The sequence below is a fragment of the Ovis canadensis genome, chromosome 11 (genome assembly GCF_042477335.2).
Source record: "Ovis canadensis isolate MfBH-ARS-UI-01 breed Bighorn chromosome 11, ARS-UI_OviCan_v2, whole genome shotgun sequence".
Classification (NCBI taxonomy): domain Eukaryota; kingdom Metazoa; phylum Chordata; class Mammalia; order Artiodactyla; family Bovidae; genus Ovis; species Ovis canadensis.
The window spans coordinates 35,139,713-35,278,897 of record NC_091255.1 but is presented as its reverse complement, the minus strand read 5'-3'; the positions used below and the strand labels follow the sequence as shown (position 1 = coordinate 35,278,897).

General features: G+C 47.5%; 6 protein-coding genes, 1 long non-coding RNA gene and 2 pseudogenes across 20 annotated transcripts; 4 read left to right on the top strand and 5 right to left on the bottom strand.

Annotated features, from left to right (window-relative positions):
- The window catches only part of LOC138414938 (DNA-directed RNA polymerase III subunit RPC6 pseudogene), a 4,142-nt pseudogene extending 2,973 nt beyond the window's left edge, over positions 1-1,169 (top strand).
- An 18,745-nt stretch (positions 1,170-19,914) lies between these two features.
- ALOX15 (arachidonate 15-lipoxygenase) lies at positions 19,915-28,554 on the bottom strand. Of its 2 annotated transcripts, XM_069603289.1 has the most exons (14): positions 28,318-28,554; positions 26,730-26,934; positions 26,387-26,468; positions 26,179-26,301; positions 25,917-26,020; positions 25,574-25,734; positions 24,571-24,714; positions 24,202-24,411; positions 22,539-22,625; positions 22,285-22,454; positions 21,989-22,110; positions 21,341-21,441; positions 21,052-21,219; positions 19,915-20,947 (listed from the first exon to the last, which is right to left on the bottom strand). In XM_069603289.1, exons 1-14 carry the CDS (start codon positions 28,450-28,452, stop codon positions 20,768-20,770), a joined length of 1,992 nt encoding a protein of 663 aa, XP_069459390.1. In that variant the 5' UTR covers positions 28,453-28,554; the 3' UTR covers positions 19,915-20,767. The 2 variants fall into 2 exon arrangements, with proteins under 2 accessions (XP_069459390.1, XP_069459391.1); XM_069603290.1 differs by lacking the exons at positions 25,574-25,734; positions 25,917-26,020; positions 26,179-26,301 and having other exon boundaries at positions 26,302-26,468; positions 28,318-28,543.
- Positions 28,555-59,720: 31,166 nt separating this feature from the next.
- PELP1 (proline, glutamate and leucine rich protein 1) lies at positions 59,721-108,044 on the bottom strand. Of its 4 annotated transcripts, none has more exons than XM_069603273.1 (17): positions 107,711-108,044; positions 72,812-72,876; positions 72,346-72,451; positions 69,481-69,630; positions 69,178-69,249; positions 64,568-64,627; positions 64,156-64,306; positions 63,835-63,964; positions 63,667-63,754; positions 63,174-63,262; positions 62,979-63,095; positions 62,716-62,863; positions 62,452-62,611; positions 61,792-61,847; positions 61,462-61,668; positions 59,961-61,364; positions 59,721-59,863 (listed from the first exon to the last, which is right to left on the bottom strand). In XM_069603273.1, exons 1-17 carry the CDS (start codon positions 108,038-108,040, stop codon positions 59,771-59,773), a joined length of 3,426 nt encoding a protein of 1,141 aa, XP_069459374.1. In that variant the 5' UTR covers positions 108,041-108,044; the 3' UTR covers positions 59,721-59,770. The 4 variants fall into 4 exon arrangements, with proteins under 4 accessions (XP_069459374.1, XP_069459373.1, XP_069459376.1 ...); XM_069603272.1 differs by lacking the exon at positions 107,711-108,044 and adding an exon at positions 95,875-95,982 and having other exon boundaries at positions 59,721-59,857; XM_069603275.1 differs by lacking the exon at positions 107,711-108,044 and adding an exon at positions 80,434-80,811.
- Positions 85,830-94,499, top strand: ARRB2 (arrestin beta 2). Of its 2 annotated transcripts, none has more exons than XM_069603281.1 (15): positions 85,830-86,184; positions 89,220-89,250; positions 89,772-89,832; positions 89,944-89,988; positions 90,212-90,408; positions 90,675-90,734; positions 91,104-91,171; positions 91,282-91,417; positions 91,641-91,725; positions 92,016-92,088; positions 92,368-92,505; positions 93,231-93,314; positions 93,417-93,496; positions 93,575-93,662; positions 93,944-94,499. In XM_069603281.1, the coding sequence occupies exons 1-15, from the start codon at positions 86,162-86,164 to the stop codon at positions 94,035-94,037; spliced, it is 1,263 nt and encodes a 420-aa protein (XP_069459382.1). In that variant the 5' UTR covers positions 85,830-86,161; the 3' UTR covers positions 94,038-94,499. The 2 variants fall into 2 exon arrangements, with proteins under 2 accessions (XP_069459382.1, XP_069459383.1); XM_069603282.1 differs by having other exon boundaries at positions 85,858-86,184; positions 93,608-93,662.
- LOC138447423 (uncharacterized) lies at positions 88,049-92,644 on the bottom strand. The gene is made up of 2 exons (XR_011259831.1): positions 90,929-92,644; positions 88,049-88,170 (listed from the first exon to the last, which is right to left on the bottom strand). It is a non-coding gene; the product is annotated as an uncharacterized lncRNA (long non-coding RNA).
- LOC138447422 (cytochrome c oxidase subunit 7C, mitochondrial pseudogene) lies at positions 99,856-100,392 on the bottom strand (annotated as a pseudogene).
- Positions 108,025-110,472, top strand: MED11 (mediator complex subunit 11). Of its 2 annotated transcripts, none has more exons than XM_069603287.1 (3): positions 108,025-108,235; positions 108,398-108,528; positions 109,370-110,472. In XM_069603287.1, exons 1-3 carry the CDS (start codon positions 108,151-108,153, stop codon positions 109,505-109,507), a joined length of 354 nt encoding a protein of 117 aa, XP_069459388.1. In that variant the 5' UTR covers positions 108,025-108,150; the 3' UTR covers positions 109,508-110,472. The 2 variants fall into 2 exon arrangements, with proteins under 2 accessions (XP_069459388.1, XP_069459387.1); XM_069603286.1 differs by having other exon boundaries at positions 108,079-108,288; positions 108,373-108,528.
- Positions 110,252-119,504, bottom strand: CXCL16 (C-X-C motif chemokine ligand 16). 3 transcript variants are annotated; one of them, XM_069603283.1, is made up of 8 exons: positions 118,506-118,799; positions 118,184-118,352; positions 114,762-116,268; positions 113,581-113,743; positions 113,105-113,243; positions 112,707-112,789; positions 110,960-111,379; positions 110,252-110,528 (listed from the first exon to the last, which is right to left on the bottom strand). In XM_069603283.1, the coding sequence occupies exons 3-8, from the start codon at positions 114,813-114,815 to the stop codon at positions 110,467-110,469; spliced, it is 921 nt and encodes a 306-aa protein (XP_069459384.1). In that variant the 5' UTR covers positions 114,816-116,268; positions 118,184-118,352; positions 118,506-118,799; the 3' UTR covers positions 110,252-110,466. The 3 variants fall into 3 exon arrangements, with proteins under 3 accessions (XP_069459384.1, XP_069459385.1, XP_069459386.1); XM_069603284.1 differs by lacking the exons at positions 114,762-116,268; positions 118,184-118,352 and adding an exon at positions 119,461-119,504 and having other exon boundaries at positions 118,506-118,626; XM_069603285.1 differs by lacking the exons at positions 114,762-116,268; positions 118,506-118,799 and having other exon boundaries at positions 118,184-118,403.
- On the top strand, positions 114,695-119,902 carry ZMYND15 (zinc finger MYND-type containing 15). Of its 6 annotated transcripts, XM_069603276.1 has the most exons (13): positions 114,714-115,399; positions 115,779-116,013; positions 116,104-116,259; positions 116,514-116,674; positions 117,187-117,339; positions 117,660-117,740; positions 117,877-117,993; positions 118,113-118,201; positions 118,289-118,387; positions 118,566-118,719; positions 118,802-118,860; positions 119,090-119,250; positions 119,606-119,902. In XM_069603276.1, the coding sequence occupies exons 1-13, from the start codon at positions 114,814-114,816 to the stop codon at positions 119,775-119,777; spliced, it is 2,223 nt and encodes a 740-aa protein (XP_069459377.1). In that variant the 5' UTR covers positions 114,714-114,813; the 3' UTR covers positions 119,778-119,902. The 6 variants fall into 6 exon arrangements, 5 of the variants coding, with proteins under 5 accessions (XP_069459380.1, XP_069459377.1, XP_069459378.1 ...); XM_069603279.1 differs by having other exon boundaries at positions 114,695-115,399; positions 118,113-118,387; XR_011259829.1 differs by having other exon boundaries at positions 118,113-118,387; positions 118,952-119,250.
- Positions 119,903-139,185: the final 19,283 nt, after the last annotated feature.

The following is a 139,185-nucleotide window of genomic DNA, read 5'->3' as shown; positions in this document are numbered from 1 at the left end:
GAATTTGTGGAGGTGCTTAACCAACAGTGTTTTAAATTCCTACAAACCAAGGCAGAAACCGCACGAGAAAGCAAACAGAATCCAATGATACAAAGAAATAGTTCATTTGCTTCATCACATGAAGTGTGGATGTATATCTGCGAATTGGGAATCAGTAAGGTGGAGCTGTCCATGGAGGACATAGAGACCATCTTGAATACACTCATTTATGATGGGAAAGTAGAGATGACGATCATTGCTGCCAAAGAGGGCACTGTTGGCAGTGTGGACGGACACATGAAACTCTACCGGGCGGTCAGTCCCATCATCCCGCCCACAGGCTTGGTCCGGGCGCCCCGCGGACTCTGCCCAGTTTTTGACGACTGCCATGAAGGTGGTGAGATTTCACCATCTAACTGTATTTACATGACAGAATGGCTGGAATTTTAATAGAAAGCCATGAACTTTGCTGACGTTTTGCAAATGAAGTTACTTCGGAAGTAAATAATTTAATTCATGATGGAACATCACACTCCCTTGAAAGCATTCAAGGTACAGACTTGCTGCTACAGAAAAATATTTTTTTTAATCTATGAAGACTAAATTTATATTGATAGTGTAGTCAGCAGGGTATGAAACAGATAACAAGGTTAGTGGAGAAATCCATTCTTCAGTAAGCAAAATACTCAGAACCTCTTGGAAGACCACCTGTTGGAACGTTCGAGACTTCTGATGATTCACAAGAAAAGAAGCCAGCAAGTCAGTATTTGCCAAGGACTGTGATAATGGTCAGAACTTTAAAATGCCTGTTTTAAAGGTGTTTATCAAGGTCTTCATTGGGAATTTTTCACATATGGCTCAGTGTCACCGTTTCTGTTTTCTCCATGGTTTCATTGAGGACGCAGACTTGGAGCATGAGGTGGGAGACAGTAGAGCATCCCTTTCCACACACTACTGATGCCTTTTTATGTCAGAAATATTCTTTCCGAGGATGACATTGGTGTACTTACCTCAAACCCAAATGGTAACTGTTTGTCAAGGTCATGTTTTCAGTGCATAAATGTTCATTGTTCTCATCCTAAAGGGAATATCTTCCCTGGCTCTTTGTTGTTAAAGTCTGTGGCTCAATTGTATTATTTGCTAGAATTTTCCCCTAGATTCTTACTTAACTAAAATTAAAACTAAAAAAAAAAAAAGTTTTGAATCCACTTTTTGCTTTTAAGCTTCTATCTCCTCTGCTGCAATAGTTAATCAAATAGTTGGAGCAAGTGAGAATCAAAAAATATACAGACATATGTAAACATTTTTAAATGAAATCATAAATGTATAGCTACTGGTGAGCTTCCCCCATAGGTCAGTTGGTAAGGAAACTGCCTGCAATGCAGGAGACCCCAGTTTGATTCTTGGGTTGGGAAGATCCCCTGGAGAAGGGATGAGCTACCCACTCCAGTATTCTTGGGCTTCCCTTGTGGCTCAGCTGGTAAAGAATCTGCCTACAATGTGGGAGACCTGGGTTCATTCCCTGGGTTGGGAAGATACCCTGTAGAAGGGAAAGGCTACCCACTCCAGTATTCTGTCCTGGAGACTATACATTCCTTGGGGTCACAAAGACTCAGGCATGACTGGGCAACTTTCCCTTTGCAACTTACCCTTTCATAGCTAGCTACTGGTCAATGTTTTTGTATAGCGCAGGGAGTTTTCAAGAGTAGGTCCAAAATAAGAGATTTTTTCAGTCTTTCTTACATATACCACACCCAAGTGAGTTGACATTTATTTTTTATTTGATTTTTGTATGGAAGTAGTTGATTTACAGTGTCGTGCTAGTTTTAGATATACAACACAGTGATTCAGTTTATACATATATATATTCTTTTCCAGATTTTTTTCCCTTATAGGTCATTACAGAATACCGAAAATATTTCCCTGTGCTGTACAGTAGGTCCTGTTGTTTGTCTAGTTTATATATAGTAGTGTGTATAGCAATATTTAATTCTTCTTATGGCCAAGTAATATTCCATTCTATATATACCATGTTTTCTTTATTCATTCATTTGCACTTAGATTGCTTCCATGTCTTGGCCATTATAAATAGGTGCACATATCTTTTTGAATTAAAGTTTTCATCTTTTCTGAACATAAGCCCAGGAGTGGAATTGCTGGATCACATGGTAGCTCTATTTTAAGGATTCTCCCTACTGTTTTCCATAGCAGCTGCACTAATTTACATTCCCACCAAGATTGTGGGAGGGTTTCCTTTTCTCCACAGCTTCTCCAGCATTTATTATTTATGGACTTTTTGATGATGGCCATTCTGACCAATGTAAGATGATACCTCATTATGGTTTTGATTTTCATTTCTCTAATAATTAGTGATATTAAATATCTTTTTGTATGCTTCTTGGTCATCTGTATATCTTGTTTGAAGAAATATTCTATTTCAGTCTTATACCCATTTTTTATTGGATTGTTTGAATTTTTTTGATGCTGAGTTGTATGAGCTGTTTGTATATTTTAGAAATTAGCCCCTTGTTGGTTGCAGCATTTGTGAATATTTTCTCCCAGTCAGTAGGTTGTCTGTTTGTTTTGTTGATGGTTTCCTTTACTGTGTAGAAGCTTTTGTGTTTGATTAGGTCTCATTCGTTTATTTTTTTATTGCAAAATCTTTGTGCAAATACACTACAACTAATATATTTCTTGCCTTGTTGACTGGCATTTGGGTAGTTTCCAGTTTGGGGATATTGTGAATAGTGCTGCTATGAACATTCTAGTGAATTTTAGCAAACATACATACACACATCTATTGGCTGTATAATTAGGAGTGGAATTGCTGGAATATGGGGTATGTATATGTTCATTTTTAGTAAATATTGCCAAATAGTTTTCCAAAGTAGTTGTACCAATTTATACTCCGACCATCGGTGCAGAAGGGGTCTGTCTGCTCCACCATCTCACTCCATGGCACTTGGTATTTTCCATGCAGGTATGTTCCCTCCTAAAGAGGACAGTGGATATTGGAGAGCAGTTAGCAGTCTCTGTCTCAAATAGAGAAGGAAATGGCAACCCACTCTAGTATTCTTGCCTGGATAATCCCATGGACAGAGGAGCTGGTGGGCTACAGTCCGTGGAGTTGCAGAGAGGCGGACAGGACTGAATCGACTTAGCACACATGCACACCTCAAATAGAAACACCTTAATACAGAAATTTACTCTGGGGAAACAACACCTTCACTTTTTCAAGTACTTTCCAGACAGTTTTCCATTTTGGATAGAGAAGTAATTTTCCATTTTGTCCCATTTTGGGACAAAACCGCTGGGGTTTTTGTCTAGAAACACCTGGGTGCTGAGTATTCTGTGAATGGGAGTAGAAGAAATCAACTGTTTTGAACACAATATTTAAATTAATATCTATTTTTAACCCTGCTTCTCAGTTCTCTTTCATCATACTTTGTACCTGGAATGCATGATCCTATCTAAGGATCTGAAAAAAGGATCAGCTTATCCACAATATAAGCTTCTCACCTTTTCAAGTCTGCAGCTTCCTTTACCCCACTTCATCATTCAACCCCACATCTCCTTTCCATCTAAAAGTTGTTGGAATTTTCCATTCACTTCGGACCTTCTCCAGCCCTTTTCAGTATGGGTCCTTCCTTGTTCCTTTATAATCATTTTAATAGCATCTTGGGAAGAAAACTAAGATCATGGCATCCGGTCCCATCACTTCATGGGAAATAGATGGGGAAACAGTGGAAACAGTGGCAGACTTTATTTTTTGGGGCTCCAAAATCACTGCAGATGGTGATTGCAGCCATGAAATTAAAAGACGCTTACTCCTTGGAAGGAAAGTTATGACTAACCTAGATAGCATATTCAAAAGCAGAGACATTACTTTGCCAACAAAGGTCTGCCTAGTCAAGGCTATGGTTTTTCCCGTGGTCACGTATGGATGTAAGAGTAGGACTGTGAAGAAAGCTGAGTACCAAAGAATTGATGCTTTTGAACTGTGGTGTTGGAGAAGACTCTTGAAAGTCCCTTGGACTGCAAGGAGATCCAACCAGTCCATTCTAAAGGAGATCAGCCCTGGGTGTTCTTTGGAAGGGATGATCCTAAAGCTGAAACTCCAGTACTTTGGCCACCTCATGGGAGGAGTTGACTCATTGGAAAAGACTCTGATGCTGGGAGGGATTGGGAGCAGGAGGAGGAGACAACAGAGGATGAGATGGCTGGATGGCATCACTGACTCAATGGACATGAGTTTGAGTAAACTCCAGGAGTTGGTGATGGACAGGGAGGCCTGGCGTGCTGCAATTCATGGGGTCGCAAAGAGTCGGACACGACTGAGCAACTGAACTGAACTAAACTGAATTGGGAAGAAAAGGAGAAAAAGAGCCCTCAGTTCTTCATATCCAATCAGAAAATCTTTTTTTTTTTTATTGAGTAAATAGTTTGTTAGGTTATGATTCTTGCTTGTGGAAATGAAACACTTTCTGATGGGCCGTAAATATCTATTGAAAGGGAAAGAAATAGAGTGAGTACTTTTGTGCACAAAAAGACGGAACTAAAGAAGATGGAATAGAAAATGTAGGAGGGGAGTTCCTCTCCTGGCATGACACTGTGAGGAGTTCAGTGGACCCAATCTCTAGTGAAACTAGTGCAAATTATTTTTAAATAACAACCATTTAAAATTTCTGGAGGGCTACCCTGGTGGCTCAGTGGTGAAGCATCCACCTGCTAATGTTGGAGACGTGGTTTTCATCCCTGATCTGGGAAATCTCACTTGCCGTGGAGCAACTAAGTCCTTGTGCCACAACTGCTGAGCGTGCTCTCTAGAGCCAGGGAGCCGCAACTACTGAGCTCACGCACCCCAGAGCCAGTGCTTCAGAAGCCACCGCAGTGAGAAACCAATGCACCTCAACTAAAGGGTAGCCCCCACTCACTGCAACCAGAGAAAGGCCCATGCAGCAGCAAAGACCCAGCACAGCCAAAAATAAATAAATAAAAATTTTAAAGCGATAAAAACTACTATATATAAAGTAAATAAGCTACAAGGATATATTGTACAGCACAGAGACTGCAGCCAAAATAACTGTTCAGTTCAGTTCAGTTCAGTCGCTCAGTTGTGTCCGACTCTTTGCGACCCCATGAACCGCAGCACGCCAGGCCTCCCTGTCCATCACCGACTCCCGGAGTTCACTCAGACTCATATCCATTAGGATGTCAATGATGCCATCCAGCCATCTCATCCTCTGTCGTCCCCTTCTCCTCCCACCTTCAGTCTTTCCCAGCATCAGGGTCTTTTCCAATGAGTCAGTTCTTCACATCAGGTGGCCAAAGTATTAGAATTTCAGCTTCAACATCAGTCCTGCTGTGAATGGAGTTATAATCTATAAACACTCTAAATCACTGTCTTGCACACCTGAAAGTAATATAATATTGTAAACTAACTATACCTCATTTTAAGAAGATAAATATTACATACTGATGAGAAAAAGAAAATCTATATAAATTAACTGTGCAAAACAACTCTTATTATTAACAAAAATTTACTCAATATTCTTATCTCAGAATACATTCTTCCTACCTCTCCAAAGTGTTTGGATGAATAAAAGGAACATTTTTACTCATATGAATTTACATCAAGCCAACTTTTAGTGATCATAAAAAGCCTTAAACTCTTTTTACTGAGACTTTTAATTAAGATATAGAAGAACTTACTTTTAATCAGTAGAAGAAAAAATAAGTGAATCATTTTAATCACTCTAAATTTTAAATCAAGGCAAACCCTCTGGTAGATTAAGTTGTTCTGTAAATTTTGGGTAGAAGGTGGGTCTACATAGTGTCCTGGTATTTTCCAAAATGTGAAATAAAAGTACAAAATGATATTTAAGTTTATGGAAGCATTGAGATATGTCTGTTTAAAAGGCTAAAAAATGTAACTTTCTAAATTCCCTATACTTGCTTTATGGGTCAGATAAGTTACATTACACTATTATTTAAGAATATATAAAAGTGTATGTGTGTGTGTGTGTGTTAAGTTGCTTCAGTCATGTCCAACTCTTTGCAACCATATGGACTGTAGCCCACCAGGCTCCTCTGTCCATGGGATTCTCCAGGCAAGAATATTGCCGTGGATTGCCATGCCCTCCTCTAGGGGATCTTCCCCACCCAGGGATTGAACTCGCACCTTTTACATCTCCTGCATTGGCAGGCAGGTTCTTTACCACTAGTGCCACCTGGAAAGTATACATGTATTCAGCTAAATTGGTATTGCTTAAATTTAAAAATGCGGATGACTCCCACATGTGTGTCTAGCATGGATCTTTTGCTGAGCTCCATACATTCATATACAACATCTCTATCTTGCATCAAACTCAAGTTTTTGAAAAATTGCTCACTCCTCTCCCTCAGCCCCCTCACTCTCACTGTCACCAGATCCCCATGCTCATCTCTCCTGAAGTCTGGGGCAATGCCACTGCCCTCAACATTCATCCTGGGAATTTTCAATTGGCTCTGACTCCTCTCTAACTCTCCTTAGTCATCGAGCCACTTGATTTAGCCTCCTTTGTATTTCTCATGTCTATTTCTTGCCATTCCCCCTCACCTCTCCCTTATTATAATCCCCTATTAGGAATAGGGAAATACTGTCATAACTGGTCTTCCCACTCCAGTATCTTTCTCTAGTCACTAAACCTCTGCCAAGTTGATCTTTCAAATGAGCTGATCTGATAATGACACTCCCATACTCAGCAATGAACACTGGCTCCCTGCCATCACTGCAACCTCAGAAAATCCCACTACAAGCTAATTACCAATGAATCTTCCTATACCTCAGTTGTTTTTTTTTTTTTTACTATAAAACGTAGTGCATACAGATTCTGGAAGATGATATCAGCAGAGGCAGCAATAGATTTTGGATTTTCCTGAATATTCACATAAAAACAGACAACTACGTATCAAAACCAAAAACCCATTGATTTTTTTTTTCCTTTTTTGGGCTGTGCTGTATGCAAGATCTTAGTTCCCTAGCCAGGGGTTGAACCTGTGCCCCTTGCAGTGAAAATGCAGACTCCCAACCACTGGACTGACAGGGAAGTCCCCAAAATCCATTGATTTTTACACTTATATTTTTATATTTACTAAAATTTGGACAGCAAGTTGTCCCACAAATCCTGTAATACAAGTGAATTGGGACAAACCACCAAGAGCCACAAGAACTATGAGTTTTCAGCATCTCATCTGGCGAGAGAACACAGAAGGAAGCAACAGGAAGCCTGACAGAGGATAGGTGGGAGCAGGCCACTTTGGGAGCAGCGACTGAAACTAGAGAGGGGTTTGTTCCCCCTGCTCTAATAGCAGGTAGGTGCTCGGGCCTGTGATTAGGCCTAAAGGGACTAGAACAGTCCATGAACTCTTGAAACCGACCAACTAAGGCCAGGACAAAGCTTCACACTGAGGAGAAACTCCTTGGACAATTCAACAAAGATGAAGGAAAGAAAAGATCCCGATAAAAATAGGGAAGGGGAACAGATCCAGGAAATCTCAACAATCAAGACACCATGGTTTGTGAACATTACAAGAAAAAAAATATAGAAGGAGATCCAGAAAGTTAGAAATGCTAGCTGAGCAGAGCCTCTTCCAATAACACAGGAAAACTAAATTCACATAGAAACGGCAATACAAAGGGAGTAAGGTGAAATGCCATGCAAAGATACTATAAGGAAAAGAGAGAATAAAGAACAAAACCAAAAGAATACTCACACAGATGTTTATAGCATCTTTATTCGTAATTACCAAAACTTTGAAGCAACCAAGTTGCCATAAACTGTGGTACATTCAGACAGTGGAATGTTATTCAGCACTAAAGACAAATGCACTATCAAGCCATGAAAAGACATGGAGGAACCCCAAATACTTTCACTAAGTGAAAGAAGCCAATCTGAAAAGGCTACATAACATTTCAAAAAAGGTGGAGACAGGTTATGATATAAAAATGTCATAGTTGCCAGGGATTAGGAAAGAGGAAGGAATGGATAGGTGGATCACAGAGGGTGTTTAGGACAGTGAGAAAACTCTGTATGATACTGTAATGATGGATACATGTCATTATACGTCCGTTCAAACCCACAGAATATAATGCCAAGTGTGAGCCCTAGTGTAAACTGTGGGCTTTGGGTGACTTCGATGTGTCAGTGTAGGTTCCTCAGTTTTAACAAAAGTACCACTCCAGTGGGGGCTGCTGATAATGGGGGAAGCTGTGCTTGTGTAGGGGTGGGGTCTATGGGAAATCTCTACTTTCCTCTCAATGTTGCTGTGAATCAAAGACTACTCGTAAAAAATTATCTTTTAAAAAAAAGTACAAAATAACATCATTACAGAAAATGAAAGCACACCAGAAAGATGATCAAAAACCAGAGCAAGGGCTCAGAACAAATATTAAAACTTATAATCAAGAAAATATTCCTGAAATAAAAATGAGCAAATATGATGTAACATATTATGAGTATAATATATACCTAAGAAAATCAACCTAGAATGACCGGCACTAAGACATGATCTGATAAAATCACTGACCTTTAAAGAAAAAGAAAAAAAGATATTTGATGCATCTAGACAAACAGCATATGACTTATTAGGGAAATATAATTAAATTGTCATCAGACCTTTTTAACAGCGTAGTAATGTACTATGTCATTTTAGTTAAACTCAAATTTACCAGAATTGCCTTCCCTCTGTGGTTCTGGATGAGGGTTGATCAAGAGAGAAATTTGCATAAGATTTGGAACGCTTAAGAGAAAGGGCAGCTATTTTGTTGTTGTTTTCACACTTGCAGGGTTGGAGGAGGGCCCCAGGCACTGTGCCAACTCAAGCACGTTGCTGCTTGTCTGCTGGCTCACCTTATCAACATGGGATACCACCTGGGGCCACAGCTGCTTCGAATTCCCACCAGATCACTTCCTTCAGATCTTTAAGTCCTGGGCCAGCAGCATACAGAGCTCCATGATGAATGCACTAAATTCTCTTGGGGGGCTTCACACCATCGACGGTAGAAAGAGATATATACAGGTTCCAGTTTGTCCTCACAAATTCCAATTTGTCCTTTCTCTCTTCCACTTCACATCTACATTTCCATCTGCTAGCTGAGCTGGCTTTTAGAGACTTTAGTCTCTATGCTAGTCACAGAGGCAGCAGACACGCGTAGTCTTCTCCAACAGCTCCTTCAATTGTGTTAGGTCTAATTCCTGTATTAATCCCTAATTTTGCTTCTCTGATTGAATGCTGACTGATACAACCGATGCTTTGTACCAAAAGGAAATGAAGAGATATATTTAAGACGCTCATAGAAAGAAAATGTGTTAGGGATTTTAGATCTAACAAAACTGGTTTTCAAATATAAAAGGTCTAGACAGACTGTTATCAAAATGCAAGAAGATGGAGAATACTGTTCCTACGGGTCCTTCCTAAGCTATCCCGTACTAGAAAATGACCTTGAGACAAAACTGAAACAAAATTGCTGGAGAGTCAGAACTGGTGATAAGCGTTGAACTGATTGTTACTTGTAGAACAAAATAAGGATTAAAAGGAGGATGTTTTAGATTTTTAACTGAAGTAGAGTTGACTTACAATTATTCAAGTGTACCGCAAAGTGATCCAGTGATACACACCTCTATATACTTTTTCAGATTCTTTTAATTATTGCTGCAAGATATTATTGGGCTTCCCTGGTGGCTCAGTTGGTAAAGAATCGGCCTGCAATGCAGGAGACCCAGGTTCGATCCCTGGGTTTGGAAAATCCCCCTGGAGAAGGGAAAGGCAACCCACTCCAGTATTCTTGCCTGGTAAATCCCATGGTCAGAGGAGCTGGGTGGGCTACAGTCTGTGGGGTTGCAAAGGGTCAGACACGGCTAAGCAACTTTCATGTTCACGTTCACAAGACACTGAAATAGGTCCCTGTGCTATGCAGTTAATTCTTGTTGTTTATCTATTTTATATGTAGTAATGTGTATCTGTTAATCCCCAATTCCCAATTTATCCCACCACCCCTTTCCCCTTTGGTAACCATCTGTGAGTCTGTTTCTGTCTTATAAATACGTTCATTTGTATCATTTTTTATATTCTACATATAAATGATATCGTATGATATTTGATCTCTCTTTCTCTGTTTGGCTTACTTTTCAGTTAGTGTGATAATTTCGAGGTCCATCCATGCTGCTACATATGGTATTTATTATTTTATTCTTTTTATGGCTGAATAGTATAACATTGTATATATGTCCCACATCTTCTTTATCCTTTCATCTGTTGATGGACATTTAGGTTGCTTCCATGTGTTGGCTGTTGTATATAGCGCTGCGATGAATATGATGTGCATATATCTTTTCGCATTAGAGTTTTCATCTTTATCAGATACATGCCCAGGAATGAGATTGCAGGATCACAAGGTAGCTCTGTTTTTAGTTTTTTAAGGAGTCTCCATACTGTTTTCCACAGTGGCTGCACCAACTTACATTCCCACCAACAGTGTAGGAAGGTTCCCTTTTCTGTACACCCTCTCCAGCATTTATTATTTGTAGACGTTCAAATGATGGCTGTTCTGACTGGTGTGAGTGATACCTCATTATGGTTTTGATTTGCATTTCTCTAATAGTTAGCAGTTAAGCATCTTTTCATGTAGGTTAGTGTCTTAAATTTGTACAGCCGTAGAGTTCTGGGTGGGCTACAGGTACTGTTCCAGGCTGGGTGGAGAGGGAAGGGGAGAGACTCAAAGAGACTCACAATGCTAATCTTGGCATTAGCAAATGCAAAGATTATACCTATGGGATGAAAGCTGATAAACTGCAGGAGTTCCGAAGTAGCTGTGCTGGTCATTGGCTCCTATTTCAGTATCTAAAGCTGCTGAGTTTATTTCGAGGGTAGCTGGTCACTGACCACAGTCATTCCTACTGTATCATTACTATTAGCAGACCCTGCTCCTTTTCTTGTTCCTAACCGTATCCATATGTGTTAGCTTTGCTGGCCTGGATGGGATGAAATATATACACGACCTTCCTGAGGTGCCCCCAAAGTCTGGGGAACCTGCTTGTTTACTCCACTCTTTCTTTCCTGGCAAAAGGAATGATGACAACATTAATGTAGGCTTGCAAAAAGGATTAAATCTGGATCAGATCAAGTCTCTTGATCTAGCTGCTTGGCTGTGGAAAATACATGGGACAGAGGTGTTGAACTCCACCATGAATAGGCAATCAGCAAACTCCAGTAACTCCACTGGTCAAACAGCCTGGGTTCTCCAACATAAATTATAAGGGTAAGGGAAAAGAGGGAAGGAGAAACTATGGAATAAAGGAGATGTAAAAGACATATGTTTAATTAATAAGCAATACTACAGTGTTTACACATGCACACTTGAGTGATAGAACCAAGAAGAAGTGCAATGAAATGATGGCTATAAAAGTCAGTATGTTAGTTACTTTTGAGAGAAAGGTATGTGGGGAGGAAGGAGTTGTGATCAAGGTTGGTTTGTCCTGTTTTGGTCAAACATTAGGGTGACATCTACTTGATTATAAGCACCTCAGTGGTGGCAGAGGCCACATGTCAACTCATCTTCACCTCCCAGAGCGCAGGGACAGTTAGTAATAAATGCTCAATACATATATATTAAGTGAGTGAACATGTGATTGGGTTTGTATTTCTTTTGTCTGTCAAGGAAGTATGCCTGGTTTGTTCAGTTTCACTGGACAGAAACCTGTTGCTTTTTTTTTTTTTTTTTTTTTTAGCATGCTTGTCTAATCAGCCCAGCCAGTAGGCAAGGATGTCTAGGGACAAAGTATAATCTTGCTGAGGGCCACACAGCTGATAAGTGCTGTGTGGATCCAGGATTGGACAGAGGAGCCGGCTACAGTCCATGGGTTCACAAAGAGTTGGACACGACTAAGCACACACGTTCAATCTTCCTTCTTCCAGGACTGGAACCTAAGCAGTGCAAGCCCAGAGCCTGTGTTCTTAACCACCACTCTTCTGAAATCCTGTGATGGAGAGACTGTCGGAAACGGGAGCCTCTGAGCCCATCAGGGACTCTATTCCTCCTTCTGGGATTTCAAGTATCTATTCAGTCACTCAATTTTTGAAAAATGAAATCTATTTTTTTTAATGTAAAAATGTATGTATAAAATAAATGCACAATGCTGGTGTTGTCATTTTGCCCCAGGATTGTGATCAGTATATAAGAGTCCCCAGCCCATCCATAAACTGCAGAAGGAAAGTTCAGGCCCTTCTGGCCACTCTTGTTTCATTCACAGGGAGGCAGGAAGTGTTCAGAGTTCCTAGGCCAGCTCTGAAGCCCCCACAGCTGGCCTGTTTTTCTTGGCTTTGTGGGCACCCTGAGGTTCCTGCATCTAGTACTGCTTGGCAGTCAGCAGGTGGCGCACAAAGCTCAAAGTAGGCTAAAGAGCCTTCCTGGATTTGTCAGTTATCTTTTGAAGACAGGGGCTTCCCAGGTGTTGTCAGTCACTCGGTCTTGTGTGACTGTGACCACAGGGGCTGCAGCACACCAGGCTTCCCTGTCCTTCACCATTTCCCAGAGTTTGCTCAAACTCACGTCCATGGAGTCGATGATGCCATCCAACCATCTCATCCTCTATCGTCCCCTTCTCCTGCCTTCAATCTTTCCCAGCATCAGGGTCTTTTCTAGTGAGTCAGTCCTTTGCATCAGGTGGCCAAAGTGTTGGAGCTTCAGCTTCAGCATCCAGTGATACAGTCCTTCCAATGAATATGCAGGGTTAATTTCCTTTAGGATTGACTGGTTTGATCTCCTTGCTGTCCAAGGAATTCCTAACAGTCTTCTCCAACACAACAGTTTGAAAGCAACAGATCTTCAGCCCTCAGCCTTCTTTGTGGTCCAACTCTCACATCCATACATGACTACTAGAAAAACCATAACTTTGACGGGACAAATCTTTGTCAGCAAAGTGATGTCTTTGCTTTTTTAATGTGCTCTCTGAGTTTGTCATAGCTTTTCTTCCAAGGAGCAAGCATCTTTTAATTTCATTTTTATAGTCACTGTCCACAGTGATTTTGGAACCCAAGAAAATAAAGTGGGGACAGGGTGATATAGAGCAGATAATTCAAGGATAGTTAAATGCCCTGGGACTCGAGCAGTCAGGTTCACTTCTCATAGATGAAGCACACTGTCCATCACTGATGGAGGCATTGCTTCTTTTTTTCCCCCTTAAGATGTATTTATTTGTTTTGACTGTGATCAGCCTTCGTTGCTACGTGGGCTTTCTTTCTTTTTTTTTTTTTAGCATGCAGGGAGCAGGGGCTACTAGTTTCGGTGTGCAGGCTTCTCATTGCGGTGGCTTCCCTTGTTTCAGAGCGTGGGCTCCAGAGCTCAGGTTTCCATAGTTGCAGCTCACGGGCTCTGTGGGCTCTAGAGCACTGGTTCAGTTCTTGTGGTGGACGGGCTTAGTTGCTTCGCAGCACATGGGATCTTCCCAGACCAGGGATCAAACCCATGTCCCCTGCATTGGCAGGCGAATTCTCAACCAGTGGGAAACCCCAGGCACTGCTTCTTAACTGAGAAGAAAGCAGCTCAAAGTCCAAGTAATGGTGGAAATTCAGGCATCAGGAGTATGCGCATCTATGGCCCAAGGTCAGGGTGAGCAGGAGAGATGAGGTGGAGAGGACTAGCCCCATTTGTTGACTTTACTGTTCCTCCCTGTCACAAATGCCTCTCTTCAGCTTCCCTATAGCTCAGACGGTAAAGAATCTGCTTGCAATGCAGGAGACCTGGGTTCAATCCCTGGGTCAGGAAGATCCCCTGGAGAAGGAAATGGCAATCCACTCCAGTATTCTTGCCTGGAGAATCCCATGGACAGAGGAGCCTGGTGGGCTACAATCGATGGGGCCACAAAGAGTCAGACACCACTAAGTGACTAACACACACACTGTTCCTCCCCAGTCACAAATGCCACTCTTCAGCTTGTAGTTAAGGATGGATCTACCTTTGCAAAGACCAACATTGTGCCCTGGGATGCTGCGTCTCTGATCCACGATGCCCAGTGGCCCCCTCTCTCCCTCAGATCCTGGCCTGGGCTCAGCACCACGTTTCTCTGGCTCCTAGCCTCTCCTTCTGGACTTTGTTCTGAGCTTGGTCCCCAGATATCTGTGTTTCACACAGTGTTACCAGCTCATGCCTATCAGAGCCAAGCTGGGTGCCCTGAGCCCCAACATCCATTCTGGGGTCATGACTGGAATTGCACCACCATGGCCAATTGATTGAGTATCTTAGCTTGGTTCTCTGACATAGGTTCTAACAGTTTAGGTCAGGAGGGCAGATCCTGGGTGGAAAAAGAAATGTCTGAAAGCTCTCCACCAGCCCAGACTGCTTCTCACCCTCAGGGAAACACTAATGCTTCAACTTTCTGAGCACCCTGCTTCCCCAGTGAGAGCTGTGAATTTTGAATGACTGGTCTGCCTCCAATTGGCAAGAGGAAGTGGATTTAAAGTCCTTATTAACCTTTTCCTGAAGATGCTGCTCCTCCCTGGCTTAGACATGGTGCTGCCACCTCACTAGGAGAAGACCCGGATTTACAACAAGATAATAATTCTCCCTCAGACTCACTCCCCGTCACACGATGGGTTAGAAATCGGGGAGCCTCACCAAATGTGGAGAGTCACTACTCTCCTTCCCCTGCTCTTTTAGAGTTAACCGCCACCTAATGTTGCATTTAAAAAGCTGCTAGCGGACTTCCCTGGTGGCCCAGTGAATAAGAATCTACCTGCCAATGCGGGGGACCCTTGAGCTGCAGCTACTGAAGCCCACTCACCCTAGAGCCTGGGCTCCGCCCCAAGAGAGGCCACCATATTGAGAAGCCCGTGTTTCGCATCAAAGAGTAGTCCTCGCTCGCTACAACTAGAGAAAGCCTGCGCACAGCAGTGAAGACCCAGCACAACCAAAAAGAAATAAATAATTTTTATGAAGATAAGAAACTGCTAGCCAAGCTCCAAATGCTTTGCTTCAAACACTCTTATGTAATAGAACGTTTATTCGTACCCAAAACAGTTATGTTATCATTGCATGTTATCTTGTATTACTTAGTCAGTTGGGTTATTGCCTGGAAAGTTCATAGGAATTTTATTTTCTACTCTCCCCGTTAGGTGAAATTCCATACTTAAGTGGATATCCAAGAAAGGGAGTCAGGCTCCTGGCATTTGTCCTGTTAGAGATGAACCTCCCCTCCACTCCTCTTCACTGGCTTAGACACGATGGAGCCACCTCACCAGAGGCAGATCCCATGCAAGAAAACCAACCAACAACTCCCCTCAGTACCCACTCCTCCACAAGAGCCAGTCCTCAGAAAGGGGCCAGTGACATGTAAATGTAAACCACACATAAGTAAGATACCAGATCTGGAAGAGAAAGTTTGCATATTGAGAAGATCAGAGATTTTGTTTATTACTATCAACACAATTCCAAGGACTTTTCTGGGAAGCAGATTTTGAGGGCAGCCAGCCAAGAGAAGAGGAGCATTATTTTACATCAAGCTGAAACTGTTGGTATAGGTGGGCTTAACAGGGATTCTGAGTTCAGTATGTTGTATCACATGTGGGTGTGATTCTAACAGCTTGATAGATTGAGCAGTAAATTGCCAGGTACAGTTCTGGGTGATATAAAGGGAGTTTAGATGCCATAAAATCTGGGCATTTTGCACAGGAAGAAACTAAGACCCAGAGACATAAGAATGCTGGGTTAGTTCCAATATATGTCCCTCCCATTCGCACGCTATGTCCCCTTATAGGATCCAGAATTTTCTCCCCTCACTGAGACTAAGGAAGCATTGTGTGTGTGTGCGTGTGCTCCGTCCTGTCAGACTCTTTGCAACCCCAAGGACTATAGCCCACCAGGCTCCTTGGTCCATGGGATTTTCCAGGCAAGAATATTGGAGTGGGTTGCCATTTCCTCCTCCAGAAGATTTCCCTGACCCAGAGATCAAACCCCAGTCTTCCAAGTCTCCTGCACTGGCAGGCGGATTCTTTAACTGCACACATGGGAAGCACATGGGAAACATTGGTTCTTTTAAATAAGTTTTACTGGTTCTCCTAAAAAAAAAAAAAATGTTACTCAAGAAGATAGCTGGAAGCTGTACAATGACCATGCTTTATTTCCTCTGCTCTGTAATTTTTATTTTCACTAGTAGCCTCCATATAAAATAAAACTACCCACTCAGTTACCTCAACTTTGATTTAGATTAAGGTCTCATAAGCAATTAAGAATTCTAGAAAGTACTAGGACTTCCCTGGTGTCCCGTGGCTAAGACTCTGTGCTCCCAATGCAGGGGGTCCAGGTTCTATCCCTGGTCAGGGAACTAGATCCCACATGCCACCACTAAGAATTCACAGGCCACAAGTAAAGATCTCAAATGCCACAACTGAAACTTGGTAAGGCAAATAAATCAATAAATAAAATAGAAAAAGTTTAGAAAGTATATAATAATACCATAAAACTAATACCATAAAACATAATCATTATTGAGAATAAGCATTCCTCAGAAAAATTGTTGGCCTTCAGTTGCTAAGCTGTGTCCGACACTTTGTAACCCCATGGACTGTAGCACACCAGCCTCCTCTGTCCTCCACCATCTCCCAGAGTTTGCTCAAATTCAAGTTGATGGAGTTGGTGTTGCTCTCTAACCATCTCCTCCTCTGCTGGCTCCTTCTTGTTTTGCCTTCAGCCTTTCCCAGTGGCAGGGTCAGAAATATATGCCATCTTAAAACTTTCTACCCAGATAGTATAGATAGAATAACTCATAGCTACACATATTTTTCAATTTTATCTAATACTTGTAAGAGCTGGTTTATAAAGATTTTTTAAATGTACCAATTTGGTTGAACACGTATGGTTTCATCACTAAGTTGTGTCCGACTCTTGCAACCCCATGGACTGTAGCCCTCCAGGCTCCTCTGTCCATGGGATTCTCCAGGCAAGAATACTGGAGTGGATTGCCATTTCCTTCTCACTTTTATATGTTTTAAAATAATAGTGTGGTGTAACTTTTCTGACTTATAAAGCAAGTATAGGGAATTTAGAAAGTGACATTTGTTTTAGCCTTTTAAAAAGACATATCTAGGGGACTTCCCTGGTGGTCCAGTGGTTAAGAATCTGCCTTGCACTGCAGGGGATGTGGGTTCCATCCCTGCTTGAGGAACCAAGATCCCACATGCTGCACAGCATGGCCAAAATTTTTTTTTTAACTTAACAAATAGAACACTGTCAATTTGGTATTATCTCTATCTAACCCTCTTTGCACTTTTCCTTTTTGTAAAAAAATATTCATTTATTTGCTATGCTGGGTCTTAGTTTCAGCACAAGGGGTCTTCCATCTTCGTTACAGCATGCAGGACCTTTTTTTTTCCCTTGAGGCATGTGAATTCTTGCCCCGTGGGCATGAGGGATCTTGTTCCTGACCAGGGACTGAACCAGGGCCCCTAGGTTGAGAGCTTGGGGTCTTAGCCACTTGACCACCAGGAAGTCCTCTTGCCACTTCGTCATCTTAGGTTTTTACAAGTGCTCACTGATCTCTTATAATTAAACAAAATAGACACTCTGTTTAACTTGGAAGATTTCATGACCTTTATCAGTTCAGTTCAGTTCAGTTCAGTCACTCAGTCGTGTCCGACTCTTTGTGACCCCATGAATCGCAGCACACCAGGCCTCCCTGTCCATCACCAACTCCCGGAGTTCACTCAGAGTTGCGTCCATCGAGTCCTTGATGCCATCCAGCCATCTCATCCTCGGTCGTACCCTTCTCCTCCTGCCCCCAATCCCTCCCAGCATCAGAGTCTTTTCCAGTGAGTCAACTCTTCGCATGAGGTGGCCAAAGTACTGGAGCTTCAGCTTTAGCATCATTCCTCCCAAAGAAATCCCAGGGTTGATCTCCTTCAGAATGGACTGGTTGGATCTCCTTGCAGTCCAAGGGACTCTCAAGAGTCTTCTCCAACACCACAGTTCAAACGCATCAATTCTTCGATGCTCAGCCTTCTTCACAGTCCAACTCTCACATCCATATGTGACCACAGGAAAAACCATAGCCTTGACTAGACAGACCTTAGTCGGCAAAGTAATGTCTCTGCTTTTGAATATACTATCTAGGTTGGTCATAACTTTTCTTCCAAGGAGTAAGCGTCTTTTAATTTCATGGCTGCAGTCACTATCTGCAGTGATTTTGGAGCCCCCCAAAATAAAGTCTGCCACTGTTTCCACTGTTTCCCCATCTATTTCCCATGAAGTGATGGGACCGGATGCCATGATCTTCGTTTTCTGAATGTTGAGCTTTAAGCCAGCTTTTTCACTCTCCTCTTTCACTTTCCTCAAGAGGCTTTTTAGTTCCTTTTCACTTTCTGCCTTAAGGGTGATGTCATCTGCATATCTGAGGTTATTGATATTTCTCCTGGCAATCTTGATTCCAGCTTGTGTCAATGACCTTTATAATATCTCAAATTCAAAGATACTCCTTTCTGAAGGAAATTGTTTTTCTTTGTTATCCTTGAAGTATGTATAGTGCCAATCCTTGGAGGATTGACAACTTTGGCAAGCATACTATTTTTTTTTATTAAAGTATAGTTGATTTACAATATTGTGTTAGTTTCAGGTGTACAGCAGAGTGATTCCAGGTTTTTTTTGGGGGGGGTTGTAGGTTATATTACATTACTGGTGTTTGGTGTAATACCCAGTGCTATACAGTAAGTCCTTGTTATCTATTTTGTGGATAGTAGTTTCTATATTTTAATCCTATACTCCTAATCTGTCTCCCCCACCTCCCTCTGGCCTCTATGGAGAAGGGGGTGTAGCCTCCAAGGAGAAGGGATGCCTCTGTGGGTGTGACTTCCAGGACCCTGTCATTCGCTTTACTTATAGTTCTTCCGTGGCTGTTTCCTAAGGGTCAAGCCTAATTTCCTGAAATGAACCACATTGTTCTGGAGACTGCCCCTCTTTCCAGGCAAGAATACTGGAGTGGGTAGCCATTCCCTTCTCCAAGGGATCTTCCTGACCCACGGATCAAACCTATATGTCCTGCACTGCAGGCAGATTCTTTACCATATGAGCCACCAGGGAAGCCCCTTTGGGTTCTCCTAGATAGACCCCTTAGGAGAAGGCAATGGCACCCCACTCCAGTGCTCCTGCCTGGAAAATCCCATGGACGGAGGAGCCTGGTAGGCTGCAGTCCATGGGGTTGCCAAGAGTTGAACACGACTGAGCGGCTTCACTTTCACTTTTCACTTGCATGCATTGGAGAAGGAAATGGCAACCCACTGCAGTGTTCTTGCCTGGAGAATCCCAGGGATGGTGGAGCCTGGTGGGCTGCCGTCTATGGGGTCGCACAGAGTTGGACACGACTGAAGCAACTTAGCAGCAGCAGCAGACAGACCCCTTGGGAAAGACCCTGATGCTGGCAAAGATTGAAGGCAGGAGGAGAAGGGGATGACAGAGGATGAGATGGTTGGATGGCATCACCTACTTGATGGACATGAGTTTAAGCAAGCTCCAGGAGTTGGTGATGGGCAGGGAAGCCTGGCATGCTGCAGTCCATGAGGTTACAAAGAGTCAGACACAACTGAGCAACTGCACTGAACTGAGATAGACCCCATCATTAAACTCTACTCCCACCTCTCTTGTTTATTTCCTATTCTTCCTTCAAGGATCAGACCAAGCATCACCCATACGTCTTCTGCCAAACTAAACAGAATCAGAAGCAAGAAGCAACTTTGATCGTACTGTAAAGGAAACACTTCTGGCTTGTGTTTACTGTTAGTTTCTATTTTAAAATATCCACAGACAATCATATTAAGAAATCAAACTTCCTAGTTTATTTTTCCAAAATTTTAATCAGATACAGAAGTTGGATTTTACTGACTCCTTTGTTGTTACTTGTTAAAATAATGAGATTTTTAGTACTTTTCCAGCTAATCATTTTTATTTGGTGCTTCCCAACTGATGAAGTACAAATGGGTTACAGACAAGGATCCTTTGGGGAAAACACTGAGGCCAGATATCTCCAGCTGAGAGCAGTTTCTGTCGTTTAACCAGTTTCCTTCCATTGATCATTTTCTAACTAAGTGAGTCTTGAAATAAAAATTGTGAGAACTGCTGTGTTAATTGCTTTGTGTTGTGTCTGGTTTCAGGACAAGTGGTGATTCCCACCCGGTTAGAAAGTTATGCTGTATATTCTTCTGCCAGTATTTGACTTAGGATGCGTGTGTGCATGCTTAGTCACTACAGTTGTGTTCAACTCTTTGTGACCCAATGGACCATAGCCCTCCAGGCTCTGTCCGTGGGATCTCCCCAGGCAAGACTACTAGAGTAGGTTGCCATGCCCTCCTCCAGGGGATCTTCCCCTCCCAGGGACCAAACCAGGGAAGTCCTTGATTTAGGAGTCTGGACTAAATTCTTTTCTTTCCTTAGTCTAAAATGCCATTTTTCTTGTCATTAAACTCAACTTAGGTTCAAAGTCATACTTGATTCTAAAGGTATGGAGTAATATGTATGATACCCTATTCTATTCTTGAAACTGTTTGTATAAATGTGGCTATTACTGCTCAATGGGAGATCTGAATGATCAAGGAGGAAGGGCGAGGACAGAGAGGAAGAAATGGGAATGACTTCCCTAGGTGGTGTATCTAAAGTCAGATTTGTTTACGGTGGGTGTGGACAGTGGAAAGGTGATTTGGGGGAAGATGGAAGTTGGGAAGAGGATGTGGTTGGTGGAAGAGGGCTGAAACAACCCACGGCTGGGGGTACTCATATGGCCACGCTGTTTTCCACCAGGCTGGGCCGCAGGTATTCGTAGGGCCAGTCCAGCTGGGCATTCCGGATCTCGATGTCTTTTTCCAGGGCAGCCAGCTCCTCCCTGAACTTCTTCAGCACAGCCTTGGGCTCAGGGCCTGAGAAGTACTCTTCCTCATGCTGACCCAGAGCCACCTGGGACAGAAAGAAAAGGCAGCTGAGAGCTTTAGCCCCGCAGTTTGGAGTGCCACACCTCCCTGTGCCTGTCCCCTTCCTCGGGACCCGCGCCCAGTTCTCACCATGACGGGCTGGCGTCTGCCCAGTTGCCAAGTGATGGACATCTGGAGAGAAGCCTGATGGAAGTTCGGCAGTGTCGCCATCACTTTCTCCAGGGTCACATCTTTGGTGGTCGGTGGGGGCAGCCGCATTGTGCAGGGTGCGTTAGGGACCCAAGCGTACCAGTCCAGCTACAAAGGGCAGATATCTAAACTCACTGTCTGCTAAGCAGGAGAATCCCTTAGCCCGCCTGCACGTGGCCCCCTCCCCACTCCAGGCACAGATGCTCAGCTGGCCCTCTGTGATGAGTACCTGGCCCAGGTGAGTGGAGGAGTGCTGACCAGTGCAGGTGAAGATACACATGGTCACGAAGTGGCACAGCTGGCCCTTGGACTGCAGGGTGACGGGAAACCCTGCAGTGGAAAGGAGAGTTAGAAGCTGGGAGGCCGAGGCTAGAGGCAGAGCTCGTAGGAACTGAGGAGGAGACCAAGGGCTCTCAGACACCACGGTGGGGAGTGACTGAGTGTGGGCTGGGGTGGTGGAAGCAGGGAGATTTTTGGGAGGGTCCCACTCAGTGGGGTGCTGGTGCAGCTCACACTGGCTCACAGGGACCAAGGATGTCAAATGTTCAAGTATTTAGCAAACCAAATGACATCACCCTGGTAGCCACGATGGGACTATTTACATCACGGGGATGGGCAAATGCTACAAATCAGGGGTTTGTTTTGTTGTTTTTTTCTTGGAGAGCAACCACTGGTCCCACTGCATCTGGGACCTAGAGGGGCTCCCCCTGCACAGGATGGAGACCTGCCTCTAGCTGAGAGGAAAAGGAGTCTGGGAAAGCTTTGGGTGTGTTCATAGGAGTTAGAAATGCTTCTGGAAGGTTCCATAAGAAGTAGAGAAGATTCTGGGGAAGTTCTAGGGAAGAGTCACATGTTGGAGTCTTGGGGCTCATCCTACCTCGGTCCTGGGCACCCAGCAGCCCGATCTCAGTGATCTCTCGACACCAGGCCTGCAGCTCAACATCATCTCTCACAGACTCGTCCGTCTTATAGTGGAGACTCACAATCCCCTCCACGTAGCTGCCAGCAGAGGGGTCAGGGTGGGAGAGTGGAGGCTGACAAATACGGAGCCCTCAGGCCCTCTACTCCTTACCCACATGGTCAGGCCAGGGCCCACAGATCCCTGGCTGGGGCACAGACCTCCTCTTCTCCCAGACTCCCCCCACCACCAGCCCTGCCTTCCTCCCACCTCACCGAGAGAGAATTTCCCAGAGCCTCAGGGCATCTTGGGCATAGAAAGAAGACTTGACTCCCAGGAGCCCCCGGTCAGCCAGGTCATCAGGGGGGCAGAAGGAGCTATAGGTTAGAAAGGCTCCTGCTCGCTGGAGCAGCTCCACGTGGCCGCCCCCACCTGTGCTCACCACCTGAGGATCAAAGACAGCATGGTCAGGCAAATCCACCTGCCCTCAGGCCAGAGGGAGCGTGAATCCCACTTCCTCTCCTGGTACCTGGTCGAAGACTCCCTTGTCAGCGACCAGCCCAGTCCTGGCCCGGATGTTAATTTCCATGGTGTATCGCAGGTGTGGAATAAGAAGCTGGAGGGAGAGGAACAGGGAAGGACAGGGTCAGAAGACAGCTGTGGCTGGTCCCTGAAGGAAATATGGGCTGAAAAGCAGGAAAAGTGCCAAGTCCTCAGGAAAAGCAGACTGAAGACCAGTGGCCTCTCGACAATAATGTTCTTTGATAATTGAAGGAAGCCATTCTTCTTTTCTCTTCGTGGAAGACCAAGGTCTAGCTCAACATTTCTCCAGCTTTTTTTCATTATCACTTCTCTGAGGAGGCTTCTTAGATATTTTTTTTTGTACTCTCACCTGCCCCATGACATTTAGTGCTACAGATATGCCATCTGTAATGTTCTCTATGTACGTATGTCCTGTATACAAAAAAATAAACAGATTTTTTTGCCTTCCCCAGAACATGATCTAATCCACTACCTCCAGAACTTCACTCAGTTCCCTCCCCTTTGTCCATTACACTCACTTTCTTTCTGTCCTTCAGACACACCAAGCTTGTTCCTGCCTCAGGACCTTGGCACTGTTTGTTCCCTCTGCCTAAAGCAATATGCCCCTTCCTCATCCTATGACTGGCTCCCTGTAATTTCTTTTTATTATTTCTTGGGTTTTGGCCGTACTAAGTCTTCCTGGCTGTACTCGGGCTTTCACTAGTTGAGGCAAGGGGGAGCTATTCTCTCTTGGGGAGCAGGGACTTCTCATTGTGATGGCTTCTCTTGTTGTGGGGCATGGGCTCTGGGCATGTGGTCTCAGTATCTGTGCTCCACGGGCTTACTCCTCAGCATCTTCCTGAACCGAGAATTGAACCCATGTCCCCTGCACTGGCAGAGGGATTCTTAATCACTGGACCACCAGGGAAGTCCATCCATATAAGTTCATTCTCTCTTCCACCTCCTTAAAGGAGCATTTCCCAACCACCCAGTCTAAGCTCACTGTCACATCACCCTGCTCTGATTCTCTGCAGTGGACTCATCACAGCTGATCCATTATAATGCTGTCTGGTAGCCCATAATGGAAATGACAACCCCCAAAGACTAGGACCTCGCCTGTCTTGCTTAGCACTGGCATCTAGAATGGCTTTTTTTTTTTTTTTTTTGCCATGTCAGAGACTCTCAAGAAAAGTTAATGGATGAACACTCTGTTCTCACTGTAATAAGCCAGGCTGCTCTTGTTGACCTGAGCCCCTATAACTGGCCTTTGTGAAGGGTTCTATTTGAGAACCCTTCAAAACTGACTGGAAAAGTCTTTTGTTATTTGCACGGTCCCCTCTTGTTGAGGGAATCCTCAGTCATTTGAGTATTCTGTGTATATACTGTATATGTAACTGTGCTTTATACATAAAAAGTGTAAGATTTCTCACTCCCCACCCTTCACCCTCCCACCACTCCCCACCCCATTAGGGAGCCACTTTTATCTCCTCAGCAAGTGATATCAACGTTAAAAATGCAGAGCAAGCCACGCTCTCACGTCTTGTTCACTTGTCTTTTATTGGTTTTCTCCCCGAACGCTGAGATTCCACAGAGAAGGTGCCTCCAGAGATGGAACCTCACTGTAGGGTAGAGAGTTTGGGGGCGGGGGGGGAAGTGGTTTAAAGTGTTACCTTGAACATAGGATGTATAGACGGAAGGCACCTCCTGGTGGCCACAGCCATGACCTCAGCCATCAAATGTCCCCTCAGGAGATGAGAGTGCAGCTCGTGAAGCTGGAAGTCAGAGCTCCGGACCCAGCATTTGGCCAGGAGCCAGGTCATCGGGGGATCCGTGGGCAGGAAAAGCAGGGGTGGTGGGGACCCCTTGTGTGGCAGTTGGAGCTGGAGCAAGGACAAAAGTGGGGGGGAGGGAGGGGTGAGGGCCAGTGCACAGCAGACTCCCGCACCCCTTGCATGTTTAAACGCTTCCCTCTCTCTTCAAAGTCACATAGCATTCTCTATCTGACCACTACCGCTCCCCTACAGCCCGGGTCCTCTCACCTGGATAACCATGGGTAAGAGTTTCCCATCGGGCTGCAGTTTCAGCATAACCAGAGGGGCAGCCACATACTGCTGGGTACACAGGATGATGTTGGCCTTGATCCCATCCAGCAAGGAGAAGTCGGCTTCAAATAGCGTGCCTTGCTGAATGGGGGCAGAGGGCAAGGGCTACATCAACATAAGGCATCTCTTCCTGCCTTGATTCCCCAAAGGAAGAAAGAACTAACTTGTTTCCATCACCTATTTAATACTGGGTAATGGTTCCTGTACTTATGGCCTCATATAATTCTTAGGTGCCCTTGAATTAGCCCCAGGTTTATGAAAGAGGAAACCGATGGTCAGAGAGGATAGATATGTTGCCTGAAGTCACACAGCTTATAAAACAGCAGAGCCAAGATTCAAGCTCAAGTCTGTCTCACCAAAATCTCATGAGTTTTCTGTTTTTCAAATGTACTGTTATCTGGGGGGAGCTGTGCTGGGTGACTCTAAAGCTCTTCATACTCATTAACACTAAGGCCCTCCCTTGCAGCACCCAGGCTTTCTCTAGTTGCGGCATGCGGGCTTAGTTGCATCACAGCAAGTGATTTCTTAGTTCCCCAACCAAGGTTCGAACACACGTCCCCTGCATTGGAAGGAGGATTCTTTACCACTGGACCACTAGTAAAGTCGCCTGAGTTTTCTCTCTGAATTGCTCCGTGCTGACCCCATCAAAAGCCCCAGCCCTGATCCTGATTCTCTTACTCCACACTCTCCCTAAATCCCCAGTTATAGCTCCTCATTTTGACTCTGTCACCCATCACATATTCTCCCTCCACAGCATGCTGTTCTCATTAGGAGAGGAGAGTCATGGAGGGTCACCCCAGGATCAGTCAAGATTTCTACTGTGGAATTCCGTCTTGCCATCCGGCAGCAGGCTGGGTCCACAGTGGACCCTGCAGCAGCACAAACGCTGACCCCACCCCCATTCCTCTGTGCCGTCTCCTGAGGGCTCTTCTGTGCTCACCTGGAGCTCCTTCTCCAGCTCGGCCTGCAGCTCCCCCATCCCTGGAGGAAACTCCAGGCGGGCAGGAAGGCGAACAGAGCGTCTCAGCAATATGGGGTTGGCGCCGTTGAGAAACTGGTACCCAAATAAGGCATCCTCCTTCCAGGAGTCCCGCACCCGCTCTGGGGATGGCATTTGTGGAGCTTGCTGTGGGATCTGAGCTCCTGGTCCTTCCTACCCTCACTGAACCATCCCCACTTGATCCCAGCCTACCAGGCCTCTGGTCTCCCATCCCTGGTTCCCTAGAATGGGTAGGATCTGGCAGTAAGGGTCTTGGGATAAATACTGGGGTAGGGGTACTAACCAGCCAGCTTGCTCTGGCCACACCAGAAAATCCTGTTGAAGTCATCCAGACTTTTCCAGCAAGTCAGAATGTTTAAAGAGTCTTTGATGGCTAGGTCTGCCAGCCTTTGAGGAAGGATGGGTGAAGAGTCTGTTATTCTCAGAATCAAACTTTACAACCCCGTGCATCCCTCTTGGGCTGGTCCAGCCCTGTGAAATCCATAAGCCTGGACTGACCACTGGACCAGGAAATATCCCTGTTACCCAGCCTGCCTTGTTCTTACCCCTTGGTCAGTGAGGCCTCAAAGTCAATTCTTTTGTCCTCTAGAAATCTCTCATCTACAGGAAGGTCATTTATTGTGGCCCCAGCTATATTCAGAATTAACCCGTCCTTCCAGTTACCCCACCTGCAGTGGAAAAGAAACCAGGCATTGGTACTGGGAAAGGGTCGGCAGCTCGCCGGTGGGGCCAGGAGGCAGGGGTGGGGCTGACCGGTACAGCTTCCTTCTCTCTACCAGCTCCTCTTCCCTGTGTTTCTTGAACAGACCTTGAGGGTCATCGACCACGGTGCGACCTGAAAGTGGGGAGAAGGGCACTGGCTATAAGGCTCCTCCTGAGAGCCTCTCCCCTGTCCCTACCAGGGGACCCTCGGCCCACCCCTGTGGCTGGCCCCTCACCCTTCAGCATCTCTGCCCTCTCCCAGCCTCCACTGCCCTGTGCCAGCTGCTGCGTCCTGCCTCTTCTGTGACCCCAAAGGCCACGCTCCCTTCTCCCCTCCCCCTTAACTTCTCTCCAGCCCCAGGCTTCTTACACTCCCAAGCCCCCCGCGGCTCACCGGTGCCCTCGGGCAGGCTCAGGATGCCATCGCCCTCCACCCAGCGATAGCACGGGAACCTGAACTCGTTCCCACTGGCCCCGGGTCCCTGCACGGAGATCCAATTGCAGAACCACGCATCTTGCGAGAGGAAGTGCCGTTTGCGCAATTTCACGAACAGCAGCCGCCCCAGGTACTCGGACACGTCCACCTGGAATTCCACCTCCTGCCGGCGACAAAAGAGGATCAGCAAGCGGGGCTCTCTGGAAGGGATCCTCGGATGAGCCCTGGACGCCCTTCCCTCTGGGCCTCTGGCAAAGCGGCGCAGAAAGAGCCAGAGAGGAAGCGGGCGCACGCACCAAGCAGTTGGCTCCACGACCCCGTCCTCGGTCATAGAATTCCTCAGCCCCAGGTGAGGTGGGGGACAGAAGATGGAGCGGGGCGTGACTCCCCGAAGTCCCTGATTGTGCGGAGCACTGGGCTGCACCCTGGGCGAGCTCACTGGTGACCAGACAGTTACCGCGGCCCCCTACCATGTCACCAGGGCCGTGGGCTCAGCACTTGTGGCTCCCCGGCTCTGGAGCACAGACTCCATAAATGTGGCGCAGGGCCTTAGTTGCTCGGAGGCATGTGGGATCTTCCCAGACCAAGGATGGAAGCCAAGGCTCCTGCATTAGCAGGTGGATTCTTTACCACTGGGCCCCCAGGGAAGCCCTGGGGGGATGTTTTAAGAGTGGGAATGTATTGGGAAGAAATCGCTGGCTGCAGAAGGGCTGGAGCAATGAGGCGGGCGAAGAGGAAGAAGGTGATGTAGTAAGCTCGAGGGGACACTGGTCGTCAGAGTGGGATGGACATCAGGGCAAGGGTGCGAGAAATGTCTAAGAGATGAACTGGACTACACCGGGTTTTTGGTTAGACGCAGGCGAAAAGAGGCGGAGGCGCGAGTGCACCTGGGAGAAAAGAGGACCGGTTTGGGAGGTGGGCAGAGGGGAGGACCTCACGTGAGCACGGTACTCTGAAGCGTCCGTGGGATAAACGTCGGGTCTGGGGCTCTTAGGGAGAGCCGGATGGGAGATGGAAATCTGGGACTCGGCGGAGGCAAAAAGTAACAGGAGCCAGGGGCGAATGCCAGGTAGACGTGATGGGAAACAGGGTGGGCCGGGAAATAAGAGTGCTGTCACCAGGCGGCTTCTTCCGTTCTCCCCCGCTTCCCGCGTCCCCATTCCCGCTCCATCCCGGAGATAAAGCCCGCAAGGTCGGAGATCTAGCAACCTTACAGAAGATTTGAAATAGCAGCTTCTAAGAAGAGGAAACAGGAGACCGATGTCCGCTCCAAGGACCCCGGAGTTTCCGGAAAAGACCGAGAACCACGAGACTATCCCAATTCCAAGCAGGCCGGGCAGCAAGAACACTTACTGAGCACTTGCTGTGTGCCGCGTCCCGCCCTAAAGCGCTTTACCCAGCGGCCTCCGAGCGATCTCCGGGCTGGGGGCGTGCGCCAGGAGCCGCCCGGGAAAGCTGAGGCCATCTGGGGCGCGGCTCTTCTCGAGGACTCGTGGGCCTGGGGGCCAGGGGCGCCGCGCACCCCGCCCGGCCCTGGCCAGCTCACCTTGCCCCTCGCCGGCCGCAGGCGCCCCCCGAGCGCCGCCTCCCCGTGCTCGCCGACCAGCCACAGGTGCACCTGGTTATTGGAGCCTGCGCAGAGCGAGGACCCGGTGGACACGCGGACGCGGTAGAGACCCATCTTGCCCAAAGACGTTTCCCCTCTACTGCGGGGGAAGCAGAGAGGACGCCAAATAACCCCGCGCGAGACCCCGCCCCTCCAAAGCCTTGCGAAGTTCAGGGTGTGGGTAGCGGATCTCCACCCAACCCGATTTGGACCTCTCTGCCCCCCCGCCCCCCACCCCGGCTCCGCGCCTCCCAGAGCTAAGCCCTGATCGCGGGAAGGCGGGGCCCTGGCGGCGGGTGAGCGGAGTGTAGGGCGCGCAAACCAGTATCTTGGTGGGAGGAAGATGGTAGGCGCAAGCAGATGAGGATCTGGGCAGAAAACATGCAAGAAGGAATCGATATATGGCCCAGCAGACAGATGATGTGGCTGGAAGCCCCTCCATCTAAACATACACACACACACGCAAACTCACGAACACGCGTGCCTCCCAAGTTGGCTCACCTCTACTAGGGGTCGCGCTTAAGGTTACAAGGAAGATGGAAAGGGCAAGGAGATGTGGTCATCACAGCATTTGTGTGCCAAGTAGTCCCAGGAAAAGAATAAGAACTGTTCCAAGAACAGGAAAGACGGAGCAGTCCATCTGACTGCCCAGGATAACCAGGTAGAAAGGAGGTCCAACCAGTTAACCAACACTGGCACTCACACTCTGTGACCGAGGGGAAAGAGGGTCCTGAGATGCTGAGTTAGCCGCATGCCCTAAAGAGAAGCAAACACAGCCCTCCTCTTCCAGGAGATGGATGCGCTAGACGCGCTCTTAACCATAACAAGGTATTAGCAATGCATACATAAGTCAATTTGTCATTATGACCAAATCAGGAATTCCAGACTCTGGCCAAGTGAAACTAAAGGAATCCATCATTTCAGAGGAGAAAGAGAGATTGCGGAAATTAAAAAGTTCTGTAGAAAATGAAATTTTGAGGTAACAGGAGAAGTTTTACTGGAGCAAAGATAGCTCCTTGGGAGAAACAAGCTTCAGGTGCCCAAGCATGAATCAACCTGCTGCAAAGCCTGAGATTCTGTAGCTTCAGTGCATTTGAGGATCTGAGACAATATTCTTTGGAGGGAATGAGGGAATCTGGCAAAATTTCGGTAACACCAAGAAAATATCTGAAGTATGTTAACAACCTTAAGAAAGTATCTTATTCCTAGAAGAAAACAAGAACAAAGAAAATCAACGAAGTAATTAAATCCATGATATTGGTGTTCGAAAATAGATATAACGACAGCAAATCTTTTAATCATTGCCTTTGTGATTCTTTCCTGTACTATTTAAAGGGTATTCAAAAAAATCATATTAAATTTATAATCGCAGTTTAGAGTTTTTTAAGGAAATTTAATAAACTCTGCAATCAATGTTTAAGTATTAAAATGTGGATGGGATGGGGTGGCAGATGGGAGGGAGGTTCAAAAGGGAGCGGATATATGTATACCTATGACTGATTCATGTTGAAGTTTGACAGAAAACAACAAAATTCTGTAAAGCAATGATCCTTCAATAAAAAAATAAAAAATTAAATGTATTTTTCAAAGTTCTGTTTATAGATATATGTTTAGTAAGTCAGGCATTAAGTAAAATATGGATATTTGTGGGGTGTCCTCTCCAATGACAAAAATTTTCCTCAAACTTTAAAAACTCTGTCAACAATGAGCATAATATGTGTCCACAATAAGCATAGAAAAATAGCTGAAAGAGTGGACATCAAAGTATTAGCAAGGATTATTTCTATGGAGTGGGAAAAGGTGGAGAAGAGACTTTCATTTTTTACATACTTTAGAATTTTTCAAATGTTTAGAGAAGCATGAGTTATTTTCGTAATCTCAAAAATTTAATCTTGAACAAGATTCAAGGCTATAAGAGAAATGCTATCATAAATGCAGTAACTATAATCAAGTGTGACTAAAAGGGAAGCCCCCAAACCGAAGTTCAAGTTTTCTTTTCTAAGTGAAATTCAGAAAAATTGAAATATAGTGGATAAAAGTCACTACCTGTAGCAATAGAACGAACATAATACTTTCTTCAGATTAAAAGTGTGATTGAGGGACTTCCCTATCAGTCCAGTGGTTCGGACTCCGAACTTCCACTGTAGAGACGGCAAGAACTAAGATCCCATATGCAGCACGGCACAACTGAAAAAAAAATAAAGCAAACCCAGGACATTTCCCCTACTTTTGGTTTTTTATTTGTTTTGTTTTTCTTTTCAGAATTTAAAAAATGAACCTAGTTGCTGCATGTGGGATCTAATTGCCTGATCAAGGATGTCTTAACCACTGGACCACCAGGGAGATCCTTCCCTCCCCCTTTGAATACGAATGACTAGGTTCAGTTCAGTTCAGTCGGTCAGTTGTGCCTGACTCTTTGCGACCCCATGAATTGCAGCATGCCAGGCCTCCCTGTCCATCACCAACTCCTGGAGTTCACCCAGACTCACGTCCATCGAGTCCGTGATGCCATTCAGCCATCTCATCCTCGGTCGTCCCCTTCTCCTCCAGCCCCCAATCCCTCCCAGCATCAGAGTCTTTTCCAATGAGTCAACACTTTGCATGAAGTGGCCAAAGTACTGGAGTTTCAGCTTTAGCATCATCCCTTCCAAAGAACACCCAGGGTTGATCTCCTTCAGAATGGACTGGTTGGATCTCCTTGCAGTCCAAGGGACTCTCAAGAGTATTCTCCAACACCACAATTCAAAAGCATCAATTCTTCGGCACTCAGCTTTCTTTACAGTCCAACTATCACATCCATACATGACCACAGGAAAAACCATAGCCTTGACTAGACGGACCTTTATTGGCAAAGTAATGTCTCTGCTTTTGAATATGCTATCTAGGTTGGTCATAACTTTCCTTCCAAGGAGTAAGCGTCTTTTAATTTTATGGCTGCAATCACCATCTGCGGTGATTTTGGAGCCCCCCAAAATAAAGTCTGCCACTGTTTTCACTGTTTCCCCATCTATTTCCCATGAAGTGATGGGACCAAATGCCATGATCTTCGTTTTCTGAATGTTGAGCTTTAAGCCAACTTTTTCGCTTTCCTCTTTCACCTTCATCAAGAGGCTTTTTAGCTCCTCTTCACTTTCTGCCATAAGGGTGGTGTCATCTGCATATCTGAGGTTATTGATATTTCTCCCGGCAATCTTGATTCCAGCTTGTGCTTCTTCCAGCCCAGAGTTTCTCATGATATACTCTGCATGTGACTAGGTTACCTTATGCCTTTTCCACCCTCATATAGGGGATGGGGAGGTGGGGAGGCAGTTGACTTCCTCTTTAGTTCACAGATCTTCAGAAGGAGAGGAATTTCACTGGAGAAACAATGCTTAAGGCTATATACTTGAGAAGCCTCATCTATGCCTGAACCTGATTTAGATGATGGAATTCTGGAATTCAGGGCTTCCCTGATAGCTCAGTTGGTAAAGAATCTGTGTGCAATGCAGTTAAGACCCCGGTTCTATTCCTGGGGTGGGAAGATCCCCTGGAGAAGGGATAGGCTACCCACTCCAGGATTCTTGAGCTTCCCTTGTGGCTCAGCTGGTAAAAGATCCACCCACAATGTGGGAGACCTGGGTTCAATCCTTGGGTTGGGAAAATCCCCTGGAGAAAGGAAATGGTACCTGCTCCAGTATTCTGGCCTGGAGAATTCCATGGACTGTATAGTCCATGGGGTTGCAAAGAGTCGGACACAACCGAGTGACTTTCATGTCACTGGGCTTCAGGCTGATACAATAATGGGATTAGATTTTGGGGTGCCTTGAGAAGGGATGGGTGTATTTGGCATGTGGGAAGAATATGAATTATCGGGGGCCAGAGGGCATACAGTGGTAGCCAGGTTCCAGAGCAGCCCCCAGGGGCCCATACCTCAGGGTATTCATGCCTTTGCATAGTCTCCTCCCAAACTGTATCAGAGTTGGTCTTTGTAACCAGTGGAGTATGGCAGAAGTGATGGCACATGACTTCTGAAGCTAGGTCCTAAAAGATGTCTTCTGCATGTCCTGCGTTGCAGATGGATTCTTTACCAGTTGAACTACCCAGGAAGCCCCTTATTCAGCTATTTCTCCCTTATTGGTACCAGTTACCAACCTTGCTTATTTCTTTGGTTGCAGAATGAAACTCCAAATGTTGAAAAAGAGAAGACTGAACCAAGTCCATGGAAGTGCTATTAGAAAACTGATCAATCAGCGAAGCGTTAACAAATAACACGGATGTAGTAAGAAGGATGGGCTTCTCTGGTGGCTCAGACGGTAAAGAATCTGCCTGCAGTGAGGGAGACCTGGGTTCAGTCCCTGTGTTGGGAAGATCCCCCAGAGAAGGAAGCAGCAACCCGATCTAGTATTCTTGCCTGGAGAATTCCATGGATAGAGGAGCCTGGTGGGCTATTGTTCATGGGGTCTCAGATTCGGACACAACTGAACAACTAACACACATACACAGTAAGAAGGGTCACCCACCTGAGCTAATTCAGACAGGGGCTAAGCAGGGTTTTAGGGCAAACAGTCAACAGGTGACGCATTGGCCACAATCAAAGGGACAGGCATGGCTTGTCTTTTCCCACAGCCATTATCTACCCATGGGAGTCTTTTCCAATCCTAGGCTTTGCAGCTCAGAAATCCAAAACTAAGGCTCAAGTAGGGTAGGGCCAGCTGAAATTGTGGAAGAAAGTATCAGGACCTTAACCTATGTTTCCATTGTATTTTACAAGTATTATTACATCAAAGTGGGACCCAGCTATGTAACTTAACTGATTATAAATATTGCTCCTAACAGTCATGGGAGAAAGGTAGGAGGGGGCAGAAGGTCAAAGAGATTGCTGAGTATTCTGTGCTGCGTGGTGTGGTTCCTCCAGTAAACCTTCCAGACCTTCCATAAATGTTCTGAAATACTTGGTGTGATGTGATCTGATGTGAACCGAATTTTGCATCTAAGTTTGTTCAGGAGCCATCCCCGTGTTGGGAGTTGGGGTCAGACGCCAGAGTTTTACTGAGACGAAACCGAGTCTTCTATGGAAGACGTCCACAGAAATTTAGGGGACCTTTTGGATTTCTCTAGGCCTTTAAAGTTTGAGGAGTATAAGGAGATTTCCTCTAGAATGTAAGGAACAGGGGTGTTCCTAATTGATCATCATGCTACATTTTGAGGACCTATCCAGGATAGTTTGAACTAAGGTGGTGTAAACACACACACACACACAACACAATGAACTAAGGTGGTGCATATAACCAGCTATACGTTGATCCTGAGCAAAGAGTACACCCTCCCCACTACTGCCAACTCTTAGATGGTTGATGCCAGGATACTGATGCTAATTCCACAGAACCCTCTATGGTCCCAGGGAATCCACTTCAAAGATAAAGGGAAGTTGTGTTACTTTAAAATCACCCATATAATTTTCAGAGAATGAATGTACAATCTCGAATTGGATGTTTCGACAGGAAGCTTTATGTGAACTTAGAGTCAGCGGGGCTTAAGAAATGCTCTGGTGAAATAAGTAGTGGCAGAACACCTCAGCAACTGGTGTTCACCAGCCTCTGTAGACATCCCATTCCTTAGGAGAGTCGGGTTTTTTTTTTCAGGAAACTTATGACATGCTTGAAATTATCATCCTCTATCCTGTTTCTTTGCTGAAAAGGGTTCCATTATCTACTTGAAGAACATTGGGTTGTTTATATTCTGGGTGATTATAAATAAGACTACTATAAAGATTTGCACACAGGAACTTGTTTCCTTATGGATAAATACCTAGGAGTGAGATTGCTGGATCATACGGTAAGTGTGTGTTTATAAGAAACCCCCCAACAGTTACAAATAGTGGTTATCATTTTGCATTGCCACCAATGAGGAAATAAACAAAGATTGCCCAAATGAGAACAAACAGGCTGTTTACTCAGAGCTTACTATATAGCAGGGGAACCAGCCGTTATCACTAGAGTTTGGCAAGCAGGGTAGTTCAAAAGCTTTACGGTAGGAAAAAAGGGAAGATTTTAGGTATTTCCTGATTGGAAGCTGTTAGCATGGAAAGATTGTAGGCCAGTTGAAAAGAAGTGGGGCATCCTATGTGATTGGTTAGGGGAGCAAGTATGTCTTTCTCTGGTTCATCTGAAATTGGAAACAGGGGCAAAATAGGGAAGCTGGCAGTTACTGACCAAGTCTTGACCGTTTGGGTCCAGTTGCTACAGAGGTTGTGGTTTGACTTCTCTGACTGGTTGCTTCAGAGGTTGTAGGTCATGGCTCTGTTTCTTTATACAATTCTGGTCATTGCCTTTGTGTTGATTCAGGCTCTCACTCGGAGAAGGCAATGGCACCCCACTCCAGTACTGTTGCCTGGAAAAATCCCATGGATGGAGGAGCCTGGTAGGCTGCAGTCCATGGGGTCGCAGAGTCGGACACGACTGAGCAAACTCGCTTTCCTTTTTCACTTTCATGCGTTGGAGAAGGAAATGGCAACCCACTCCAGTGTTCTTGCCTGGAGAATCCCAGGGACGGGGGAGCCTAGTGGGCTGCCGTCTATGGGGTTGCACGGAGTCGGACACGACTGAAGTGACTTAGCAGCAGCAGCAGTCTCTCACAAGCAGTTCCAGTTCCTGATTTTATTTATTTATTTTTTTTGAGGAGGGTTCCAGTTTCAATGCATCCTTGCCAGTACAGCTGGCAGAGATGGAATGACTGGTGGCGGGGAGTGTTGGCCATCCTAGTAGGTATATAGAAGTATATACCATCATGGTTTTAGTTTACACTTCGTTAATGACTATGAGCATCTGTTCATGTCCTTCTTTGACCCTTGTATATCTTTCTTGGGGAAGTATCTTTTGCCCACTTTTTTTATTGTGTTGCTTCTCATTGTTTTGAAAGTGTTTTATATATTCTATATATAAGACCTTTCTAAGCTATGTGATTTGCAAATACTTTTTCTCAACAAGCAAGGTCTCAGGAAGTGAGGATATCTTTTCATCTCTTATCGGTGTTTTCAGCAGAGCAGAAGTTTTCAATTATAATGAGATACACTTCTCTTTTATGAATTGTGTTTTCCTATGCTTTCATGCATTGGAAAAGGAAATGGCAACCCACTCCAGTGTTCTTGCCTGGAGAATCCCAGGGACTGGGGAGCCTGGTGGGCTGCCGTCTATGAGGTTGCACAGAGTCTCTCTACTGTGCTTTCTTCTCGAAGTTTTACTTTTTCCCTTTTTTTGTTTTTGGCTGCACAGCTTGCAGGATCTTATTTCCTTGTCCAGGGATCATGATGGTGAAAGCGTTGAGTCCTAACCACTGGACTACCAGGGAATTCCCATTTATTCACATTTTGCATTTAGGTCTGTGACCCATTCCAAGTTAATTTTTGTATGAAGTGTGAGGAATGGGCCAAAGCTGATTTTTTTTTTTTTGCATGTGATTGCACATGGAAATGGTGTTCCAGCACATCTTCTTCTTTTTATTATTCATTGTTATTGGAGTATAGTTGTTTTACAATGTTGTGTTAGTTTCTGCTGTACAGCAAGGTGAATCAGCTATACATATACATATATCCCCTCTTTTATGGATTTCCTTTCCATTTAGGTCACCAAAGAGCTTTGACTAGAGTTTCCTGTGCTATACAGCAGGCTTGCTTCAGTTCTGCAAAAACTTGCATGTCCTCCAAGCATCATGTAGCCTAAACAATAAGGTGTTTGCCCAAGTTGTTTTTTCAGAAACTTGGAGTCAGCTGTTCCCAGTTCAAGCTAGAGCTGGTAGGAACTACCTACAGACCAACTGGGCATATGCGCATGTCCAGCAACCTTCTGAGGTCAGAAGGCCGGGAGCTTCAGCCTCAGAATGTGCTATGCTGCCACTCTCTGGACGTGCATCCCATGAGGAAGCCCGAGGTTAGTTGTGCAGAATGGTGCTTGTTGAATATTTGCTTATCTCCATCCCCTTTCTCCATGCTCCTTATGCTCCCCATGCGCCCCACTCCCAGCTGCATCTTATAAACACCTCAAGCCTCTCGCGTTGAGGGAGGTAGAGCTGAGGTTTGTTCTCTTCATTTGGCTGCTCTGTGAATAAATCCTTCCTCTACCACAAACCTCGGCATCTCAGTGTTTGGCTGGCTGTGCGTCGGATGAACGAAACTGGTTCAGCAGTTTTACCTGGCTTCAGTGATTTGGTAAGACTGGCTTCATCAAATGAACTGGGGAGTCTTCTCTCTTGTGGTTCCCAGAAGATTTTGTGTAGAACTGGTATTATTTCACCCCCAAACGTCTGGTAGCAAAGCTCTCTGGACCTGGAGTTTTTATTGTTGGAAGGTTTTTAACTATAAATTCAATTTATTTAATAGATATATTAATGTTGTGATTTTAATAAATATGTATTTGGTCTTCATCCCCATTTCTGGCACAGAGTTCCTAGAATGCTTGGAATTTCCTAAATGATAAGAGCAATAAGATGTTTTTACTGTCAATAAAGTGACTTTTGGGAAAGGCCCTAAGGATGGGAGCTGGGCGCTAGAGAAGGCGACTAAGTAATTAGATGGTTGGAATTTCCATCCAATTGACCTGACTTTTGGGGAGAGGAGAACAGCTGGAGGTTGGATCAATCACCAATGATTTAATCAATTGTGACCGTTACCAAACCAAACTTGGGTCTGCTCACCTGGGTGCAATAAAGTCAATCTACTGACACAAGGTTGTAGTGAAGGGAAGTGCAGCGTTTGCTCTAAAGCCAAGCAAGTTCTCTAGGCAGCTAGTACTCAAAAGAACGGTTTTGGAAGATGCAGTGGAGAGGGTTGTGGGGTGCATGGTCAGCTCGTGGACATTCTTCTGACTGGTTGGTGGTGAGGGAACTGGGGGTCAGCAGCATCAGATTTCTGGTTCCAACCTATCTGGGGTCTCCATGCTTGTGGTCAGCATCCAGGTAACTACTTTCACCTGGTGGGGGTCTCAGTATCTGCAAAACAGCTCAACGGATATGACTCAGAATATTTTCTGTAGCCCTTGAGGAGGTACTAAAGGCCTTTGGCTTTGTTTAATGGGTAAGCTATTATTACTTCGTTTTGCTTATCTGTTCTCCTTTGTTTCTGCATTTTTCTCTCTTCCCATTAAATTTGTTCTTTCAAGCTCTGAGAAGGCCTCAGAGGCTAAAGGCTTTCGACAAACAAGGCAGGTGGCGGGCAGGAGAGTGGGGAATCTGTCCTGGGAAGCCCTCATAGGGTCCTGCTCAGTCACAATCCCCCCTTTTCTCTGATCCTTCTCAATCTTGAGAGGGATCGCGTATGGGACAAGAAAATGAGTAAAGCTTTGGATAGAGAGGTTAATCATAAATTTGAGTGAGGAACTTGGTTTTTTGAGGAACTCTGCTTCATAACGATGTGTTTGTGTGTTAGTCGCTCAGTCGTGTCTGACTCTTTGTGACCCCATGGACCACAGCCCACCAGGCTCCTCCATCCATGGGATTCTCCAGGCAAGGATACTGAAGTGGGTTGCCATTTCTTCCTCCAGGAGATATTCCCGACCCAGGGATCGAACCTGCGTCGGTTATATCTCCTGTATTGTCAGGCAGTCTCTTTACTGCTAGTGCCACCTTGGAAGCCCCATGACAATGTATGAAGCCTCCATAAAAACCCAAAATGACTGAGTGTCTGCATTAGTGAGCACATGAAGATTTAGGGAGAGTGTTACCCTCAGAGCGAACCTGGGAGCTCTGAGCCCTTCCTCATACCTTCCCCTATGCATCTCTTCTATCTAGCTATTCCTGAGTTAGGTCCTTTTACAGCAGACCAGTGGTCTAGTAAGTAAAATGTTGCTCTGAGTTCTATGAGGCTCTCTAGCAAGTTAACTGAACCCAATTTGTGAGGGGGGGGGGCAGCGGTTTGCTGGAACCTCCCATCTCTAGCCAGTTGGTTAGAAGCACAATTGATAACTTGGACTCACAGTTGGCATCTGCCATGTGTGCACACATGCTCGTGTGCGCGTGTGTGGGGGCCGATGAAGGGAGAGGCAGTCTTGTAAGACTGAACTTTGGGGACTTCCCTGGTGGTGCAGTGGTTAGGACTCTGTGTTTTCACTGCTATGGGGCATCTGGGTTCAGTCCCTGGTGAGGAAACTAAGATCCCACAAGCTGTGCAGTGTGGCCAAAAACAAAAAAACTGAAGCTTTCTTTTTCAATATTTGTTTTTAGTTGCAGTGAGCAGGAATTACTCTTTGTTGTGATGCTCAGGCTTCTCACTGCGGTGGCTTCTCTTGTTGAGAGCACAGGCTCAGTAGCTGTAGCTCGTGGACCTTAGGGTTCATTGGCTTCAGTAGTTGTGGCATGCATGCTCGGAATCTGTGCTGCATGGGCCTAGTTGCTCTGAGGCATGTAGGATCTTCCTGGACTAGGGATTGAACCCTGCATTAGCAGGCAGATTCTTACCCATTGCACCACCCAGAAAGTCCAAGACTGAACTCTTAACATGTGAGATCTGGTGCTATCTCCAGGTACATAAGAGTGAGAATTGTGTTGAATTATAGGGCTTCCCCAGAGAAGGCAATGGCAACCCACTCTAGTACTCTTGCCGGGAAAAGCCTGTGGACGAAGGAGCCTGGTAGGCTGCAGTCCATGGAGTCACGAAGAGTCAGACGCGACTAAGCGACTTCACTTTCACTTTTCACTTTCATGCATTGGAGAAGGAAATGGCAACCCATTCCAGTGTTCTTGCCTGGAGAATCTCAGGGATAGGGGAGCCTGGTGGGCTTCCATCTCTGGGGTTGCACAGAGTCGGACACGACTGAAGTGACTTAGTAGCAGCAGCAGCAGCACAGGGCTTCCCTGGTGGCTCAGACAGTAAAGAATCTGCCTGCAATGCTGGAGACCTGGGTTCAATCCCTGGGTTGGAAAGATCCCCTGGAGAAGGGAAAGGCAACCCACTCCAGTATTCTTGCCTGGAGAATCCCCGTGGACAGAGGAGCCTCTCAGGCTACAGTCCATGGAGTTGCAAAGAGTCAGACATGACTAAACCAACTTAACACACACGTCTTTCAAGTAGTTAGTCCATTTCATCTGCGCTGTCAGATATGTGGTGGAACTGTTTGTAATATTCCCTTATTAGTCTTTTAATGAGTAGAGTCTATAGTGAAGCTGTGCAAACAGCAAAGATGATTTTTTTCCAACTTAAATCTCTGAAGTACACTTGTATTTTTTAAAAATGCAGACACGAGGGTCAGTGCTGGGACTTCCCTGGTGGTCCAGCAGCTAAGACTCCCCACTCCCAGGGCAGGAGTGGGGGCAAGGTTTGATCCCTGATCAGGGAACTAGATCAGTGTCACAACTGAAGATCCCTCATGCTGCCTATAACTAAGATCCAGCGTGGCCAAATGAATGCATTTTTTAAAGAGAATTGGCCGGGATGGTGCCCTCGGCTATATGCAGTTTTTCTATCCTGAGTTACCTTTTTTCTGCTGTGAAGTTAATGTAATTAACCAGGTGCAAAAATAGTTGCAATCAACTGAAATTAACCTTAAGCAACTCATAGTGAAGCACCAAGCTCTAAACGGTTCTTTGAAGACAGGCCACAGAAATTGTGGAGGTCACTAACTATTCAACAGCAAAATGTTAAGAAAATAGGTATTTACATAGTAAAAAACCAAATGGCAAAGAAGTAATGCATTTTTTAAAAAAGTAGGGATCCATAACTTTTCTACTATTTATATAATTTTTATATATAATTTACATTATATAATTAAATAATAAAATTTATATTCATAATTTATGTAATTTTATTTTTATAATTTTAAATTCACTTAAAACCCTTACATGATACAGACTTAAGTTCAATAAAAGAAATGCTTCATTATCTTCCATTTTCTAGCCATAATTATAATTATTTTCACATATGACTACTAAAACATAATTTTTAATATGCTTATCAGTTTTGGGTATCAAATAAGCTAGGTATACAGCTATGCCCGTTTCTATTGTAGCAAAAATGGCACTTGTGATTAAAACTTAACCTGGGACATTAAGATGGATTGTATTTTCCAAACATGGCTGCCTTACTGCTTTCTTCCCATTGAGAGATGCTTCTTATGTTCGGTCACCTTGCTTTTGAGTGGACCCTGGTGACAGCCTTGACCAAGAGAGTACAATAGGAACGGTGTTCTGACTCCCAAGGCTAGGTCATAAAAATTTATGCATCCCCTCCACCTTATTCTCTTGGAGCCCAGCTACCATGTTGTGAGGAAGCCCAAGCTACTCGGCGAGACCACATGTAGGTGTCCCAACTGATACCAAGCATCAGAGACAAATGTCTGCCTAAGGAATCCTTCAAGACAACTTCACTTCCAGTCACAGCCTGAGTGTAGTTACCTGGGATTCCAAGTGAGACCCACCTAGCTCTGGTGACCCTCAGAACCATTAGAGATGATGAAATTGTCTGTCTTTTAAGCCTCCAAGTTTTGGAGTGATTTGTTACTAGCAGGAGGCACCCAGAACAGATTGTGGGACCGTGAGTAGGGTGCTGCTGAAACAAAAGCCTGAAATGTGTGGCGCTGGCTTTAGGATCAGATGCTGAGCAGAAGTCTAAAGTACTTTAAGGAGGATATTGGTAAGGACATAAAGAAAATAAAAATGTTACTGGAAACTAGCAGAAAAGAATGATGTATGCAAGGGAAACTTTGTTATATGTGTAGTATCTTTACAAAATAGTGGAATCTTGTCCCCTGTATTAGATGAAAAGTGGGAAGTGTAGCTAAGTAGCTGAGGAAATTTCTAGGCAAAATGCTGAAAGTACCACTTGACTTCTCACTACCTGAGATTAAAAATAAGAGAGTGAAGTTAAAAGATCAAATATTACATGTGAATGATTCAGGATTTGCTGAGTTCAGAAATAAAGCTGTTTCTTAGCCACTCTAGATGATTAGCAATGCCAAAATTAAGAAATGGCTCATAGGCAGAGGTCAAATCCAGGGTATTTCTCAGGAAAACATGTTCTAAAGATTAAGCCAAAAATGTAATAGAAGACTTTTGTTAAAGCCTCAGAAAGATTTAAGGTGGTGTTTCAAATAAAGGCCTTTTACAGATAGTAAGGGTATGCCTGGAAATTTTTCTCTAATAGGACAATAGGTTTCTAAGAATTGTAAGGGCAAATACTAGAGCAGGAATTATCAGGAAGAGATTTGTGTATGGTTTTTGTCTGACAAATTGGATTATAATTGCATGCAATACCCACAAGTTTTGTTTTTTAAAAAAAAATTATATGCATTAGAACTGAAAGGAACAATACAAACAGAAAAATGATTTGGACCCAGAAATTCTATAGGCTAGGATTAGGCTAAGAAAACCACTCACCTGCAAACAGAGGCTACTGTACAGAAAAGGAAGGAGGACTTAGAAGAAGAAACAAAGATCCTAGGGGCAATGCCTAGAGCCACAGTGGACTTGCAGGAAATAGAACTGAGCCCTGATTAAGTAGCTATACCTGAGAAACCACACACAAACCCTTCATCCACACCTGGGTGAGACCCTGGGCTGTAAGCTGAGGCCATTGTTGTTGTTCAGTTGCTCAGTCGTGTCTGACTCTGCAACCCCATCGACTGCAGCACGCCAGGGTTCCCTGTCTTTCACTAACTCTCAGAGTTTGTTCAAGCTCGTCTCATCCTCTGTCATCCCCTTCTTCTCCTGCCTTCAGTCTTCAACCTTTCCAACCATCAGGGTCTTTTCCAATGAGTTGGCTCTTCACATTAGGTGGCCAAAGTATTGGAGCTTCAGCATCAGTCCTTCCAATGAGTATTCAGGGTTGATTTCCTTTAGGATTGACTGGTTTGATCTCCTTGCCATCCAAGGGACTCTCAAGAATCTTCTTCAGCACCACAATTCGAAAGCATCAGTTTTTCAGCTCACAGCCTTCTTTATGGTCCAACTCTCACATCTATACATGACTACTGGAAAAACCATAGCTTACACACCATAAATGAGATGCAACTTGAGGGAGGTACTGAGTGTACCTGTGAAACAGGAGGGAAGGGGGCAGGGCACAACCTTTAAAAGAACGACAAAGCCAAGGACGCAACAGAAACTGATAGAACCAAAGAGGTCCAAGATGGCGGATGAGTTGATTTCCAGTAGACTGTGAGCCTCGGTATACGCTCACTGTAACACATCAGCAAGCTAAATGACACACCCACAGGTGCCATGACAGTTCCAAGTGAGTGAAGTGAAAGTTGCTCAGTCGTGTCTGGCTCTTTTTGACCCCCATGGACTGTAGTCCTCCAGGCAAGAATACTGGAGTGGGTTGTCATTCCCTTCTCCAGGGGATCTTCCCAACCCAAGGACTGAACCCAGGACTCCTGCATTGCAGGCAGATTCTTTACCATCTGGAGCCACCAGAGAAGCCCAGGCCAACCATAAAGATTAAAAAAAATGGGTCTGGCCTAATTCCTGGAAATCCCCACCCCACCAAAATAGCTAGAATACTACAACTCATTAGCCTATGAAACAACCCACTCCTATAAAAACTGACAACCCCATACCATGGGGCTCCTGCTCTTGCCTTGTGAGATGACTCACACTGTGTCTGTGGAGTGTGTTTTTCTTTAAATAAATCCACTTCTTACCTATCACTTTGTCTCTCACTGAATTCTTTCTGCAATGAGACATTAAGAACCTCAGCTGCATTGAGTCCTGAGATCAGGTGTGATCTTAGTTAAAAGACTGTACGTTCATTCAAATCCCACTCTGGGTTTTGGCTGAGTTCAAGTCCCAGCTCATGGGTTGAAACTCCAATTTGAGTTACATGGTTTCATCTGCACATGGAAGGGATGTGACTTGTGGTCAGAGGGTGGACTGTGACCAATTGTGTTTTGCAAATATCCTCCTCCAGGAGATCTTCCCAACCCAGGGATCCAACCTGAGTTTCTTATGTCTCCTGCGTTGGCAGGCAGGTTCTTTACTAGTGCCACCTAGTTCAGTTCAGTTTAGTTGCTCAGTCGTGTCCGACTCTTTGCGACCCCGTGAACTGCAGCACGCCAGGCCTCCCTGTCCATCACCAGCTCCTGGAGTTCACCCAAACCCATGTCCATCGAGTCGGTGATGCCCAATCCAATCATCTCATCCTCCCTTCACCTCCTGCCCTCAATCTTTCCCAGCATCAGGATCTTTTCAAATGAGTCAGCTCTTTACATCAGGTGGCCAAAGTATTGGAGTTTCAGCTTCAACGTAAGTCTTTCCAATGATCACCCAGGACTGATCTCCTTTAGGATGGACTGGTTGGATCTCCTTGCAGTCCAAGGGACTCTCAAGAGTCTTCTCCAACACCACAGTTCAAAAGCATCAATTCTTCTGTGCTCAGCTTTCTTTTTTTTTTTCTTTTTCTTTTTTTTTAATTTTAAAATCTTTAATTCTTACATGCGTTCCCAAACATGAACCCGCCTCCCACCTCCCTCCCCATAACATCTCTCTGGGTCATCCCCATGCACCAGCCCCAAGCATGCTGCATCCTGCGTCAGACATAGACTGGTGATTCAATTCTTACATGATAGTATACATGTTAGACTGTCATTCTCCCAAATCATCCCACCCTCTCCCTCTCCCTCTGAGTCCAAAAGTCCATTATACACATCTGTGTCTCTTTCCCTGTCTTGCATACAGGGTCGTCGTTGCCATCTTCCTAAATTCCATATATATGTGTTAGTATACTGTATTGGTGTTTTTCTTTCTGGCTTACTTCACTCTGTATAATCGGCTCCAGTTTCATCCATCTCATCAGAACTGATTCAAATGAATTCTTTTTAACGGCTGAGTAATACTCCATTGTGTATATGTACCACAGCTTTCTTATCCATTCATCTGCTGATGGACATCTAGGTTGTTTCCATGTCCTGGCTATTATAAACAGTGCTACGATGAACATTGGGGTACATGTGTCTCTTTCAATTCTGGTTTCCTCGGTGTGTATGCCCAGAAGTGGGATTGCTGGGTCATAAGGTAGTTGTATTTGCAATTTTTTAAGGAATCTCCACACTGTTCTCCATAGTGGCTGTACTAGTTTGCATTCCCACCAACAGTGTAGGAGGGTTCCCTTTTCTCCACACCCTCTCCAGCATTTATTGCTTGCAGATTTTTGGATCGCAGCCATTCTGACTGGTGTGAAGTGGTACCTCATTGCAGTTTTGATTTGCATTTCTCTAATAATGAGTGATGTTGTGCATCTTTTCATGTGTTTGTTAGCCATCCGGATGTCTTCTTTGGAGAAATGTCTATTTAGTTCTTTGGCCCATTTTTTGATTGGGTCGTTTATTTTTCTGGAATTGAGCTGCATAAGTTGCTTGTATATTTTTGAGATTAGTTGTTTGTCAGTTGCTTCATTTGCTATTATTTTCTCCCATTCAGAAGGCTGTCTTTTCACCTTGCTTATATTTTCCTTTGTTGTGCAGAAGCTTTTAATTTTAATTAGATCCCACTTGTTTATTTTTGCTTTTATATCCAGAATTCTGGGAGGTGGATCATAGAGGATCCTGCTGTGATATATGTCTGAGAGTGTTTTGCCTATGTTCTCCTCTAGGAGTTTTATAGTTTCTGATCTTACATTTAGATCTTTAATCCATTTTGAGTTTATTTTTGTGTGTGGTGTTCAGCTTTCTTTATAGTCCAACTCTCACATCCATACATGACCATTGGAAAAACCATAGCCTTGACTAGATGGACCTTTATTGGCAAAGTAATGTCTCTGCTTTTTAATATACTGTCTAGGTTGGTCATAACTTTCCTTCCAAGGACTAAGTATCTTTTAATTTCATGGCTGCAGTCACCATCTGCAGTGATTTTGGAGCCCCCCAAAATAAAGTCGGCCACTGTTTCCCCATCTGTTTGCCATGAAGTGATGGGACTGGATGCCATGATCTTCGTTTTCTGAATGTTGAGCTTTAAGCCAACTTTTTCACTCTCCTCTTTCACTTTCATCAAGAGGCCTTTTAGTTCCTCTTCACTTTCTGCCATAAAGGTGGTGTCATCTGCATATCTGAGGTTATTGATATTTCTCCTGGCAATCTTGATTCCAGCTTGTACTTCCTCCAGCCCAGCATTTCTCACGATGTACTCTGCATATAAGTTAAATAAGCAGGGTGACAGTATACAGCCTTGACATACTCCTTTTCCTATTTGGAACTAGTCTGTTGTTCCATGTCCAGTTCTAACTGTTGTTTCCTGATCTGCATACAGGTTTCTCAAGAGGCAGATCAAGTGGTCTGGCATTCCCATCTCTTTCAGAATTTTCGACAGTTTCTTGTGATCCACACAGTCAAAGGCTTTGGCATAGTCAATAAAGCAGAAATAGATGTTTTTTCTGGAACTCTCTTGCTATTTCGATGATCCAGCAGATGTTGGCAATTTGATCTCTGGTTCCTCTGCCTTTTCGAAAACCAGCTTGAACATCTTGAAGTTCACAGTTCATGTATTGTTGAAGCCTGGCTTGGAGAATTTTGAGCATTACTTTACTAGCGTGTGAGATGAGTGCAATTGTGCGGTAGTTTGAGCATTCTTTGGCATTGCCTTTCTTTGGGATTGGAATGAAAACTGACCTTTTCCAGTCCTGTGGCCACTGCTGAGTTTTCCAAATTTGCTGGCACATTGAGTGCAGCACTTTCACAGCATCATCTTTCAGGATTTGAAATAGCTCAACTGGAATGCCATCACCTCCACTAGCTTTGTTTGTAGTGATGCTTCCTAAGGCCTACTTGACTTCACATTCCAGGATGTCTGGCTCTAGGTGAGTGATCACACCATCATGATTATCTTGGTCGTGAAGATCTTTTTTGTACAGTTCTTCAGTGTATTCTTGCCACCTCTAAATGTCTTCTGCTTATTTCTGTCCTTTATTGAGCCCATCTTTGCGTGAAATGTTCCCTTGGTATCTCTAATTTTCTTGAAGAGATCTCTAATCTTTCCCATTCTATTGTTTTCCTCTATTTCTTTGCATTGATCACTGAGGAAAGCTTTCTTATCTCTCCTTGCTATTCTTTGGAACTCTGCATGCAAATGGGTATATCTTTCCTTTTCTCCTTTGCTTTTCTTTTCCCTTCTTTTCTCAGCTATTTATAAGGCCTCCTCAGACAGCCATTTTCTTTTTTGCATTTCTTTTTCTTGGGGATGGTCTTGATTCCTGTCTCCTGTACGATGTCACTAACCTCCATCCATAGTTCATCAGGCACTTTGTCTATCAGATCTAGTCCCTTTAATCTATTTCTCACTTCCACTGTATAGTCATTTGATTTGATTTAGGTCATACCTGAATGGTCTAGTGGTTTTCCCTACTTTCTTCAATTTCAGCCTGAATTTGGCAATAAGGAGCCAGCTCCCTAGGAAGCCCCACAATTATAAAAACATATGCAATGTTTTTTGTAATAGATATTCCTCTCATTGATTGAATGGTGGGGTCTAGTTGCTCCTCCATGTGTATATGGACACAGCTGATGATGTGGCTGAGGAAAACGACATTTTAAATGTCAGAACATGCTGGGAGCCAGCACGGGCCATCCTACCCATGACAAGGTCATGTGGAAGAGACCTGATAAGCAAGGCTTCAGGACTCGAGGGGCTCCCTAGGCCAGCTCGAGCATCTACCCCAAAACCAGAATCTGTCTGTCTTGTTATTTTGTGCCTTTCACCAACTCTCCTGACATTAACAGGGGGCTATCCCCGACCACCTTTCTCTGGAGAAAATCAACCTAGGGCTCTAGCTAATAAGTCTCCTGGACATAAGAGGAATATTTCCAATCAAACCCCCTCTGTTAGCATTCTAGCTTGCTTGGCAGGTTTATCCAGACTCTTGCAGCTACCCATGTGATTATTCACAGCCTCCCAACTGTGAGAGGCACGGGAAGCCTAAAACATAGAGCCTTTCAAAGAGTTAAAAAGTTATTAGAGTAGTGCTGGTGTAGGATTTCATTATTGGGCCGATGCTTGCTGCCAAGTTCCCATATCTCTTATCCACTGTGCACCTGGGAGTGCATTAGCTAGCATAGTTGGAATGTAAGAAAAACAAGTGTAGCCTTGAAATTAACCACATCAGACCTTTGAGCTAATTGGTTCTTTCTTGTAACTCACTGCACCTTTGCTCCATGAGAAATGTAACTCTGTTTAGCATTTTCTGAGGCTGACATAGATTAGAAATATAAAGAAAAAGCACTTTGAGGGAAAATAAGTTTTCTGGTTGAACAGCCTTTATCAAAAGAGGGCCATAAAATGTCCACAGGCCTCCAAGGCCAGAAGATAATGTACACAACATCATTTGTGGGAAAGGTATGCAAAAAAAATCCTGGCTTTGATAAGGGCAAAACTGCTGGAGTGTTTGGGCTGATTCTACATGACCTTGCATCTTTCATTTCCCTCTTTGTACAAGTCAAAGTATAAAAGTCCCTTTTGCAAATAAAGTTAGGGGCCTCACTCACCGAAGCTTGGTCACTCCATGTCTTTCTTCTTTTTTTTTTCTTTCTTTCTCTCTCTCACTCTCTCTTTCAGGTTGATCCCTTGGAGCATAGAGGCTCTCTGTGTTCACTTATCTGCCTGGGTTTCTAAGACCTCAATGGAAAGGCGTTCTGCATCTTTACTCCCTTGGCAGACCGGGAGGGCACCTGCGGCCTCTGTGAACAGGGCAAGCTCCTTGTCTTGGGGCTTTATTGGCTTTCTGTGTAAACCAAGGAATATCAGCCTCTTTCTCTCCTCTGTTTTCTTATCTACAACATTCTTTCTTTATCTCTCTATAAATCATTCTCCAACGCCGTTTCTCCTGAGGGTTCCCCTGGATCCTGCAGGGGCTAGACTCCGGCAAGAACGCCCACTTGGGAATTTTAAATCCCAAGTGTTTATATGGGAGTAAAGTCTAAGAGGTGATTATAAAAGAAAAATGCCTTGTAGAAGACTCTTAAATGATTTTAAATTAAAAGCACCAATAGATGGATTGGCTAAATCAATAAGCAGTAGTACTTCACATTATGGAAATAGATTGAATAAAACATTAAATTCCACAAAGAAGGAGAGCAGCAAGTGAGACAGATTCATTTTATTTTGGTTTTGTCTTCCTAATTTTGTCTTAAAATGGAATAGCTAAATATAGAGAATTCAATAAATTAGATTTCTATCTGCTGCCGCTGCTGCTAAGTCACTTCAGTCATGTCCAACTCCCAGCAATCCCATGGACTGCAGACCACCAGGCTCCGTCCATGGGATTTCCCAGGCAAAAGTACTGGAGTGGAGTGCCATTGCCTTCTCCAAGATTTCTATCTGGCTCTATCTAATGGATAAAATCTATGTGTGTATGTGTGTGATCAGTTATATTCTGGGTATAATCCAAACCATTGGAAGCAAGAACTATTTGTAAAATTGGCTCAAACTATGGATGTTCTCAGAATGAGGTTACTGGTGTTTTTGTCATTTGAAAGTGATAATATAATAAGTTTAAACTTGGCTGCAGTGTATTAAGAAACAAAGGACGTTTCTGAGAGACTTAGGTCAAGGACTTGGAAAAGGAGATGTCATTTTTCACTAACTCCAGGACCCAGAAGAAGAAATGGCAGCTGGAAATATTTCTAGTGAAATTCCAAGTGGTATGGTGTCACTGGAAAAAAGATACTTTTTCCAATGAAACCTTAACAAACAATTTTCAAAGAAATCAGATGTTGGTTGTTGTTCAGTTGGTTTACTTTGGAAGTAATTTAGGGTGTAGATTTAAAAGTGAAGGATTAAGAAGTTTGGACCACCCAAACCCATCTATGAGTCATGAATATATGACTGCGAAATTTTAGAAACATCTCAGATTCAATATAGGTAACTTGAGCCGTAAGACTCTAAGAGACAAGATTAAGAAAAGCAAAACAGGAACTTCCCTGGTGGTCCAGTGGTTAAGAATCCAGCTGCAAATGCAGGGAACATAGGTTTGATCCCTGATCCAGATATGAAGATCCCACATGCCATGGGGCAGCTGATCCTGTACACCATGACTATTAAGCCCACACTTCATATATAACATCTATAACAAAGCAGAGACAGTTGTAAATGCAGAGAATGAACAGGTGGTTACTGGAGGGGAGAGGGGTGAGGGAAGGAAAGAAATAGGTGAGGGAGATTTAGAGGTACAAATTCCAGGTGCAAAGTAAAATGATAACAGGTATGAAATGTACAGCATGGGAAATACACTCAACATCTATATAATATCTTTGTATGGTGATATATTAGAACTAGTCTTATCATGGTGATCTGTTTGAAATGTATAGAAATATCAAATAACTATGTTTTGACTGTGTGGATCACAATAAGCTGTGGAAAATTCTGAAAGAGATGGGAATACCAGACCACCTAACCTGCCTCTTGAGAAATCTGTATGCAGGCCAGGAAGCAACAGTTAGAACTGCACATGGAACAACAGACTGGTTCCAAATAGGAAAAGGAGGATGTCAAGGCTGTATATTGTCACCCTGCTTATTTAACTTCTATGCAGAGTACATCATGAGAAACGCTGGACTGGAAGAAACACAAGCTGGAATCAAGATCGCCGGGAGAAATATCAATAAACTCAGATGTGCAGATGACACCACCCTTATGGCAGAAATTGATGAGGAACTAAAAAGCCTCTTGATGAAAGTGAAAGAGGAGAGTGAAAAAGTTGGCTTCAAGCTCAATGTTCAGAAAACGAAGATCATGGCATCCGGTCCCATCCATGGGAAATAGATGCGGAAACAGTGGAAACAGTGTCAGACATTATTTTGGGGGGCTCCAAAATCACTGCAGATGGTGACTGCAACCATGAAATTAAAAGACGCTTACTCCTTGGAAGGAAAGTTATGACCAACCTAGACAGCATATTAAAAAGCAGAGACATTACTTTGCCGACTAAGGTCCGTCTAGTCAAGGCTATGGTTTTTCCTGTGGTCATGTATGGATGTGAGAGTTGGACTGTGAAGAAGGCTGAGCACTGAAGTATTGATGCTTTTGAACTGTGGTGTTGGAGAAGACCCTTGGATTGCAAGGAGATCCAACCAGTCCATTCTGAAGGAGATCAACCCTGGGATTTCTTTGGAAGGAATGATGCTAAAGCTGAAACTCCAGTACTTTGGCCACCTCATGCGAAGAGTTGACTCATTGGAGAAGACTTTGATGCTGGGAGGGATTGGGGGCAGGAGGAGAAGGGGATGACAGAGGATGAGATGGCTGGATGGCATCACGGACTCGATGGACGCAACTCTGAGTGAACTGCAGGAGTTGGTGATGGACAGGGAGGCCTGGCGTGCTACGATTCATGGGGTCGAAAAGAGTTGGACACGACTGAGTGACTGAACTGAACTTAACTGATGTTGTATAACAGGAACTATCATAGTATTGTAGAGCAACTGTACTTCAAAAATAATTTACAGGAAAAAAAGATAAAATTTGTGGTCACTGAGGCAGGTGGGAACTAGATGAAGGCAATCAAAGAGTACAAACTTCCAGTTATAAGATTAAATAATAGGAATGTGACATACATGATAAGTAATACTGCTGTATATTATATATGAAAGTTAAGAGTAAATCTCCCTCGTAGCTCAGCTGGTAAAGAATCCGCCTGCAATGTGGGAGACGTGGGTTTGATCCCTGGGTTGGGAAGATCCCCTGGAGAAGGGAAGGGCTACCCACTCCAGTATTCTGGCCTGGAGAATTCCACAGACTGTATAGTCCATGGGGTCCCAAAGAGTCTGACATGACTAGGTGACTTTCACTTTCAAGAGTAAATCCTAAGTGTTCTCATCACAAGGAAAGATAGTTTCCATTTCTTTAATTTTGTAACTACATGAGATGACCGGTGTTCACTAAACTTACTGTGATAATCATTTCATGATATATGAAAGTCAAATCAATATGCTCTCCACCTGAAATTTATCCAGTACTGTATGTCAGTTATATCTCAATAAAACTGGAAGGGAAATAAAATAATGGAATGGCTCACACCAATCCCAGACTTCCTTTTCCTGCCGCCTGTTGTCCAGTCAATTCCCGGCTCCCCCATCCCTTCTGTTTTATGTTTCATTTGTCCCACCAAAATATGAATGCCTCCTGGGTTATCACAAGAGCAGTTGTATCACCTAATCGGCCTGACAGCCAAATTCAGAGGGGTTTTTGAGCACCAACCTCCATGTTCTGGGAAAACTGAAGAAGTGATGCAAGTGGTGAGTCTAGGTTAGATGTTTGTGTGTGTCTCATCCCAGCAGTCAGGAGCCTCACCTTTCATTACTGTGTGAGCAGATGAAAGAGAGATGGTTGGCAGGAGCTTGATGGTCTATCAGTCCTGCCCACAACCTGGACCTTACCTTTGTCTGATATGTATGGCATTTTTGTTTGACAGGCTTCTTTTTAGTAGAAAGTTATGACTCTCTTGTTAGTTGGGATTATTTAGGCTTTTGATCAGAGAGAAAGGGAAAAGTAAATCCTAATTCTAGACTCGAATGCTTTAACAACAAAGCAGGGGTTAGCAGAGGTAGCCCATGCTACAGAGATTCAACTAAGGGCTGTGAATGAGATAGGTAACCTATATGTATATGGATATAGGTCAGGGAAGGGAGGAGACTCAGGAACAGGATGAGGTAGAGAGTTCAGTTCACAGATGGGGCAAGGGTGCCATGACTTAGTGACACAAAAAGCTGAAATTCACAAACAGCTATAATGGAAACTACTGGGACAATTGAATTTTGAATATGCACAGCATATTATTAGGTAAAGGACCAGTGCCAGTGCAGGAGACATGAGACGAGGGTTTGATTCTTGGGTTGGGACAATCCCCTGGAGAAGGGCATGGCAACCCACTCCAGTATTCTTGCCTAGAGAATCCCATGGGCAGAAGAGCCTGGCAGGCTACAGTCCATGGGGTCGCCAAGAGTCAGACATGACTGAAGTGACTTAGCACGCACTCACTCACTCACTCGCACATTAGGTAATAGTACTCTCTCAATTGTTAAATGTAATTGTCAATGGTTGGATGGCATCACTGACTTGAAGGACATGAGTTTGAGCAAGCTCTAGGAGTTGATGTTGGACAAGGAAGCCTGGTGTGCTGCAGTTCATGGGGTGGCAGAGTTGGACATGACTGAGTGACTGAACTGAACTGTTAAATATCTTGACTGATAATCATATCATGACTGTGTCAGAGAACATCCTTAATCTTATGAAATACTGTATCAATATTTAGAGGTGTGGGAGTATTGAAAGTATCACAATATTACAACTTACTCTCAAAGGGTTCAAGATACAGAAAAAGTAAATGAGACAAAATGTTAATATTTTATTAATCTAAGTGAAAGCTATATGGGGGACTGTTGTATTGCTATTGTTTACTTTTCTACAGTTACGAATTTTTTAAAATTTTACTGTGAAATGTCCTTCCTCTTGGCTCTAGTCACTTAGGATTGCTGGAGTTCCCCAACCTTCTGTCCTGAATGTCCCCAGGCAAGGGGCACTGCTCTCCAACGCCCTGATACTCATAGTTCTCCCCTCCCTCCCTGCCCCTTCGTGGACCCCGCGTCTCTCCTCCAGGGCTCCCACTGTGCTCTGTCATCACACAGATCCTCTTCCTGCCCTCCTCTGTTTAGCTTCCTCTTCCCCAGGAGTCTGAGCTGTCCTTGAGGCAGTGCCTGAGTAGTTCTCATGTGTGTTCCTGCAGCACGTGGCATCATGTGTGGCCTCCGGGAGGTATGTTACAGGTGTACTGCTGCTGTGGAAGCAGTGAGGGAGAGAACGACTCGAGGGATGGAGAGAGAAAGGTAGGTGGAGTGTGACACATGAAAGCAAGTAACCTCCAGGCAGGTTGATAGCGACTAAATGATCAACATGTAAATGGATGTAGATTCTTGGTGTCTTGAGGCTCAAAAATGTGGCTCAACGGACTTCCCTGGTGATCCAGTGGTTAAGATTCCAAGTTTCCACTGCAGGGAGCATGGGTTCAATCCCTGATCTGGGAATTAAGATACCATGCCTTGGTGGCTCAGACGGTAAAGAATCTGCCTGCAATGCAGGAAACCCCAGTTGGATCCCTGCCGGGGTCCAGCCTCAGCAGAGTCCAGGGACACCCTCAGGATGGACGACGCTGGCGAATGAATGAATGAATGACACAGAGTGACCAAGCTTCAGTGAGCGAGGCCCGTCACTTTATTTTCAGAGAGGGCTTTTATACCCTGAGCTGTACATTGAGAAAAGTGAAAAATGCAGAGTCAACTCAACATTCCATCAGTATTAACTTTTATCGATACCAGGTTCCTTCTTGCAAAAGTCTTATTTTTTTGTACATTATCTTCTGGACCGGAGGCCTGTTGATATTTTATGACCTCTTTTTAATAAAGGTTGGTCAGCCAGAACAATAATTTCCCCCTGAAGTGTTTTCTTAAATTCCTAGCCTGTGTCAACCTTAAAACATAGAGTTCCATTTTTATGGAGCGAAGATCTAGTGGGTTACGGCAAAGAATGAACTTATTAACTCAAAGTCTAATGTTGCTAGTGCTAAGGCCACTGCATGTTGTTTCTACGTCCTAACTATATGTACTTCCAGGAACACAATGGATAAGGGATGTGAGAACTTGGCAGCAAGCACTGGCTCAACAGTGTTGCAAGAGTCTGGATAAACCTGCCCAGTAAGCTAGAATGCTAACAAGGGGTTTGAAATACTCCTTTCATGCCCAGGAGATTTATCAACTAGAGCCCTAAGTTGACTTTTTTTCCCAGAGAAAGGTGGTTGGGGATAGCCCCCTGTTAATGTCAGAAGAGTTGGTGAAAGGCATAAAATAGTAAGACAGACAGATTCTGGTTTTGGGGTAGATGCTCGAGCAGGTCCAGGGGGTCCTTCAAGTCCTGATCCGCCTTGCTCGTCAGGTCTCTCCACATGACCTTGTCATGGGTGGGATCGGCCCGTGCTGGCTCCCGGCAGATCCCCAGGTGGGCAACATCCCCTGGAGGAGGGCATGGCAACTCACTCCAGTATTCTTGCCTGGGAAACCCCACAGGCAGAGGAGCCTGGCGGTCTACAGTCCATGGGGACAAAGAGTTGGCCACCAGCGGAGCAGCTGACTCACACACACCCACCAGGGCAGGTGCAGCATCTAGTATCAGCAAGCAGCTCCACATGAGCCCGGGGAGACTGCACCAGGCCCACGGTCAGGAGATCAGTGTGACCCCAGGAAGGCTCTGCAGGACCGGTGCTCTGAGAGCTGCCTCTGGAAATGTCCCCTTGGCTGGCAGGGGCAGAGCGGTCCCAGGGGCCCTATAGCCCAGCCCAGGCTTTGTTCAACACTGCCTTCAGCCTTTTAAGAGGGACAATCACTGTGTGAGCTGAATACGGGGTGACCTCTTCAGACGAGCGAGGGAAGAACAGCTTGGCAACCTCAGCTTGACAGGATAAACTCTGCTAAACTCTCTCTCTACAAACATACCCGTCAGTGGGGAGGGAGCCTCATGGGCCCCTGCAGAGCATATCAAGTTGTGGGTGAGGCTGGCTTGGACTGCACTTTCAGCTCGGACAGGACCTCAGTGACCCGTGTCATGATACTCCCAGGGCCCCACAGAGATTCTGCCTCCGTGACTCATTCACTTGTCTTCACTCGTTCAGTGGTTGCCAAACCCCCACCTCAGACCAGGAATCCGAGACGGAGTTACTTCAGTGGACAGACTGAAATGAAACAGTCTCTGTTCTGATGGTGCTTACGTTCTATTGGGAGCAGACAAGGCCATATAAATTCGTATAGATCATATATGTCACACAGTGGTAAGTGCTAGAGTGGAGAGTAGGGAAGCAGGGGGAGGGCTGGGTGATGGGAGATGGGGACAGGTGGGATGGTTTTATTTAATTTTTTGGTTGCACCACATGGTATGCAGGATCTTAGTGCCCTGATCAGGGACTGAACCCACACTCCCTAGAGTGGAAGTGCAGCACTGGTCACTGGACTGCCAAGGGACTCCCTGGAGCGGTGACTTTACGAGGCATGTCCAAAGCCCCTCAGAACACGTCGGCTTTCTGCCTCGGTTAGGGGAGGCCAGAGCCTGAGACCTGCCTGGGGAGCTGTGCCTCTCCCTGGAGGTTGTGGCAGGAACCACGGGCTGGGTTGAGGAGTGCTGTCCCGAGAGATGGAACGGTGCAGAGGACAGAACAGGAGCGGGGCGGGGCAGGCAGTGGGCTGCACAGTGGACAATCCCTGGGTGGAGGGAGGTGGCATGGAGTATGCCCGCCCCAGGGCCCCCACTGCCCTATTTTCTCTCATCTCCTTCCTGGCAGAATCTCACTGTCCCTTTTTTTTCACCTCCCAACTATCCCTGAGATCCATCCCCACCAAGCTTCTGAGACTGCTTTGCCCAAACCTGCTGATGACTGAAAAGTCCCATGGGCTCTGATGTTTTCCCCCTCCTGTTTGAAGCTCTTCTCTCATTTTCTGGGAAATCACCCTCTCCAAGTTCCCTTCAAGGCTCCTCTTGCCCCTAAAATGTTGGTGTTCTGAGTTCCATGTGCAGCCCACTTTTTTCCCTCCAGTTGTGTCCCCAGAGTGACTTGCCCCCCAAATCTCTCAGCCCCCACCCCCCTCCTCAGCTGCAAACCCCACATATCCAGCTGCTGGCTATCCTAGAGGAACCCTTATTCAGAGTGTTCTGATTATTGCCAGATTGTGAATCCCTTTAGAGAAAGATCTTGAATAATGTACTATTGATTTCTCCAGTGCCTGCTACCCTGCTTAGTTCAGCTCAGTCACTCAGTTGTGTCCGACTCTTTGCAACCCCATGGACTGCAGCACACCAGACTTCCCTGTCCCTCACCAACTCCTGGAGCTTGCTCAAACTCATGTCCATCAAGTAGGTGATGCCATCCAACCATCTCACCCTCTATCGTCCCCTTCTCCTGTCTTTAATCTTTCCCAGCATCAGGGTCTTTTCTAGTAAGTCAGCTCTTCACATCAGGTGGCCAAAGTATTGCAGCTTCAGTATCAGTCCTTCCAAAGAATATTCAGGACTGATTTCCTTTAGGATTGACTGGTTTGATCTCCTTGCTGTCCAAGGGACTCTCAAGAGTCTTCTCCAATAGCACGGTACAAAAACATCAATTCTTCAGCGCTCAGACTTCTTTATAGTCCAACTTTCACATCCATACATGACTACTGGAAAAACCATAGCTTTGACTAGACGGACCTTTGCTGGCAAAGTAATGTCTCTGCTTTTAAATATGCTTTCTAGGTTGGTCATAGCTTTTCTTCCAAGGAGTAAGCGTCTTTTAATTTCATGGCTGCAGTCACCATCCTCAGTGATTTTGGAGCCCAAGAAAATAAAGTCTGTTTGCGTTATTTCCCCATCTATTCCCTGTGAAGTGATGGGCCTGGATGCCTTGATCTTTGTTTTTTTCAACGTTGAGTTTTAATCCAGCTTTTTCACTCTCCTTTCACTTTCATCAAGAGGCTCTTTAGTTCTTCTTGGCTTTCTGCCACAAGGGTAGTGTCATCTGCATATCTGAGGTTATGGGTATTTCTCCTGGCAATCTTGATTCCAGCTTGTGCTTCATCTAGCCTGGCATTTTGCATCATGTACTTTGCATATAAGTTAAATAAGCATAACATAAGGGTGACAATATACAGCCTTGACATACTCCTTTCCCAATTTGGAACCAGTCTGTGTCCAGTTCTGTTGCTTCTTGACCTGCATACAGATTTCTCAGGAGGCAGGTGTTAGGTAGTCTGGTATTCCCATCTCTTTAAGAATTTTCCAGTTTGTGGTGATCCACACAGTCAAAGGCTTTGGTGTAGTCATAAAGCAGTAGATGTTTTTCTGGAATTATTTTCCTTTTTTGATGATCCAACAGATGTTGGCAATTTGATCTCTGGCTCCTCTGCCTTTTCTAAATCCAGCTTGAACATCTGGAATTTCTTGGTTCATGTACTGTTGAAGCCTAGATTGGAGAATTTTGAGCATTACTTTGCTAACGTGTGAGATGGGTGCAGTTGTGCAGCAGTTTGACATTTTTTGGCATTGCTACCCTGCTTAACACCAATTTAATAACCTACCCTTTCTACCAGATATTGGAACATCTCATAAAGCCACAATAAATAAGCATGCACAGGGCGATCAATGGAATAGAACACAAGGTCAAGAAATAGACCCAAATAAAAACATACACGAATTCAGAATGTAACAAATGTGGCAAGACATTACTTTCACGTACCTCTTGGCCATCTGTATGTCTCCCTGGGAGAAATGTCTGTTTAGATCCTCTGCCCATTTTTTGATTGGGTTGGTTTGGGGTTTTTTTGTTTTTGATATTGAGCTACATTGAGTTGTTTGAATATTGTGAAGATTTATCCTTTGTCAGTTGTTTCGTTTGCAAATATTTTCTCCCATGGCAAGCGTTTTCTGTTTATGATTTCCTTTGCTGTGCAAAAGCTTTTAAGTTTCATTGGGTCCCACTGGTTTCTATTTCCATTACTCTAGGAGTCAGATCCAAAAAGATCTTGCTGTGATTTGTCAAAGATTGTTCTGCCTCTGCTTTTCTCAGTTTCACGGCAGCGGCCCCCAACCTTTTTGGCACCAGGGACCAGTTTTGTGGAAGACAGTTTTCCACGGACTTGGGGTGGGGAGCTGTTTCAGAATGATTCAAGCATATTACATTTATTGTGCCCTTTATTTCTGCTATTATTACATTGGCTCCACCTCAGATCATCAGGCATTAGATCCCGGAGGTTGGGGGGCCCGTTTTACAGTATCCGATGTTACATTTAGGTCTTTAATGCATTTGTGTGTGACACTAATGTTCTAGTTTCATTCTTTGACATCCAGCTGTCCAGTCTGCCCAGCACCACTTTTTGAAGAGAACTATCTTTTCTCCATTGTATATTCTTGCTTCCATTGTCATAGATTAACTGACTATAGGTGTGTGGGTTTATTTCCAGGCTTTCTATCCTTTTCCATTGATCCTGAGAGAGCTCCCATCAATGAACATTCCCTAGGGCCTCCACTACCCATGTCCTTATCCCCACAGTGAGCCACAGCCGACCCCCATCTCCCGAGGAGATCCTCCAAGACCCACAGGTAGGTCTTGCCCAGGATCCTATGGAGTTACAGCCTGTGCCCTGGGTTGCAGTGCACGTGAGAACTTGTGTGTTCCCTAAGTCCCGTGCAGCTGCTGCACTCAAGCCCTGCTGGCCTTCAAAGCCAAATGCTCCAGGGGTTCCTCCTCACAAAACCAGACCCCCAGGCTGGGGAGCCTGACATGGGGCTCAGAACTCTCCTGTGGGTCTGAGATGTATAATTATCTTCCAGTTTGTGGGTCATCCACCCGGCATACACACGATTTGGTGTCATGAAAGCACCCCGCCCACCATCTTGTTTTCTTCTTTGCATATACAGCATTGTTTTTAAGTTTGTCAATGGTTGTTCAACAGTGAGCAGTAATTTTGTTGTTTTCATGAAAGGAAGTAAGCTCCAGGCCTTCTATGCCATCATATCTCCTCCCTTCTGGGAGGTTAAGGGAGGGAGGGCATGAATATTTTTTAAACATCTACTTAATCTTCCACAAATCAGCTCAGATGTCACTTCTCAAAGAGGCTGTTCAGGATACATGCAGCTAGGAAGTCACTCCGTTTTCTGCACTTCCAAGGCACTTATGTTCACAGACTGAAAAAACCCATGAAACACCTACCTCAAGCCCCTAAGCCTCAAAACCGTCTCACATACACACCGCTGCATTGATGCTCACATAGGCACCCCAAGTCCTAGGATCTGTAGTCTCCCAATGCTCAAAGGGATCAGATCCTGGCTGGGAAACGTCCAAACCTCAAGAGCAGGTAGGAAGGCCGACAGTGAGTTTGTCAGATTCCTGCCAGGGGTACTGTCACTGCAAGGACCAGGCCTAGAATGCATCATCCATACCCATGGTGGATGCCCCTGTTAATTTAGGATGCCCCAGGTTCCAATTCACAGGAGCCCCTGACTAAACTCTGTACCTTATCATAACTTTCTAAACTTCTATCACTCAGCCTGCACTTTTAGACCAAGGCAGTGTGTGTGCTATAACAGGTTCACTCACTAGGATACTCAGTCCCATACATCCCATCACAGCACCCCCCAGACTAACAGAAGCAGGGCTGCTTGCTTCTCCAGGCAACCGAGCACACGCTTAGTGTAGCAGGAGCAGCGGGCCAATGCACTCAACTTCTGACACTGGCTTGCAGAGCGACCCCTGTAGGTCAATGGCTCCTCTATGGACAGCGGGGCTCACAGGCTGCCTGGGAAACACTGTGGGTACAGGCCAAGCCCAGCAGACACCTGGGCTTCTGCCTGGGGACAGCCTGGTGGCAAAAGGCAGCAGCAGCCGTTGCTATCGAAGGATGTGAATTTATTGGAAAAGAAGAGGGGGAAGTGGGGTGGGCTAGGAGTCAGGCTCTGAGGCAGGGGGCGGCTTCTCGTCGTCCGGGGGGCAGTCAATGAAGTCGGCCAGCATGGCAGCAGTGTCACCCTGCTCCTTCCAGGGACAAACAAAAAGTTCAGAACAGTTGCAGACACAGACCAGGTCAGGACGCATGTCGCTCCCGCCCCTCCTCCCCGCTGGGCCCCCTCACCTTTTCCGGGGGGAGAGCTGCCGCCTCTACCTCCATCTCTTCCACCGCAGATGCCTCTGGGGGGGGTGATAGCTTGTCACCCCCACCCTCAGCCCCCTCTTCCAGCAGAGTTGGTGGCCCAGAGGGCTCCTCCTCCACAAGCTCCTGAGGCGGTGGCCCTGCAGGGGGGCTCCCCCCTTCCCTCTCCACCTCCCCCTGGGAGGGGAGCACCTCGGGGGCCAGCATGGGGGCCACCTCAGGCCCAGGCGCCTCCTCGGTCCCCGGCTCCTCCACTTCCAACAGCAGCCCGGGTTCCAGTCCTGGCTCTGGAGGCCCCTTGGGAGACTCGGCAGGGGGCAGCACCGGAGGCAGGCTCGGGGGCGCAGGCCCTCCTTCCACCTCCCCACCTGCCGGGCCGAACTCCACCTCTTCCAGCTCTTCCAGCTCCTCGTCTTCCTCCTCGTCCTCCTCATCCTCCAGCTCACCTTCCTCCTCCTCAAACTCCTCCTCAAACTCTTCTTCCTCCTCTTCCTCCTCCTCAAAGTACTCTTCCTCCTCCTCGTCCTCCTCAAAATCCTCCTCCTCGTCCTCCTCTTCGTCTTCCTCCTCCTCCTCCTCCTCTTCCTCCTCCTCCTCATCACTGCTGTTGATGTTAATAACCGTCAGGTCTTCTTCCAGGGCTGGGGGGCCTCCCCCACCAGGCGTCCCTTCCGGCACCAGCTGGGGTGGCGGCAGCGTCACCGGGCCGGGAACAGGAGGCGGGGGAGGGGGCGGGAGCGGCCCCGGGGCTGCAGGCAGCTCTTCTGGCTCATCCTTGGCTGGCACGGGAGGGGAAGCTGCAGGTGGCCCAGCAGGGGCGACTGGAGGGGGTGTGGTGCCTGAGGGGGGCGGGGGTGGGGGCGGCAGCCCCTCAGGCACAATCACCACACTGTCATCAGAGTCGCTCTCCAAGGAGATTTCCACGTCTGACGCCTCCTCCTTGTCATAGTGGACAAAGGCCGGTCTGGGCACTCGCCCCCCAAAAGTCTCATCTGGGGGGACGGTAGGTGGGGGACTGCCACTAGGGGCCAGGACAGGGTCCTCACTGGAGCCTGCCCGGTGGTTTTCAGGGCCAGGAAGGAGCCGGGGGGGTAGAGACACCAGGCCTGGCACAGACAGGCCCAAGTGGTTGGCTGTGGCTGGAGGTCCAGGGCGTGCAGTGGGCAAGGGGCCCGCCGGGGGCATGGGGCCTGCAGAAGGCATCGGGCCCGCTGAGGGCAGGGGGCCCGGGGCATGGAAGGCTGGAGCCCTGAAGGGAGCTGGAGCCTCGGGAGGCGGGACTGGGGCCGGGGCAGGGCAGGTGGGGCCCACAGACTGCAAGGGAGGAACTCGGGGGTGAGTCAGAGCCGCACAGGTCACCAGCGCTTCTGAGCAGAAAGAGGAGACCTGGGGGAAGAAGGGGGCGAGAAAGGATCAGGACACGGGCTGTCACGGTACTGGGCGGGGAACACAGTGGTGGACACGCGGCCCGTGCAGCAGTTACCTCCAGGCTGTCCTCCTGCTGGCCCATGGAGAAGGCCCGCAGCGCACAGGCGAGGGGCGGTGGGCAGCGAGGAGAGGGGGCCAGCAGCAGGGCCAGCAGCAGGCGGTAGAGCTCCCGGCGGCAGTGGGAGCTGGTGTACGGGGAGCTGCAGAGCGCCTCACCCTGCTGAACACCCATGACCAGGGGGAGCACCAGCTCGTGCAGTCGCTGGAAGGACAGAGCACACACCTGGAGATACCGCCAGATGACCCGCCGTCCTCCAGGGCCTGCACCCAGGTCCAAATGAACCCCCACCAGTACCCCTTCCAGTGGGGACCAGGCTCCCCTCACCCTGTGAGTCTCCTCCTTGATGAGAGGCCCGCACATCAGGATGGTCCGGCTGAGGCCTGGGGAAGGAGATGAGTGTGAGAGGCTGACATGATGGGCGGCCCAGGGGAGCGCCCGCTCTGGCCGGCCCACCTCGGGCAAGTCACGTGACTCCTGTTTTCGTAACTATAAAATGGGGCTCATGAGTGGACCTCTACTACATAAAGCTGTGAACGTTATGTAATTCAGATGGAGATACATTATAAATGTGCATTTATACATGGGAGCACTGACGCTGCCCCACACAGGAGGCTGGAGGGCAGTGCACACGTGGACCCCAATGGAAAGTCACTTCTGCTTCCAGCAGCAGGCCTGGGGCGTGCAAGCTCCGCAGGGCAGGGGTCTCATCCTCTTCCTCCCCTGCCCTCCAGGACACACGAGCACTCACCATGGACAAAGGATGTGCGAAGACGACACCTGAGACCCGGAGGGGCGGGTCAACACCAGCACCCCATCCAACAGCAGGACCCAAGGTCCCACCTGCAGCCCTGGGGGGAGCGCAGCCCTTCGGCAGGCTCTTAGCTGGCTCTGCGTGTTTCCTACCCCCTCCACCAGGACACCCAGTCCCTCCAGGTGTCCCCAGACCCTCCCAGCCCCGAGGTGCAGGGCACAGTCCTCACCCACCTCTCAGCGCAGCTGCACACACGTCGCTGTTGGCATTGCTGTCCCCTTTCCGGTGGCTGGGCGGAGCGATGGCCTCCCCCACGTCCAGCTTCAGCTTCTTGGGGGCACTGGGCTTCCCAGTCTGCAAACCCGCGTCAGGGCTCCCCCGGGGGCTGCGCAGCTGGCGGGGGAGGGAACACAGATCACACACCAGCCAGCAGGAAGGCAGAATGGTCGGGAGGCTGGATCGGGTGAGGACTAGGGGTGCTGGGAGGCCTCTCTCACCCTGAGGGCGTCTGCCGGCGGGGAGATGTCGCTGAGCAGGTGGGAGAGGAGGGCTTCCCCCGAGGCGCCCCCCTGCAGCACCCCCGCTGAGGCCCCGCACACCTGCACCCAGAGCTCCAGGACGGCGTATACTTTGGTCCGCACGGTGCTGCAGGGAGCACAGAGGGTGCCTATGAGAGGGAGGCCACGTCCCCATTCCCAGCCCGGCAGCACCGAGTCACCACCACCACCCCCTCCTCTTTACTCCCTTCCTGGATGGTCACCTGTAGGGCCTCTCCTGGCCCGGTCCGAGGTTCTCCCTCCCAATGCTCCAGGCACTGAGGACCTGGGGAAGCAGGCGGCTGATCAGGGCCCCGAAGCGCAAGAGCCGTGCTCCACACCTGGGGGCAAAGACAGAATGGTGACCCCTGCTCCCAGCACGTCCCAAAGCCTGCACCACTTCCTCTCGCCCCACTCACGCGAGGATGAGCGCCGAGAGCAGGTCCAGGGCTTCAAGGTGGAGAGAAGGCAGCAGCAGCAACCGCAGGGGACCATCTCCCAGCAGACTCTGTGCAAAAAAACCAGCAAATACGGAGTGGAGGAAGAGAGAGAGACTGCGAGTTTGGAAGCAGAGACAGGGTGGAGGTGAAAGCCTGCATACACACAAGGAAGGAAGCCGCCCCGGCCCAGCTCCTCCGACAGGATGAAATCACCGCCCTCAACAGAGTGGGGAAGGAGCCGAACCCCTCGGCGGTGACTCAGTGGACACCCAGCTCACTGTCGGCTGGGGAAGCACCTGCTCCAAGCGCTCCCGCGGCACGGGAGCCCATCCACGCTGGCAGGCGCGGGGCAGGAGCGTAGGCGTAAGAGCAGCTGGACGGGTCAGGACCACGCGCTGTGGGAGCCCCTGCCTGCCTGCCCGGCTGCCAAGGGTCCCTGGAAGGGGCCGCCAGCAGGGCCGGCTCCACTCACAACATTCTTGGCGCTGACGCTGAGGGTCCGGCAGATGAGATCCAAGATGTCCTGCACGGGGACGGACACGGGCGCCCCGAACTCGGAGCTGGAGAGGATCAGCAGGGAGACCCTCAGTGCGGGGTCCCCAGTGTGGTTCTCCGCCTCCCTCCTCACTCCCTCACTCACCTGAGCATGAGCCCCAGGCAGCGGGCCAGCCCCGAAAACCTCTGCCGAAGCCGGAGAAGGCTGTGGGCGTCCGCGTCTTCTGAGGGGGACAGCAACGTTTCTGCCCCAGGGCTCTCATACTGCATGGGCGCTAGACAGACACAGCCACCTTTACTCTTCAGCCCTGCATCCATTTAGGTGGAGGACCCACCCATATTCTACCTACTGGCTTTTGCCTAGAAATCAGCGGCCCCACTTCTCTGGACCAGTCCCCTGGTCCCCTCACTGCTCCCCGGGGCTCCCTCACCCCTTGCCCAAGAGCGTCAGCCAGGCGGGCCCTACCCGCTTCCGCGCCCTCGTATAGGCCCCCGAGCAGGCTGTGCAGAGAGGCCAGCAGGCTGCGCAGCTCCTGCTCCCAGCTGTCCGTGTGCTTCAGGCCCTGGGAGAAGCCGGCCCCCAGAGACGGCAGCCGGGAGTAACACTCGCAGGCCAACTGCCAGAGAGAGGGGGCACCCGATCAGGTGACAATCAGCCCAGCTGTGGATCCCAACCCCACCAGCGTCCAGGAAGATGGAGGTCAGTGCGCTCGGAGGGGAGATGCAATGGAAGGAGAGGCAGAAGCCCCTACTGGTATGTACTGCGCATTGACAGGGAGGGGAATGAGAATGCAGAGAAAAGCGGCAATAGAAAACAGAGGTGGGGGAAGCACCAGCTCAGAGCCCAGGCTCCCCGCTGTCTCCCTCCTTCTCCTTACCTGCTGGAGTTGAGGGCTCAAGGCATCCACCCGCGAGAGGAAAAACGAGGCCAGCTTGCCCTGGATCATGGGGAGAGAGAGCAGGAGGCTGGGGAGTCAGCTTCCAGGGCCAGAGACAGAGCCCCGGCCATCCCAGCAGCAGGGTCCAGGCCCAGGATCTCAGGCCCTTCTCTTTCCTGCAGATGAGGAAGCAGCGCACCCTCAGGGGTGCTGTGCCTAGGGGCAGACGCCCCTGTCCTCAGCCTCCCTGCTCTGGGGCTGTGTCCCACAGACCACGGGGCCCCTCCTCCAATGTTTGCAGAGTGACAGCACCCTCAGGCCAAAAGGACACAGCACTGAACAGCAGGCGCCTCCAACCCCAGCTGCCTGCCAGCTCAGACCAGGAGCACAGGGCCCCGGCTGGGAGCGGTGAGAGTAGCACGAAGTCGACAAGAGAAGGGAAGGCAGACCAGCAAGACAGGCGCAGTGAGCTGAGAGCAGTGACTGATCAGTCACCAGGACCCGCCTGCTGCCGGGCAGCACCCATGAGGCAACATGTAACTGGGGCCCCACGTATCTGGGGGCAGAATCAAAGGGACCTGTGAACATGGACGGGAAGTTTTTTTTTTAAATCATTTTCACTTGCCTGTAAATAAAATGTAAATTTTTCTTTCAACTAGAAATGGAGACAAAAAGCCACAGTAGTATTAGCAGTCCCTTTGTCACCAGCAGAGATCATTCACTTTCACTTCACATTACAGCTGTCAACAGGCATCTCACTCACGGGCATCACTATCATGAAACTTCAGGACTCATCAGACCTGCTGCTGGATTCTGTTACTTGATATGTTAACAAAGATGTGCATTCTATCACACTCTCCCTGCAATTCCATGTATTTTACTAATTGAAAAACACCCGGAGAAGAGATCCATGGCACAAAAAGAACACTAAAGCAGAAAAAGATTTCCACCTTCAGTGGGTGTAGCAGGAAGACAAATGTATGAAAAGTCATGACCTGGAACCAAAGATGGCGGCTCTGGAGGGACTGAGCTCGGAGGCAGGACTTAGCCGGGCTTGGGAGAAATTGGAGGAGCCAGGTAAGGAGACGGGGGAGCCAACACAGTGAGGAGAGCGAGTCTCCCACGGGGCCCATGGAGAAGCAGGCTGGGCCTTAAATCCCAGGCGAGTGTGTATGGACCCCACCGGGGTCAAAAGTCAACTTCCAGAAAACAAGGCAGACAGCAAGGGAAAGCAGGTGCAGAGCCCATCAGAGTGAATCAGGAGCCCTCCAGGGCTCCCTCCCTGCTGCTGCCCTGGTTTCCCAGGGTCCAGAGCAGGACTCTCAGTGGGAGAGAGACAGCACTGTGATGGCTGATCCCAGGATAGAAGGCCTAGAACGACCGGGACAGCACTTTCACGTCTGGTGGGGCAGGGCTCTGAACACTTCAAACCAAAAGCAGCAACCACCCTCTGGGTTCCTGACCAGCTTCTCCAGGGATGTTATTTCTTAAGAGTCGCCAAAGCCTTATCCACACTGGTGCTCAGCCCTTTGGACCAACTTCCTGCTTACTCTTTCCCTGAGACCCAGGAAACCAGGTTGCTGAGGCCAACAGAGGTCTGCTTATGTGACTGCAGTCAAGCAGAGTGCAGGGACACAGCCCTGATCACACAGTTCCACCTGAAATGACCTGCAGTGCAAACCAAAATAATGGCTCACTTGGGACATTTCATCAGGAACGAAAGCATGTGTGCGTACATGGTGTCCCTCAAGACGGGGGTGAGTTTTCCCACTCATTCCAGAACAAATAATCAATGTGTTGAGGAGGAGGAGAGGTGAAGCCTGGACAGACTGACTTCATGGACCCAGAATGCTGAGATGCCTCATTTGGGAGGAGTCCTGAACTTGGAGACAGCAGCTGCCCTGGGAGCTTCTAGGGGGTGGAACAGAGAGCAGATACACACTCTAGCTATCCACTTCCCAAGCACTGGTCTGCAAGATGTTCCAGTAGAAACTGCCCCTGGTGCATCTGTGCACGAAAGACTCATGTCTGCCACACTGGCAACAGACAAAGCCAAACTCCTACCAGAGGGCATTCTCCGGACGACGCTGTGTCCTCAGAGAAGTACAGGCTTACACACGCTGCAACAGCGTGAGTTCTGTCGCTCAGTTTGCAGAGGGCACTCAAAAGGCCATGCCTTCAAAAATGCCATCTGACAAGAGGCTGTGAGTTCTAGATCACTTCTCCTGACCACTCACAATGAAAATTAAAGGCCCTGGCTTCCCTGGTGGCTCAGTGGTAAAGAATCCATCTGCCAAGGCAGGAAACTTGGGTTCGATCCCTGGGTCGGGAAGATCCCTTGGAGAATGAAATGGAAACCCACTCCAATGTTCTTGCCTGGAAAACCTATGGACAGAGGAGCCTGGTGGGCTACAGTCCACAGGTTGCAAAGGAGTCAGACACGACTGAGTGACTCAACAACAACAAGCAGAGGACTCACAGACAGTCTAGTACGACTATTCAAATCCTGATCCTACAGGTAACACTCAGTTCTCCTTCCACTTTCTGTGGGGGATGCAGAGAGACACTGATGCTGCTGCTAAGTCGCTTCAGCCGTGTGCGACCCCACAGACGGCAGCCCACCAGGCTCCTCTGTCCCTGGGATTCTCCATGCAAGAATACTGGAGTGGGTCGCCATTTCCTTCTCCAGCAAGGAAACACAGATAACCCCAAACCAAGCTCAACAGAAACAGGCTTATGCAGTAAAATCTCACAAACTGTCACCAGTAAGAGTCAAAGACACAGAGGTAGCCTGTGTAATTTGAGAAGTTAATTTACAGTTTTAGAAGATGGGCAGTTTTTACTAAACTTAGTAAACTCTAGTGAAAAACAAAACAAATTCAGTAAAATCCCTGAGTTACTCCAAATGCCTTGACAAAGTACTGCCCTGCTAACCAAAGATTCTATCACCTGCCAGGAGTGGCATTCCTGTGAAAACAAAACATCAATAAGGACATGACCCCACGTTCCCTGAGAAATACCATGTGCTCTGGGGCTTTTCAAATACTGCAAGTAACCAGTCAGTAAAGCCTCAGTAAGGACACTCCCAGACCATAGCACAGGTGCCCATGACACGCTCACAATCCTTCCCATGCCCCCAACGATGGAGCAGAGCTGCCATCAGTGTAGAAGCCTAGCTGCCAATCCTGTCCACATTCTTAAAACCACCTGTGGAGCTCAGTTTGGTGAAAAAAAAAAAAAAACCAGGCTTGAAGGGCAAGCAATTCCTGCTCACACCCTGGTTTGACAACTACAGATACATAGGCTTGGGTTAGTCAAACCATTCTGGGCCCATCTCCTGTTTCATTTGGTGACAGCAACTCCACAGAATTACTGTAAAATGAGATGACACATGGCAGACACACAGCAGACAGCCTGGCATGTAGTGGATACCAGCCCCCTTTCTGTTTCTTTTTACTTTTTTGACTTGGTCATAGAACTATGTGATTTGACTTTCAAGAAAAGCTGAATGGCAAACTCCCCCTTAACTAGCAATACCGAGTATAGTAATACAAATTACTGTGATTAATCACATGAGTTACACAAAAATGTTATTAATTTGCCACTAATTGCAGTTCTCCACAGACCTGTGCTTCCATCTGAGATAACCCAGTGGTTTGGCGAGCAATGGTGAGTATACCAAAGCAAGAGAGAGCGTCTAATCAGGAGAGGAACACCTATTTGTTCTTAGGTACGAGTTGGCATCAGAATTATTCTGCAGACAACAAGTGTACCAATTCCAGAGGCCCTTTAACTGTTACTGCTTTGGCCAAATCGGATGACCATTTGTATTTGTTTTTGTTATCTCCTTAAAAATAAAACTCTAATTCTTTCACTGGCCTCCTTCCTCCTGCCCTGACCCACGTCCACCCTGCCTATTTGACCAAGCATGGCCCTGCTGCTCAGTGCCCCCCCTCACACAGTCAACAGGAGAGGAAAGCGCTGGGGAGGCTAACGGAGGGAAAATATAAGGCAGGAAGGCTTCCTGGAGGCAGTTACAGAGTGTTGGGAACAGAGTAACCAGGACAGTAGGAAAACGGGCAGAGCGCCCAAGAGGCGCAGAGAGGGCCAGGCAGAGAGGAGGCCAGGGAGAGCCTGGGCTGGCCTCAGACCTCAGGCAAGTTATCTAATTTCGGTGTCTTCACCTGTGAGAGTCAATGAGAATGCATTTAAAGCTACGAGGTGAGGGCTTCCCTGGTGGCTCAGTGGTGAAGAATCTGCCTGCCAATGCAAGAGACACAGGTTTGATCCCTACACTGGGAAGACCCCACAGGCCACGGAATGGCTAGGCCTGTCTGTTCTCAGAACCTGGGAGCCCAAACTACTGAGCCCACGTGCCACAGCTACTGAAGACCAAACACCCTACAGCCCGTGCTCCACAGCAAGAGAAGCCACTGCAATGAGAAGCCTGTGCACAGCAATGAAGACCCAGCACAGCCTAAAAGGAATGAATGAAATCATTAGAAAACGAATTAGAGCTGTGGAGACAGACGCTTATAAATCTCAACAATGGAACCTGAAGTAAGACAGAGACCGTGTTGGTAGGAAGAGGAGTTTCTATGAACACTTACTTTGAGAGACCCACACGCTCGAGGAAAATGGGTCATACATGCCTTCATTCCTTCTAGCGCGGAGAGCTCGCACTGTGGGAAGAACAGATGGTCAGGAAGAGCCCAGCCCCCCAGAACCCATCCATCTCCACCCCACCACCCCTCAGGGTCTCTTCTCCTTACACTTTTTTTCAGCCCCTCCCTCTTCGCACTTCTTCAATCCCATTCCCCAATCACTTCCCATCAAGTTCTCTAATCCAGTGGGTGTGAATGAGAGCAAGCACTGGAGGGGCCCAGGGTCAAGGGAGCTGAGAGGCGGCTCACCTCCGGTCTGAGGCCCAGCAGGGAGGTGAGGAGGCCGGGGAGGTGGTTCATGGAGATGTCCCGGAAGACTGCAGGAAGCTGGGCCGCGTAGCGGAGTAGGTCCTTCAGCACGGTCACAGCCAGCTCCATGGTAGGGGGCGGGTCCTGGGACTAAACAGCACAACAGCCCATGCTCCCACCTAGCCCTCAAGGTCACCAAGAGGAGGAGGAGCGACCTGCATGACAACGTGCAGCTTCCGACAAACTCCACAGCGACCGCCCCATTCCTGTCAAATCCCCTGGGGACAAGTGTATCAGCGACACGGAGCAACCAAGTCACACATTCATCCAGAGAAAGGATGTGTGTGCACACTTTAGTATTGTGGTGTCGCGGTCCTAGGAATGTTCGGCAGGGGGCGGGGCGGGGGGGGCGGGCAGGGGAATAATGAAGCCATACCTTAACAATCTCACTAAACAATCTCAAGAGTTTCTTGCTGCTCCCACACTGCAATCCCCTGCTAGGATGGAGAGGAGCACTTCCCAGCCCAAAGTCTCAGCCACAACAGAGCTACCCATCTCACTAAGCTTGCATGTGGCTGGCTCAAACCTACCCTGAACTCATGCAGGATAAATGGTTTGAAATCTGAGGACTTTTCCTAACAAATTAATATATACCTAAGGAAAAAGCGTTCAGTGCATTACCTCCTGCTAGACCAGTGGCCACATGTCAATGAAACAAACCAGAATCCTTGTGAGAAATCAGACTCGGTGGGTCTACCAGCCACAAATGGGCCTCAACACCATCTGGCACTCCTACTGCGTCTCTCACTGGTTAGCTCCCTCTGCTGCTCAGCTCTTCTCAGGCACCGTCACTTCTGTGTAACCTGACCTACGATTTCAGAGAAGCCTGCACTCCAAAGATGGGAACTCTCTTAGCTTCCCACCACCAAACTGAAAACTCCATCTCAGTCCTCCATCTGAGGACAATTCCCCCCACCCCTTCCTCTCAGAACCACCTCACACTGTTAACTAGCCCCTGTCTCCAGCCCCCTGAAAAGGATTCCTCTTGCTGGCATTTGTGCCTGCTCCCATCCTAAACATCTCTCCCACCCTGAAAATCCTTGCCTGAGCCTGTACTCCATGTGCCCGATTTCAGGTGTTACCAAGCTTCCCTGCCCTACCACTGAAGCCAGAGGTCTTGACAGGACTGTCTCATCTTCCGCAATCCCATGCCTTTTCCTGCTCACTGCTCACCCCAGGCTTCAGTGTCCACTGCTCCGCTTTCTGCTGCCATTCTGGGTCAGTTCTAATCCTGTCTCCACACAGTGGCCAGAGTGGCATTTCCAAATGAAAATTTGCTCACATCACTACCACCACCAACACCACCTCCTTCCCCCTGCTCAAAACCTTCCATGAATCCCTGCTGTTCCAAATATAAACGCCCAGCTTCTTAATATGCCTGCACCACCACCCACGGCCTAGGCCCCATCTACCTACGTCCCGAGTTGCATCTCAGCAACCCCTGCCACACCCACTTGCTTACAATTCTTCAAATGAGTCAAATGCCTTTTCGCTCAAGGCTTTTGCACACGTAGAACACTTTGAAAGCTTTCTCAGCCCAATGTACTCCTACTCATCAGAGCAGAAAAGCCCTCCCTGAACCACTGATCCTGATCGCTATACGCACACCACCCTGGTCTGGCTCAGTCTCTCGTTAACATGCTTTCAGAGAACTATATATATATTTTTTACCTCCAGAGCATCTACCACAGTTTAGTTCTTCACACTCACTGTATAATTATTCTCTTCCACTAGAACACAGGTCAGCAAACTCTGGTCTGTGGGTGCCTGTTTTTGCACAGCCCACAGGCTAAGAATGGTTATTACATTTTTTAAAGGGTTGTAAAACAAACCAACAGAGAAACACTCAGCAACAGAAACCATGGGAATTTCTGGCTGTCCAGTGGAAGGACTGCTCACTTCTGCTGTAGGGGGCTCAGGTTTGACCCCAAGTCAGGGAACTAAGATCTCACAGCCTATGCAGCACAGCCAAAAAAAAAAAAACCAACCAGAAACCATATATGGTTTGTAAAACCTACATTTTACTATCTGGAAACACCTACAAAGGTTCCCAACCCCTGCAGGAGACTCTAAACACCATGAAAGCAGGGTCCAACTGCATCTCCCTACCATCTCTCCAGAACTCAGCACACAGCCTGCCATGTGTGCCCAGAACACACTTGTGGAAAAACTAAGTGGGGATGTCATCAAAGGATGTAAAAGTAAAAACAAATTTAAATCTTAAAAGAGGAAGAGATCCATGGCTGATTCATGTCGACATATGGCAAAAACCACCATAATACTGTAAAGTAATTAGCATCCAATTAAAATAAATTAATTAATTTTTTAAAAAAAGAGGAAGAGAGAAGTAGAAAAAAAAATTGGGGAATTCTCTGGCAGTCCAGTGTTTAGGACTCTGAGCTTTCACCGCCGAGGGTGTGGGTTCAGTCCCTGCCTGGGGAACTAAGATTCCCGTGAGCCACATGGTGCACAGCCAAAAAAATAAAAATAATTTGAACAAATAAATTCTAAAAATCCAACACCTGGAGAAAGGAGCTTCAGAGATGTCACTCATTAGAAGAGCTCACAAGGAAGTGAAACAGTCAGAGGTCACAGTGAGCGTGTGTAAGGTCAGGTGAATTAAAATAACCCAGTGGATAAAAATAACAAAATCTTTAAAAGCATGTATCTATTTGTAGCTTATCCTGCTAGAAAGAAACTGCCCTCGGAACTCAAAGTCTCCCCCACAAAGATGTCAAGCTGCGTCTGAATAGAGACCAGGTAGTGGCTGGGGCGGAGGTGGGGAGTGGCAGGCGGTAGACTCACCTGCAAGATCTGCTGGATGCTTCGAAGCCAGGAGACACAGTGCTGCTGGAACATCTCTGTGGGGCTCTCCCCCACCAGCAGCGACAGCAGACAAAGGCCCTCAAACCTGGTAAGACAGAGGTGAGTGATGACACAGGAGAGGTGGCTAGACTGCAGAGAAAGCATTCAACGCCCTCTTACTCTCACTGGCCAGAGTGAAACCTGACTCCAGATCCACAGCCACTTCTCATTCCCGAGATACTCGAGGACTTGGAGTGAGGCATGGGCAGCAAGGGAAGGGGACAGAAGGCAGGGCGAGGGACTCTTGGAAGCCACACAAGTGAGCTCGTGAAAAGAATCAAACTCTCCACCCTGGGCATGGAGAAACCTCCTGGCTCCACGGGGTGGTGATGATGGATGGACAGATAGATGGCCCTCTTCCTAAAGAAACATGCCCCCTGGAGAAAAAACACGGCTGGAGACTTACCGAGTTTTGATAGAACCGAGACGAGCATTACTGAGACCCACCAACGCCCCAACAGCAGAAAGGTTCTGGAGGAAAGAAAACAGTCAGGAACAGGATGCTAAAGACATAGGATTTCTCTAAGCCCGTCCCTGCCCCAGCCCTTCCAGAGCCTGTTCTAAGTCACACCTCCAGTGAAGCCCCGAGACCATTCCCTTCGACACCTTCAGCCTCTGCCCTATTTTCAGTAGGGGGCACACAGCAGCCTGTCCCGTGGGCTTTCCTCAAGTCACATCTCACCAGGCCGCTCCCACTGCCCACCCAGCAAATCAGGGCTACGCAGAGGGCTAGTCAGTCTGACTCAGCCCGTCGGCCAGACTTCAAAGACAGGCTCCTACTCCTGTGTCTCCCGGGACAGTGTTGAGCTCAAAGGGGCATCCCTAAATGCGCACTGACTGGACAAGGAACTCACAACCCCTCACTCCTTCACTCCAAATCCTCCTCCTGGTCTGGCTTCCTTCAAGCTGCTAATGCCAACACAGACAAGTCAGCCGGAACTTCCTTCCCGCACATTATGGGAGCCCTGAAAGAGGTCCCCTCTTCAGGGCCCCCACAAGTAACCTCTCCACCCTCTGAAGGGCCAGCCTCCTCTGAGGGCCTGCTATCTTCCTAACCGTCGTTATCTTCATTCTCTCAACAAACACATCTTATACACTGAGTCAGATGAAGGAATCCAGAGCTGAGTAAAAGAAATAATGTCCCTGGTTCTCATGAAGGGCAAGTGTTGATTCACTTAACAATATTTATTTACCTATTTTATGTGAGACATTGCTTGAGGTGCTAGTGAGCTTATACTCTAGTTGCTAAGAGGAAAATAAAGTCGACTGAGGAAGGAAAGGAAAGCCTGGAACAGGGCAGGCAGACGGCACTTCATGTGGTGCAGGACCGGGGCCTTCCGTCAGGAGGCCACCTGAGTAGAGGAAAGTTGAGAGCAAGATGTACTGATATACTCACAAGCACTGATGGGAATAGAAAATGGTGTAGCCACTTCAGAAAACAGTCAAGCAGCTCCTCAAAGGTTAAACATCTTTTACGTATGACCCAACAATTCCACTCTGAAGTATATGCCCAAGAGAAACGAAAACACATATTCTCATCAGAACTCATACATGGGGCTTCCCTGGTGGCTCAATGGTAAAGAAACCACCTGCCAGGGCAGGGGACACAGGTTCAATCCCTGATCCAGGAAGATCACACATGTCTCGGAGCAACTAAGCCCATGTGCCAAAAGTATTGAGCCTGCGTTTTAAAGCCCAGAAACAGCGACTACCGAAGCCCACCCACCCTAGAGTCTGTGTTCTGCAACAAAAGAAACCCCTGCAAGGAGAAGCTTGCACACCCTAACTCAAGAGTAGCCCCTGCTTTCTGGAACTAAAAAGAAAGCCCACACAGCAAAGACCTAGCACAGCCAAAAATAAATAAATAAATAATTTTAAAAAAAAAAGAACTTGTACATGAACATTCACAGCAGCATTACTCGTAACAGCCAGAAAATGGAAAAAACCCAAATGTCCATCAACCATGATTGGATAAACAAAATGAAGTATATCGACACAATGGAATATTACTTGGTCATAAAAAGGAATGAAGTTCTGAGACAGGAATGAACCTTAAAAACATTATGCTAAGGGAAAGAAGTCAGACCCCAAAAGCCACATGTTCTATGATTCACATCTATGAAATGGTCAGAGTAGGCCTTTTCTATAGGTTTCTATAGGAAAAAAAAAAAAGTAGATTTGCAGTTGCCTAGGGCTGAAGGGCCAGAGAAGGCAATAGCAACCCACCACAGTACTCTTGCTTGGAAAATCCCATGGGTGGAGGAGCCTGGTAGGCTGCAGTCCATGGGGTTGCGAAGAGTTGGACACAACTCAGTGACTTCACTTTCATGCACTGGAGAAGGACATGGCAACCCTCTCCAGTATTCTTGCCTGGAGAATCCCAGGGACAGTAGAGCCTGGTGGGCTGCCGTCTATGGGGTCGCACAGAGTCGGACACGACTGAAGCGACTTAGCAGCAGCAGCAGGGCTGAAGGGCAGAGAGGTGTTTGGTGGGGGGAAACAGGGAGCAACTACCTTTAATGGACAAGTGGGTGAAAGGGTAACAAGACACAAAAATATATAATCTTCCCACAGGAATAAATCATAACTTCATAATGAAGATACATGGCAACTATCACCTTAAACCATAATCAAATTTAACACCACCAGTAATGGGACAAAGAGACATTATGTGCTGCCTGATAAAATGTAACAGGAATGTCACATATCATTTCTGCAGTATTCCTGCCAAAAATCATCAGAAAACAGCAGACGAACCAACCTGAGGGACATCCTATAAAATAACTAAAATTCTAAATGTTAAGATCGTAAGAAATGTTTCTCTTACTAAAGAGGACACATTTGGCACAACTGAAAAAACTGGAATAAGATTGTATCAACGTTGATTTTCTGAGTTTCATGATGGAATGTGGTCAGGTAAGGGAATGTTATTTTTAAGGAAATAGAAGGGCATCCAATCTCCAACTTCCTCCTTTATGGTCCTAGAAAAAAATATGCACAGAGAATGATAAAACAAACATGCATTTAAAATGTTGACATTCAAGGGATCTGGGTGAAGTGTATATTCCCTCAAATTCTCTATAAATCGCAAGTCATTTTCAAAGCAATTTTTTTTTTTTAAAGAAAAGAATGGGAGAAAGTACAAGTACAAACAACTCTTCTGAGGAGTTTTGCCATAAAGAGAAGTAAAGAAATGGGGCAGGAGCTGGAGGGGGACTTTTGTAAAAGCAGTTTTGAGCTATACGCTGATGAAAACAACCTAACAAAGGGAAAAGCTGATGATGAAGAAGTGAACTTGCCTAAGTGGAGAGGGGATAGACGTCGTGTACAAGCAGAGGCCTGGCCTTAGTACGGGCATGGACCAGCTCACCCCTAATAATGGCAGGGACAGCCGAGCACAGGGCACAGACAACGGTAAGCTGGCAGATGTGGTGGCAGCACCTATGCAAATTCCCATCCCGCTGTTCTTTTCTCAGTGAAACAGGAAGTGACATCATCAGCTAAGCGTGAGGATGGAGAGAAGTCATCAGAGGTTGCAGAGGAAAGAAATGTAACAGGACTGCTAGACAACAGCAAGAGTTTACTTGAGATGATGGTGGCCTTGAATTTAAAATGAGACCAGCCAATCAGGATATGTGCTCTTTTTCAGCTACACTGAGCTGTGCAGTGCAGGCACCAAATAAACAGAGTTGGATTTAACACAGTTGGGGTGTTGTGAGGCAAGTACAATGAAGGGAGAAGGGCAAGGACAACGGAATTTAAACAGGGTGAGAAGAGAGAACATGGCAGATAATAAATTATTTAAAATAGTGATAAACACTACAAAATAATCAAAACAGAACAATGTGACAGAAAATGATGGAAATAAGAAGGACCACCATATGCTCAGTGCTCAGGAATGACTCCTCTGAAATGGTGGCAGGGAAGCTGGGACCTAAACAGGCAACTCACTTCCCCAGGAGATTCCCAGCAGGGTGAAGGATGTGAGGAGCCGTGGCCTCAGCTGCTGCAGAAATAAGGTCGGCCTCAGTGGCTGAAGTCTAGTGAAGACAGGCCAGGAGTCATGTGAAAGGAGGTCAACAGGTTTGGTGCAGTAAGTAACTGCATGGTTTTAAGCAGGACAATGCTATAATCTTGGCGACATTTTTAAAAAGATCATTGGCTACTGGCTAGAGAATGGGACAATACAAAGGCCCAGGGATACAAGGTGGAACCAGACACTCTATCCTTTGAAGTATGTGCAATTGTAAGGGAAACGAGATGTGGGATGTGCTTTAAAATGCTCCAAGGGAAGGGGAGGTTGGAGGCAGAGCTGGGAAAGTGAATGAAACAAGATGAGCAAAATGTTCGCTGTTAGATCTGGGTGACAGAGACAGCAAAGGTAGGGGTGATTCAAGATACAATTTTCTTGAACTTCTACGGTGGTCCAGTGATTAAGAATCTGCCAATCAATGTAGGGGACATGGGTTCGATCCCTGCTCCGGCAAGATTTCACATGCCCCGACGTGCCACAGGGCAACTAAGCCCGTGTGCCACAACTACTAAAGCCAGTGAGCTCTAGAGCCCATGCTCCGCAATAAAAGAAGCCTGCTCATCACAACCAGAGAGTAGTCTGTTTGCCATAGCTAGAGAAAGCACGAACGCAGCAACAAAGACCCAGAGAAGACCCAGTGAAGCCAAAAATAATTAAGTTTTTAAAACACGGTTTTCTCTATTTTTGTGTCATCTGAAATTTTCCATAAATTGTTTAAATTAATTTATTTTTTAATTGAAGGACAACTGCTTTACAGAATTTTGTTTTCTGTCAAACCTCAACATGAATCAGCCGTAGCTATTACATATATCCCGTCCCTTTTGAACTTCGTAAGAAAAGCTGACAAGGGAGTGAAACAGTCAAGAGGTAACAGTGAGTGACACTCCCTCCCATCTCCCTCCTCACCCCACTCCTCCAGGTAGATTCCGGGCCTGGGTTGAGTTTCCTGAGCCTTGCGGCAAATTCCCGTTGGCTATCTATTTTACATACGGTAATGTAAGTTTCCATACATCTCTCCTTCCCCTTCCCTCGGCCTCGGTCCATAAGTCTATTCTCTGTTTGCTTCTCCATTGCTGCCTTGTAAATAAATTCTTCAGTACCATTTTTCTAGATTCCATATATATGCATTAGAATGCAATATTTTTCTCTTTCTGACTTACTTCACCCAGTATAATAGGTTTTAGGTTCATCCACCTCATTAGAATTGACTCAAATGCGTTCCTTTTTATGGCTGAATAATACTCCATTGTGCATATGCACAACTTCTTTATCCATTCATCTGTCGATATAAAATTTCTTTTTAAAAAAACACCACCACAAAAACAAATCAAAGCCCAGCTGTGTGGGTACTAAGTGTATATGAAAAATGAATATATAATTTCAATATGGTGTAATAAAGAATAGCCAATCATAGGTTGGAAAGGTTTCCCAAAGGCAGTGACAAACATTAAGTTGAAAAGATGTGGGGGGGGTGGGGTGGGGAATGGAGCAGCAGCTCATGGAGGGTTTCAAAGCAGAGGACAGTAAGTGCAAAGGCGGAGTCAGGAAAGTCCAGGAGCTTAAAGATTTTAAGAGGCAAGAAACAGGATCAGCTGTGGGAAATGGATTAAAAGAACAAGACAGAGCAAGACCGGTTAGGAGACCAGTTGCTAGGACGCAAGCCAGAAATTGTGAACTGTTCTAAGGTTAGTTTCATTCTGGAACTACTGAGCTTACAGTACCTGTGGGAAAGCAAAGTTGGTGATTTAAGCTTAGACGGAGGCGGCAATCAATGGATCTCTTTGTCTCTCAAGCTCCAGGCCTATTTACTTACCCTCAGTTCTCATCTCAACTAGAAATTCTCCAAGGAAAACAACAGTATCTTACTTATCTACCTGGATAAGTAGCTACATAACAGTAAATGTCTGTTGAATGAAAATCTACAGGGAAGTGAAGAAAACCCACCACATGGTTCCCCGTACTGAGAATGCAATATAACACAACACAAGTATAAAAAAATTCAAGGCAAGATATACCCCAAAATATAATACAGGCAATAATAAAGGGGTGTTCAACAACACCCTTAGCTTCTTCACTCAAAATACTTCTAAGGGAACGGAGGGTAGGGACGGGATGGGCCAGGAGTTTGGGACTAGTAGATGCAAACTATTACATATAGGCTGGATAGACAAGGTCCCTGTAGCTCAGATGGTAAAGAATCTGCCTGCAATGAGGAGACCTGGGTTCGATCCCTGGGTCAGGAAGATCCTCTGGAGAAGGGACTGGCAATCCACTCCAGTATTCTTGCCTGGAGAATCCCATGGACAGAGGAGCCTGACGGGCTACAGTTCGTGGGGTTGCAAAGAGTCAGACACGACTAGGTGACTAACCCACCACCCACCACTGTGTAGCACGGGAAACCATACTGAACATTCTGGGATAAATCATAATGGAAAAGAATATAAAAAAGTATGTATATGTAACTGAGTCACTCTGCTGTACAGCATAAATTGATACATTGTAAATCAACTATACTTCAATTAAAAATCAATGTTTCTAGACTTCAGACACTTAAAAGAATATAAGCAAGACATTACGTTCATGTAGCTCTCCCTGAGAGAGAAGGGGAAGACTTGAAAGAGATGATGAAGGAAATCACACATTTACAGGCAGAAGAGATGCTAATATTTCAGGAACACTTAGGAACCACATGAATCACTGGGCTGAGCTACCTGTCACCCTCAAAGAGGACTAATGTTAATATAAATAAATGAGGTCATCGCTGATAAATTTGGGGCTAGATTATTATTTCAAAGATTACTGAAATACCCAGCAGGCTGTGACAACCCTCTTCGTGGAAGGAAGCACAGAGCTGGGAAGGTCCAAGTAACAAAGGTGGGACAAGGAAGACCTCATGTACCTGGGTCTTAAAGGATGGGTAGAATTTGGGGGAGGGTAAGGGGGAGAAAGATGAAGCACAGCAGATAATATTAAAAGTGAACCTATCATAGGTTAGACAGTTACGTCTTATTAGTATCTCGGTCAGATAATGGGGGGTTAAGCCAGTATGGGGGCAATGGGAAAAATACGGAAAGGATATGGAAAGCTACATAAAAGATAAAATCAAAAGGACTTAACAGACTACATAAAGAGGTGTGTGAGCAGGACGAAAGTGTCTAGAATGACATCTGGGTTTCAAGCTTACAGGACTGAATGGATGTTAGATTCTACTCTGTACAATCCAAAGAACCCTTCTAAGCTAGTCTACAAAGCGCTGCATGACTTGTCCACAGCCTACCCACCTCATCGCACCCACTCTCTTCCTCTCCGTCTCTAACCCCAAGCACCACGCCCTTCTTTTCAGTTCCTACCAGAGGAACTTCCCACGGAAGCTTTACGCTGACCGAACTGCCTCTTCCATTTTCTTCCCCTACCAAACCCCTACTCATCCTTGCGGATCTCAGCTTAAACTCTGGTACCTCAGAAAAATCTCTCGGTGTTCCAGATTAGATTAGAGGGCTATACAATTCTATACAATTGTATGGAATTATTGTATACCACTATACAATTCTCACAGTGTTTCATAACATTTTGTTCATCGCCATCGTATCTATAACTGGAGCGCCCAGGATGTGGCCCTCAGTAAGAGCTCAGTAAATATTTGCTGAATACATCCATTCACTCAGTCGAAACAATCCCCAAAATAGATACTGCCGAAGGAAAAAGAAGCTAAAGATTATACACCTGGTACGTGAGCGGGCCTGGGATCGAACCCATTCATAAGCGTCTACCGATAGCCTAGCGACAGAGAAAACGAGGTCCTTCCTCTTCCTTGAGTTTCTTCTACTCACGGCTGATAAAGAAGTGAGTGAATCTCGTCCAGATACCTGGATCCGCCTTCTGACTGCAGCTCTCCTTCCCTCTACCCGCCACTACATGCAGCTATAATACCCCGGCGCAAAACAAGCTGAGCCAACCTACGAACAGGGCCGCAGACCTGCGGGCTACAGACTCACCTGGGCCCCGCCCACCGTCCCATGTAGCCGCAATAAGCACATGAGCCCCGGCAAATGTGGGGCCGAGCGGGCTGGGGGATGCACGGGAGCAACAGCGGACCCCGTTCGCGGCTGCAGCAACCCCGACACGCTCTCCAGCAGCATCAGGCGGAGACGGGGACCGGAGCCCACCGCCGAGAGACCGCCGGCCCCGCCGGGAACCGCAGCCGCGGAACCCGCAGAGGGCCCGCTGAGAACGGCTGCCGCCATCTTCAACTGGGCTCTAGTGGTGGCGTGGCGCGATGACGCAAACACACCGCGACGGATGTCTCGAGGGGACGGGTCGTGAGGAGGGGGCCCTGGTCCTGCGCATTGGATTCCGCGCGCCTGCTGAGAGTGAGCATGCGCGGCGTGGAAGTGCCGGAACTCAAGGCCGGGCGGATGGGCCGGGTCGAGGACCGGCTGGGGGCGGGCCCGGTGGGGCTTAAAGAACACGTGGTCAGGACTAAAGGCGCCAGAATCCAAAAGCTAACCTTTAATGTAACGGAGCTTCTGGACACTTTCCATCCAGACATCACTGCTACCGAAGGAACTAGTCTCCTTGTCTGAAATCATAGACATTGTTAACTACATTTACAACGAGAGAAATGATACAATACACTCGCCTTGCAAAACAAATTCAAACAAAGAGGGCATAAAGTTAAAAAATAGGAACTCACCCTCCACCTTTTCATCCTGTTCATGGGGTTCTCAAGGCAAGAATACTGAAGTGGTGTGCCATTCCCTTCTCCAGTGGACCACTTTGGCCACCTGATGCAAAAAACTGACTCATTTGAAAAGACTCTGATGCTGGGAAAGATTGAGGGCAGGAGAAGGGGACGACAGAGGATAAGATAATTGGATGGCATCACCGACTCGATGGACATGGGTTTGGGTGGACTCCAGGAGTTGGTGATGGACAAGGAGGCCTGGCGTGCTGTGGTTCATGGGGTTGCAAAGAGTCTGACACGACTGAGCGACTGAACTGAACTGAACTGAACTGAACCCTCCACCTAAGTACCCCAGTAATGGACATACTTTCCTAATATTAGCCTACGCACAAACACATAAATACAGAGTTTATTTTCATTCCGTGCATTTAGGCCTTAAGCTGCTTAGAATTTAAGGTATGTGAAGTATATAACTTTTTTCCCTAAATGGATAGCCAATTGTCCCAACTCTATCTAGTGAATCTGCCATTAGTTCTCCATGGGCTTGAAGTAACACCACGTTAGACTGTGTGTGCATGCTCAGTCGCTTCAGTCCTTCCAGTCGTGCACTCTTTGTGACCCCAGGGACCACAGCCAGCCAGGCTCCTCTATCCATGGAATTTTCCCAGCAAGAATACTGGAATAGATTGCCATGCTCTCCTCCAGGGGATCTTCCCCACCCAAGGATACAACCTGAGTCCCTGCACTGCAGGCGGGTTCTTTACCCCTGAGCAGCGGAGGAAGCCCCCACGTGGGTCTATATCTGGACACGATTCTGTTTCACTGCTACATTTATTATGGTTGCACCCATAACACTATTTTCATTATCATAACATAATAAACTGGTAAGATAAATGCCCACTCTACTCCAGTTTTTCAGAATTTTCCTCACTACACTTGAAAGTTGATTCTTTTTATTATGTTTAAAATTCGGTTCCCTTCCAAAAAAGTCTCATTGTTATTTTGATATGGCATTAAACTTACAGACAATATGAGGAGAAATGATGTCTTTATAAAATGATGGTTTTCCCACCACCATTATATGGTATAACTCTTTCATTCTTTCTGGCCTTCTTTAATATCCTCCTAAAGGGAACATGTCATGCAAAGATGGGCTCAGTAAAAGACAGAAATGGTATGGACCTAACAGAAGCAGACAATATTAAGAAGAGGTGGCAAGAATACACAGAAGAACTGTACAAAAAAGATCTTCATGACCCAGATAATCACAAAGGTGTGATCACTCACCTAGAGCCAGACATCCTGGAATGTGAAGTCAAGTAAGGCCTTAGGAAGCATCACTATGAACAAAGCTAGTGGAGGTGATGGCATTCCAGTTGAGCTATTTCAAATCCTGAAAGATGATGCTGTGAAAGTACTGCACTCAATGTGCCAGCAAATTTGGAAAACTCAGCAGTGGCCACAGGACTGAAAAACGTCAGTTTTCATTCCAATCCCAAAGAGAGGCAATGCCAAAGAATGCTCAAACTACCACACAACTGCACTTATCTTACAGGCTAGTAAAATAATGCTCAAAATTCTCCAAGCTGGGCTTCAATAGTATGTGAACCATGAACTTCCAGATGTTCAAGCTGGATTTAGAAAAGGCGGAGGAACCAGAGATCAAATTGCCAACAACCGTTGGATCATCGAAAAAGCAAGAGTTCCAGAAAAACATCTATTTCTGCTTTCTTGACTATGCCAAAGCCAAAGTTTATTGTGGATCTCAATAAACTGTGGAAAATTCTTCAAGAGATGGGAATACCAGACCACGTGACCTGCCTCTTGAGAAATCTGTATGCAGATCAGGAAGCAACAGTTAGAACTGCACATGGAACAACAGACTGGTTCCAAATAGGAAAAGGAGTACGTCAAGGCTGTATACTGTCACCCTGCTTATTTGTTTAACTTCTATGGAGAGTACATCATGAGAAACGCTGGGCTGGAGGAAGCACAAGCTGGAATCAAGATTGCCAGGAGAAATATCAATAACCTCAGATACGCAGATGACACCACCCTTATGGCAGACAGTGAAGAGGAACTAAAGAACCTCTTGATGAAAGTGAAAGAGAAGAGTGAAAAAGTTGGCTTAAAGCTCAACATTCAGAAAACGAAGATCATGGCATCCGGTCCCATCACTTCATGGCAAATAGATGGAGAAGCAGTGGAAACAGTAGCAGACTTTATTTTGGGGGGCTCCAAAATCACTGAAGATGGTGACTGAAGCCATAAAATTAAAATATGCTTACTCCTTGGGAGAAAAGTTATGACCAACTTAGACAGCATATTAAAAAACAGAGACATTACTTTGCCGACTAAGGTCCGTCTAGTCAAGGCTATGGTTTTTCCTGTGGTCATGTATGGATGTGAGAGTTGGACTATAAAGAAAGCTGAGTGCCAAAGAATTGATGCTTTTGAACTGTGGTGTTGGAGAAGACTCTTGAGAGTCCCTTGGACTGCAAGGAGATCCAATCAGTCCATCCTAAAGGAAATCAGTCCTGAATATTCACTGGAAGGACTGATGTTGAAGCTGAGACTCCAATACTTTGGCCACCTAATGTGAAGAGCTGATTCATTTGAAAAGACCCTGATGCTGGGAAAGACTGAAGGCAGGAGGAGAAAGGGATGACAGAGTATGAGATAGTTGGATGGCATCACTGACTCAATGGACATGAGTTTGAGTAAACTCTGGGAGGTGGTGATGGACAGGGAGGCCTGGTGAGCTACAGTCCACCACATCGCAGAGTCGGACATGACTGAGCGACTGAACTGAACTGAAAGTTGTCTTTACATTAGTATTTTTTTAATACAGTAGCTGTAATGCCATGCCAGTCACAGCCTTTCAGTTCCAAAATCACCTTAGATATGTAGCAATATAGATCTCATTATCTTCTGGTCATGACCCTTTGACATAAATGATTCCTGAATCCAAAAGAAATGTACCAGCTAAAGCTTGAAAAGGGTGAAGGGTGAGCTTAGAAGGGTAGGAGAACTGGAGGTGGGAGGTGGCAGCTGATAAGGCCTGCTGCTGCTGCTGCTGCTGCTAAGTCGCATCAGTCGTGTCAGACTCTGTGCAACCCCATAGACGGAAGCCCACCAGGCTCCTCTGTCCCTGGGATTCTCCAGGCAAGAACACTGGAGTGGGGTGCCATTGCCTTCTCAGGGTAAGGCCTGCATTTGACCTTAAAGATGATCTCAGAGACTTGTGTACATTACTTTTTGTTGCACAGAAAAGTGGAGAAGAATGAAGTCAGTTCATTTGGGGAAGATGAGGGAATATGGGAAAACAGATGGAAGGAGGAGAATACCTTAGCTTCTTAAGTCCAAAATGTCCATCATTCATCATCCTCCCCCAGTCTGCTCAATTTTGCCCTAGAAATGACTCTTCAGCCTGGTTCCCCTTCTCCCTTCCATTCTATTGTTCATCTTCTCTCCTTGATTAGTTTCAGTCTATGACAGTGTGCCCCACTCCCTTCACCCTCCACACTGCCCAGAATTGTCTTCCTAAAGGAGAAGTCTCATCATGCCACTCCACTCCTTGCCTTAAAGAGCGGATCCACTACTGGATCCACGTGTCCTCCTCCAGGGGAGGCTCCTGGCTCATTTCTTTAGCTGCTGAGCTGCTCCTGCTCAGTCATGTCCGAGTCTTTTACGATCTCATGGACTGTAGCCTGCCAGGCTCCTCTGTCCATGGGATTTTCCAGGCAAGAATACCAGAGTGGGTTGTCATTTCCTACTCCAGGGGATCTTCCCGACACAGGGATCGAACCCACATCTCCTACATTGGTAAGTGGATTCTTTACCACTCCATCACCTGGGAAGCCTCATTCCTTTACCTGCTATACAAAATCCTTCACACCCTGTTCCAGTCATCCTCTTCAGCCTTCTCTCTCCTGCCCTCTACTCCCACAAACACCTCATTATAGGATGTGCCTTGCTTTTCTCTGTCTTTGGAATACCCTTTCTTAACTTCTGCCCACACTTCAGAAAGATTATCCTCAAACGTGCCCTCCTCTGGACAGCCTGCTCTGCCTCCATCCCTCCCCAGCCAAGCTCTGGGAGTCACTTTGTCTTCTGAGTCATACCTCTATTATAGCATTCCTGGAATCATAATATCTCTTCATATGTCTCCTCAACCATACGAGGAAGGCAGGGGTGATGTTAATTCATGTCTGAGTTCCCATTGCCTAGTATAGTGATTAGCACAAAATAGACATGGATAGATGTATGGACGGATGTATGCATGAATGGGTGTTAACTTCGATGAATGGATGGAGAAGAGTAGTAAGAGAATTTAGAAGTAACCCTGCGAAGATCAAAGAGAGACACCAGAGGGAGCTGACACACCACAATAAAGAAGTGGGAGGGAGGGCCAAAGACGGCTACAGGCTCCGGGGTGAGCGGCGCGCAATAGGCGAGCATCTCGCAACTGGAACCGCTCACCACCTGTGCATCCCCTTATCCTCCATCCTAGACTGTGTTCGAGCTCACCCACTGCCCCCACCACCCCCGTAGCCTCCAACGCCACTGAGAAAGCAAACAAAGGGGAGGAAACCCCTGCAGGGCGCTTGATGCAGGGAGCCAATCAGAATGCTTTAATCTCCTGGAAGGCGGGCGCCTCCTTTTGAGGGGGCCCAGTCAGTTCCTAAACGGGTGCGGAGGGGCGGAGAGATGGGCGGGAGTAGCAGGGTGTAGAGACCGCGCGCGGGGAGGGATCCCTCCGCAGGGGTCGGGGTGGAGGGCGGAGGGGGGCGGGCGGAGCCAATCACCGCGCGTGCCTGTAAGGAGAGGGAGGGCAGTGCCGTGGCGCGTGCAATCCGGCTGACGCATCTGGACTCCGTTCTCCAGATCCAAGTTGGGAGGGGGGAAGGAGAGGCGGGGGTAGTGGAGAGAGCGCGGGGGCGCGCGTGCGCAGTGGCGCGGGGAGGAGCAGGGACCTGGCAGCGGGCTAGGAGGCTGTGAGCTATCCGCGAACCGGGCGGGCGGCGGGCGCGCGCACCATGGGGGAGAAACCCGGGACCAGGTAAGAGAGGTGGGGCCATTCGGCGGGACGTGGACGGCGGCACCAGGCGGGTGCCGGGACGGTCCTCAGACAGGAACACCAGGGAGAAAATTCGGGGGCCGGACGCCTGGGTCCCTAGGGGACAGCCATTCGGGGCCGCACGCCTAGGTCCTCGAGGATAATGAGGGGAAGGCATGCCACAGTCCCTGCAGAAAGCGAGGGCTGAAGATCAAGAAACCTGCATCGGGCTTCTCGCAGAGATGTAGGGGGCCGGACGACTGGGTTCTCCGGTGCAGCCTGCGTTGCAGGGGCGGAGGAAGGAGCAGGTGGCCGGCCCGGAGGGGACGGGTGTGGGCAGACTAGATGCCAGGGGCGGGATCCCCCGAAGACTCGTGCCCAGCCACTTGAAAGCCTCCTATCCAGTACCCCACAGGCAGTCAGACTGCCCCCACCGGCCCCAAGGGCCGGGTGGCTCTGCTTCCAAACTTCTGCTTTCCCCCGGGTTGCTAGGAGCAACAGCTTCATTTTGGGGGACCAAAGAGTGCTTGACGACCCTCCCCAATTCTGGGCCTTATCCCTCTTCCCGTGAGTGAGGGGAGGCTGTATCTGCCCAGGGCACGCCATCCACTCCCCGGATGTTTTCTGTGCAATCGAGGCTCCTTCCTTCCACTGACACCCCGAGTTCTCTTTTTTGGTCTCTAGCAAAATCCACTTCCTGTTGTGACCCAACACCTCCGGGGGTGAATGCCTGAGTCTCTGGGGAGCAGGAGCAAAAGAGGGAAAAGATTAGGGCTATTTGCTTCTCTCCAGAGAGGATCAGGAATGGGGGCCTGGTTCTGAGCTGTCACTTGTTCTGCAAAACATTTTACCAGCCTCACAGCTCCCCACCCATAGAATAGGAAATCACAGGTTCCCGAACACCCAGTCGATTGATACTGGAGAGGTGATCAGAAGGAGGACTGGTGTCCTGGATTAGGGGTTAAACACAGCAAAAGGGGAAGTCGCTGACTTGAGGGAGGCCCCAGATTTCCGTTATGTGGTTCAGGGAGGGGGACGGATGGACCACACAGGGACTGCTGACTTGGCACAATTCCTCCCACCTCCATCAAATTCTGGGCCACAGGAAATGGAGAGAATAGCAGGAAGTGTGAAGGGGCATCTGCTTCTGCTGCCCCCTCACCCACTCGGCACCTCTCAGGTCACCCCAAAACTCCGCCTTCTTGGCCAGCCTCACTGTACACATGCTTGCTCCTCCCTAGCAGGCAGGAGGCTGGCTGGGTTAGGATCCAAAGGGCAGGTACCCTGCAGCTGCTTCAGGGCAATTACTCCAGAACCACACTCCAGTTGTCCAACAGACTGTGGCTGTCCCAACCCTCTGCCAAGGACTCCTAATAGGAAGAAACACTGGGACAGAGAGGAAAACCAGAAGCAAAGGGGAGGGAGAGCTGAAGGCTGCCACAGCAGTCAGCCCCCAGGTGGGGACAAGAGATAGGGTGCTTATCCTAGTTCCCACCATACCAGTGTCTGCCCTCCTTTCCTCGATGGGGGTACCTGGGGGCCTCTGTACCCTATGCCTTATGGTCTTTGGATAGCTTGGCCTTCTGGGAAGAAGGGGCATGTGACTTTGTTACAGTGGATGGGCCAGGTGGCAGGATTTCAGTTTCTACTACCTGGGGACCCTTCCTGGGTATCACTGCTGAGGCAGAGTGGATTGGTAGGAGTAAGGTGGGGCAGCAAAGAACAGGCCCACAAGTGGCCAGGGCACAGGGGTTGCCAGACATCTCCCTATCCTCCCAGCAGTGGGTGGAGTCCAGGCTTAGACCATTTCAGCAACCAGAAAGCGGAATCTCCTTCACTCCAACAAACATAATGCCAAGAACAGAGGCAGGATAGTACAATCATTTAGTGATGAAGAGCCAGAGTACCTCTGTACCCGAATTCCACCATTTACACTCTCCGTGACCTCAGGCAAAATACTTGACCTCTCCTGGGCTTCAGTTTCCTCACCTGTAAAATAGGAATATTAGGACCTCCATCACTGGGTTGCTGAGAGCATTAAATGGGCATGAACCATTCACCCATAAATGTTAGGAAGCATCACGGCGTCTGGCTTATGGCTGCAACTATGCTGGGGATGCCTGAATCAGTAAGGCCTCTGTTGCTCACAGTCTAGTGAAATACATGATACACAGCTAACTGCACATTATCACACTACATGTGTGCTAAGTCCAGTTCTTTGTGACCCCATGGACTGCAGCCCACCTGGCTCCTCTGTCCATGGGATTCTCCAGGCAAGAATACTGGAATGGGTTGCCATGCCCTCCTCCAGGGGATCTTCCCGGCCCAGGGATCGAACCCTTGTCTCTTACATCTCCTGCATTGGCAGGCGGGTTCTTGACCACTAGCACCACTTGGGAAGCCCTATCACACTACAGGTAAAGCATAAACAAGGTGTGACAGAAACCCCAAAAAAGGGAGTGACTAGAGTGGGGCTGGATCTACTTTCTAAAGGAGGTGACATCTGAGCTGGGCCTTGAAAGACAAATAACATTTTAAGCTGCTGAGATCAGAGACAGGGACAGTTGGAGGTTAATGGAGAGTAGGGCCACACTTAGAAACCTCCCATAATAGAAACCAATTTAGAGCCACTGCTCTTTCCAGTATTCCAGCTCTTGTGGGAGGTGGAGACCAGAGATGGAAAGAGGGAGAGGTCTTATACAGACAACCTGCAGCCTGCCCATTCAGGTCCCCCTGGAGGAGATCCTCTGGGAAGAGCCTGAGCAGTTCCTCTGGCAACCGGAGGCCATTACCAGGGGAGGAGGGAAACTACTGAGGGTGGAGCAAGGGGGCTGCCATGCTGGTAGTATTAAGGACTTGTGGTTACCTGTCCTTCTGGGGAGAAGTGGGACAGGGTAGGGCTGGGTAAAGCCCCAAAGCCTACAGGTGGGAATCTCGGGTGAGCTCTGCCTTCTCGGGCAAGGGAGGGACGAGGTCCTGGCACCGGGGTCCCTGCTGAGTCTGAGGCAGGCAGTGGGTTTCCCTTTCTGTTTTGTTAGGGTCTTCAAGAAGTCGAGTCCTAACTGCAAGGTGAGTCTCCCACAGCGCTTCCCCTCCCGACCCTCCCTGGGCCCTCACAAGGCCCGGCCTGCCCCTAGACGATCCCCAACCCCAAGCTCCCCACTTCCTGTGACAGCTAAGAGCCAACTTCCTTCCCTCCTGAAGCCCCTGGCCGCAAAGGCCTAAGCCAGCCACAGGGCTGGGTGGGGACAGGCTGGGGTCCTAAGTGAGACTCAGGGGGAGGGGCCAGAAGCCCAGGCCTGGAGGCATCTGGTAAGGCTCTCTAACTGCCTGCCTAGGGCCAGGTTCTCCTGGACACACAAACACACCCACCCACCTGGAACCTGTATTAGGGAGCAGTTTAAAAGCCTCAAGTTCAGCTAGTCAGGGGAAAGCCCACCACTCTCCTCTTGCAACCCTATAAAAACCCAGAGAAACTCCTTCAGAGACCCCCAGCCTGGGAGGCCCAGGGGCAGGTCAGTCACTTTTGAGGGCTCTGAAGCCCTGCCAGCCCCCTACCCAGTCTTCCTGTGACCCTTCTGCGTCCTTAGCTCACGGTGTACCTGGGCAAGCGGGACTTTGTGGACCACCTGGACAAAGTGGATCCTGTAGGTAAGAGTGCCCAGAAGGGAGCATCATGTCCCCCGAGATGGGAGGCAGTTCCTGGGCCCAGGAATGGAGGAGGCCCTGACAGGAACTGCACTCCTGTGTCCCCTTCCCCAGATGGCGTGGTGCTAGTGGACCCGGACTACTTGAAGGACCGCAAAGGTACCGGCCCTGAGGCCAAGGGCCTGAGGGAAGGGAGTCAGGAAGGTGGTGTTGGCACTGAGATGGGCCCCAAGGAGACAGGTGGGGAGCTAAGGTGAAAGCCAGGAGCGGGGTGAGATTCAGGCTGGTGCTATGCTGCTGAGAAAGGAGCAGCTGCTGCTATGAACTGGGGGGACTTTGGGAGGGGGGCTCCTGACCACCCCGCCTTGCCCTCCCTTGCTAGTGTTTGTGACCCTCACCTGCGCCTTTCGCTATGGCCGCGAAGACCTGGACGTGCTGGGCTTGTCCTTCCGCAAAGACCTGTTCATCGCCAACTACCAGGCCTTCCCCCCAACACCAAACCCACCCCGGTCCCCCACCCGCCTGCAGGAACGGCTGCTGAGGAAGCTGGGCCAGCATGCCCACCCCTTTTTTTTCACAGTGAGGATGCCCCCACCCTCTGTAGAGCAAGGGGTCCGGGACTGTGTTGGGGGCAGGGGTGAGGCACCTGTTACAAGAAGGTCTGGGAGTAACACTGTGGGACCCCCAGATCCCTTCAGGGTCACCCTGCACTCCTAGCCTCTCTGCCTCCTCCCTGGGGCCCCCCCTGTTTTCCTTTCTCATCCCCAGGAGTCCTCCAGCCTCTTAAGTTGAGGGGAAGATCTGGGGACTTTCTGGAAGAACTGAACTCTTTTCCTCTGCCACAGATACCCCAGAACCTGCCCTGCTCCGTCACCCTGCAGCCAGGCCCAGAGGACACGGGGAAGGTACGGGAGGAAGAGTCCAGCAGGAGCCAGGGGCACACCTGAGGCGGGCTGGGGTGCTGAGGAGACATCAGGGTGGGACTCAGGGCAGGGAAATATGCCCCGTGGTGGTGGCCCTATGGAATGGGTGCTGTCCCCTGTGCCCATGCAATACTGCCTCCTGCTCTTGACCTGCTCATAAGGGTAGAAGGGCTCACCTTGCACAGCCAAGACCAAGCCCAGGCAGGAGCCAGGCCTCAGGGAGGCAGAGGCAGGAGACCCAGGCCCTAGGCTCCTCAGACCAAGAGTCCTTGCCCAAGGCCAGGGAAGCAGGAAGGAAGGGAGTGGTGGCAGGGACCTTGTGTAAGATGTGACCTTTTCTACCCCCTTGAGGCCTGCGGGGTAGACTTTGAGATTCGAGCCTTCTGCGCCAAATCACTAGAAGAGAAAAGCCACAAACGGTGAGGGAAGCAACCTCCCCTTGGGCCTGACCCGGACCCCTGTGGAAGATGGGAACCAGTGTCTGACCCTCTGAAGACTGACCCTCTCACCTCTCACCCCCTGCCCCCAGGAACTCTGTGCGTCTGGTGATCCGAAAGGTGCAGTTTGCCCCAGAGAAACCCGGCCCCCAGCCTTCAGCCGAAACCACACGCCACTTCCTCATGTCTGACCGGTCCCTGCACCTTGAGGCTTCGCTGGACAAGGAGGTGGGGTGGCGATGCACGTGCTGCAGTGCAGGCCCTGGGGGAGGGCTGGAACCACAGGGCAGGATGATGTTTTCAAAGGAGGCCACCTTAGCTGAGGGTGGGCTTGGGTACAGGCTGGGAGGAGGCCCAACCCTGTGTGTGTGTGGCCGGGGTGAGGAGGGGGGCATGCTAATAACAGGACCAGTGAAAACACCCAATTAACCTGACCCCCTCCCCTCAAAAGCTGTACTACCATGGGGAGCCCCTCAATGTCAATGTCCACGTCACCAATAACTCCACCAAGACTGTCAAGAAGATCAAAGTCTCTGGTAGGAGGTGGGGGTTGGAAGGGGGCCTTATGGTGGTCGGCGAGGCGGTGGGGTGGGCAGTTTCTGCCAACGTGGCCTCAAGCATCAGCTCAGTCCCAGGACAGAGCCCAGTTTGGGAGACCCACAGGGCTCAAAGACCTCAGGCTGTCTGTCCTGGGATGAGATGGAGGGGCAGTGAGGGTCCTCAGAGGGGCCGGGGCAGTGATGGCCTGGGGCCTAGGTCTGGAGCTAAGTAGGGGGTTGTCTGTACCCCATGCCCCGGCTTGGCACCCGGCCCCTTCCCCCCACAGTGAGACAGTACGCCGACATCTGCCTCTTCAGCACTGCCCAGTACAAGTGTCCCGTGGCTCAGGTTGAACAAGAGTGAGTAGCAGAACAGCCCTGGGAAGGGTGGGCCCTGGGAACATGGGGACGTGGGTGGTTCTTCTCAAACTGTCTCAACTTACAAGGGCATTCCCTCCAGTCTGAGGGTGGCTCTGAGCTGCCCGTTTTCTTGAGCAGCTTGAGCCAAAACCTACTCCTTGTGACCCGTGCCCACAGAGAGGAGGGGCTGGTGATGCGGGAGAGGCCGCTGGGGGTGGGAGCTGCCCCCTTGCCCCGCCTGCCCCCTCAGAGTCTCCCTCTCTTGTCCCCACCCTGCAGTGACCAGGTGTCACCCAGTTCCACATTCTGTAAGGTGTACACCATAACCCCCCTGCTCAGCAACAACCGGGAGAAGCGCGGCCTCGCCCTGGATGGGAAGCTCAAGCACGAGGACACCAACCTGGCGTCCAGCACCATGTGAGGGGGAGTCGGCAGGGAGGGGGGCTGGCTGCAGCGCAGGAAACTAGACACCCATTCTGTGCGGCTGTGTGCCAGGTTCTGTCCCCGGGGCCAGGGCTCTATCACTGAATAGATCCCAAACACCTCTCCCGTTCTCAGAGGGAGGCCAGACAAATCAGATACAGGACAGAATGTGTAGTGTGTTTAGTGACAGGTGTTAAGGAGAAAAAGCAAGGCTGACATGGGAGATATAAAGGGGAGGGTGGTAGAAGGGATGGGGAGGCCTGATCCAGAGGTGGATTCTGGGTGAAGACGCCAAGGGAGTATGTCATGTGGATGTGCAGGGCAGGAGCGCTCCAGGCAGAGGGTACCGCAGGCACAAAGACCCTGAGGTGGACCACCCGGGCATCTGAGGCAGGCCCTCTAGGGGCAACAGCTTCATAAAGTAGGGGCTGGATTTCACCCCTCCCCACCCCTCTGTACACGACCACACACAGCAAGCCTTGTAGGCCAGCCTGGGAGCTGGAAGTGGGGTCAGAGGGCTGATGGAGAGCAAGACAGTGCAGGGTGGCTGGGCTGTAAGGACTTGGGCTTTTACTGAGAGAGCGATGAGAAGGACCACAGCAGAGTACTTTACGTGACATGAGCATGCTGGTATCTGTAGTCCGCCTCCTCATGGGGGCCCCGGGGTGGGCAGTGGGCAGAGCAGTGGGCTCTGGTCCAACCCCTTCCCCCAACTGCAGCGTGAAGGAGGGTGCCAACAAGGAGGTGCTGGGGATCCTGGTGTCCTACAGGGTCAAGGTGAAGCTGGTGGTATCTCGAGGCGGGTGAGTGCTGGGCTGGGGGGAGCCTGGGGGTGGGGTGGGGCACAGGGGTTTCCTCTGGCTCTGCACTATCATCTCTTCTTGCCACCTCTCCCCCAATCCCAGGGACGTCTCAGTGGAGCTGCCTTTTGTTCTCATGCACCCCAAGCCCCATGATCACATCGCCCTTCCCAGGCCCCAATCAGGTGAGCCTGCCACCCACCCAAGCCCACAAAGGGAGGGTCTGAAGCAAGGCCAGCAGAGAGGAAAGCTGGTCCTTTTAGTACCCACCCACCCCCCGGCTCTCCTCCCCTCAGCTGCTCCTGAAACAGATGCCCCTGTGGACACCAACCTCATTGAATTCGATACCAAGTAAGAGTGCCCCACCCCTTCAAGCGTTGACTCTCTGGACAGATTCCTGTAACATTCAGATCTACCCTATTTTTCCCTTTGGGAGGCGGGATGGTTGAAGCATCCAATTGAGAGGACTTAGGCTAATGAGCTGCCAACTACCACCCCTTCTCTGTCCCTTCTGCAAACATCTCCAGTCCCAAGGCTGCTCTGGCCGGCGCCTCTGTCTCTGGGAGGGGAGGGGACTGGGAGGTGGAGGAGGCCTAGGGCCCCCACCTCACCCCCTCCTCTCTACCACCAAGCTATGCCACAGACGACGACATTGTGTTTGAGGACTTTGCCCGACTGCGGCTCAAGGGGCTGAAGGATGAGGACTACGACGACCAGTTCTGCTAGGAAGGGAGGCTGGAAGAAGGGAGTGGATGGCAGGGGCGGGGGGGCAGGTGGAGGCAGGACCAAGACCCCCACTGTCACTGAGGGGGATCCCAGTCCCTCTTCCCTTCCCCTCCACCCAGCGGCTTCCTCGACCAATGCCCCCCCCCACTCCCCCACCCCCCACCAGATACGCACTGGACCCAGCTCTTGTGGAACATGGGCATTAATTTTTTGACTTCAGCTGTGCTTCCCCAGTCCCCCAGTGGGTGGCAAGCTGTGTTCACACCTCAATTTTTTGGAGGGGGAGCCGAAGAGGAGTGATAATAGGAAAAGAGGGGGAAAGTACTCCCACATTCAACCTCACACCTACACCCCCTCCTGTCACTCTCTCTGCCTCCCATTCCTTCAGGATGAGACCCTTTGGGGGGCAAGACCACTTCATTGTTTCTGAGCATAAAGAAGAAAATAAACCTTTTAATAGGCCGGAGTGCGTGTGTTTTCTGAGCGGCGTTTAAGGAGTGCATCGTGTGCTCATCCGTGACTGTCAGCTGTGGGTGAGACTCAGTCCCTTCTCTGCACCCACGTGGCACCTGGCCCACAGGCTGTCAATAAACATTTACGGAATGGCTGAACTGTACCTGTGCCCCAAGGTGAACACAGAAACTTGATTTGGTCAGTCCCGACTCAAAGGCAGTTTGATAAAACCACAGAGCAAACTCTCTCATTTACAGAGGGAATAACAACTCACTTTCCCGCAGACTAGATGCTTGTGGGAGGTGGGCAAGGCAGCCCCGTCCCTGTTGGGGCTAACATACACGACCACGGGGTGACCTGTTGTGGCTGAGCTGTTTCCACTGCTCCGTGTGGCTGCTCCCACTGTCTGTTCCTGGGGCTTGGCGGGGCCACAGCTGCAGGCAGAAGCTACACGACTGACATCTCTGTGGAGCCTGGTACTTACACTGTCACACAGAAGCTGAGGCTTCAGGCAGCCAAAGGCAGTCATGCTGCTGTGGACAAGTCCCAAGAAGCTACAGCCCACCACTGTCCCTCTGATGCTTGTCGGGGACTCCCAGAGGCTGGGCCCAAGGCCCTGGCTGGGCTGGAGGGAGGCAGTGATACTCCTGACATCCCTCACCCCCACCACCCACTCCCACTCCTGCAGTCCAACCTTGCTTTTTCTCTTAAGGCTCATTCATTCGTGCCATGAACCATCTTGATTTAAATCCCCATCAGGTGCTAAGCATAGCACAGGGATGGCAGTGATCAAAACAAACTTGAAATCATTACAGTATCTGCTCCAAAGGAGAAACACAGCAGCTAGGAAGCTCTGACTGAGGCAAGGGCTGGAGACTGATCTCCCTGGAGGTGGTGGTGACCTTGGAACAGAGCCCTGGAAGATGAGGAGGAGGCCAGTATCCCAGGCAACAGCAACACCATGTGTGAGGGCAGCGGGAACAGAGCACATTTCAGAGGCTGAAAAAGGCCAGAGGGACTGGGACAGAGACATCCGGGGGCAAAGCAGTTCCAGATGAGGCCGGTGAGGCAATGGGGGCCCCTCCTACCAGCATTTAGTGGCTCAGTGGTAAAGAATCCGCCTGCCAATGCAGGAGATGCGGGTTCAATCCCTGGGTTGGGATGATCCCCCTGGAGGAGGAAATGGCAATCCATTCCAGTACTCTTGCCTGGAAAATTCCACGGACAGAGGAGCCTGGCGGGTTGACCCTCATGGGGTCACAGTCAGTCACAGAGTCAGACAACGACAAAGCACACAGGCACGCACATGGCTCATGACACCTAATTAAATCATGACTTACCCACAGGCTTTTCGTGCCCCCAGAATGCCAGTGACCTTTCTTACCTCTCCACAGTAGCAGTCTATTTGCACACCCTGGTCTTCTTCACACGGAGGAACCGCCATCATCCCTCTGACTCCAGAAACGTGCTCCTTGACCTCGGAGCTCTTGGCCTGTGGACCTCACAGCTTTTCAGGTGAATCCAAATCCTCTGGGGTGCACGATAAAGACACAGAGTCCTAGGCTTCCACCTTTCCTGATTCTGATTCATTTGGTCCCAGGAAGAATCCATCAATCAGGATTTTGAATTAGAACACAGTTTGAGAAACAAGGCCTTTTTCCTTTTAGCTTAAAAACATTTCTAATGCTTTTAAGAAAGTGAAACATGCACATAGTTAAAAAAAATCCGCAGGGAAGAGAAGCCTCCCTCCTGCCCTTGACCCCCAGCCTCCCATTCCTCATTCCCAGAGGCAGCCAGTATCACCAGTTCCTTGATTATTCTTCCAAAGACATTCTTCAGACACAGTCATACCCATATAACCTATATTTCTCCCTTATTTTAAATACAGATAACAGCAAACAGTTAGAACTGGACATGGAACAAGAGACTGGCTCCAAATAGGAAAAGGAGTATGTCAAGGCTGTATATTGTCACCCTGCTTATTTAACTTCTATGTAGAATACATCATGAGAAACGCTGGGCTGGAGGAAGCACAAGCTGGAATCAAGATTGCCGGGAGAAATATCAATAACCTCAGATATGCAGATGACACCACCCTTATGGCAGAAAGTGAAGAACTAAAGAGCCTCTGATGAAAGTGAAAGAGGAGAGTGAAAAAGTTGGCTTAAAGCTCAACATTCAGAAAACGAAGATCATGGCATCCGGTCCCATCACTTCATGGGAAATAGATGGGGAAACAGTGGAAACAGCAGCTGACTTTATTTTGGGGGGCTCCAAAATCAGCGTAGATAGTGATTGCAGCCATGAAATGAAAAGATGCTTACTCCTTGGAAGAAAAGTTGTGACCAACCTAGACAGCATATTAAAAAGCAGAGACATTACTTTGCCAACAAAGATCCATCTAGTCAAGGTTATGGTTTTTCCAGTGGTCATGTATGGATGTGAGAGTTGGACTATAAAGAAAGCTGAGCACAGAATAATTGATGCTTTTGAGTTGTGGTGCTGGAGAAGACTCTTGAGAGTCCCTTCAAGGAGATCCAATCAGTCCATCCTAAAGGAGATCAGTCCTGGGTGTTCATTGGAAGGACTGATGTTGAAGCTGAGACTCCAATACTTTGGCCACCTGATGTGAAGAGCTGACTCATTTGAAAAGACCCTGATGCTGGGAAAGATTGAGGGCAGGAGGAGAAAGGGATGACAGAGGATGAGATGGCTGGATGGCATCACCGACTCAATGGCCATGAGTTTGGTTGAATTCTGGGAGTCGGTGATGGACAGGGAGGCCTGGCGTGCTGCGGTTCATGGGGTCTCAAAGAGTCGGACATGACTGAGTGACTGAACTGAACTGAACAGCATACTATGCACTCTTCTACACCTGGCTTTTTTACCTTAATCATGCAACTAGAAGAACATTCCTTTAGCAACCCATATACACCTATCTCATTCTTTATCTCATTTCTTTATAGTTTGGTTGCATCAAGCCTTAGTTGTGGCACATGGGCTCTTAGTTGCAATACATGGGGTTTAGTTGCCCTGTAGTATGTGGGATCTTAGTTCCCTGACCAGGGATCAAACTTGCGCCCCCTACACTGGAAAACAGATTCTTAACCATTGGGCCACCATGGAAGTCCCTAGATCTCCCTCATTGCTTTAAAGATCACCTGGCTTCCATTGCCTAGATGTCATTTACTTTTCAGTTGTCTATCAGTGAACATGAAGGATGTCCACTCTTACTAATTCAAACACTATTACAATAATTATCCTTGAAGATATGTCTTTTTTCACATGCAAAGTGCATATGTAGAACAAACTGTTAAAAGTAGAATTGGTGGGGGAATTCCCTGGGTGTCCAGTGGTTAAGACTCCTCGCGCTTTCACTGCTAAGGGTCCGCTTTCAATCCCTGGTGGGGGAACTAAGATCCCACAAGCCGCAAAACACGACCAAAAAGAAAAAGTAGAATTGCTGGGTCAAAGAGGGTGAGCATCAATACTATATATAAAAGAGATAACCAACAAGGACCTAATGTATAGCACATGGAACACATTCAGTATCTTGTAATAGCCTAATACAAAGGCAAAGAATCTGAACAAGTATATAGAGGCTTCGTAGGTGACACAGTGGTAAAGAATCCACCTGCCAATGCAGGAGATATAGGTTCAATCCCTAGGTTGGGAAGATCCCCTGGAGAAGGAAACAGCAACCTGCTCCAGCACTCTTGCCTGGAAAATCCCACGGACAGAGGAGCCTGGAGCATTATAGTCCATGGGGTTGCAAAAAAAGTCAGACATGACTTAGCAACTAAACAACAAGGATATAAGAACTTCTCTTGTGGTGCAGGAAGTAGCCCCCCAAAAGTATACATACAAAAAAGTATATATGTATTTAAAGTATATATATATATGTGTGTGTGTATATATATATATAATTGAATCACTTTTCTGTACACCTGAAACTAACACATTATAAATCAACTACACTCCTATAAAAAAAAATTTTTTTTTAAAGGGTGAGCATCTTTTCGATCCCTGGGTCAAGAAGCTTCCCTGGAGAAGGAAATGGCAACCAAGTCCAGTATTCGTGCCTGGAGAATCCCATGGACAGAGGAGCCTGGTGGGCTACAGTCCCTGGGGTCGCAAGGAGTCAGACAACTTTACCAACTAAAGAACAACAACAAAATTGTTGACTACATATTACAGTTTAAAAACCCATGAATTTTAAATTGTAACATGTAGTCAGGTACAATCATTTTTTTTTAAAATAGCTTCTTGGTTTTTTGTCACAAAACTTGCCCCTTTGGCTTTCTCACAATTTAACACTTCCTTTTCTTTCCAGATGAAACTTCAAGATCATCATATCAACCACCATCTCAGCAGCTTCAAATGTTCCTCCTTTCACAAAACCTACTCTCAAACCCCACCCTTGGCTCTGCCTAAGCAACACCTCACCCTTCTCCGCTCCAGCACGGGGTTGCTGAGGCACTGCCAGAGAAAAATCGCACAACCAGTTACTTGTTCATTCATCACATTTTTTTGGCCATGCTGAGCAGCATGTGGGATCTTAGTTCTTCTCACCAGAGCCCCCTGTGCTGGAAACCCAGAGTCTTAACCACTGGACCGGGGACTGAACCACAAGTCCCTCAAGAAATATTTTTAACACATCCCAGGTGCCAACACCATGCTAAGCAATGGGTATGGATCTGGGCCACTACAAACTTATAGCTTCTAACCTCAGCTGGGACCCTCAATACCTGATAACTACCAGTCCCCCTCCCCTCCATGTCCCTGGTCACCTCCTTTCTCCTTCTCCCACCCTACTCACTAATTTTCCAAACCTTTCTCACCTTCAGAGTGATTTCTCCCCCACTCTTCACAGAGATTAGACTCTAAGGGATAAATGAATCCCATCTCCTACCAACAAGCATTGACACTGTTTCTCCTACACCACATGCCTCTTCCCGGGCCAGGCTAATCCCTCCATCTGTGCTCAGATCACTCCCCTCCCAACTCCTCTGAGACACTGATTCAGCAAAACGGCCCCAGCTCTTCAACCTCTGCCTCTCTCTCTACTGATTCTTCCTCCATGGTAAATAAACCCGCACAGGTCTCTTTCATTAAAGGAAGAAAGGGAAAGAAGAAGGACGGACGGAAAGAAGGGAGAGAAAGAAAGAAAACCAAAGAAAAAAGCATTCCTCCACACTTGGGGCTCTTTCACAGTAAAGTATTTCTCAAGTTTTTCTTCTCTCACTTTTCTTTTTTTTTTTTAAATCAAATACATATTTAATTAAGAAACTAATAATGCAATATTACCCAAACAATATGTAAGCACATGTTCAATTATCATGTTCCATATTTCAGAGAAGAGGCATTAAGGATTTATGCCATAAGTTTATTTACAAACATATCTAGGATGCTGAGTTCAAGGGACTGATCCTTTTAAGAGACTGCACCTCTTAATATGCTCCTCTTCCTATCTGTCTCATGGATTACTTTTTAAGCAGTTGGTGTCTTACTATAAAGAAAGGTGCAGCAAATCGAGACTCAAAGTACAAAGTCATCACAGCTAGTAACCTCCACTTGTTTTCCACTGAAAATGGTATATTCTTCCCTGGACCCTCCTCATAGTGGCTCCGACGAACCACAGAGGTTGTGAACCTCCGGATGCTCTGTCCCAACATAGCGCTGTTGGACGCTCTACAAAAGATCCAGAGACCGGAGGCAGAAGAAATGGCGGCTACAAACCTACGGCTCCTTGCCTCATGACCTTGCTCCTCTAACTGCAAGGATCGAAAGGGAAGATGGGAAATCCCTCTCTCACTTTTCATGTTGATTTAATTTTTACTTTCAAAGGTGTATACCCACACAGTGGAAGGAGTCAGATATAACTACGAGGCCTATCACAATAAAAAGTAAGCCCCTACCCTCTCTACAATTTCCTTCTTCTCACAGGCAACCACTCTCACCTCATCTAGATGTTTCTTTTGGTATTTACTCTGTATCTCCAAATAAGTTTATTTTGCTACTTTTTCATGCTTCCTGCCATGTAAGGTGAAGTCTGAGTCCCTTTCACCATCCCCGTTGCTCCAGCATGGGATACTCTCTCAAGAGCACTCTGTCAACATTCAGGATTTATTGCAAATGTTACCCTGAGCTGCACTATGTGGTATACTCTGATTACCCTTCTCTACTTGCGCAACTGTTTCCCCTGAACAACTGTCATTTTTAAAAGTTGCTTATTTTCTGAATTTATCATTAATTCTGCACTATATTCTTCTCCAAAAAGAATCTACGTATCCTCTCAATTAATTCAAAACAAAACAGATGTGATCTCTGTCTCCTTGAAAAAAAAATCTCTCCAAGAGCTGTCTAACTTGGGTCTAACTCTAATCACCTCCTGAGAAGCATACTTGGGAGACAAACTTGAGACCCTGTACATATCCAAATGTCCTTATTCTGTCTTTGTTATTGACAGTTGAGCTGTTGTGACAGTCTAGATATCCCCCAAAATCTAATCTATTCTCCCATGGTGCTAGAAAAATATTGATAGTCAACCACCTAAGTAGGGACTGGATTTCTCCAAACCCTGGAGCTGATGTGAGACCACATGACTGAGTTTTCTTCGAAGGAATGTGAGTAAAAATTACATGGGCCTCTCCCTAGCCAGAGAGACAGGTGTGCCTGTGCCTGAGACAGGTGTGCCTCCTCCATACTTTCTCTTCTGCCTTCCTGCCAGCTGCGACCCATGGATGGCAGCAATCCAGTTATGACACTGCAGACAGCAACGCCCCAGGGCAGTGTTTCTCAATGTTTACTGTGCACACAGAGCATCTGGGGATCTTCAAACAGATGCTGATGCAGTGGGTCTTAGCAGGGCCTGAGAGTCTGCTTTTCTAACAAGCATCTAGGTAATGCCAATCCTATGGCCTGAAAAAACAGATTTTTTTAATTAATATATTTATTTGACTATGCCGTGTCTTAGTTGCAGCATGTGGGCTCTTTAGTTGTGGCATGTGAACTCTTAGTTGAGGCATGTGGGATCTAGTTCCCTGACCAGGGATCAAACCCTGGCCCCCTAAATTGGGAGTAAGGACTACTTAGCTACTAGACCACCAGGAAAGTTCCATGAAGACCATACTTTTGAGCATAAGAGCCTAAAGGATGGCAGAGCTGCACTGCTAGCCTTGGTCTCTGTCTGATTTGTGGAAAATACTGAACTACCCACAATGAACTGTTTTCTGAGAAAAAATTAAGTTCTGTTTGGTTGAACCACTGCATTTTTAGCCTGCCCAAAGGCTTCAGTAGAGAACTGCAGGCTGGAAACCACTTTCCCCTAAAATGTTGAAGGCACTACTCCACTGGTGCAGACAGTTACTATTCAGAGGCTTAGCGCCATTCTGATTGCTGATCTGTTTTTTCTCTGGAAGCTTCTGCAAGACCTCCTTTTCTGAGACTAGTGATCTGACATTTTATGATGTGCCTTGACGCTAGTCACTTAATGAGCGCTTTTCATCTAGAAACACACGTCTGTTCCTCCCCTTTACCTTGTTCTCTTACAGAATTTAAGTCCCTGGACTGATTCTCTAATTTTGTCACTTGCTCTTCAACCCTTTTGCTCAATGTATTCCTTCCCTTGTGGTTTTATTTTAAACTGTGTTTTCTTCCATTCAATCCTCTATTATAATGTGTGTGTGCTAAGTTGCAAGTTGCTTCAGTCGTGTCCGACTCTTTGTGACCCTATGGACTGCTGCCTGCCAGGCTCGTCTGTCCATGGGTTTCTCCAGGACAAGAATACTGGTTGCCATGCCCTCCTCCAGGAGATGGAACCTGAGTTTCTTAAATCTCCCAAATTGGCAGGCAGATTCTTTACCACTAGCGTCACATGGGAAGCCCCAGTCTCTCACCTAATAGGATCAATGTTTTTTTCCTTAAGTTTTACTCTTTGTTATCTAAGGTGCTTTTTTTCCCCCCCAGTATATTTGGTCTCTCTCTAACCTGAAGTTAGAAAGTTTCAGCAAACATCTGGAAATCCTTTGTTTTAGATCTTTCATCTTTCTTTTAAAAAATGCATATTCTTGTTTTAGTATTTATCTGGCTGCATCAGGCCTTACTGAGTTGGGCATATGGGATAGTTCATCATGGTGCGTGGGCATTTCATTGCAGCACGGAGCTACAGAGCTCATGGAGTTGCAGCACACAGGCTTAGTTGCCCCATGACACGTGGGCTCTTAGTTCCAGATCAGGAATTGAACCCATGTCCTCAGTACCAGAAGGGTGATTCTTCCCCACTGGACCACCAGGAAAGTCCCAGTCTGCTCATCTTTCGGGGGACATACTAAGAAGATGACTAGAAGATCTGAGGATACAGTTGGGACTTACAACTGTGGGTTTTACTGGCGGATGATCCAGCTAACTGCTCTGTTGAAGAACCCCTGACATTAATACCCTTAGGTCTTTTCTCTGAATAGTCAAATTTACCAGGTAAGAGTCTTCCAGTCTCCGACCTTGAAGGTATAAGCCTAGTTGCCAGAGTTCTAGAAACCATCACCCAGTAAATAACTTTCACTCAATCTCTGTCTTCAATACAATCATACCCAGGTACCCTCCATGAGAAAGACTCTGTTTTCCATCACTAACAAAGAAACCTCCAGCAATCTGATGAGTTGAGGGTAAGTAGTTGCTGAGACACATTAAGTAAAGAAGGAGATGGGGGGGTCAGTTCAGTTCAGTTCAGTCGTTCAGTCGCTCAGTCGTGTCCAACTCTTTGCGACCCCATGAACAGCAGCATGCCAGGCCTCCCTGTCCATCACCAGCTCCCAGAGTTCACTCAAACTCATGTCCATTGAGTCGGTGATGTCATCCAGCCATCTCATCCTCTGTCGTCTCCTTCTCCTCCTGACCCCAATCCCTCGAGCATCAGTCTTTTCAAATGAGTCAACTCTTCGCATGAGGTGGCCAAAGTATTGGAGTTTCAGCTTTAGAATCATTCCTTCCAAAGAACACCCAGGATTGATCTTTAGAATGGACTGGTTGGATCTCCTTGCAGTCCAAGGGACTCTCAAGAGTCTTCTCCAACACCACAGTTCAAAAGCATCAATTCTTCGGCGCTCAGCTTTCTTCACAGTCTAACTCTCACATCCATACATGACCACAGGAAAAACCATAGCCTTGACTAGACAGACCTTTGTTGACAAAGTAATGTCTCTGCTTTTGAATATGCTATCTAGGTTGGTCATAACTTTCCTTTCAAGGAGTAAGCATCTTTTAATTTCATGGCTGCAATCACCATCTGCAGTGATTTTGGAGCCCCCAAAAATAGTCTGCCACTGTTTCCACTCTTTCTCCATCTATTTCCCATGAAGTGATGGGACCAGATGCCATGATCTTCATTTTCTGAATGTTGAGCTTTAAGCCAACTTTTTCACTCTCCTCTTTCACTTTCATCAAGAGGCTTTTTAGTTCCTCTTCACTTTCTGCCATAAGGGTGGCGTCATCTGCATATCTGAGGTTATTGATATTTCTCCTGGCAATCTTGATTCCAGCTTGTGCTTCTTCCAGCCCAGCGCTTCTCATGATGTACTCTGCATAGAAGTTAAATAAGCAGGGTGACAATATACAGCCTTGTTACTTCAAATAATCCTCCTAATTTTAGTATTACCTACATTCCAGCTAAAATGGACTGGAATGGGTGAATTTAACTCAGATGACTATTATATCTACTACTGTAGGCAAGAATCCCTTAGAAGAAATAGAGTAGCCATCATAGTCAACAAAAGAGTCCGAAATGCAGTACTTGGACGCAATCTCAAAAACAACAGAATGATCTCTGTTCGTTTCCAAAGCAAGCCATTCAATATCACAGTAATCCAAGTCTATGCCCTGACCAATAATGCTGAAGAAGCTGAAGTTGAACAGTTCAAGACCTTCTAGAACTAACACCCAAAAAATATGTCTTTTCATTACAGGGGACTGGAAGGCAAAAGTAGGAAGTCAAGAGAGACCTGGAGTAAAGGGCAAATTTGGCCTTGGAGTACAGAATGAAGCAGGGCAAAGGCTAACAGACTTTTGCAAAGAAAACACACTGGTCATAGCAAACACTCTATTCCAACATCACAAGAGAAGACTCTACACATGGACATCACCAGATGGTCAATACTAAAATCAGATTGATTATATTCTTTGCAGCCAAAGATGGAGACACTCTATACAGTCAGCAAAAACAAGACTGGGAGCTGACTGTGGCTCAGATCATGAACGCCTGTTGACAAATTCAGACTTAAATTGAAGAAAGTACGGAAAACCAGTAGACCATTCAGGTATGACCTAAATCAAATCCCTTACAACTATACAGTGGAAGTGACGAATAGATTCAAGGGATTAGATCTAATAGACAGACTGCCTGAAGAACTATGGATGGAGGTTTGTGACACTGTGCAAGAAGCAAGACCATCCCCAAGAAAAACAAATGCAAAAAGGCAAAATGGTTGTCTAAGGAGGCCTTACAAACAGCTCTGACAAGAAGAGAGGAGAAAGGCAAAGGAGAAAAGGAAAGATATACTCATTTGAATGCAGAGTTCCAAAGAACAGCAAGGAGAGATAAGAAAGCCTTCCTCAGTGATCAAGGCAAAAAAAAAAAAAATAGAGGAATACAATAGAATGGGAAAAACTAGAGATCTCTTCAAGAAAATTAGAGATTCCAAGGGGATATTTCATGCAAAGATGGGCACAATAAAGGACAGAAACAGTATGGACCTAACAGAAGCAGACAATATTAAGAAGAGGTGGCAAGAATGCACTGAAGAACTGTACAAAAAAGATCTTCATGACCCAGATAACCACAATGGTGTCTTCATTCACCTAGAGCCAGACATCCTATAATGTGAAGTCAAGTGGGCCTTAGGAAGCATCACTATGAACAAAGCTAGTGAAGGTGATGGCATTCCAGTTGAGCTATTTCAAATCCTAAAAGATGATGCTGTGAAAGTGCTGCATTCAATATGCCAGCAAATTTGGAAAACTCAGCAGTGGCCACAGGACTGGAAAAGGTCAGTTTTCATTCCAATCCCAAAGAAAGGCAATGCCAAAGAATACTCAAACTACTGAACAATTGCACTCATCTCACACGCTGGCAAAGTAATGTTCAAAATTCTCCAAGCCAGGCTTCAACAATACATGAACCGTGAACTTTCAGATGTTCAAGCTGGATTTTAAAAAGGGAAGAGAAACCAGAGATCAAATTGCCAACATCCAATGGATCATCAAAGAGCAAGAGAGTTCCAGAAAAAAATCTATTTCTGCTTTACTGATTATGCCAAAGCCAAAGTTTATTGTGGATCACAACGAACTGTGAAAAATTCTTCAAGAGATGGGAATATCAGACCACCTTATCTGCCTCCTGAAAAAATCTGTATGCAGGTCAAGAAATGAGTTACAACTGGTCATGGAACAACAGACTGGTTCCAAATTGGGAAAGCAGTAAGTCAAGGCTGTATATTGTCACCCTGTTTATTTAACTTATATGCAGAGTACATCATGAGAAATGCTGGACTGGATGAAGCCCAAGCTAGAATCAAGATTGCTGGGAGAAATATCAATAACCTCAGATATGCAGATGACACCACACTGATGGCAGAAAGCAAAAAAGAACTAAAGAGCCTCTTGATGAAAGTGAAAGAGAAGAGTGAAAAAGTTGGCTTAAAACTCAACATTCAGAAAACTAAGACAATGGCATCTGGTCCCATCACTCCATGGCAAATAGATGGGAAAACAATGGATACAGTCGCAGACTTTATTTTTTGGGGCTCCAAAATCACTGTAGATGGTGACTGAAGCCATGAAATTAAAAGACACTTGCTCCTTGGAAAAAAAAAAAACTATGACCAGCCTTAACAGCTTATTAAAAAGCAGAGACATTACTTTGCCAACGAAGGTCTGTCTAGTCAAAGCTATGGTTTTTCCAATAGTCATCTATGGATGTGAGAGTTGGACTATAAAGAAAGCTGAATACAGAATTGATGCTTTTGAACTGTGGTGTCAGAGAAGACTCTTGAGAGTCCCTTGGACACCAAGGAGATCCAACCAGTCCATCCTAAAGGAAATCAGTACTGAATATTCATTGGAAGCACTGATGCTGAAGCTGAAACTCCAATACTTTGGCCGCCTGATGTGAAGAACTGACTCACTGGAAAAGACCCTGACACTGGGAAAGACTGAAGGCAGAAGAAGGGGACGATAGAAGATGAGATGGTTGGATGGCATCACCAACTAAACAGACATGAGTTTGAGTAAACTCCGGGAGTTGGTGATGGACAGAGAGGCCTGGCGCACTGCAGTCGATGGGGTGGAAGAGCTGGACAGGACTGAGCAACTGAACTGACTGACAGCCCAGCTGTACTGTAATCCCATTGATTTAGGGGTAAATTAAGTTGCTTCTAAGCTTTCTTCACTGCTGGTTTAGTTAACCATATGACCTTCTGTTTTCCAGTTTCTATTGAAAGTTTTGCTATTATTAACTCCTTTCCTTGACCCCTTCCTTAAATCCCCTTATTGTTATCTTCTTAGGATTTAGAAAAAGAGTGAAGTTAAATGCTAGATACCTCAAATTTAACTAAAACCCTCCACTCGCTTGCTAACCCTGGGCAAACTGGCTTCATTCTCAACCTTGCATAAACTGTCAAGATTGATCTTTCCTGAAAGATATAGCTGGTCAGAATCCACTTCTTGAAAACCTTTCAACCGTTCCCAAATGCCTTCAAAATAAAGTTCAAATTCCTTAGCTTGCAAGCCATTTTCTGGTCTGGCTCCCCACTGCGGTCTCCCCAGTCACACCTAGCCACCAACCACACTGCGTTCACTCCAGTCAAACTTATTGGACTTCCAATCTGTCGGCCCCTCACAACACTACGCGCTTGCTGTGCCCTTCCCTTTTCCACTCCAACCTCTCAGTCACCTGGTTAACCCCCAGATTCAGTTCAAGCAACATTTCCTCCTGGAATCCTTTCTCCATTCCTAGAGATACACCCTGGGCGTATCCCTAATAAAGCACCTATCCACTCTCACGTGAGTCCACCTCACTCACCTTTGTATCCCCAGAGGCAACCACATAATAAGCAATCAGAGAGGGAAACGGCTGACAGGAGCAAGCGCCTCAGAATATATTGACAGTCCGTGTTTTAGCGCAGCTCCCGGTCAGAGGGAAGCGCTACGGCGAATAATGTCACACTCACCAAGTCGTTTTCCCAGGGCCCCGATAGGTGGCGGAGTGGGATAGGCAGACAGAGGGTCCATGGCTGTCCAGTCTGTAATACCCCAAAGGTCCTACCATCATCACCCAGCACCCCGAAGACGCTCAAGAAATTCTTGTAGAAGAAATTAAACAGACCACAACAGTGTCGTGAAGGTGGACAGGTCTGAATGGCCTTAGACTGGAGAAATTTTCGATACTCCGTCTTACCACAGGTGGTCACGCGGTGGGGTCTCGCAGCGGGCATGCGCACGAGACCCTGGGAGTTGTAGTTCACCCGGTGAAACCGGAAGGGAAAGACCACGCTGAGCATCCTGGGAACTGTGGTGTTGGCTAAGGTGCGCCCTCTGCGCAGGCGCAAACCGACAGTTACTTCCGGGCGTTTTTCCGTAGTATTTCGCAAAAGAAAACCCGAGGGTAACGATGGCTACCTACAGCCTGGCGAACGAGCGACTACGCGCCCTGGAAGACATCGAAAGAGAAATTGGAGCCATTCTTCAGAATGCAGGTTCGGGATACGAAGACGAGAGGGGCGCGACCGCTTGCACATGCGCGGACCAAGTTGGGTTGGAAGGGATCCTAACTGGGTTTAGGGGTGGGTGGGGCTGGCCCTGGGGCGGGGCTATACTGGCGGTCTTCGGATAGCCCCGCCCGCTCTCCGCTCCGGCAGGTACCGTGATCTTGGAACTGTCCAAGGAAAAAACCAACGAGAGGCTCTTAGACCGACAGGCAGCGGCCTTCACCGCGTCGGTGCAGCACGTGGAAGCAGAGCTGTCGGCTCAGATTCGCTATCTCACTCAGGTGTGTGTGGTGGAACGTGCTACGCTCCCACCCCAGCTCTCTGCCTTAGCCTTATTCTTCAAGAGTCCGGGGCACAGCTTTGGACCCCCGGAGCCAAGCAAAACCAGCCCTACCCAGCAAGCCCGTCGATCCTGGCAGCATCCTTCCCTTCCAGGACAGGTTTCCTGTGTCACTGAGTTGCATCACATGAGCCAGTGGGTGGGAAAGCCCTGGGAGAGGGCATCTAAACAATAGGAAAGCTGTAGGATTTGCCCGTAGACATTTGACCTGACCTCAAGTGTACAGCGCTCCAGACAGCTACCTCACGAGAAAAGGAACAGGACTGAAAGGGCTCTGAGGTTATTACAACAGGAAGCACCATTTACTAAACGTGTACAGTGTGCTAGACATTCTGCATTATCTAATCCTATAACAACTCGGAAAAGTGAAACTGTTAGTCTCTCAGCCGTGTCCGACTCTCTGTGACCCTGTGGACTGTAGCCCGCCAGGCTCCTCTGTCCATGGAATTTCTCAGGCAAGAATACTGGAATGGGTAGCCATTCCATTCTCCAGGGGATCTTCCCGACCCAGGGATTGAACCCGGGTCTCCTGCATTGCAAGCAGATTCTTTACCATGTGAGCCATCAGGGAAGCCCATAACAACTCTAGGAAGTAGTTACAGTCATCCCCACTTTACAGAGGTTTTTAATAGAAGTTCATTGATGTGCTCTAGGTAATCCAGCTAACCATCTGGCATAGCAAATTCAAACTCAGGGAAGAAATGAGGCAAAAGACCTGATGACTTGTTGGGGAGATGGGTGAGGGAAGGGGTGCTTCACTGATCAATCTGAATGTCCTATAGGTGGCCACAGGGCAGCCCCACGAGGGCTCCAGCTACTCTTCAAGGAAGGACTGTCAAATGGCCCTGAAGCGAGTGGACTATGCTCGCCTCAAGCTCAGTGAGGTGGCCCGAACCTGTGAGCAGATGCTGGAGAACTAGGCCAAGCAGGTGAACAGCTTGGAGGGAGAGCTCCACATATACCCCAGAACCGAATCTGGAGAGTGTGGGCTACCCTGTACCTGCCGTACTGGTCAGAGGCCATGAGGACAAGGGTGCAGAAGGTGGGAAGGAAGACACTTAAGAGACCAAGCCTGTGCACAGCTGTGCCCTGGCTCCTCCAGCAGGTTGCTCCTGCCATGTACTTCACTGAGTACGGACAAGCTCAGACAGAAGGTGGAGACTTAGACACCCAGCCCACTTCCTCATGTCCCTGCCCTAGGCTTTCCGCAGACTTGGACCAAGGAAGACACATTTTTGGTTCACTGAAAAAGACAAAATGAGAACGAAGGGTTTTGCTAATAAAAATAATAACACTAAAACAAGGAGCTTAGACTCTAATTGGGGCATATATGGTGATGTAAGGGGTTGAGGAAGTAAAACCAGGCTGCATGGCAGCTGCTGAGGAGGGAGGGTGGAAAAGCCCAGGCCTTTACTGTGGGTTCAGGGCGTGAAGCAGGAGAGGGTAGAAGCTAGGGAGGAACACTGGTGTGGTGTGAAGTGACAAGAGCAAAATATACGGGTCATGGGACATGGAGGCTGGTGGGGGTTGGGAGGAGATGTTGAGGGGGAAGATGCTAGGTGGCCATCAGCAGAGAAGCTGAAGCCAAGAACCAGGCATGATTAGGGGGCAAGGGCATAAGACCCATGTCTGCAGAAAGAAGAGCCAAAAATTATAAAAATAAGTTTTAGTAGTTAAAAAATATGGAATTTATACAAGACATAAACAGTAAATTTTATATCACAGTATAGGAGAAATCCAAAATAAAAGAGGAAAGGTCTAAGGGAGGTCCGTGGCTGGTTAGTTGTGAATTAAACACTGACCAATAAGTAGAGTGTCTACCATGTGCCAGAGATTGTTCTCGTATATTAATTGATGCTGAATAAATCACAATCTGCCCTCACAAGATTCCATTCTGTGTACTGGTTCTTCTGCTGCAGATATATAATGAAGCTGCAAGATCTGGAAAAGATAAAGAAATTAACAGATGCGCTCTGAGATCAAGGGAAGTTGGGCAGGGTATCAGGGGGGCAAGGGGTGACAGCTTAAACTGGGGAATCAGAGTCCAAAACATTAGCTGTAGACCAGGTACACAGCAGGTGCTCAACAGTAAAGATCTGTGAATTGAATGAAGGGCTCCCACCTTCCTCCACAGCTTCATCTCCCACTAGTCTGCTCTAGCTGCCACCTTGATGTTGCTCCAAGCACTGCCTGACTTCGAGGGCTGGTCCCTGGGCCTATGATGGCGTCCCTCCCTCTCCACTCTGTAGTCGGGCTGACTCTTCACTCATCGCCTGTATTTGTCTCTGGGTCTGCCTGGGAGCTGCTGCTGGCAGAATCCCTGCCAGGGAGGCTCTGGGTCCCTGGAGGAGGGGTTCAGAAGCCCAGTTTACCTGGGGGATGCTGTAGAGGCTGCTTCCTCCTCCGCTTGCACACCACGTAGAGTAGGACTCCAGTGAGGATGAAAACGATGGCCAAGAGGGACAACACAGGCACCATGGCTAATGTCCCAGCCGCAGGACCCATGTTTTCTTTCAGCTGCTTCTGGTTCTCCCTAGCCTCAGGCTCTGCCCCCAGACTGTGGCCTGAAGTGTAAGTGGTAGTTTCATGGGTGGGGATGAGCTTGCTGTCCAAGGACAGTGCTCCTTCCAGAGGAGTGGGTTGCTGGGTATGCTGCAAAGTGGATGGCAGGTACATCTGGGAAGTGGTGGCTGTGTCTGAAGGTGCTGCTTCTGTGGGCTCAGGAAGCTGGGTGCTGTGAAGAGGTGCACCCGCCTGGTGGGTCACCACCCTAGGTTGAGCATGTCTACATTCTGAAGAAGCAAGAAGTGAGGAATCAGGGCTACGAGGTGACAAGGTGAAGAACTAGACAGAGGGCAGGGTAGTGGGTCAAGGAAAACACCAAGGGAACAGCTGAAGGCCAGGAAAGGAGGGTAGAGGGAAAATATGGAGAGATGAAAGTGAGCAACTACAACATGGAACCCCTGGGGCAATCATGTCCTGGGAAGTCAGGACACCCAGGTTGGAACCCAGACTCTGCTACAAAGTAGCTGTGACCTTGCCCCTTGTTGCCTAACCTCTCTGGGGTTCATTTCTTTTAGCTGTAACTTAGGGATAATTTTATTAACAAAGGCCAGAGTAGCAAGGAAGAGTAGATGAAATCAGATAGGTGCTGGGACCTGGAAGAACACCTGGTGTCTTAATGGTTGTGTATTTATTTTAGGGGTAAAATACAACCAGCATATCAAATTTGTGACTTCACAGGTGTTCCTGCTTAGGACAAGTTGCCATTAAATTTTTCAAAAGTAGCTGTATACACTTATTTATTCATTTCATTGTTTTAAAATTTCACTTCAAAGGAACAATAAAATACAGAACTCTCCTTAATAATATACATGGTGAAATGTCTGGGAATAAAGTATAGTCAAACCTGCAACTTACTTGGAAGTGTACAAAAAAGATATTAGGCAGATCAATGAGGGATAGAGGGATGCATAGATAGATGGGTGGGCAATAAAGCAAATATAGTTACAATGCCTTAAACTCGATATTATAAAATATAAAATATATTTGCTTTATTATGGATGTATATAAAATACATCAAATATAAAAATCAAACATAGAATTAGGTGGTGGTTATATGGATGTTCACTGGACAAATCTCTCAACTTTTGTACATGTCTTCAAATTTCCATAATAAAATTGTTCTTGTTGTTTAGTCATCAAGTAATGTCTGACTCTTTTGCAGCTCCATGGACTATAGCCCATAAGGCTCCTCTGTCCATGGGATTTCCCAGTCAAGAGTGACATCTTCTCCAGGGGATCCTTCCAACCCAAGGATAGAACCCACTATCTCCTCCACTGGCAGGTAGATTCTTTACCCCTGAGCCACTGGGGAAGCCGCCACCACAAAATACCGGAACATAAAAATAGTGCCTTGATTTCAAGAACAACATTAAGTAAATGCACAGTGATAGGAAGTATTGGCAAAAATCATGAAAGTGATGGTGAAGGGTTTATGGTAAAGAGGAACTTAAGTCAAAGCGTACTGAAGAAGAAAGGGCTGAGGCAAAGAAGGGTGTAAGGGGGCCGCACAGGAGCCCTGGGGACAGGGCCTAGGGAGGAGGGGGAAGCTCTCACCTCCGCTGTCAAAGCAGCGCATCAGTTCCTGAACCCAGCGGTCAGTGCTGCCTCCACACACAGTTCCGCGGGGTAGCTGGAACCTGAGGAACGACCTGGCTTCAGATGTGTCCCCACTCTCTGTCCCACCCCCGCTATTCTCAGCTCTCTCCTGGTTCCAAGGAAGTGAGGTCACTCCCGAGCTTCGGCAGTTTCTGCTGGGACTGGGAAATTCCAGGTAGGTGGGACAGGGGAAAAGGGAAACTGAAGGTGCAACGAATTAGGGCGAACGTGACCGGGAGGAATGGGGCAGGGGCTAGACGTCCTCCCAGAAGGAGATCGAGTTTGACCAGAGGATCCTGAAGGGCTGGGGGCGAGGGGCGCCGCGCAGCCCTCCCAGGGGTGGGTGGTGAGATTACCTGATGTAGGAAAAACAGCGCTGATATGCTGTCAGGTATTTTCGGAGATGACTCATTTCACTCTCGTTTGGAGGGGAACGGGAAGGGATTGTACGATTGCAGGGACACCTCCCAACCTTGCTGCCTTCGTTGCCATTGCCTGAGAGGAATGGAAGTGGCTCGCACAGGCCCCGGTTCAAGGGGCTCATGCAGCTGCTACTAAGACTTCAACCCACAGCCTCGCTACAGTGTCTCCCGTAGACCCCAGGATCTGAGCCCCGACCCCGGCTCGACCCACGCTTCACTCTCCCCAAATATGTCCATAATCACATCTGGACCCAGGTGTTCCCCAGCCCATCCCCAAGCCCAAGCAGCTGGCCCTCCCCCTGCCCCAGCTGCCTTGGGGACCCTGGCTCCTCACTTAACTCAACCCCGCGGCGCTAGTGCCTCCCGCCCGTTTCCTTCCCCGGATTCGGGGCTCCGGGCCTCTGACAAACCTGAAGGAGTGAGACAAGCTACAAACAGTAGGACCAAGAGTAACCGGGATGCCCGGCCCAGCATCGTCTCGGCCCGCCGCGTTCTGTCTGACTCCCCGACGTTCTCCGGAGCCTGACGACCAGCCGGTTTCTCAATGGCTTTCGCTTCCTTCTCCCGCTTCGCCTGTGATTCCGAGGGACACGGCGGTCGTCGGCGCTGGGGCCCGGCCGGCCGAGGCAGGTCGCGAGGGGGGCGGCGCGTCCCTCCCGGCGTCCTCACCGTCTCAAATCGACAGTGGGGTCAGTACCGTCGCAACCGCGTGATCGCAGGCTTGCGGGCGGCGGGGAAACTCCGGGAGGTGGAGTTTCTCCGCCAGCACCCCCGCACCCAGCCCAGAGCCTCGTCGAGGGATAACCAGGAATGACGGAAGAAGGCGAGAGAAAGCGAAAGGAAGCCCGAGGTGCACGGCTCGGCTGGATGGCAGCCCTGCCCCCTGGGCCGATTCGTCCGGCCCAGAGATGCCAGCACCGCCCGCCTGCCCTCCGCAGCTCAGTCTCTGTGACCTGCTCCTTAGAGAGGCTTTCACGTTTTGACCGGGCTCAGTCACGTGGGCGAAGCGACTGTCAGCCCCAGTCCGCGCGCTCCGCCCGCGCAGACACTGACCCGGGCGCCTCCGCGCCGCACCAGACTTTGGGGCGTGGCCACCCGAGCAGCCGGCCACGGGCTCGGGCAGCCTGACGTCACACCGCACCCCGAGGTATTTACCTTCGAAAAGTGGTGGCGGCTGCAGGTACCGGAGTAGTGGAGCGGCCGGGGCGGGGCTAGGTGTACTGGGGTTCACCGCCAACCCTAACCCCGTCCAAGGCGAAGGGAGGCCCTGCCTCTGATGCCCTCTTCCCACACCCCACAGAAGAGTCCAGAACTCTTCCCCATAGGATTAACCCTCTCCCACTTCGATCCTCGATTTAATTCAACCCCTACGTTTGAGGGTTTGAGCCTCAGATTTGGAGCCCCAAATATTATCTCCCTCCTGACTACTCACTTTTAACCCTAATCACCCACTTTCAAGTCTGGCCCCCATTCTCATCCTGAACTCGCATCCTCAGCCCTAAAACCTCCTTTCTAGCTCCCAACATCCATCCATAGATTCCACCCTAAGGGACCCCTCCAACCCACACTGTCCCCGGTGCCTCTCCCTCACCATACATCCCTTCCTCTTCTCAGTCTGGCTCAGGCCCTGTGCCCCTGAAGACATGGAGTTTGTGTCTGGATACCGGGATGAATTCCTTGATTTTGCTGCCCTCCTCTTTGGCTGGTTCCACAAGTTCGTGGCAGAGCGCGGGGCTGTAGGGACCAGCCTTGAGGGTCGCTGGCGGCAGCTGGAGGCTCAGATCAGAAGGTTGCCCCAGGACCCGGCCCTTTGGGTGCTCCACGTCTTGCCCAACCGCAGTGTGGGCATCAGCCTGGGGCAAGGGGCAGAGCCAGGCCCTGGACCAGGCCTGGGGGCTGCCCGGCTGCTGGGAGATGAGCCCCCACTCCACCTGCGAGACCTAAGTCCCTATGTCAGCTTTGTCAGCCTGGAGGAAGGGGAGCAAGGAGAGGAGGAGGAGGAGGAGGAGGAAGAAGAAGAGAATGGAAAGGAGGAGGGTGCCGGCACCAAAAAGGTAGAAACGGACGAGGATGGGGAGCCGGCCCCTGGCAGCAGGGAGCCCCCCCGGGAAGCCACCCCTCCAGGGGAGCCAGAGGATGCCCAGCAGGAGGCTGGAGGTGGCGAGGATGGCAAAGAAGACAGGGCAGAAGACGGGCCGGGGCCTGAGAGGAGGATGGGGCGGAGAGGCGGTAAGAACCCGGGACACCGCTGGCCCCCTCAGAGCGCAGTTAGGAGTCACACATGGGTGGGCCTCAGGCCAAGCTGGCCTGAAAAGGTGTTTTCATTGATCCACATTTTTTTTTAAGTTTCACCAGCATTTAAATAGTAAAAGAAAAAAACAATTCCAGAAGTCGAGAGTTAACACCTCAAGAAAAATGTGAAGTTCCCACAGCACACCCCCACATTTCTGCCTGGCAGCAAATGCTCGTTCTGTGGAGCCACTGTCCCCTTCCAAAAAGGCCTGCCCTCTCTACCTAGTCGCCTCTCCTGGCCCCAGGAGTATCTGATTTGGTACCCTGCCCCTAACAATCTTCCCCCTCTACCCCCGACTTTTCCTGTCTTCTGCAGATGCTGCCCCCTTGCACCTTTCCTGTCTCCTACTGGTGACGGATGAGCATGGCATCATCCTGGGCATTGACCTGCTGATGGAAGGAGCACAGGGGAGCACCAGCAGGGGCTCAGGGGCTGAGAACCTGGCTCCTCGAGCCTATGCTCTCCTCTGCCACAGCATGGTCTGCCCCATGGGCTCCGGAGACCCCCGAAAGCCCCGACAGCTTACTGTGGGAGATGCCCAGCTGCATTGGTACAGAAAGCTGGTAGAGGGTGGAGAAGCCTGGGGGCCTGGGCTTCTGAGCTCCACCCCCAACCTGATGCTGTCTCCACCCTCATTCAGGGAGCTGGAGAGTCTGGTCCCAAGGCTGGGAGTGAAGTTATCCAAGACCCCGATGCGGACATGGGGTCCCCGGCCAGGCTTCACCTTTGCCTCCCTTCGGGCTCGAACCTGCCATGTTTGTCACAGGCACAGCTTTGAAGTGAAACTGACACCCTGGTGAGCAACCTGCAAAGACAGAGTGAGGGGGAGGAAAGTCTGGCAAACAGAGAGGAAGCAGGCTAGTGGGGGACACTGTGGACAGACAGAATGAGGACCAGAGAAACAAGAAGATGGAAAAATACCATGCCGTTATAGGCAAAGAGAGTACACATAGACTGAGTGACATATGGGCAGCTGCAGAACAGATGGACAGCAGACAGGGGACCTACATACACTAACACTGGATACCCCACCACCTCCTATAACCCCAGCCCTCAGTGCGGTGCTGTCTTGTACTGTGGAGAGGCTTGTCTCCGTGCGGACTGGAAGCGATGCCCTGATGACGTAAGCCACCGATTTTGGTGCCCAAGGCTTGCAGCCTTCATGGAGCGGGCTGGAGAACTGGCAACCCTGCCTTTTACCTACACCGCAGGTACCATAAGGTCAAGATGGATGGGGGAAGCAGAACTAGGTCCTTGGAACAGGGTCCTGGGCTTGAAGGTTAAGTGCCTGTTATTTCAGAGTCTTGATCCCTGGAGTAACAGCTGAGCACTGGGTGTGTGGGGCTGGGAGCTAGACCCCTGGGGCTGAAGATAGCCTCTCTGGAGCTGAGGACTGAGTTCCCAGGTCCCTGAGAGAACTTAGGGGATTCAGGAGTAGAGATACAAATACTTGCTTCCCAGTTTCACAAGCTGGCAACCTGAAACAAATCACTTTACTTTTTAGAGTTTTTCCTCACCGGTAAAACAGGCAGATTAGCAAATGTTAAAACCCATGGAATTGTTATATGGCTTCTGTGGACTATGCTGTAGCCACTCAGGAATGTTAGTTCTCTGCCTGACTAGAAGCAGACTCAGATCCAGGGTCCTGGGGAGAGGCTGAGGTGAGCCCAAGTCTGGAATCCTGGCCACTGGGCCCTCAACCCCTCCCCTCATCCTTCTCCAGAGGTGACCAGTGAAACCTTTAACAAGGAGGCCTTCCTGGCCTCCCGCGGCCTCACTCGTGGCTACTGGACCCAGCTCAGCATGCTGATTCCAGGCCCTGGCGCCCCCAGGCACCCAAGGGGCAGCACACCCTCCCTCAGCCTTCTTCTCCATGGTGCGTGGGGCCTCTCTCCAGGCATGAGTCGCTCAAACTAGAGAGCAGGAGGGGAGATCAAAAAGTTGTCCAGATCCTAGAAAACCCCTCCACATACACAGCAGACACTCCCACCCCCAGCACCAGGGCACTGCCTGCCCCTCCCCAGCCCTCGGAAAAGTCACCCCTGCCCACCCTCTCCAGAAGCCCCATCCCTAGGCAGTTTCCCAGCCCCCTGCTGCAGCTCCAGGTCCTCTCAGGGAACACAGCTCCTTTGGAAGAAGGAAGCAGCCAGGTGGGGATCTCTCTGACACCAGGCTCATCATCTTTCATCCTCACAGGAGATCCTTACCAGCCTCTCCAGGGGGATGGGCCTGCTCTGATGCCTCCAGTGCCCCCAGATTCACCCAGGGGCCTCTTTGGTGAGCCAGAGGGGCCCTGAGGGAGCTAGGGGTGGGGATATGATCTGCAGGGCCAGAGGTCTTGGGTGGCTGAGAAAGGAGGCTGTTAGACTGGAGGGGACCTGAGGTCAGGTCCCCAGTAGCCCACTCTCCCCAGGCTCGTGGCAGGATTACTACATTTGGCGGGGCCTCAGCTTGGACTCCCCCATGGCCGTGCTCCTCACCTACCCACTGACTGTGTACTACGTCATCACCCACCTGGTGCCCCAGTCCTGTAAGGAGAGCTGAGGCAGGGGGGAGGACTGCGTGGAGCAGAGGGGCCAGGGGGCTGGTAGGGGACAGGAGGGAGGGGAGGAGGAGACCACATTCTTAAGTGGCTAGCTTATCACCCAGTCCCTGAGCTCAATATCCAGAACAAACAGTCACTGAAAATCCACGTGGTGGAGGCCGGGAAGGAGTTTGACCTTGTCATGGTGTTTTGGGTAAGTCCCTCCAGGCCTGAAGGGTGGGCATCTGGGTATGGAGGTGAACACAGGGTGGGATCCAGATTCGTCCTCTCTGCCCTTCAGGAACTCTTGGTCTTGCTCCCCCACGTGGCCCTGGAGCTGCAGTTTGTGGGTGATGGCCTGCCCCCTGAAAGTGACCAGCAGCACTTTACTCTGCAGAGGGTGAGGGTTGAGTACCCCCTCCCCCTGTCCCCCACCCTAATCTCCAGACCTGGTCTCTCTGTTATCATCCTGGTTGGGCAGTGCCGTTCTGACCCCTGCCTTCTCTCCCCTGTCTTACCTGACACATCTTCCAGCACCATCACTTCCACTGGCCTCTCTCCCACTTCTGACTCTCCAGGATGGCCCTGAAGTATCTGTCCGCCCTGGTTCTGGCATATCAGCACGGCTCAGCTCTGGGACTAAGGAGAAGGGGGGCCGCAGAGACCTGCAGATCAAGGTGTCTGCAAGGCCCTACCACCTGCTCCAGGGGCCCAAGCCTGACTTGGTCATCGGTAAGAGCCGGGGGTGGGAGGGTGGAGAAGGTGGGAGGAGGCCATGGAAGCTAGCTTCTCCCTGCTCTCCTTCCCTCCGCAGGATTTAACTCTGGCTTTGGACTAAAGGACACTTGGCTGAGCTCGCTGCCCCGGTTACAGGTGGGGGATGGGGCAAACGAGACCTTCTCTAACCTGCCTCCCGGTCCCCCATTTTCTAAAAGTGTCTTCTTCCCCATCATCTACTCCACAGACAGAGGGTGCACCCACGGGTCCTCCTGGCCCCTGTGTCTGCCTCATGCGTCTCCCCATCCCAGTCCTCTGGGTCCCCAGGAGGTATATGGGGGTGGGAGCTTTTCTGTGAGTGTCTGAGGCCCCGCTCCCACCCCAGTCCCTCCGAGTGCCGGCGTTCTTCACCGAGAGCAGCGAGTATGGCTGTGTGATGGACGACCAGACCATGGCGGTGGCCACAGGAGGGGGGACCAGCCCTCCACAGCCCAACCCTTTCCGCTCCCCCTTTCGCCTCAGAGCGGCAGACAATTGCATGCCCTGGTAAGGCCTTCGTGCTCTCTGGCTGCTCATCCTGAAAAGCCCACCTCAACCCTCGTCTCTATGGTCCTGGGACCCTTCTGGCCCAGCCCTACCCTCTGCTTCCTCCGCCCGCACTCCTCACGACCCCCACTGGAGGGTCTCGACAACGCCCACACACCCCTCTATAGAACCAGCTCACAAAATCTCTCCAACCCCTGGTCGTCTACCCACCAAAACATAGCCCTGATTACACCCTGGCTCACCCACGGAGCCCTAAGCCTAGCCCCACCCCCCGGGAACGCAGAATTTATAAGCCCCGCCCCTTGGGATAGCCCAGCCTATTGGCCCCGCCCCTGATGGAGCCACGCCCCCTCAGGTACTGCAACGCTTTCATCTTCCACTTGGTCTACAAGCCTTCGCACGGAAGCGGGGCCCGCCCGGCGCCCGGGCCGGTGACTCCGGCCCCAACTCCTACAGCCCCTCCCGCCCCCGCCCGTAGGCGCCGAGGAGAAAAGAAACCTGGGCGGGGGTCCCGCCGGCGCAGGTGAGGGCCGAGAGACAGCAGTCTACCGTCTCCCCCTACACGCCTCAGAAAGGAACGCGAAACAGGGGAGGCCGAGGGCGGGGCCGGTTGGCGGAACACGAAAAGCTAAATAAAATAACTTGTTTGAAACCACTGAGTCAAATGCTCATCGTTGGGTCCTTAAATGGAGAGAGGAGAAAAAGGATTTAAGGACGACATTTTCCTCCAGCTTTCTTCAGTTCCTCGACCGCTATCTCCTCTCTCTTTGCTTGGGATTCTAACCTTCCTGGGTAATCCCGTGCGTGCGTGCTAAATCGCTTCAGTCTTGTCCGACTCTTGGCTACCCCATGGATTGTAGCCCGCTAGGCTCCTCTGTCCATGGAATTCTCCAGGCAAAGATACTGGAGTGGGTTGTCACTTCCTCCTGCAGGGGATCTTCCCGGCCCCAAACTCCTAATAAGAAGAAGTGTTGATAAGACACTTTCCGGCCCCAGGAACATTCAGGGACCGGATCCAAGTCAAGATAAGACCAAGAAACGGAAAGTGACTTCTCTGTGGAAGGGGGGAAGGGAGGGGGTGCGGGGGCAGGGGAGGCATACAGCTTCCTAGGGGCTGCACAGCCTTGGTTTAGAGTCAGTGAAAGCCCCAGGCCACCCACCTGTCCCGCTTAGAAACCTCATGGCCATCCTTGACTCCACCTTCTCTCATCTTTCATGTCCCGTAAGAACCAACTGAATGAGACTGCTGGTCACTCAGCCTCCAGCAGTTTATGTCCAGTCCCACTGCAAATGCCCCCCGTATCGCCTATTCCTTCCAAAACAGACATTCAAAACATTATTCTCTGCTTAAATCCCTTCAGTGACTTTCTTCTGATTTTAAAATCCCCATAAGCATAAGCTGTGCCTAAAGATGCTTGTCACAAAGTATAAAAAAGGAAAAAATAGTGGAGAAACCTGGCAGACACCACCTGAATCAACTCATATTTATGAGAAATAAGAAGTCATGCTGACATCATGCTCCCTGACCTGATGCAATGACAAGGCCACACTCCCATCCCCTCTGTAGTATTTTTCCCCAAATCCATAACTTTAGACTAATCACAAGAACACATCAGGAAAAAAAAAAATTCCTGGGACAGTCTATAAAACACGTGACCACTATTTTCAAAAGTATAAGTCATAAAAAGCAAAGAAAGACCAAGAGAGATCGACAGATTGGAAGAGACTAAAGAGACATGACAATTAAATAGGATATAGTATCCTGGATTGGATCTTGAATGGAAAAAAAGAAGAATGGGAAAACAAGAAATTTGAATAGTCTGCTATTTAGCTAGTGGAATTGCATCAATGTTAACTTCTTAGTTATGGTAAAAGTATCATGGTCATAGAAGAAGTAACATTAAAGGAAGATGGATGAGCAGTATTTGGGAACACTCTAGTGTCTTTGCCAAAATCACTGCAGATGGTGACTGCAGCCATGAAATTAAAAGACGCTTGTTTCTTGGAAGAAAAGCTATGACCAACCTAGACAGAATATAAAAAGCAGAGACACTACTTTACCAACAAAGGTCCATCTAGTCAAAGCTATGGTTTTTCCCATGGTCATGTTATGGATATGATAGTTGGACTATAAAGAAAGCTGAACACTGAAGAATTGATGCTTTTGAACTGTGGTGTTGGAGAAGACTGTTAAGAGTTGCTTAGACTGCAAGGAGATCCAACCAGTCAATCCTAAAGGAAACCCGTCCTAAATAATTCATTGGAAGGACTTTGCTGAAGCTGAAACTCCAATAGTTTGACCACCTGATGCAAAAAACCTACTCATTGGAAAAGACCCTGACACTGGGAAAGATTGAAGGTGGAAGGAGAAGGGGATGATAGAGGATGAGATGATTGGATGGCATCACTAACACAATGGACATGAGTTTGAGTAGGCTCAAAGTAGGGAGTTGGTGATGGACAGGGAAGCCTGGCGTGCTGCAGTCCATGGGGTTGTAAAGAGTCGGATACGACTGAGCGAGTGAACTACTGAGTGTCTTTGCAATCTACCTATAAATCTAAAATTATTTCAAAATAAAATGTTTAGAAGATCAGACTCTTTAGTATGGCTTATAAAGTACCTCTCTTTCCATTATCCTCTTTTTTTCTAAATATTTTATTATCTAAGTTTCCAAATCCACAAAAACCCTGGAAGACTTGGCAGAATGAATCTCTATGTACCCATCACCCAGCTTGGATAATCACCAGCATTTTTCAGTTTTATTATTATTCCTTGTGATGACGTGATAATATAAGAAATATATATTTGGTCTGCATCCTCCGTTCTTGGCAGGAGAGCTTCTATGACCTGAGTGATAGAGCTGAGAGGAGCCTCTTTTGTTATTCGTAATAAGCCCTTTACAACCATACCTGAGTTTATTCTAATAAGGTGACTCTGGATGAGTGTTTAGCTTCAGGATGGAGGTTAGATACCAGAGCAACCAATTATGTGAGTTGTATCCTTTATAGTAAATCAGTAATAATTAGTATTATTACTAATTCTGAGTTCTGTGAACAAAAGTTACGAATGGAAATAGAATTTAGAGTTGGAGTCAACCCCAGGAAGTTGTTTCACTAGAGGCATGTGTGTGTGTTAGTCACATAGTCTGTCCAGCTCTTTGCGACCCCATGAATTGGGATTGCCAGGCTCTTCTGTCCATGGAATTCTCCAGGCAAGAACATTATAGTCGGTTGCCATTTCCTTCTCCAGGGTATCTTCCCGACCCAGGGATCGAAGCCGGGTCTCCTGCATTGCAGGTGGATTCTTTACCGTTTGAGCCACCAGGGAAGAGCATAAAGAAGTGCAAACCAATAAGAAAAAAAAAATGTGAAGTACGCATCCCTTGGTGATTATTTGCAATAGCTATAATGAAACTTAAACATGAGTTCTGGTTTGGATTTTGATGCTAGACTAAGTTCAGATTTGGGTCGGCCTGAATTTTGGCCGCTAGCCTCAAAGTTATTCACTAAGTAAAAAATTAGGCTGGGACAACAGAAAGTACCTCTAAGTCTCCTGGTCACCAAGAAGGTAATTAGCGTGCATGCTCATGCATGCTGACTCTTTGCAACCACATGGACTGTAGTTTTCTGTCAGGTTCCTCTGTCCATGGGGTTTTCCAGGCAAGAATATTGGGAGTGGGTTGCCACTTCCTCCTCCAGGAGATCTTCCCAACCTAGGGATCAAACCCCAAATCTCTTGCATTGGCAAGCAGATTCTTTGCCACTGAGCCACCTGGGAAGTTAGCATGGGTAAGGAGGGCAAAAACCAAGAAACTCCTGAAAGCAGGAATATAGTTGTGAAGGAGTTAGCTGCTTCATTTTTCAGACTGGTATCATCAGCTTCCTGAAGGACCTTTACTAAAATGGATTGTGAGAGTGACTAATTTAGGGGCAACATCATTGGCTGTAAATGCAGCAGTGCAGAAGAGTATGTTTGGGTCGATATAGGACCCACAAGTCCCTGTTAAACAATCACAGATGGCTCTATGCCATCCAGACACACAGGAGGTTATTCCTGAGGAATAACCAGGGAACCATTGAGTCACCTCATTAGCATAAACTCAGGTATAGTCGAAAGGGGTTTATAATGAATAACAGAAGACATTCCTCTCAATCACTTAGGAAAATTTCAAGGGTTTCATACAATTTTGAGCTAGGAATATGGGACAAAGGCCAAAAAGTATTTCTTTCTTTTTGGCTGTGATGGGTCTTTGTTGGGAAATTCAGGCTCAATAGTTAACGCAAGCGGGTTTAGTTGTCCAGAGGCTTGTGGGATTGTAGTTTCCCAACCAGGGATAGAATTTGAGTCCCCTGCATTGGAAGGTGGATCCTTTACCACTGGACCACCAAGGAGGTCCCCCAAATATATATTGTTTATATCAAAATATCACACACACCCAGCTTTTTCCCAGAGTGTTGTAAAACACACCCGCAGACATCAGTTGTCTCACATGCATCTACAACAAATAAGGCCTTTTAAAAAAAGTGTAACCACCATGCCATTATCATACCCAATAAAATTAATGATTATTCTTTAGTATCTTATCATAGTACCCAGTTCATGTTCACGTTTCTTCAGTTGTCTCCAACCTGCCTTTTACAGTTGGTTTGTTACAGTCAAGAAATAAATAAGGGTGGCTCAGCAGTAAAGAATCCGCCTGCCGATGCAGGAGGCATGGATTTGATCCCTGGTCCAGGAAGACCCCACATACCATGGAAGACCCCCACATAACAAATCTGTTGCTCCTCACACCGCAACTATTGAGCCTGTGCTCTGGAGCCTGGGAACCTCAACTATTTAGCCCATGTACTGCAACTACGGAAGCCCATACTCTAGTGTCCTGTAGCCCAGCAAGAGAAGCCACCACAATGAGAAGCCCGAGCTCTGCAATGAAGATCCACCACATCCATAGATAAATAAATTAAAATTTTAAAACAAAGAAATAAAGAATATCTACAGGTGGCTTTTGGTTGTTATGTCTCTTAAGCTTGGGTGTTTTGTTTTATTTCCTATAACAAGCCTCCTTCCCTTTTTTTACGTTCACGCTGAGTCAATGAGTAACTAAATGAGTAACTAAATCATTTGTCCTGTAGAATGTTCCTCATTCTGGATCGGGCTGATTACTTCTTCTGGGAGGTTTTATTTTATTTTTTTTAATCTGTGCATCTGTATTCTTTAGTTCCTGAAAACTGGCAGTTAGAGCTAGATAAAAATGCTCTTTTAATGTGGTCCCTGCGAACCTTCAAAGGCAATTTCACTCCACTTCCTGCCCCCATCTCTACCCTGGAGCCAGAAGCTCTAAATGAAGACATTTCTCAGTGTGAACTTTCCCATTTTCTTGCACAACAAATTTCTTTACGGCTTAAAGGTCACTTCCTTAGAAGGGTAGCCTTCCTTGACCCCAGATGAGGGTAGAACCCCTTCCCTGGTACCTTGTGTGTCTCCTAATGCCATAAAAGGGCAGCCTAGGTCCCTGATGGATTGAGGGGAAATAGAACTTTCGTCACTCCCTTGGCCAGAAAAATAATCTCTCGCTAAGTTCCTGTGCTGTCCTACATAGAATTACCAAAGCATATTGTTATCTCCAAGCGGTAGCATTATGTTTTGTTTTGCTGTCCTGCTCATTTTTCCTGCATGAACACACAGTACTTTCATAATAAAAATGTTTAGATTACAAGCTGCCTACTTTGATAATTCACTTACTAAATACTGATTGAATGCACACACGGTTTTGTGTTAGAGATGCAAAGGGGAAAAAACACAAAAGATTGGTCCTCGCCTCCATGAAATTTACAAGGACCTCACCCCCATCACTCTACTCTTGCATTTTCTTTGAGCTTGTGTCACAGTTATTTTATCATGTCATTCATTTATGTTTATTACCCCTCCTCCTCCAATACACACTAAAAACCAAATTCCATAAAAGGGGAAACCTTGCCAGTCTGATTGTAACTATGCCCTTGCACAGTGCCTGAGACGTAATAGACACTTAGCATTTACTAAAAGTATTTTTTTTCTTGGCTGGGCTGGGGCACAGATCTTTTCAGTTGCAGCATGTGGAATCTAGTTCCCTGACCAGGGATAGAACCTGGTCTCCCTGCCTTGGAAGTGTGGAGTCTTAGCCACTGGACCACTGGAAAGTTCTTCCAGAGGAATTTTAGAAAGCTATTCCTGCTATACTGGAGGGAAAATTGACTATGAAAGAATAAGACTTGAGACAGATGAGCTAGGAGTTTTGGGTAATAATATAGGCAAGAGCTGGCAGTGCCTTGATGCTGGAGACAGGTAAATCCTGGGGCTAATGAGGAGGTAGAAATAACAGGTGGTGAGCAATCATATTGGAACAAGGTGGGGGGCAGAGAAAGAGCTGTAGGTTCCTAGTCAGGGCAACTAGATGGGAGGAGGTGGAAGGGTGGAGCTAGAGAGGTTGGAAGGAGAAGGAGACAAAGGTGATGAATTCATGTTAAGTTTGAAATGCTCGTGGAAACTCATGGTAGAAATTCTGGTAGGCAGTTAACATGTGAGAGAGAGAACTCACACAAAGAGGAGAGACGATGAGGGCCTGAGAGAGAAGAAGTGGCCTTAAAAACAGAACCTTGGGGACTTTCCAGATGGTCCAGGAGTTAAGACTCCACGTTCCCAAGGCAGGGGGGCCAGGGTTCAATCCCTGGTCAGGCAATAAGTTCCCACATGTCACAACTAAGACTCAATGCAGCTAAATAAATTAATATTAATTAAGTAAGTAATACATAAGGGTTTTCCCAGGTTGCACAGTGATAAAGAATCCACTTGCCAATGCAGAAGACACAAGAGACACAAGAGATGTAGGTTCAATCCCTGGGTCAGGAAGATCCCCTGAAGAAGGGAATGAAAATCCACTTCAGTATTCTTGCCTAGAGAACCCCATGGACAGAGGAACCTGGCGGGCTACAGTCCATGGGCTCACCAAGAGTAGGACACGATTTAGCACACACACACATACACATATATATAGGTGGGTGGTAGGAGGTGGGTGGTAAGTGTTTTATATATGTATATATATGTATATGTATATATATATATGTGTGTGTGTGTGTGTATATATATGTGTGTGTTATATTTATTTATTTATTTATGGGCTTCCCTGGTAGCTCAGCTGGTAAAGAATCTGCCCGCAATTCAGGAGACCCTGGTTCAATTCCTGGGTCTGGAAGTTTCCCTGGAAAAAGGATAGGCTACCCACTCCAGTATTCTTGGGCTTCCCTGGTGGCTCAGATGGTAAAGAATCTGTTTGCAATGCAGGAGACCTGGGTTCGATCCCTGGGTTGGGAAGATCCCCTGGAGAAGGGCATGGCAACCCACTCCAGTATTCTTACCTGGGAAATCCCTATGGACAGAGAGGCCTGGTGAGCTATAGTCCATGGGGTCACAAAGAGTTGGACACGACTGAGTGACCAAGTACAATATATATATATATATACACATATATATATGTATATATATATATAATAGAATCAATAGAATACAATATATATTATATATATAATATAGAATACTATACACACACACACACACACACATATATATATATACACATAATAGAATCCTGGTGGAGGGAAGGATGGTCAGAGGAAGAAGAGCCTGTCCTGAGAGAAAGAAGTGCTGAGGGCAAAGGAAAACCAGGAGGGTTCAGAAACAAAGAAATAGTACTCAGTTGTGCCAGACACTGCTGAGGCCAGGTCATGTCAAAGTGAAGAAATGTCCCCTGTACTTCACAGCAAAGACATGAGAGTATTCAACAGACCAGTGGTGGCAACCTTGAGAAGGTAGATAGTGAGATGGAGGTGAACTGGAAGCAACAATTGGGCAACTTAGAAGATACAGAAAACACGGAAAAGAAAATTCAAATGACCCTCAACCTCAACACCCAGAGATGACCATCGTCGCCATTTCGGTGTGTTCACCATCCCTTTCATCAGAATGTGTATTATTTGGCTGTGCTGGGTCTTCACTGCCACATGTACGATCTTTTAGTTGTGGTATACAGGATCTAGCTCCCTGACCAGGGATTGAACCTAGGCCCCCTGCCTTGGGAGCACAGAGTCTTAGCCACTGGGCCAGAACACACACATTTTCACAAACTTCAATCATATTGTACGTCATGTTAACTAGCTTGCTTTTTTAAGAAACCAATACATTATGAATTACTTCTCATGTCCTTGTTGTTGTTCAATCTCTAGGTCATGTCCAACTCTGACCCCACAGACTGCTGCACGCCAGCCTTCCTTGTCCTTCACTATCTCCCAGAGTCTGTTCAAACTCATGTCCATTGAGTTGGTGATGCCATCCAACCATCTCATCTCATCCTCTGTCGGCCCCTTCTCCTCCTGCCCTCAATCTTTCCCAGCATCAGGGTCTTTTCGAATGACTGCTCTTTGCATCAAGTGGCCAAAGCATTGGAGCTTCAGCTTTAGCATCAGTCCTTCCAATGAATATTTAGGGTTGATTTCCTTTAGGATTGACTGGTTGGATTTCCTTGCAATCCAAGGGACTCTCAAGAGTCTTCTCCAGCACCACAATTTGAAAGCATCAATTCTTTGACGCTCAGCCTTCTTCATAGTCCAAATCTCACTTCTGTACATGACATGTCATTAGACAGTTTATTTTCGTAGATGGATGTGTTAGGGGAAGCACATTGATTGAAACTGCCCACCCTGCCCAGGCACCATAGTAACCATTTGCATGAGTTGTTTTATGACAGGAGATCCTGATAAGGAATATGGAACTAATAAGCCACCACCAACTGGAAGAGTTCAGGTAAGGTGGAAAGGAGACACCCGGTGTCCATCCACTTCCCAGAATCCCTCTCGCTAGCATCCGTCTTGGCTGAGCGATGTGTGCGCCACCAGGAAAGACACTGAATTAGAATGATTGGCCAAAGACCACCTGGAAACTAGTCCCATCACCATAAAACCGAGACTGCAAGCCACACGGCAGAGCAGTTCTCCTGCGTTCCCTTACCCTACTGCTCTCCACCCGGGTGCCCTTTCCCAATAAAATCTCTTGCTTTGTCAACACATGTGTCTCCTCGGACAAGTCATTTCTGAGTGTTAGACAAGAGCCCAGTTTCGGGCCCTGGAAGGGGTCCCCTCCTGCAACAGATGCACATTAATTTACTTTATGAATGTGACACAGTCTAGTGGGACATTTAGGCAGTTCTTAATTTTTTTCTCTATTATAAGTGAAGGAGGATGTAGGAAGTGTCCCAGCGAGGAATCAAACCGACCACAAGACTGTCTCAGCCTCCCTGGAAGGCGGGGAAGTTGACATGCTTGAGACACTTCACATAGAGTTTCTGGCCAATGAAGGAGGAAGTCAGTTTGCAGGGCCTGGGGCAGATGCACAGGATGAAGAAGACAGCATCGTCTGTGTAGGGTGCTAGTCCCAAGCTAGCTTCGTGGACTCAGATCTGAGGCACAGAAGACAGGAACCACAGCAGAAGCCAAAGAGCTGCTGTAAAGCCACAAAGAGGACAGCACAGCGTCTAAAGCCCAGGAATCCACGGCACACACTTTCCCTGGGCAACATGCCAGAAGTCCACACTTGCCAAGACACTCGTTGACTTATCCCCACACAACTCTGTTCATCCCCTCTTGGGTTCAGTCTCCTACCTCATCCCTTTCCTGCCCCAGATTCTCTCACTGGACCTTCTGGGATTTAAGGTCAACAAGAACCTCCAAAGCGTCCACCTCTTCTCTTGTTTTTCTCTTTGCATTCTTCTTTTTTTTTTTTTAATCTAATGTACAGATCTTTAATGAGTATTGGTATAGAGGTTACTGGAGAGTAATGCCAAGTTTTCCACTGGAAATAATATAGTTGTTACTCTTATTGTTTTCCACAAAGAGAACTGTTGCTTAATAGAAGCTGCAATACCAATACAAACACAAAGATTTATTGTATATCAGGCAATAAAGGTTGATATCAAATTTAAGTTTAAAATGCTCATATTCATATGGTAAAATGCGTATAATTCAAAAGGTAAAAATCTCAAAGCTGGATGGAACCCTAATCCCTTTGCCTTCTTGCTCTCAGATTTTTGGTTATCCTCCAAAGCCCCCTTTGAAGAGGTATTTTTCCTCCCACATTCCACACATTCTGGGGTGAGGCTGTTGTCTTCCTTATCTGTTTTTGCTTTGAAAAAATTTCTCCTCCCTTCAAAACCCCAGCCTCTCAGAAGCACCTGCCAGCAGCCTAGACCAGCCATCGCCCTGCCTTGTGGCAATCATCTTGCAACATCTAGCAGTTTCATCAAAGGCTTATTCATTTGGCTTATATTTACTTCTCTATCATAAATCATCTTTGTTTATGCAACTGAGACATCCTCTGAGATAACACGTCCAGCAGCCCAACATCTCAGTTCCTCGTCCTCTTCTCTGCCACCCGACCTCAGCCACAAGCTGAGGTAACTGCACCTCTTCAAACCTTCGGATTCCCAGCACTCCACTCTATCCATCCTTCCAGTCCACTCTCTGATATCCTCAGTTCAACAACCCTTCAGCCTTTGGTTTCTCTAGTCCATTGTCCAGTCCACATTTTCACTGTCCATCACCCTCTTCACATCCTCACATCCCACTTCACTCAGCTTAAGTTCAACTGTCTATAACTATCATGATTCCTTTGTGTACACTCTTCTTTAAATTCTTTTTTTATCTTATTTATTTATTTGGCTCCACCAGGTCTTAGTTGCAGCATTTGTTGTTGTTCAGTTGCTAAGCCGTGTCTCACTCTTCTCAACTCCGTGGGCTGCAGCATGCCAGGCTCCTCTGTCCTTCAGTATCTCCTGGAGTTTGCTCAGGAGTTTGTCCATTGAGTTGGCGATGCTATCGAACCATCTCATCCTCTGCTGCCCTCTTCTCCTTTTGCATTTGATTTTCCCCAGCATCAAGGTCTTTCTAGTTCTCTGACCAGGGACTGAACCCAGGCCGCCTGCATTGGGAGCTCGGAGTCTTAACCACTGGACCACCAAGGAAATCCTCTTTGTGTACACACTCTTAATTCTCTTGTCCTTCTCCCACCATCTTCTATACAAAACTGCAAGAAGGATCAAACCAAACTCTACCAACAGTGAGACTTTCCCTGAGCTACTGAGTAAGGCTGAGGATAAACGACTGTGTTGACAAATCTCACTTTGACTCTGTAATGATGAATCACAAGCAGGTTCTTAGCACGCCTGGCAATCCTATGGCTTCCCTGCTCAATACTGTACTTTCTTCTGCTCTCTGAAATTCCCCTTCTTGCCTCGAGTGACGACACTGCACCCTCCAACCTCCATTAGTGATATGAAAACTTGTTTTCCAGAGGAAAGAGAAGCAATCAGAAAAGAACTTCCTCATCATCCCACCAGTGCTTCTTATGATAGCAATTTCTTACAATTTCCTTTTTTCTATTTTGGTCCTCCATGTTAAATTCATTCGTGTTAAATGTCTGGTCATCCTTTCTTCTCCATTCACATCCCAAACCGTTTCGATGAAAGTACTCCTGCTGAGATAAGGCCAATGGTCATTACTCAGCCTCTTAGCAGCATTTAACAGAGCTGTTAAATGCACTCGCTCTTTGAACCCCTGTGTTGGCCTCTGGGATAGCACACTCTCCTGGTTTTCCTCCCTCCTTACTGGAGGATCCTTTTGCTGGCTCCTCCTCCAGCCTGTTTTCCTATCTTTTCCTTTCTCTGATTACACTCCTTCTCCCATCCCTTCACCTATCTATCCTGTGCTTCTTTGTGTTTACGAATGGCCCCTCCCACCCCATCACTAAGTCTTAGGGTTCATCAATGCCCACAGCCCTCAGTAGATTCCAATGGCTCTACATTCAAAATTTGCCCCAGGGGACTTTCCAGGTGGTCCAGTGGTTAAGACTCTGGGCTCCCAATGCCCCAAGTTCGATCCCTGGTCAGGGAATAGATCCCCACGCCACAGCTAAAAATACTACATGTTGCAACTAAGCCCTGGTATAGCCAAATAAAACACAAAAACAAAACTCTACCCAAATCTGATCACTCGTCACCCTCCTCTGCCTTTACCACAAAGTTCAGGCCACCACTATCCTTCACCTGCACCACTGCAAATAACCTCCTCACCTGTCTCCCCTCTTCCAGTCTTACTCTCCTTCAATCCATTCTCCTCATAACAAAGGGTAACACGTCAACCCCTGCTCCAGGCTGCCCCGCGGCTGCCCCATGACTCCAATGACGGCCTTCAAAGCCACCTCTTCAGCTCTTTCCCTACTCACCGAGCTCTATGCACTCTGCCATTCTTTGCTGCACCCGTAGCAGGCTAAGCCTGTCTCCCCAGGGGCGTTGCACTTGCTGTTGCCTTCACTGGAACCGTCCCCCTCCCAAAGCACACTTCCTTTCTGAAGGTCACTGCCTCCAAGAGACCTCCCCCGACCTCCCTAATGAAAATAGCTCTAAGCACCTGTCAGTCCACCTCCTTGTCATGTTTTCTTTTTCTTCATAATAAGTATTGCTCTCTAAAGCTGTATAAGTATTGTTGACTTGTTTATTGTCTGCCTCTCGTCATTCAATCCCCAGCATATTGAACAATGCTTGGTACAACAGTAAGTGCTCCATAAACCTTTGCTCTATGAAAGAAAGAAAAGGTTGGGGGGCGGGGAGGGAAAGAAGAGAGGGAAGAAAGAGGGGAAGGATAGGCAGGGAAACAAAAAGCCTGAGAAAACAAGTTTTGGTTAAAGCCAGCTTAAATCACCGGCTCCTCCCTTCCGCATATTCCATCAATCATACTGATGGTAGCATAACAATTACAAACAGAAGAGTCTGCCAGGCCTGAGTACAAGTCCCAGCTTGACCGGTGTCAGCTTTGGTTTTAGGCAACTTACTTGATCTCTCTGAGCCACATACACCACTTTGGCAAATTTTTATGGTGACTACATCACAACAGGGGCATTATACCACATCTGTTGTGAGGATTATATATAAAATAACATATTAAAAGTCTCTGGCATTAATTGTAAGTGCTAATCATAAGGGAGTCATTTCCGCCAGTTCTTCCAGGTTTGCCATGATACATTCTCATTACCTATTTACAGCCTTCAGTGTTTGCAATTTGGATTTGCTGCTTTGGGTTTTTATTATTATTATTATTTGGCCACGCCATGCAGCATGAGATCTTAGTTCCCTGGCCGGGGATTGAACCTGTGCCCCGTCCAGTGAACAGTGGAGCCATAACCATTGGACCAGCAGGGAAGTCCTCGAACTATTTGGGGTTTTTTAGGTTGGGTTTTCTTACTTAGTTCAGTTCAGTCGCTCAGTCATGTCCTAGTCTTTGTGACCCCATGAATCGCAGCACTCCAGGCCTCCCTGTCCATCACCATCTCCCGGAGTTCACACAGACTCACGTCCATCGAGTCGGTGATGCCATCTAGCCATCTCATCCTCTGTCATCCCCTTCTCCTCCTGCCCCCAATCCCTCCCAGCATCAGAGTCTTTTCCAAGGAGTCAACTCTTCGCATGAGGTGGCCAAAGTACTGGAGTTTCAGCTTTAGCATCATTCCTTCCAAAGAAATCCCAGGGCTGATGTCCTTCAGAATGGACTGGTTGGATCTCCTTGCAGTCCAAGAGACTCTCAAGAGTCTTCTCCAACACCACAGTTCAAAAGCATCAATTCTTCGGCGCTCAGCCTTCTTCACAGTCCAACTCTCTTGTAAATTTCTGGTTTGCTGTATTGTGGTCAGAAAAGGTGGCCAGTACAGTTTCAGCTTTGAAGTTATCTGGTATTTCCTTCAGAGCCTAATATTTTATCAATATTTATAAATGTTTCATTAACGTCAAAAAAAGGTGTGTTCTCCATTTATGAGATACAAAGTTCAATAAATATCATTCGAAGGCAAGATGGAGACTTTATTGCTGCCTTCCTGGTATCCAGCAAAGGGCATGGTGCACATCATACACATTTAATAAATATTTGCTGAATGAGTGGCTAATTAATCAATCATCTTATTATCACTTAGATTCTCAATACCTTTGTACCCTTGGGTAATTTTTCTTACTTCATCTACTACAGACTGCTGAGTTATGCCACAGTTTCTTGCTACTATTATATAGTCCTTATAGCTACATATAGCTATATATATATGTGTATGTTTGGTTTCCCAGGGTATCTGTTTTGACTTTTTATATTTCAGGACAATATGATTTTGTGCCTAAAGCTTTATCATTGTTATATAATCAACGTAAATATACCCTATATCAGTATAAAATGAACACTTAACATTATCTATATGCTTTAATTTTATTATGCACTTATTATTTTCAATAATCAAAACATAATAATAAAATTCAAAATACCCAATAAGACCCTTCCCTGGTGGTCCACTGGCTAAGACTCCACACTTCCTAGGTAGGGGGTCTGGGTTCAATCCCTGGTCAGGGAACTATATCCTGCATGCCACAACTAAGACCCAGTGCAGCCAAATAAATAATTGTTTTAAAAAGATGCAATCATACATTTTCATAAAGGTGAAAAGCAATTTTCCTTTCCCTCTTGTCTTCCATATCTTGTTTCTCTCCTCTGAGATAACTACTGTTAACAGAATTTTGTTGATTAGCTTAATTTGAAAACATTAATTTTCTTCATAGAAGAGTTTAAAATATTTTCATGAATTGTTCTGATCCACATATTTGGTATAATCAGTCATCTTATTGTATGCTTTCTCTTTCTTATGCCTCTTGATACTTTATCTCCTGCTATATGGATTAAATTTTCTTTGTTTTTATCTTCTCTGGAACTTTTTAAAACATACTGCTGTTTAGTCGCTAAGTTATGTTCAACTGTTTTGCAACCCCATGGACTGTAGCCTGCCAGGCTCCTTCTTTCCATGGATTTTCCAGGCAAGAATACTGGAATGGGCTGCCATTTCCTTCTCCAGGGGATCTTCCCAAACAAGGGATTGAACCCATGTCTCCTGCATTGGTGGGCAGGTTCTTTACCACTGAGCCACCAGAAAGCCCAACTGGCACATTACTCTCTCATAACTCCCATTTGCTCAGTTGTCAACCAAACTTGCAAAAATCTTTTCACAAGCCAAGAGGGAGAGAAAGGGGCCTTGTGTTTCAGTATTTGTGATACACAGGGCACCCTGCAGTCTTGCTACCATAGTGTGGTCCTTGGAACAGGAGCCTCAGCATCATCCAGCTGCTTTTAAGAAATGTAGACCCTCAATTAAAAAATCTACAAACAATAAATCCTGGAGAGGGTGAGGAGAAAAGGAAGCCCTCCTGCACTGTTGGTGGGAATGTAAATTAGTGAACAGTATGAGGAAGGGAGAACAGTATGAGGTTCCTCAAAATACTAAAAATAGAACCACCATATGATCCAGCAATCCCACGCCTGAACATGTATCTGGAGAAAAATACGGTTCAAAAAATGCAGGCACCCCAGTGTTCACTATAGCACTGTTAACAGCAGCCATACACAGAAGCAACCTAAACGGCCATCAACAGAGGAAAGGATAAAGAAGATGTGGTGCCTATATACAATGGACTATTACTCAGCCATAAAAAGGAATGAAATAATGCCAGTTGCAGAGACATGGATAGACCTAGAGACTGTTACACAGAGGGAAGAAAATCAGAAAGAAAAAAACAAATATATAATATATCTTATATGTGGAATCTATAAAAATGGCATAGATGAACTCATTTGAAAAGCAGAAATAGAGACACAGATGTAGAGAACAAACTTCTGGTTATGAAGGTGGGGGGCGCGTGGAGAATTGGGAGATTGGGATTGACATATATTCACTACTATGTATGAAACAGATAACTAATAAGCACCTATTGTATAGCACAGGGAACTCTACTCAATGCTCTTTGGTGACCTATATAGAAAGGAAATCCAAAGAAAAGAGGGATATATGTATACTTATAGCTGATTCAGTTTGCTGTCCAGTAGAAACTAATACAACATTGTAAAGCAACCATGTGCTATGCTAAGTTTCCTCAGTCATGTCAGATTCTTTGCAACCCCGTGGACTGTAGCTTGCCAGGCTCCTCTGTCTATGGGATTCTCCAGGCAAAAATACAGGGGTGTGTTGCCAATTCCTTTTCCAGGGGCCCTTCCAGACCCAGGGGTCAAACCCTGGGTTTGATCAAACCCAGGAGAGATCAAACCCAGGAGTTCTGTTAAGGCTCCTTCATTGGCCGGTGGGTTCTTTACCACTAGCACCTACTCCAATAAAAATTAATTTAAAAAAAAATGCAGACTCTCAGGGCTCCCTCAGCCCTGATGAGTCAGAATCTGCGTTTTAACAAGATCCCCTGGAGGTCTGTATAAAGTTAAGCTGAGAGCCATGGAGGAGCCCCTCTTGCCAAGGTCTCAGTGTGGTTCTGGCTCTGTAGCCACAGGATCTAGAGTAGCCACCGGCCCAAGTTGCTCCCCATCACGTTACATTGCTGATTTCCCTCATAAAATTCAGCAAAGTCTCGGGACTTCCCTGGTGGTCCAATGGATAAGAATATGCCTTGAAATGCAGAAGCAGGTTCAATCCCTGATCGGGGCACTGAGACCCCACATGCTGCAGAGCAACTAAGCCCTCAAGCCACAACTAGAGTCTGTGTGCTGCAATGAAAGATCCCACAAAGAGGGCTTCCCTGGTGGCTCAGTGGTAGAGAATCTGTCTGCCAATGCAGGAGATCAATCCCCGGTCCAGGAAGATCCCATGTGCCCCAGAGCAACTAAGCCCAGGCACCACAGCTATTGAGCCTGTGCTCAAGAGCCCAGCAAACATGACTACTGAGCTCATACACCACAACTACTGAACCCTGTGCCCTAGAGTCGATGCTCCCCAACAAGAGAAGCCACCTCCATGAAAAGCCTGGGTACCTCGACTAGAGAGTAGCCCCCACTCACTACAGCTGGAGAAAAGCCTGCACAGCAAGAAAGACCCAGCACGGCCAAAAATAAATAAATAAAATTCTTTTAAAAGAGATCCCACATGCCACAACTAAGACCAGACGCAGCCAAATAAATGAAGACTTAAAAAAAAAAAATTTGGAATAGTCTCTAACTTTTAGTTTACTGCCTGTCTTCCAGAGTATAACATAAGCTACGGGGAGGGACCTTGTCTGGCAAGTTTAGTGCCAGATCCACTGGGTCCAGAACTGGGCCTACAAAGAAAATTTCTTGAGACATCTCCAGAGGTGACACACACTATTATTTTATGTATTGCTAAGAAAGAATGCTGCCTGGTATGTGATAGAACAATGCTTTCCTAGCACTTGAAATGTTTGTTGTATGCTAATTAAAAGTTCTTCCAAAAAAATCATGTTGATGCATACAAGAAAAGGAAACTGCAAGTAAAGTAAATTGGTTAAAATATTCCCCAAAGTTCTTCAAAATCTGACTCTTCTGATTTGTTTTCCTGGCTGAGTCATAGATAACTGTTTTCACACACAAAACTGACTGTTGTGCCCTCAAGGGCACTGGTGATGCAGCTTTTCTCAAGAGTGCTCCCCTACTGTCACCAAGATTTTCTCCCAAAGTCCTGGTGCTTTCTTTTTTAAAAGTTGTTATTTATTTATTTTTGGCTGTGCTGGGTCTCTGTTGCTTCGTGCAGACTTTCCCTGGTTGCAAGTTTCTGACTGCGGTGGCATCTCTTATCGTGGAGCACAGGCTTATTTGCCCTATGGCATATGGGATCTTCCCAGACCAGGGATAGAATTGGGGTCCCCTGGGGTCCCCTGCATCCCCCATAGGTGGATTCTAATCCACTGGATCACCAGGGAAGTCCTGTGGTTTCTTGTTTTACCACATGGTATCCACAGAATCAACACCTTTACTCAGTTCAATTTGTGTTCTGCTACTTTGTTTCCATGACTTTCTAAATATACCATTAGCTTTTTTGTCTCTGCTTTAAAACACAGTGCAACCTTTTTTGGGACTTCAAAATTGAAATATAGTTGACATATAACATTGTATTAATTGTATTCTACTAATATATTTTAAGTTTACAACATAATGATTTCTTACATATATGTATAAGGCTTCCCTGGTGGCTCAGCTGATAAAGAATCTGGCTGCAATGTGGAAGACCTGGGTTCAATCCCTGGCTTGTGAAGATTCCCCTGGAGAAGAGAACAGCAACCCACTCCAGTATAGATGGCTTCCCTGGTCACTCAGACAGTAAAAAAACTGCCTGCAATTCGGGTAACTCCGGTTCCATCCCTGTGTCGGGAAGATCGCCTGAAGGAGGAAATAAATAGCAAACCACTCTAGTATTCTTGCCTGGAGAATTCCATGGACAGAGGAGCCTGGAGGGCTACAGTCCATGGGGTGGCAAAGAGTTGGACACAACTGAGTGATTCCATATATATACATATGTATATACTACAGAATGATTACTACTGTAAGTTTAGTTAACATCCACTACCTCACATAGTTATAATCTCTTTTCTCATTATGAGAATGTCTAAGATTCGCATTCTTACAGATCTTGAGAACAGATGTGTCGTTGCCAAGAGGGAGGGGGAGTAGGGGAGGGAAGGACTGGGAGTTTGGGATTGGCACAGGAAAACTATTATATATAGAGGGGGAGGGATAAACAATAAGGTCCTACTATACAGCCACCTGAACCAATAAAATGCTTTCTGTTTCAGTAGAGTTGAGTTTCTGTGACCTGATACATTTCTTTAAAATGGACTCTGGTCATGGCAGGCAATACATGATTGACATCTATACTGTTGTTAATATAATTTTTAGAATTCACTCTATATATTTTCTCTTTAAAATGATTTTCGAAACTTTTATTTTGTGTTCTAACCAGGTTTATAAAAAGTATTTAGTTATGCCAAGATTTCCCCATTTTGGAGTTTTCATTTCACTTCATGTCTCGGTAAGTTAAAATATCTTTTTTAAAAAGGAGAAGAAGGAGTCACAATGGTATTTCCAAACCCAAACATTCTCAGAAATTCTGTTGCCCCTCACATGCAAAAAGAAACTTGGATACGTATAAAATAATTGACTCACAACTTGTGACATAAATGTAGACGTTGTTCCTTTGTCTCCTGGGCATTGAGTGTCACGGAGAAGTCTCAGGCTTGATTGCTTTTTGTTGCTTTTTAGGAAGATTTTTCTTTTTTTTTTTCTTTTTTAATTTGGGGTATAGGCTTCCCTTATGACTCAGCAGGTAAAAGAATCCCCCTGCAGGTTCAATCCCTGGGGCGTGGAGATCCCCTGGAGGATGGAAATGGCAACCCATTTCAGTATTCTTGCCTGGAGAATCCCATGGGCAGAGCAGCATGACGGGCTACACAGTCCACGGGCCCACAAAGAGTTGGACACGACTAAGTGACTAAGCACACAGGATAGTTGCTTTATGATGTTGGGTTAGTTTCTCTGTACAACGAAGTGAATCAGCTATGTGTATACAGCTATATTCGAGAATCAGCTATATTTGAGATCCCCGGTGGCTCAGCGGTAAAGAATCTGCCTGCCAATGCAGGAGATGTCGGTTCGATCCCTGGGTCAGGAAGATCCCCTAGAGGAGGGCATCACTACCCACTCCAGTATTCTTGCCTGGAGAATCCCCATGGACACAGGAGCCTGGCGGGCTACAGTGTATGGGATCACAGAGTCAGACAGGGCTAAAGCAACGGAGCAAACAACAGCACGATATTTGCAGTGAAGTAAGTTCTGAGAGAGATGGGAATACCAGACCACCTGACCTGCCTCTTGAGAAATCTGTATGCAGGCCAGGAAGCAACAGTTCGAACTGGACATGGAACAACAGACTGGCTCCAAATAGGAAAAGGAGTACGTCAAGGCTGTATATTGTCACCCTGCTTATTTAACTTCTATGCAGAGTACATCATGAGAAACCCTGGGCTGGAAGAAACACAAGCT

Bases quoted from the DNA above. Each gene is read 5' to 3' on its own strand.
- PELP1 (XM_069603273.1), bottom strand. From the start codon at position 108,040: ATGCTCAGCGTGGTCTTTCCCTTCCGGTTTCACCGGGTGAACTACAAC. The intron at 63,263-63,666 runs GTGAGTGGAGCC...TTTTTTGCACAG, and splicing joins GCGTCAGCGCCAAGAATGTT to AGTCTGCTGGGAGATGGTCC. The intron at 63,096-63,173 runs GTGAGTGGGGCG...CTTTGCCCCCAG, and splicing joins CTCTCGGCGCTCATCCTCGC to GTGTGGAGCACGGCTCTTGC.
- ALOX15 (XM_069603289.1), bottom strand. From the start codon at position 28,452: ATGGGTCTCTACCGCGTCCGCGTGTCCACCGGGTCCTCGCTCTGCGCA. The intron at 26,469-26,729 runs GTGAGCCGCGGG...CCCCACTTTCAG, and splicing joins GAGCCTGCCCGAGGGCACCG to GTCGCACCGTGGTCGATGAC. The intron at 24,412-24,570 runs GTGAGAGGACCC...TCCTTGCTCCAG, and splicing joins TCTTACCCATGGTTATCCAG to CTCCAACTGCCACACAAGGG.
- CXCL16 (XM_069603283.1), bottom strand. From the start codon at position 114,815: ATGTCTTCAGGGGCACAGGGCCTGAGCCAGACTGAGAAGAGGAAGGGA. The intron at 113,744-114,761 runs GTGAGGGAGAGG...TCGGAATCACAG, and splicing joins AGAAGAGGAAGGGATGTATG to GCGAAGCGGGAGAAGGAAGC. The intron at 110,529-110,959 runs GTAAACTGGGCT...TATCTTTTCCAG, and splicing joins GCCTCTACAGCATCCCCCAG to ATCTTGCAGCTTCATTATAT.
- ZMYND15 (XM_069603279.1), top strand. From the start codon at position 114,814: ATGGAGTTTGTGTCTGGATACCGGGATGAATTCCTTGATTTTGCTGCC. The intron at 116,014-116,103 runs GTACAGAAAGCT...ACCCTCATTCAG, and splicing joins GGAGATGCCCAGCTGCATTG to GGAGCTGGAGAGTCTGGTCC. The intron at 116,260-116,513 runs GTGAGCAACCTG...CTATAACCCCAG, and splicing joins GAAGTGAAACTGACACCCTG to CCCTCAGTGCGGTGCTGTCT.
- MED11 (XM_069603286.1), top strand. From the start codon at position 108,151: ATGGCTACCTACAGCCTGGCGAACGAGCGACTACGCGCCCTGGAAGAC. The intron at 108,289-108,372 runs GTTGGGTTGGAA...GTCTTCGGATAG, and splicing joins CTTGCACATGCGCGGACCAA to CCCCGCCCGCTCTCCGCTCC. The intron at 108,529-109,369 runs GTGTGTGTGGTG...AATGTCCTATAG, and splicing joins AGATTCGCTATCTCACTCAG to GTGGCCACAGGGCAGCCCCA.
- ARRB2 (XM_069603281.1), top strand. From the start codon at position 86,162: ATGGGGGAGAAACCCGGGACCAG. The intron at 86,185-89,219 runs GTAAGAGAGGTG...CTGTTTTGTTAG, and splicing joins GGGGAGAAACCCGGGACCAG to GGTCTTCAAGAAGTCGAGTC. The intron at 89,833-89,943 runs GTAAGAGTGCCC...CCCCTTCCCCAG, and splicing joins GGACAAAGTGGATCCTGTAG to ATGGCGTGGTGCTAGTGGAC.